At 36.2% G+C, this 117,533-nt stretch overlaps 4 protein-coding genes, 1 long non-coding RNA gene, 1 other non-coding gene and 2 pseudogenes across 8 annotated transcripts; 6 read left to right on the top strand and 2 right to left on the bottom strand.

The window, feature by feature from the left end:
- Nucleotides 1–16,748: 16,748 nt before the first annotated feature.
- LOC137734805 (jasmonoyl--L-amino acid synthetase JAR4) lies at nt 16,749–19,645 on the bottom strand. The gene is made up of 5 exons (XM_068474087.2): nt 19,426–19,645; nt 18,925–19,235; nt 18,700–18,801; nt 17,712–18,490; nt 16,749–17,542 (listed from the first exon to the last, which is right to left on the bottom strand). The coding sequence occupies exons 1-5, from the start codon at nt 19,552–19,554 to the stop codon at nt 17,001–17,003; spliced, it is 1,863 nt and encodes a 620-aa protein (XP_068330188.2). The 5' UTR covers nt 19,555–19,645; the 3' UTR covers nt 16,749–17,000.
- A 15,499-nt stretch (nt 19,646–35,144) lies between these two features.
- On the top strand, nt 35,145–35,861 carry LOC148695860 (uncharacterized). Its single transcript, XR_015964304.1, has 2 exons — nt 35,145–35,499; nt 35,779–35,861. It is a non-coding gene; the product is annotated as an uncharacterized LOC148695860 (long non-coding RNA).
- A 27,896-nt stretch (nt 35,862–63,757) lies between these two features.
- On the top strand, nt 63,758–70,042 carry LOC137733867 (mitochondrial adenine nucleotide transporter ADNT1). Its single transcript, XM_068473064.2, has 8 exons — nt 63,758–64,424; nt 64,847–64,895; nt 65,023–65,186; nt 65,414–65,451; nt 68,006–68,118; nt 68,292–68,405; nt 68,651–68,995; nt 69,660–70,042. The coding sequence occupies exons 1-8, from the start codon at nt 64,264–64,266 to the stop codon at nt 69,741–69,743; spliced, it is 1,068 nt and encodes a 355-aa protein (XP_068329165.1). The 5' UTR covers nt 63,758–64,263; the 3' UTR covers nt 69,744–70,042.
- An 8,102-nt stretch (nt 70,043–78,144) lies between these two features.
- Nucleotides 78,145–81,137, bottom strand: LOC137733587 (uncharacterized). The gene is made up of 2 exons (XM_068472722.2): nt 79,235–81,137; nt 78,145–79,050 (listed from the first exon to the last, which is right to left on the bottom strand). Exons 1-2 carry the CDS (start codon nt 81,135–81,137, stop codon nt 78,902–78,904), a joined length of 2,052 nt encoding a protein of 683 aa, XP_068328823.2. The 3' UTR covers nt 78,145–78,901.
- Nucleotides 81,138–86,918: 5,781 nt separating this feature from the next.
- LOC137735224 (tubulin gamma-1 chain) lies at nt 86,919–91,450 on the top strand. Of its 2 annotated transcripts, none has more exons than XM_068474633.2 (12): nt 86,919–87,183; nt 87,882–88,082; nt 88,224–88,335; nt 88,719–89,119; nt 89,370–89,423; nt 89,497–89,601; nt 89,907–89,981; nt 90,078–90,122; nt 90,270–90,398; nt 90,651–90,755; nt 90,834–90,911; nt 91,099–91,450. In XM_068474633.2, the coding sequence occupies exons 1-11, from the start codon at nt 87,055–87,057 to the stop codon at nt 90,900–90,902; spliced, it is 1,425 nt and encodes a 474-aa protein (XP_068330734.1). In that variant the 5' UTR covers nt 86,919–87,054; the 3' UTR covers nt 90,903–90,911; nt 91,099–91,450. The 2 variants fall into 2 exon arrangements, with proteins under 2 accessions (XP_068330734.1, XP_088552583.1); XM_088696457.1 differs by having other exon boundaries at nt 86,982–87,183; nt 87,882–88,104.
- Nucleotides 91,451–91,744: 294 nt separating this feature from the next.
- LOC137735795 (U6 spliceosomal RNA) lies at nt 91,745–91,846 on the top strand. The gene has a single exon (XR_011068701.2). It is a non-coding gene; the product is annotated as a U6 spliceosomal RNA (small nuclear RNA).
- A 2,168-nt stretch (nt 91,847–94,014) lies between these two features.
- On the top strand, nt 94,015–95,868 carry LOC148695859 (F-box protein At5g03100-like; annotated as a pseudogene).
- Nucleotides 95,869–105,580: 9,712 nt separating this feature from the next.
- LOC137733218 (lysM domain receptor-like kinase 3) lies at nt 105,581–114,736 on the top strand (annotated as a pseudogene). The gene is made up of 12 exons (XR_015964351.1): nt 105,581–106,222; nt 107,334–107,367; nt 107,485–107,489; nt 107,595–107,744; nt 108,290–108,480; nt 108,675–108,763; nt 108,943–109,051; nt 113,507–113,643; nt 113,725–113,816; nt 114,039–114,174; nt 114,316–114,412; nt 114,498–114,736. The product of XR_015964351.1 is annotated as a lysM domain receptor-like kinase 3 (transcript).
- The last annotated feature ends 2,797 nt before the right edge of the window (nt 114,737–117,533 follow it).

Below are 117,533 nucleotides of genomic sequence, written 5' to 3'. Positions count from 1 at the left end.
TAGTGAAAATATGTAGAGTCTTTACATGATGACGTGAGTTCAAATTCTGTCATTGATTAATCTAACAAAACTATAGTTTAACAAAAAAAAAAAATTAATTAATAGATCAAACTCAAAATGAGATGAAAGTTCATATACACATTGCATACCTGCCATGTAGTCAAATTGAAAAATCTCATGTAAAGACCGTCGTTCCTTTTTGTTAAAATAAAAAATTTCAGATAACGAATTTTTAATTTAAAAGCGAACTATAAACTAGTGTTAATGTTGAGAGACCAACTTATAATTTTGTCCCGTTGCAGAAAAAGAAACAAATTAAAGAGGACTGGCAGTAGCAAATCCACTTTTTTTCATCTGTGCTTTAGCTTTTTTCGGTTCTCCTCCCTTTAATTTTCTTGACTAGAGTATTTTATCCTCCTTTTGTTTCCAATAAGTGCTTTTGCAGTTTGTGGCTTTTTCTTGGTTGCGAATGGAGTGAGAAAAACACTGTTTTGGCCGATGTGAAAGTGAAAAGAAAAGAAGAAGATTAAAAAAAAATATATATAATAAGGGGAGGTAGATTGTCTGTCCTCCTGTTTAAGTGACTTTTCTATCCCTTTTTATTTTATTCTGTCCTCCTGTTTGAGTGACTTTTCTATCCCCTCTTATTTTATGCGATCAAAGTTAAGCTACGTCAATATTTTATATTGATTTTTTTATAGAGATGATAAGACAAAAAACAATAGGAATATAAAATGTTAACGTGGCTTAACCGTGACCGTACAAATAAGAGGGAATAGGAATAGCACCCAAACAGGAGGGCAGACAATCTGCCTCCATAAAAAAGGAGGGTTTTTCTAACAAGTCTGGTGAGAGACTGCTAGTCTCTCCCTCTCTTTATACGATTTCAGTGTGTGAAAAATAGTGATCAATCAAGGAAAAATGATCTGGCGATGATCTTTTTTTAGGGATACGAAGAATTCTATGATTGTATTCGTTTATCATACATTATACGATCAAGAATTATTTTATATTTAAAATTTAAAATTAAATATAAATAGTATTTACAAAAATTAATCGCACAATATATGATAAATGAACACAATCATAGAATTCTCTAGATTCCAAAAAAAAAAAAAAAAAAGAATTTGACGAGAATCATTTTCCACCGATCAAATATCATAATATTTTTTTAAATATTTAATTATTTATATTTTAATATTTGATAAATCAAGATGTATTTTCAGCACAATTGAAAATCTCTCCAATCACGCATCGCTTTTACTGCCAGATTTGACTTTTGAGCCAATTGAGTCGTCAGATGACAATCATCAATTACGAACAAGATGAAAACAGAAAGATTGGTGTTGTTTTAATTGTTTTAATGAATCCAAATATTTCATGTTACAAGCTGGAATTTTAATGGCACAACCAAAGTTAGGGTCCCAATTCCATGTTACGTGTCCGTGCAAATGAAAATATTCCAATATTATCTACGGTAAGTGGCCTAGTGGTAAGGGCAGAGATTGCAGCTCCCCAATAAATATAAAAATGTGAGAGATTTTAGATTCAATGCTTCGAGCTGGTGAGTCTACTTGACTATGAGCACCGATATAGTGAAATTTCTCATAACTTTTCCGGACCCCGAAAATGATAGATATGAGTGACTTACCACCTGTTGTTTCCTTTTAAAAGAAAAGGAAAATATTCCAAACTAAGATAACATTCTCTAGTGACAAATTCTAAATCGCTTTCAAGACAAATTTGAACACAAAGCTCATAGAATATTGAGAGAATTATGCATGATGAATAAAAAATGTAATCCTCGAGTTGCCACTAATTCATATTGGACACAAATCAGATGCCGCGACTGAAAAGCACATTCAAGACAACAAATTTATGCCAAAGCTATATTGAGATGAGTTAAGTGAATGAGTGATATATTGTCACCTTATATCAAATTAAGTACCATTAAAATTGAGTTGCTAGAGTTAATGAGGGATGTAGTTGGGCGAGTCAGGCCCACTTATTTCCTTGTCCATCCCCTAGGAGAGCAAACCCAACTTCCCCTACCTCCAAACCCAAAATCCTAAAACTCCCACCCCCAAAATACTTCCTTGACGAGGTATATGCCCCAAATTTTGGGCTTTTTGGTTCACCCTTTGGTGACATCCTAAGGGTAATAGAGCATGTCCCACCTCTAACGGGTGGATAACAAACCACCTCGTGAAATCACAAAATAACATTTCACATAAATATATGATCGTATACAAATTTAATGTATTGTGTGTATTATATTCACTTTTGCAGATTTTTTATTTTTATTTTTTTGTATGTGAATGGTACTCCAAAATAACATTTTTAAAAACTGTATAACCAAATAGTATCAGTACAACATAAATAGAATATTTTTAAAGAGTGATTTCTTTAAAAATCAATAAAATTTATAATATTTATAATATTTCTTATATTTTTTTGTATTTAGGACTAAGTCAACCAACATAGGACATTGCGTTGCAGTTTTGTGGATTTAGACCCTGCATTGCAATTTCTATTTTATTGTAGGCGAATTAGTGATTTCAAGTATTGAACTTTAGTATGAGTGGTTTTGGCTCATTAGTTGTTGGTGGCTTGTTCTATAAGGGTTTTGTGGCTCCTCCTGACCGATCCGTGGGGGCACCACCTTCCCTGACCGTACCTATGACGGCCTTGCCTTGCTTGGCTCACTGTTATGGCGGATCTCTCTTGAAGCGGTAATGTTGCAGCTGGTTGGATGGCCTAATCGTTAGTGACAAGCCAACCGGAGGATTACGTTCTCGGGTTAGTGTAAATCAGTGTAGGTTTGTTTGTACCGCATTTAGCGGCTAATGTCTTGCCTTAGCGAGTGCCCCGCATGTGTGTGGTGGTTTTGATGTGACCTTGCTTGTTAGTTATAGTTTAATGTGGTCTTGTTTGTGTGGGGGTGACATTATGTGTCCTCCGATATATGTCTCTTCTTTCTATCGTTTTTGTAACCGATTTTGTATTGGGGTATTTGTGCTAATGCGCGCGTTTCTGGTAGTTAATTAGGGAATTATCATCATTGCTTGTTTGTGCGAATTAACTCCAAATCAAATATTTCGTCATTAAAAATTGTACCTATATGGCAACCGTTGTAATTGTTAATGTTATCTTTATTAATGGAAAATCATAATCGTTTCTTGTTAAAAAAAATGACTAAAATCTAATATCAGATGTGACTAATTTAATAGACCATCGTACAATCCAAGAACCCAGGTAGGTCTGAGTAGCTGTAAAACATGGAGAATAATATAATATGATAATTAATAGAACATCGTGCAATCCAAGAACCCAAGCAGGTCCTATCCCTAAGCCTATTTCTCTTTCTCTTGTTCTACTTCCCCATTTATAATCTGTGCTGTTTTATTGCTGCCTTGCCAAATTTAAATTATATCATCAGTCCAAAAAATTGATCACTGACATATGGATAATTAGTAAAGTTTTCATTAATTTATGACTGAAAAAAAAAAAACCTTATTTAAGGCACCATAAAAATTGATGCCGAACGCATTACAAAAGCAATGTTTTAAAATATTTATTGAAAATCGTACATAGCAAAGAAATAACTAAGTTATGAGTCCGAATCTTTGTCAGATTCTCTTTGTGAGGATTTTAAAAATTCGTGAATCGTATCAGTTTATAGTATATTGCACGGTCAGAAATCATTTTAAATTTTTTATTTAAAAATAAACATAAACAGTATTTTACAAAAACTAACCATACAACGTACGATGAATAAACACGATTCACGAATCCCCAGAATCTTCGTAAAAAAAATCCGTAGGTCATGTTGGCTAAGTTATAAGTAAATGTTCCTCAAGCGCGCAGGACCTTTCTCTTTCGGTAAGGGTGGACGTTTTCTGTTCTACCTCGTCCTCCTCCAAAGAACTAATGGCTTATTAATCCACGTCATGAAAATAAAAATAAAAGAACAGATGAAGAGAATTTTCAAAAGAGAAGAACTACAAGCATATTTACGAAGACTTATGATTAGGAAAGTCGATTCAAACAATGATTTTGGCAGATCTAACTGTATATAAAAGTGATTTCAACCTAAAATTTATCCTTCACCCGTGCTTCATGCCACTTCACCCATTCCTATGCTAATTTAAAATTCTACTGTGACGGTTGTGAACACGAAAGTTTCCTTGAAACAAGAAACCAGAATAACGTGTACAAAATAATATTTTTTTGGTGTTTATGATTTTGGGGTTACGATCTCTCTCAAATTTGGTCCTCTGATTCTATCTCCGTAAGATGTAGATTTGTTGATCCAAGGGCCGTCGAGGCTTGATCTTGGATGAACAGTTGTAAGTTTCTTCAAGGGCCTTCGGGGCTTGATCTTGAATGTTGATGGATGAGCGGATCTTCAAGGGCTTTCGGGCTTGATCTTGAAGAACGGTTGGTTTTCTTCAAGGGCCGTCGAGGCTTGATCTTGAATGAACAGTTGGTTTTCTTCAAGGGCTTTTGGGCTTAGTCTTGAAGAACGATTGGATGTGTGGATTTGTTTGTGCTGTTGATCCAAGGGGCCGTTGGGGCTTGATCTTAGGATGAACGATGAACACTTTCTTCAAGGGCCGTCAGGGCTTGATCTTGAATAATGGTTGTGTGGATTTCTTCAAGGACTTTTGGGCTTGATCTTGAAGGTTGATGGATGAGCGGATCTTCAAGGGCTTTTGGGCTTAATCTTGAAGAACGATTGGATGTGTGGATTTGTTTGTGCTGTTGATCCAAGGGGTCGTTAGGGCTTGATCTTAGGATGAACGATGAACACTTTCTTCAAGGGCCGTCGGGGCTTGATCTTGAAGAATGGTTGTGTGGATTTCTTCAAGGGCTTTTGGGCTTGATCTTGAAGGTTGATGGATGAGCAGATCTTCAAGGGCTTTTGGGCTTAGTCTTGAAGAACGATTGGATGTGTGGATTTGTTTGTGCTGTTGATCCAAGGGGCCGTTGGGGCTTGATCTTAGGATGAACGATGAACACTTTCTTCAAGGGCCGTCGGGGCTTGATCTTGAAGGTTGATGGATGAGCGGATCTTCAAGGGCTTTTGGGCTTAATCTTGAAGAACGATTGGATGTGTGGATTTGTTTGTGCTGTTGATCCAAGGGGCCGTTAGGGCTTGATCTTAGGATGAACGATGAACACTTTCTTCAAGGGCCGTCGGGGCTTGATCTTGAATAATGGTTGGTGGAAGTTCTTCAAGGGCCGTTGGGGCTTGATCTTGAAGGAGGATTTGACGAAGAAACGAAGAGTGCTTTCTTGATCCTTCGGGATTTTCTTGAGAGCTTTAGAACTTTAAGGCTTCAAGGTTTTGGTGTGTAGAGAAATGTATTTGTGAATTGGTTTTGGTGTGTGTTGGCTTTTCTTGGGAATTTGGATGGTTGGAAGCTTTGGAGTTTCAAAGCTTCAAGGATTTGGGGAATTCTCTTCCAATTTGGGAGTAGAGAAATGTATTTGTGAATTGGTTTTGGTGTGTGTTGGCTTTTCTTGGGAATTTGGATGGTTGGAAGCTTTGGAGTTTCAAAGCTTCAAGGATTTGGGGAATTCTCTTCCAATTTGGGAGTAGAGAAATGTATTTGTGAATTGGTTGATGCTTGATACCTTGATGGAGAAGCCTATTTATAGGCTTTGAGAATGAATCACCACCACAAAATATTTTTTTCCTTTCCAAGCACCATTGCCTAATTTTCCCACTTAATGCAATATTGAAATTGAAGTGGTGTAACTTATGGCCTAATTTCCCACTTAATGCAATATTGAAATTGAAGTGGTGTAACTTATGGCCTAATTTCCCACTTAATACCATTTTAAACTTGAAGTGGTCTAACTTATGGCCTAATTTCCCACTTAACACCATTTTAAACTTGAAATGTGTATGCTTTGTCATTGCCCAAAATGAGAAGAACTTGCTTTGATCCGTAATGGATTGAAGTGTGCTTGCCTTGTCATTGCCCAACATGAGAAGAAAAACTTGTTTTGATCCTCAATGGATTGAAATGTACTTGCCTTGTCATTGCCCAAAATGAGAAGAAAAACTTGTTTAGTCCTTCAAGGGTATTTCTTCCTATTTTGTTGAGTCACACGCCATGTGTACAATTTGTACAACACGTGGCGTATGCCATGTATGCCTTGACACGTCAAAACTTTAATGCATTGGTGAGCATTTGTTTTACTGAAATTTCGATGTCTACAAATGCCTCCACTTCAAGGCGCGTCGTTTACATGTGCTTGTCACGTGTAGAAGATGCGTTTTGAAGTCCCTTAATGTAGATGTCAACCCAAGGGCCGTCGAGGCTTGATCTTGAATTGGGCTGGAAATTTCTTCAAGGGCCATTGAGGCTTGATCTTGAGTTTGACTGGAAGATTTTCTGGTTTCCTTCAATCGTTGATTTTCCACAAGCTTAGTCTTGAACTGGGCTGGAAATTTCTTCAAGGGCCATCGAGGCTTGATCTTGAGTTCGACTGGAAGATTTTCTGGTTTCCTCCAATCGTTGATTTTCCTTTGTGCTACTCTTGAATTGGGCAACAGGAAATTTCTTCAAGGGCCATCGAGGCTTGATCTTGAGTTCGACTGGAAGATTTTCTGGTTTCCTCCAATCGTTGATTTTCCTTTGTGCTACTCTTGAATTGGGCAGCAGGAAATTTCTTCAAGGGCCATCGAGGCTTGATGGGCCATCGAGGCTTGATCTTGAGTTCGACTGGAAGATTTTCTGGTTTCCTCCAATCGTTGATTTTCCTTTGTGCTACTCTTGAACTGGGCAGCAGGAAATTTCTTCAAGGGCCATCGAGGCTTGATCTTGAGTTCGACTGGAAGATTTTCTGGTTTCCTCCAATCGTTGATTTTCCTTTGTGCTACTCTTGAACTGGGCAGCAGGATATTTTTGGTCTCCCCCGAAGGTCTGAGCTTTACTCCTTTTTTTTTCTGTTTCTTTGTTCAATCTCTCCAATTCGTATTGAAGAGGGTTAGAGGATAGCTCAGCATATGCAGTTGTTGCTTGTCTCCACATGCTTTAATGTATCATTTTCACTTGCCTTACTTGCTCCCCTTTGCATAAGTGGTCCCTTCTCTGGAAGTGTATCAACCGTTGAAGATGACTACTCGAGAGCAACGCTAGGTAAGCAACCAGGGAATAGATTCCAGGCAGTTGGTTCCAGATCGGAAGACTGACTCCAAGTGCCGGCTGATTGCTTCTTCACTTTGCCATGCGAGTAAGAACAAGGACAAAGGAAAGGACATGAAGAAGGCATGATATGAGATACCTTTGCTTTCGCCCTTGATGATATGAGATACTTTTGCTTTTGAAGAAGCAGCGAATGAATCAGCACATATATTTGTTGTGCTTGTCTCCACATGCTTCGATTTACCGTTTCCTCCTGCCTCATCTGTACTCCAGGTATCTGGTATCTTCTTTGGGGAAGAAGAAAAAAAATTGAGTATTTCAAGAGGTTTTGCTGGGAGTGCGCCCTCAGAGGTGAGGAAGAGTTGGGCATTTTTTTTTTTCAGGTCTGCCTTGCCATAAAAGATGAAGGTCGACATATATAGGGATTTCCCAATAGCAAGTGGTGGTTACGTTCTTTTACCCTTGTCGACAAACGTCTCTTCGATTTTTTTAACAAGCGTCTCTTCGATTTCTGAGTGAGCGCCTCTTCGAAAAAGTAGTCACGGGTGCGGCTCTGTCACCACGCTTGTTGGCAAAGGCGCGTAGTTGGGATGATAACCTTCACGTGTTTTCAACTTTGTCAGAGATCTTTTGACAAAGTTGAACGCGTTATCTGAAAAGCCGCGAAAGCGTCGCCGAACTTCACGCAGGAAAATCCGATTTTTTTGAATCGGTGGTCGTGTCGCCTTGGCTTTTTATAGAGGTATCGATCACCTCCAACATGCATACTTTGAAGATCGCCCGTTTGTGAAAATCATCTTCGGCCCTTTCTGATTTTACTCCATCCACCTTTCTCTTTTAACCTTTTGACAATGGCTAACCCGTCTAACATTTGCTTAGATTTGAGTCTCAGCAGTGATCCGAGTGCGCCGCGTCAGGTAAATGTATGGTGCCCTTCTTTCTTATCTCCTAATGGCCCTTTGACAGGTGAAGATTCTGTGATGAAGGACGCAACAACAGCTACGATAGTAGCTAGGAACTTCCTCACTCCAAAAGATAGTAGGCTGCTTTCAGAACGGTCCGATGAGTTGGCCGTTCAAGAGTCCCTAACTCTCAGTGTTCAGTGCGCAGGCTCTGTGTCCAACATGGGCCAACGCCTACTTGCTCGATCCCGCCAAGTGGAATCATTGATGGCGGAGGTGGAAACTCTTAAGCAAGAGATCAAACAGCTTAAGCAAGAGATCAAACAGCTTAAGCACGAGAATAGAAGTTTGCATGTGCTTGCAAATAACTATTCGACGGGCATGAAGAGGAAACTTGATGAGCTGCAAGAATCTGAAGGTCGAATCCAAAGTGACCGTCAAAGGTTTGCGGCTTTCCTCCAGAGGCACATTTTTCCTGGGTCATCCAGCGTTCTACCCAGTATTGAGGCCTGGAATGCTCTAGCTTCAATGCCTCCCGCTCCGATGCCTTCTGCTCCGATGTCTTCCGCTTCTAGAGTTTTGCCAAGTAATGGGGCTTCACGTGAACATCCTTTGTGAAAGCTCCATCTTTTTTTTTTTTTTTTTTTTTTTTTTGTACGCACTTGTAATTTCTCGGAGATCAATGAACATGCTTTACTTATTTAGTGTATTGTGCTAAATACAGATAAAACATATACATCACCAAGATGTGTTATTTCCTCTTTTTTTTTTTTTTTTTTTTTTTTTTTTTTTTGATGATGTGACTGTACTTGAAGTTTTGAAGTTTCAAGTTGCCTACGTACCCTTGGTTGAGGAGGGATCAAGTCATGACGTAGTTCAAAATGAGTGATGATTTTTTTTTTTTTTTTTTTTTTTTTGATGATTTTGCCGTACACAGTTTATGCTCTTGCGGGCCAGGAGCGTTTGGTGTCACCTTTTAGGCTCGTGCGAACGAGGAGCTTGTGGTGTCGTTTGCAGTTTCAACTCGTGCAGACAAGGAGCTTTTGGTGCCGTTTGCAGTTTCAGCTCGTGCAGGCAATGAGCGTTTTGGTGCCGTTTGCAGTTTCAGCTCGTGCAGGCAAGGAGCGTTTGGTGTCACCTTTTAGGCTCGTGCGAACGAGGAGCTTGTGGTGTCGTTTGCAGTTTCAACTCGTGCAGACAAGGAGCTTTTGGTTGTCGCCTTTTAGGCTCGTGCGAACGAGGAGCATTGGTTGTCGCCTTTTATGCTCGTGCGAACGAGGAGCGTTGGTTGTCGCCTTTTAGGCTCGTGCGAACGAGGAGCTTTGGTTGTCGCCTTTTATGCTCGTGCGAACGAGGAGCGTTGGTTGTCGCCTTTTATGCTCGTGCGAACGAGGAGCTTTGGTTGTCGCCTTTTATGCTCGTGCGAACGAGGAGCTTTGGTTGTCGCCTTTTAGGCTCGTGCGAACGAGGAGCGTTGGTTGTCGCCTTTTAGGCTCATGCGGACCAAGAGCGTTGGTTGTCGCCTTTTAGGCTCGTGCGAACGAGGAGCTTTTTGGTTGTCGCCTTTTAGGCTCATGCGGACCAAGAGCGTTGGTTGTCGCCTTTTAGGCTCGTGCGAACGAGGAGCTTTTTGGTGTCACCTTTTAGGCTCGTGCGAACGAGGAGCTTGTGGTGTCGTTTGCAGTTTCAACTCGTGCAGACAAGGAGCTTTTGGTTGTCGCCTTTTAGGCTCGTGCGAACGAGGAGCATTGGTTGTCGCCTTTTATGCTCGTGCGAACGAGGAGCGTTGGTTGTCGCCTTTTATGCTCGTGCGAACGAGGAGCGTTGGTTGTCGCCTTTTATGCTCGTGCGAACGAGGAGCTTTGGTTGTCGCCTTTTATGCTCGTGCGAACGAGGAGCTTTTTTTTGAATTTGTCAAACGATCTTAGAGAGGCATTCCTCACAATCTTCATAGGAAGGAGCCATGACCGAGTAATTGAAAAAGTCTTCTGGGAAGAGGTCGCACATTGTGATGGGGATGGACGATCTTTGTGTCGAAATTTCATCATCTCCAACACTTTCACATTGTTCTGGAGGTTGACAAGAGCTGTTTTGCCCCCTTTTCGACTGATAAACTTGTGGACAAGATGGTTGCTGCTTGTCCAATTTCTTCGAAGCGATCTTCGAACTGCATTCCTCACAATCTTCATAGCAAGGAGCCTTGATCGAGTAATTGAAGACGTCTTCGAGGAAGAAAAGATCCCGCATGAACGATCTTTGTGTTGTAATTTCATCATCCTCAACATTTTCATGTAGCTTTGAAGGTTGACAGTAGCTGCTTTGCTCCCTTTCCGATTGGTGCACTTGTGGAGAAGACATATGTTTCTCGTGCAGTTTCTTCGGAGTGACATGAGTCCATCCTTCAATTTCACTTGACTTGGAGCATGCCCCCAACAGTCGAGGTGAAGACTTTGAGTCGAAAGAGCCAGAAGTGACATCTTTCTTAGGGATTTCATCTTCAGTGCCGTTCTCTTGGGTTTGTTGGCATGAAGATTTGTCAGTGTGGACGATGATGCGCCTCTTTACCTTTAGTGGTCCTTTTGTGTCGACCTCCAGGATTGCTTGGCGCTTCATCCTTGAAGGAATCAAGCTTCGAACGTCGCCTTTTTCTGCTAACCCATCGAGCTTTTCTTCCTTTGGTGTTGTCTTCCTCTTTCCAAAAGGCTTCTCATTATCTTCAAATCTTTCCGAAGCTGATCGTCGCAGAGCAGAGATAGCTGTGTTGCTTTGTTTTTTAGGCTTTAACAACCTTTCAAAAACAGAGCTTTGGGATGTTGGCGCGTTAAGCCTCTTGAAGATGGAAGTTCGGTCTTGCCCACCAATACGATCAAGTGCCGAAATTCTGGGTTTTGAATGATTCAGCCTATCGAAGACTGACACTCGAATAGAAGGTTTAGGCTCCTCTTGATTTTGTTCAATGCTCACGCTGATGTGTTGAGCGCTAGCGTTTTTCGCTTTGCTTGAAATCTTCACGAGTGCATTTGGTGTGAAGCCAAGTCCAGCTTTGTTGTTGTCAACTCCGTAATCATGCTCCTTCAACTTCTTTTGAGTCTCGGTGAGGTCACGATCTTTGTCATTGACGGTGTTTGAAACCTTCTTTCCAAGATTTGAAGAGGAAGCAAAGTCATGCCTAGCCTTTGACATAAATTCGTAGGCATTTGGGTTAAAGCCTTCTTCGGTCTTCTTAGTTGGAAGAGAGCTTGGTTTCACTTTGACGCCATGCTGTGCCTCCAGACGGTTGATGAGTCCGGCGGTTTGCAAGTTTTTCTCCTCTGCAGTCTTTATCAGCCTTGCAACTGTTTCCTTCATCTGAACCAGCTGTTTTTCAATGGAGGTAGTGCCGATAGTCATGACTTGTTCTTTGTTTGAAGCCATGGACTGTGCTTGAATATCTTGAACGGAGACAGAGATGAGAGGTAGAGATTGTCCCACCGAGCGTGCCAAATTTGTGAACACGAAAGATTTCCTTGAAACAAGAAACCAGAATAACGTGTACAAAATAATATTTTTTTGGTGTTTATGATTTTGGGGTTACGATCTCTCTCAAATTTGGTCCTCTGATTCTATCTCCGTAAGATGTAGATTTGTTGATCCAAGGGCCGTCGAGGCTTGATCTTGGATGAACAGTTGTAAGTTTCTTCAAGGGCCTTCGGGGCTTGATCTTGAATGTTGATGGATGAGCGGATCTTCAAGGGCTTTCGGGCTTGATCTTGAAGAACGGTTGGTTTTCTTCAAGGGCCGTCGAGGCTTGATCTTGAATGAACAGTTGGTTTTCTTCAAGGGCTTTTGGGCTTAGTCTTGAAGAACGATTGGATGTGTGGATTTGTTTGTGCTGTTGATCCAAGGGGCCGTTGGGGCTTGATCTTAGGATGAACGATGAACACTTTCTTCAAGGGCCGTCAGGGCTTGATCTTGAATAATGGTTGTGTGGATTTCTTCAAGGACTTTTGGGCTTGATCTTGAAGGTTGATGGATGAGCGGATCTTCAAGGGCTTTTGGGCTTAATCTTGAAGAACGATTGGATGTGTGGATTTGTTTGTGCTGTTGATCCAAGGGGTCGTTAGGGCTTGATCTTAGGATGAACGATGAACACTTTCTTCAAGGGCCGTCGGGGCTTGATCTTGAAGAATGGTTGTGTGGATTTCTTCAAGGGCTTTTGGGCTTGATCTTGAAGGTTGATGGATGAGCAGATCTTCAAGGGCTTTTGGGCTTAGTCTTGAAGAACGATTGGATGTGTGGATTTGTTTGTGCTGTTGATCCAAGGGGCCGTTGGGGCTTGATCTTAGGATGAACGATGAACACTTTCTTCAAGGGCCGTCGGGGCTTGATCTTGAAGGTTGATGGATGAGCGGATCTTCAAGGGCTTTTGGGCTTAATCTTGAAGAACGATTGGATGTGTGGATTTGTTTGTGCTGTTGATCCAAGGGGCCGTTAGGGCTTGATCTTAGGATGAACGATGAACACTTTCTTCAAGGGCCGTCGGGGCTTGATCTTGAATAATGGTTGGTGGAAGTTCTTCAAGGGCCGTTGGGGCTTGATCTTGAAGGAGGATTTGACGAAGAAACGAAGAGTGCTTTCTTGATCCTTCGGGATTTTCTTGAGAGCTTTAGAACTTTAAGGCTTCAAGGTTTTGGTGTGTAGAGAAATGTATTTGTGAATTGGTTTTGGTGTGTATTGGCTTTTCTTGGGAATTTGGATGGTTGGAAGCTTTGGAGTTTCAAAGCTTCAAGGATTTGGGGAATTCTCTTCCAATTTGGGAGTAGAGAAATGTATTTGTGAATTGGTTTTGGTGTGTGTTGGCTTTTCTTGGGAATTTGGATGGTTGGAAGCTTTGGAGTTTCAAAGCTTCAAGGATTTGGGGAATTCTCTTCCAATTTGGGAGTAGAGAAATGTATTTGTGAATTGGTTGATGCTTGATACCTTGATGGAGAAGCCTATTTATAGGCTTTGAGAATGAATCACCACCACAAAATATTTTTTTCCTTTCCAAGCACCATTGCCTAATTTTCCCACTTAATGCAATATTGAAATTGAAGTGGTGTAACTTATGGCCTAATTTCCCACTTAATGCAATATTGAAATTGAAGTGGTGTAACTTATGGCCTAATTTCCCACTTAATACCATTTTAAACTTGAAGTGGTCTAACTTATGGCCTAATTTCCCACTTAACACCATTTTAAACTTGAAATGTGTATGCTTTGTCATTGCCCAAAATGAGAAGAACTTGCTTTGATCCGTAATGGATTGAAGTGTGCTTGCCTTGTCATTGCCCAACATGAGAAGAAAAACTTGTTTTGATCCTCAATGGATTGAAATGTACTTGCCTTGTCATTGCCCAAAATGAGAAGAAAAACTTGTTTAGTCCTTCAAGGGTATTTCTTCCTATTTTGTTGAGTCACACGCCATGTGTACAATTTGTACAACACGTGGCGTATGCCATGTATGCCTTGACACGTCAAAACTTTAATGCATTGGTGAGCATTTGTTTTACTGAAATTTCGATGTCTACAACGGTGGCACTTATAAAAACTGTTATCCCAAAACAAATGTTCATATGCACAGAATATAGTCTTCTGCAGAAAAAATTAAACAACACAGAATATAGTCACGGTGGCATTTACAGCTATATATTAGCAAAGTCCAAATTTGAAAAAAAAAACTTTTATAGTAAAATATTATATATGAAGATAGTGTTTGATAAAAAAAAAAAAAAAAAAAAAAAACACAAATAGATTGCAATTTGCTTTGGCAATTGTATGTTACAGAATGCCATTATGGATTTAAATTTAAGTAAAAGATTATCAGTTTTCAGATCGTTCTTTAATTTGGACGTGAAGGTTTTGTTCGTTTTATTTACCATTTAAAAGTCTATTACAGCAAAATAATAACTGATCATTGATCATACATGTAGAATCTTGTCACGATGGCATTTATATATCCAAAATTTTGAAAGAAGATTAAGAGAACATTGTTATGCAGATATTAGTACTGTTCACAACAAGATTACACAGATTTCCTTGCTTTAACAATTTGTACGTCCAGTATTAGACATTTTAGATTTCAAGCAAATTACCACAGTGAAAACATCAAAATAATAATCCTCAAAATTGTTCTGCACATGAACGTTATATGAAACTGTGATGAACTAAAAAAAAAGTACTCATATAAAGTTCATGAATTTATATATAAACTTTGGAAAAGGGGAGCCATTTCATATATATATGACCATTGGCTCAGAAATAAGACTGAACAAAGGAAAACAAAATCAAAATTGTATTTCTTTTTTGTCTTCATAATTACTGCAAATGAGAAAAATGTATAAGAATGAGAGGAAAATAAATAAATATTTATACACTTGTGTTTTCTGTCACCTGCATTGATCCTTTTGCCTCCACAGACCAATCATATTGCAAAACCCAGAAAACCCTAGTTTCCTTTTCTTGGCCTTGTCCTTTCCTTCTCCAAAGAAAACCTTCCTCTTCCAAATCTTCCTAATCCCCACAATGGATGAAGATGACCCCTTGGCCTCCCTTGTAGTACTACTTCTCATATCTGATGATACAGTGGAAGCCATGCCTGATGAAGGATGAGTACAGAAATCGGCGATGAACCGCCTGGATCCTCCAAGAGAATATGGCAATGCCATTAGATGCCGTTCGATCAGATGACTAACTGAGACCAATTCATAGGAGTCGTATAAAGGGCTCCCACAATCCCATACGCCCAGTTCTTCGTCTTCTTTGTGATGTTCTTCATTGTTTCTCAATCTTTGTTGCATATTCTCTTGGTCTCAAATTTTTCTTGGCACCTAGACTAATGTTTTTAGAGACTAATAAATATAAGAGAGTGTATGATTTAGGCTGACAAGTGCCAATCATGCATATTCTTTGTGTCCAACTAAACAGATTCTCTTATCTTTTCAAGTAAAATAGTTTTTAAGTTTAGGTTGGCATTTTAATCGGCACACCATGTTTTGGTGGATGCACCCCTATATACCTTTAGAATTACTACCTTGCCCTTTAGATGGAGAATTTTTTCTTGTTTTGATTAGATATTTGATAAGGATATAATTGTCTTTTACAAGAAGCATGACAGAGGGGGCTGATTATTCATATGGGGGATAAGACAATAAGCAAATCTCATTTGATCCTCCAACTTTCACACACAGGTGCTCTTCACCAATCTACATTTAGAAATGTGTATGGTTTTAAAACACTACAGAAAGAGAAGAAATTAATTAGGGTATCAATAATGTATCTTGTTTTTCTTCTTAGGCTAGGATACTGATGACAATTTTTTCATATGTTGTACTTATACAAGGTAGCGAACTCTATATTAATATTGCACTTCAGAAGATAAATGTTACGTGTCAAGTTCTTATAGCTTTGGAACGTTACGAAATCATAAAGGATCATTTCTATGGAGTCATTCTAAATTCACAGATTCAAATGACTTTTAAAGTTAAATATCTTTCTTTAAACTATGGATCCTTGTAAGTCGTTGCTTCAAATCCATTCAAAATGCACTGGCACTTTCAAATACATTCAATCCAATATTTTCTTTTACTTTTTGAAGATCCTAGTGTATTACCATCACGCCACAAGAGAAACTGAAGGAAACTCATCTTCAAATCACGGATGTCCTCGATTAGACGTCCAGTACCACTTAAGCAAGCCTTTGTCGAGTTGATGGCCTCCACTCCACAGACCCTTTTGCACAAGTTCAAGCACAACAGTTCTAAAACTCGAACATATACTCCTTCGGAAATATTTCCTGTAGCACATAACTTCTGTTAACTTGTAAACATTAAGTAGGAATCTAACATTAGACTGTTTTCGGGCGTTTTCAACGAAAGAAAACAATTTCTCCTTGTTTTTGTTCATTTGAAACTAGATATACAAGGATCCTATTAGCTTTACTCTCCTGTATATATCAAAGGAAACAATATATATGCTGGGAATAATTTCCGAAGATTCTATTGTATTATAAAGGTTTGCATTGTCATACTCTAATTTTAATTGGGTTAGAGTTTTGTCTATTGTGAAGAGAGTGATCCAGAGTCATGTGGCTCCGGTTCCGTTATTAAACAAAATGGGGGTGGAACTTGGCTCAAAGTTAACACCACGACATTACATGTGATGTGGTTTTGATTGTCAACATCCGCTTTCATGAGAGAGACCCATACTTCCATGAAAACAACACTTCGATCGACTTGTAAAGTTTTTTTTTTCTTCAGTTGAAATCCTTTGTGGATCTCACTCTCCGAAGTCCAAGGATCAAGGAATCCGGACCAATCAAATTGAATCCGACGAGTCCATTAACCCATTCTGCTGACTCATCTCACATAAACCTAAGTTTAGATCTCTCTCTCTTGAACGGTCCGGATTTCCTGGTCCTTAGGCTCGTGAAAGTGAGATCCGAAGATCTCAGCTCGTTTTTCTTGATCGTTCACATAAATTATGCAAGTTCATAGCAATAAGTAGTTATTACTTTAAGGATTTAGGGTTAACATACTAATTTCTTGTTATTTATTTTGAGTTCATAGTTATGATTTAAGGATTTAAGTTCATAGTTCAATCATTGTCACTGTAATCAAAATACTATTTTCTCGTCACTAATTTTGAGTTGAAGATTGACACAGAGTACTAGACACTTGAAAAAGCTTATAAAACCAACACATTACAAATTCAACTAACGTCATATGAGACATATCTGTGTTTAGAAAGAGATTTAAACTTGAAATCTATCATCATCCCACACCACTTGAGCTACCTAGGGCGGCATGAGACATATTTAGTGTGTGATAGATAGAAAACTAATGCCTTAAAAAAGCTAAAATAACCGTGGACTGATTTTGGAAACGACAAATGTGTTCGGTTTTGAGCTTGTACTATTCACTTAATCATAGGCAGTGCTAAAGAAGCTCCTAACCACATTGCCACACAAAATCTGCAAAACCTTCTTGTTGTTAAGCCCTACACATCTTGGTGTTTTGAACTGGCTAGCAGCAGCTCCTTGAGCTAGGTAATGGATTAGAATCTTCTGGAAGGTTCCCTTCCGAAGAATTCGAATCTCGAGCGGGCCTATGGTGTTGACCTTGCGCGAACTCATGTATCCCACATCAACAAAAGCTTTGTCCAAACAGTTGCAGCACTCGCTAAGAACCTGATGGTTTGGTTCACCATTGAGTTCCCAAAATATGACATAGTGACCAGGATCCGTGGACAAGTCCACATGGCTTGAGAAATCAACAACTTCCAACTTTTCTGCAGCTAAAGGCTTTGCAGCTTCTTCGACGGATAGCTGCAAATCTTTTTCAGTGTTCTTGTCAATGTTGATTGAAAGCAGAAGATTGCTCCGGCACACGAATTTGAGCTCTGGGGTTGAGTTGTAGAACCCCACAACTTTCACAATATCCCCTAGTCTGTAACGGTACAAACCTGCATATAAATTTGATTAGATTTTTAAACACAACTACGGATCTTTTGGCTGAATTCATGCATAAATAACAAGATTTCTGTGATGGAAAATGAAGGCATGGTGTATAAAAGTTGGATTATCTCTCAGTCTACATTGACGAAAAAAATTTCAGTGGGGTTACCGAATCACCTGCAACACTAGTGAGGACCACCTCATACTCTTCACCAACTGTGACTTCAGTGAGTCCCACTGGCTGCTCACCGCTGTTGTTCCTCAGAGGGATGAACTCATAGTACCCAACATTTGGGATCACAGCAAAAGTGGCCAACTCCGGGGGCAATTTTGGGTTGACATTTGCCCCAACCCATCCTTCAGAAGAACCATAGTCTGCACTCAACAATGGCAACTCCCCTGCATAGTGCCTCAATTTCTTCAAATAATGCTCCATGGACCCTGTCATGATCCCATAGATGTACTTGACATTGGGAAAAAGTGCTGGTATTAATCCATACCAGTTACTCAATCCGGAACATTTCCCATGAATCAAATCAGCCAATTTAGGGTTCGGGCTGAGCAGTTTTGAAACAGCTGATCGGATTGATGGCTCTGTGATCCGGTCACTGAGGACCCCGTCTCGAATGTCAGCACATAGTTCTTCCCACACCAGCTCAAAGGTTCTGAATGCAAGGACAATGCTGTGAGCAAATGCTGAAGATATCATCTGAACTTCGTCCCTGAATATTATGCCACACAAGAGATGGCAATACAAAGATTGTTGGAAATCAGGGCCGAATATTACTCCGTCAGGGCTGCAGCATTGAGATTGCATTGTTTTCATTGTGGTTTTGAACTTATGATTGAGGTAAACGTTGGTGGTGGCAGTTCCGACTGGCAAACCACCTTGCGTCTTGAACTGCTTGCTGCCATAGATGATCTGCAGGGCCTTTCCATTCGCAATGGGGTACTCCCTGAACAATAGGCATAGTTTTCGATCATCAGAAGAATTGAAGGAATAAAATTGAAAGATGAGAAAGTACTAAGCTGTTTTTCCTAACAACTGTATCGAGGATAATATAGGATTAGGTGAGAAGAACTACACATTCCCAAATCATCGGACTAAACCTAGTCCCAAATCCTCTGGACACCCACAACAAGCCAAAAAAAGGAGCATCGATACCTGTTTCTAAACGCGAAAGAAGTTTGAAATATTTGCATGGTAGTTTCCATCAATTCGTCGGTGAAAGGCAGGAACTTTGGCCTTCCCTGAGTAGTACCAGAGCTGCATATGTTGTACAACATCTCAGAAACCGAAAACTTCTCCAACACAAAATAAAAAAAAATCCAGTCCAACGGATGAAGCAACAAAAAAAGAAAACTGATGGATTTCGGAACTCGAAGGTACCTCACTGAGAAGGATGGGACTGGTTTCCCAGTGAGGATGGGAGATGAATCACCCTCTGCAATTCTCTGAATATAGGGGTCCAAATCCTTGTGAGTAACAAGCGGCACACAAGCCTTGAAACTCTCTGGATCAGTTCTTCCATTCAGTCCTAAACCCTGCAAGTACTCCGCGGATCCGTTTTCTTCCAAAATCTTCTTCAGGGTTTTTCTCTGAACCCTCTCAGCATCCTTCGTCATTGCTTCAAAGTCCTCTATGCTTTTCTCCATATCGAACTCGTCCAACTTCTCCAACATCTTCACAGATTCTGACTTCTGCAGAACAAAAATTGGTTCAACACCAAAATACAGCTACATTTGAAATAATCAATATTTAGGGTGGCAGACAGATATAAAATTCTATGAGAAGGTAAAAAATAATGATGATTCAGATGCTCAGACGCCTGTGAAGAAACAGTTGGGGGAATTCAAGCAACTTAGTGAGTGAAAGTAGGAAGAAAAGTACCTGTGAATCGAAGGCTGAGGGAGAGACAGAGGAAGAAGAAGAGAGTGTTCTGTTCTTTGGGTTTATAAGGGATGATAACAGACATAGAACTTGATGTAGTTTTTTCTTGAGTGAAAGTAGAGAGAACATGGTTGCTGTTTTCCTTTTGTAGAGAGAGAAAGCAGGAAGTGAAATTTTTTTGAGAGGTTTTGGGTGGTTGGGGATCCAAAGGCTGTGACTGAGTGAAGTCTCTTGTGTGGGTGGAATAATATATAGAGCCAAATTACCCAGTTAGCTATTTTATTCTGGAATTTTCATATGATAATTTTTAATATTTTGGGTGAGCAAAAATTTAAGGGTTCTTTAGAAAAAGACCTTTGAAATTCTTATTTTCCAAACAAAAGCCCACATAATATTAAACTTCCAAATAAAACTCAAATTTCAAATAGAGTACCATGTAGACAAATATATAACCAATTATTATCACATATTTACAACTTATGCCACAAAACTCTAGTTATGTCAATAAATATTATTACTCACCTTAATTATGATTAGCAATTAACCCCATATGAAAATGTTACCTTTCTTGTATGATAAATATTAGGAATATATATATATATATATATATATATATATATTTAGCCATGTTCATAAACAATTATGGGCACATTTTTCGTTTGGAAAAAAAAATCCTTTGTACAATCAGTTATTTTGCATCAAATAATAATATTGTTTTTGTAGTATCCCACATCGCCCGTGAGGGCGTGGTCTTTGGGCCTTATATATCCATTGCCAACCTTAAGTTTCAACTAGGCCTTTTGTGGACTCCCTGAGGGGAGAGCAGGCGCTGGCTACGGCTGAGTACCGGTCCACAGAAACAAAACTGTGCGGTAGCTCTGTCTTCGGGCAGGGAATGCCAAAGCGGACAATATAGTTGGAGCTGAGGGTTGGGATGTGACAATTTGGTATCAGAGCCAGACTCACGGTCGTGGTGTGCCGACGAGGACGTCGGGCTCCCTAAGGGGGGTGGATTGTAGTATCCCACATCGCCCGTGAGGGCGTGGTCTTTGGGCCTTATATATCCATTGCCAACCTTAAGTTTCAACTAGGCCTTTTGTGGACTCCCTGAGGGGAGAGCAGGCGCTGGCTACGGCTAAGTACCGGTCCACAGAAACAAAACCGTGCGGTAGCTCTGTCTTCGGGCAGGGAATGCCAAAGCGGACAATATAGTTGGAGCTGAGGGTTGGGATGTGACAGTTTTATAAAACAACAAAAAACCAATTAATATTCTTTTATGTTCTAGGTAAATTATTTTACCTAGATTATTACATACATTAGGCATTTTTTGTTTGTTATCGTATATGCTTGTTAAAAATAATTTATCTATATTTATATGTAAAATATAAGTAAATTAATTTTGAATCAAATAGTATTTATTTTGTAGGTAAATTAAAATAGTAGTTCCATTATTTTGGGAAAGTTAAACAGTGCCTAAATTATTTCGTAAAAATTAAACCAAGACAAATTATCTCCATTAAAATAAAACAGTACATATTCGACATACAAATAAATAAATAAATAAAATAAAACAGTAGATACATTATTTTCTTATAAGATTAAACAATAGGTAAATTATATTGTAGGTACATTATATTTGTAATATAAAAAAAGAAATTGAAATTCATAAACAAAAAGTAGTAGATATATTAATTTTTAATCAAATTTCCTTTATTTGTTGGTGAATTATTTTCATGCATTATTATATATATTGGGCATATTTTACGACTAATATATATGTGTGCAATAATTTACCTATATTATCATATAAAATATAGATAAATTTATTGTGACATCCCGTCCCGAAACCATCAAAACGTACATGTGAAATGACACTTTTACCCCTAGTTCGTTTTCGTTACATTATTGGTTGTTTTGTGTGGTGTGGCATGTGTTGGGCCACACACACACACACTGTCACTCTCACTGTCTCTCTGTCCCTTTCCCTGTCTCTCTCCCGAGTTCCCTTTCCTCCCATTTCTTCCTTTTCTCTTCGAACACGTACGGACACACACACAAACATACTAACCACCCACAGATCGAGGGAACCAAGACCATTATCGAGCTCGTGAGGTTGAGAGGAGTGCAGCTGTACCATTTTCAGGTAAGATTATCACCGTTTTCACGTCGATTTCACAAGGTCTGACTTGGGGTACTATTCATGCGAACGTATTTTCTTACGTTTTATGAAATTTGAAGCTCGTAGTTAGCTTAGTGGGGTCCCAAGGAGTCTCGGAGTAGCTCGTTTGACGGAAGTGGACGTCGGGATCGCCGTGTTCGAAATTGGCCGGATTTGGAGCTTGGTGACAGGTGAGATCTCGTGGGTTTTAACCTTTAAATGTAGTATATTTATGTTATCCTAGTTCTAGGCGTCATTTTGGTACAAGAATCGTGAAAAATGGATGAAAAACGAAAGAGAAATCAAAGTTAGAAGTTTTTCCAGTTTTCCGGCGCCGGCGATGGCGCCGGAGGTTCGTCAGGGAAGGAGACGGAATATTCCGTCAAGTCTGACGGAATATTCCTGACGCCGTTGACGGAATCCGTTAGAACTAACGGAATATTCCTCACGGCGTCAGTTGACGCCGTCAGCGTGCCAGACACGTGCCTGCGCGTGGCTGGCGCTTGGGGGCGCGTGCGGCGATGAAATTTTTTTCTAAAAATATGGGTGTGATCCTGAGGTTGTGTAGAGCACGTTGGTATATTCATTTGTCTAATTTGAGCAATGTATGAGAAGTTATTACGAGAATTTGGTTAAGTGCTTTAAAATTAATGTTTTTATAGTTGTTTCGCATATAGGTGATACGTATCCCGAGGACGAGCGTTGTCACTCGAGGCAGGGGGGCTACGACCCTTCCACATATCAGTGAGTGGGCTTTTGGTTTTCCGTATATACCTATATACATTTATTTTCCCAGAAATTGTTTAAAAAGGGTTAATTGTTTTATGCCATGCACCATATTATTACCATTTATGCATCATTGCATACATTAGTAGTGGCATACATATACATTTGCATATTTGGTGCTGTGGACGCGCATGTAAGTGCCAGGTAAGTGGTATTCATGTTTATATTCAGTAGTGGTTTGAGATGCTTAGAGAGCTCATAACCTGCACCCCCGGTGTTAGTGCTCCCGCCCATAGTAGGGTACAGTCCTTCACGTGATGTTCACCTCCTGCACCACACGCTCAGTTTGGATCCAAGTTAGGTGCACAGTCCTGTCGTACATACCACATTAGGTGGTTCCGACTCGTAGGTGACCCGCGATTATTCGCACAGCCTTCACGTGATCGTAGCACTAGAGCGTATATATATGTTACACCCAGGCTTGTCGTACAGACCACTTTAGGTGGTTCCGACTCGTGGGCAGGTTCAGTTATTGAGTTTGAGATTTGAGCTCTATATGCAGCCGTACAGGTCACGTTAGGTGACTCCGGCTGCCAGATTATATGTTATTGTTACGGTTTATACCTGAGCACTTGCATTTCATTATGAGGCTTTGACATGGCATAGCATTGAGCATGATTGGCATACCTATACATACGTACATATGTTATTTTCTGGGAAGTATACAGGTTTTACGGCGAGGGGTTAGAATGTATTTTACTGAATGGTTTTAGAAAAGCTTTGTTTTTGCCCACTCACGCTTTTGTTTTGCACCCCTCCAGGTTCTAGTTGCTTAGCAGGTTCGGTGGTTTCCCAGAGGGCTTTCCCGGCATTTCTGACAGACACTCGCCAACGTAGGGTCACCTTCGGGTGTACTGTTGTCGCACCTTTTCTTTTGGACTGCTGTAGACTTATTGCTCTGAACTTAGCGTCTCACTTACGCTAGCACTTATTTTTACTACTTTGTATGCTAGTTTTTAATTATTCGTACTTTTTATATTACTTTTTCTTTAGCTTCCGCACGTGCACATGGTTACGTCACCTCCGTGTGATGGCCAGCACGCCCTGATCTCGGTCGGGGTGTGTCATTTATTTTGAATCAAATAACATTTTTTATTCTATAAGTAATTTTTTTTTTTAAGTTGAAACGATAGCGACTTTATTAATGTCAAGAAGGCGACATACAATAATCCAAGAGGGTACCTTGGAGTAAATTATTTTGCATGTATCATTACATATGTAGGGCAAATTTATTACTAATACACATGTCCAAATAATTTACCTATATTTTTTAAATATAGGTAAATTATTTTATAGTGCTCTTTCAAATTTACATTTGGTAAGAAAATGACAAGATTAAATTAAAATTGTCTAATTTTATGCAAATTTAAAAAACAATTACAAACTCTTAAGGAAAGTATTAACATTATTAGTTCTTTTTTGCCTTAACATACAATTTGTTTTGATATATTAATGCAATGATTTTAAACATTAATACATTTCTTTTCATTAATCTCTCCCTTCAAATCTACATAGAATTAAATGTCTACATCAAAACTGTAATTAGGGGTATTTTAGGCATCTGAAAAATGCAAAATGTGTAAAGGCAAACAAAATTAATGAATTTACTTATGTGGAGCCTAGTCATTGGGTTTTATTCAGATAAAAAGACTATGTCGGGTTTTATGTAAAGAAACTTGAGTTTCAGGGGCTAAAGTCATATTTTCAGAAAATTTAATTACTCAATGGCTTATTATATTAACACCTCACAATTTGTTGAATAAACCTCACATACTTAATACACCTCACATTTGCTTTTTCACTTAAAAATTATCTTAATACACCCTACATATTTTTCTATAATACCCCCAGATCCCACATTCTCAATATACACATTATGTTTTGTACATACACCCCACATTTTCTATATACCCCATATTTCTCAAATCTTATAACACTCATTTTTAATTTTTAGGGATTGAATCTAACCATTTGAACGTTTAGTTTGCCGAAAGATTTCAAATCATCTAAACATTTAGTCTGCCGAATGATTTCAAAATGATAATTTGCTAGGTAGGGTAGCATCAGCAATGGCTTCATTGTTAGGTTTAACTACGTGGTACGCAATTTTTGTTTTGACTTTCACGAACTTCATTTTTGCAGTGTGGAGCACTTGGAAAACATTGGTATCCATTACTTCCAAACAATGAGAAATTGGAGAAAAAAATTACTTGGACGGACAAAGGTAAGGAGATTTCATGTAAACTCTCATTGTGATCCCTAAAAGATGAATATGAATATAGAAGTTTAAATAACATAGCAAACTCAAAATTAATTAATTATCGATGTCATCGAAATCACTAAAACAATGAAAAATATGAAGTCTTACCTCATGTGAAGCTTCCGAAACATCGATTTCGTGTTTCATTCATCAAAAACAAATTTTCTCAATCAACATGTTTGTAGTTTTATTGGTTAGGGTTTTATTCAATAACGGAGGGTGGGAGAGTTTTGATAGTTGAGAAGATAAATAATCTGCTAAAAGTGATTTGAGGGTGTATTTAGAAATTTTTATTTTTATTTTTAAACCTAATAAGGTCAAAATTATCATTGCATAGTGGGCTAAATAAGTTATTTAATATTAATTTTTAAAGTGGGGTGCATTCAACATTTTGTGGGATGCTAACTACATGATGTTACATATACTTGGTAACAACTATATGTAACATCATGTATATATAGTAACATTTACATATACTTGGTAACAACTATTATTTTATATATATATATATATATATATATTTCGATTTCTGTTTCTGTTTCTGTTTCTGTTTTGCTAGAAGATCATACATTTTTATTGATGGGAATTACTATATATTATATATTTCTAGAAGATTATATATACATTTGTATTGCTAGAAGATTATTATATATATTTTTAATGATGGGAATTACTAGAAGATCATACATTTCTATTTCTGTTTTGCTGACTACATGATGTTTATAGGGAATTTACATATACTTGGTAACAACTATTATTATATATATGGTAATAACTGCTTTTTGTATATATAGTAACATCTATTATCTCTAAATGTAGATTAAAGGAAAAACTTTAATGTAAATGAGTGTATGTGAGAAATTACATGCACCTCACACAGATATTTTTCTTGTAAGGAAATGATAACTGCAACCATTTTCCTTCCACCTATGTTTAATTATATTCATTGTTTTTATTTGATTTATTAATCCGATAATTAAAAATTTAAAAGTATGTGCGAGAAGTTAAAATGGTGTCTGAAAATTATATTTCTTCCTTGTATGATGTTATTGGGAATTTGTATATATGTATATGGTAACAATTATTACCATATCTATGGCAATAGTTATATATTATGGTCAACAGCCATTTGTATATATATAGTAACAGTTATTATCTTTAAATGTAAATTAAATGAAAACTTGAATGTAACGAGTGTACGCGACCTAATTTTTGTGTGAATATACATAGGAATAAGGGGTACATGCACCTCACACATGCAAGTTTTTCTTGTAGGGAGATATTAAAATCATTTTGCACCTCATACACATTATACAGTCATGTTTAATCATGCTTGTAGGGAGATAAATGTGACAATTATCTCCTTTTCTTGTACGGTAAAAAGTTTAAAGTCCAACGAGTGCATGGACATTTTATTCACACATGTAGTTAGATAAGAACCCTAAACCGTTGTCAGATTAATGTACCCTAATTTTTTTTATTATTTTTTTATCAGAGATTAATGTACCCTATGGTTAACGAAAATCATGTTTTTGTTTTCTTTTAAACAAAAAGCGAAAAATGACGAGTCCAGTATTTTTTTTGTTTTATTTTTCGAATATCAAAGTACCTACCTATTTTTTTTGTTTTGAAAAGATTAGTGTACCTACTTGGTACTAATAAATTTGGTCATTTTGCAAAATAATGTAGCTATTATTAAATTCTTTGTTCCGCAAAATAAAGGTAAATTAGTATAACATTCCGTACGTTTTTATCATGGATCCTGAGCCTGTATTAGGAGACATATTATTAATATTTGGGAACTTTAACGAAAAACTCCTGGTACTGTTCACTTTAACGAAAAACTATATTTTTACACTAAAAAGTGAATCTTGATACTATTCACTTTACCCTTTGTTTTGTCCTTATCGTTAAAACTCAAAATTTTCAAACATTTTTCATTAGTTTTTCTTTAATATTTCTCATGTAAAATATATTTCTCATTTAAACCAGTGAATCTACATAACATAGGTATATTTGTCTAATATTTCGTACATGTTTATCAATTATCATGAATCCCGAACTTCTATTAGTAGGCATATTGATAGGCACCCAACATAGGCAAACCCAACAAGTAATACATCAGATTTTTGGGATGCGTAGGTATAGAACATAACCATATCTGTTGTACCCTTAAGGTATCAAAATATGTCTTTGATGCCATTCTAGTAAAGACGTGTTGGTGAGGAACTGTATCTCGTCAGGAGATTACAACAAATGAAATGTTAGGTCCTGTACAATAGGCTAAATATAACCAAGTTCTAATCGCACTAACATAGGGGAATTTTGATCCCAAGATCTCTTCGTCAGCTTCCGTAGGACAAAAAAGGGTCTTTCTTAGGAACCAAAAATCGAACATCCATCGGAGTACTAAATGACTTTACTTCTTCTAGGAAGTTAGATCGACGCAACACTTTTTAAGTGTAGTTCAATTAGTGTACTAAGATCTCGTTTTCATGGTGCTTGATTTGTAACCGATACAATACTTAGTCTTACCTAGATCCTTCAGCTTAAATTCCTTCTTCAGGTGTGTTGCAGTCATTTGGATCTTTTCAGAAGTTCCAATGAGGTTCATGTCATCAACATATACTGCAATTATTGAAAAAACAAAATTGGTGATCTTAATGAACATGCATGGGCACAATTTGTTGTTCCTATATCCTATCCTGATTAATTATTCGCTGAGGTGTTTGTACTACATCCTTCTGGATTGTTTCAAACTATATAGCGACGCATCAACCTAATTGAAAACGTGTTCCATGGTCAGAACACATTAATTCGGGTATTACAAGTCCCACTGGGACTTTCATATAAATTTTTGTACCCATATTCCCATAAAGATACATAGTGTTTTAGCAACTTCCATTGCTGACCGTCAACACTTCAGATATATATAGGAAACCTTTAAGGGAAGGGATTTCCATTTTTTTTTTATAAAAATGGGGATTAATTGTAGGGTCCACACCGCATCGAACTTTAACTATCCAAATCGTCTATTTTTCAAATTGCACCTCATAGATCATCCTTGCAAAATATTAGCCAAATTGGAAATATTTAAGACATCTAATTGAGTTCAAAGAAATTAACGAATATTTTGTCATATAAGAAACAATGAAATTTTATCTTAATAATTAAATAGGCAAATGATTTCGGATTGAATTGAATTTTTGTAAGGATGAATCGAGACTTACAGATAGACAGTTCGGATTGTTAAAGTTTGATATGGAGTGGGCCCCACACATAATCCCCATTTTTTGAAAAAAAAATGAGAATCCCCTTGCATAAAGGACCTGTACATACATACATACATACACACATACATAATACATACATACATACATACATACATATTAACAGAAGCTTACTTGATAGATGACTGATAATACTGTTTTGAAATTTGGATCCCTGTTTACTTTGTGAATGAGATAAGAAACAAATACTTCTGTTATAGAATGCTTAAGATTAATTAGGAGTGTTGGATCATACATATTATAATGAAAATAATAAAGTTAAAATAATACGTAAAATAATTGTTGAAAATAGAATTCTAAAATTACTTTATATAAATTTTGAAATCACTTATAAATGACCTGGTACTGTTACTGAAATAAGAAATTGATGCACGCATACATCTCTCTGAATGACTTGCAGAAATTAAAAGTGTTTACAATTTCTCTTGATACATGATGAGCTCAAAGAAGCTTTGAAATTGAGAAAATAAAATTTGAAATTAACAAGCCCTTCTTTTATAAGCAGGAGAATGAGGCATGAATGATTGCAAAAGTGATTGTAGGAGCGCAGAGTGATTGTGGAAGCAAGGGCTAGATGAATGTTAGTTCATGTGTGGATAGTGGTTTGTCTGAATGACTAATATTTTAACTGTTGATCTTGCACATGGAGTAATTATCAGTACATATACTATGGATGAATAGTGTCTTGTCGGTTTATGGTAAAACTTGCATGCAGAATGATCATTTGCACAAAGGCGGCATTGTAGATGAATAGTAATTTATTGAATTATTGTTTGGATTTCTGTAATGAATGAATAATGATTGCAAAAATTAGTTTTAACTTCTGGTTAGTTTACTCATAAGGTCTTGACTTAACAATCCGCCTATCTGAACTTCTGCTCTTCTTTTACTATTTTGATTTTAACCGTAGTGGTCGACTTCTAGGAGGAAGCATCTGAAGATTTTGAAGACAAATCATCTTCATTTTCAAAATCTAATTGGGCTTCTTGGGAAAGAAGTTGGTGACCTAAATACATAAGTTTTGCAACTGACTTTCCTTTGAAGTTGATTTTGACCTTCCTTGGAGGGAAGATGAAAGGGAAATCTCTGAGAGTGATTGTGTTGGAGAAACTGGAGATTGCTTAATTAACAACTCTTAAGGACCTGGTCAATGATTCGTTGTTAATTGAATTTGTCCCACAACTTGACTGAGATGACTCTAAAAACTTCTTCATAATTGACATTATATCCCCATTTTAAGATCCATGGCACCTTGTATTTGGCCATGAAGTGTAAAAGAATAGAAAATCTTTCACCGTATTTGTCTTTCTTATAGTGAGACTGGAAATACATAACTTTTTGCATGAGGTTTTTTGAAATGACATTGACTATTGGCTTATGAGGCATCCAGAAACCAAGCTGGGAAGTTAAGTCTTACTTTATTGTTAAAATTGATAAACCAAGAATGATTGAAATCCTTAGTTTGATAGAAGAAAATGTTAGTCCATGCGTTAACATAATCATAGTAAACATATTGAATATTTGATAGCTGGGGGAGGTTTGTATTGATGAATGAAAATACCTCATTTTGACTTGGATAAGACTTTTCTTATGTGAATAGAATGGTAAAGAATTTTGGTGTGGTCAGCAGAACTCCTAATTGGTTTAATAAATATTGACTCTGTTTCAAATAAGATGCTTTTGTAAGAATTTAGTATTTTGAATGAATATCCCAGAGAGTAATAGAAACCTGGGAAACCAAGCTTTTGCTAACTTTTCTGGTGTTTTGAAGTGACTGAACTTGGTTGGGATACTAAAAATGTAACATCCCACATCGACCAACGGAGGAGGGGTGATGTGCCTTAATGTACATGGCCACCTCCATATAACATGAGGCATTTTGGGAACTCATTGGCTTTAGATTCCATCGGAACTCCGAAGTTAAGCGAGTTCGGGCGAGAGCATTCCCAGGATGGGTGACCCCTGGGAAGTTCTCGTGTGAGTTCCCATAAAAAAATCGTGAGGGCGTGGCCGGTGCCCAAATCGGATAATATCGTGTTACGACGGAGTCGAAATTAGGATGTGACAGAATGGTATCAGAGCCACTCTGCCATGTGGTGCGAGTGTGCCGACAAGGACATCAGGCCCCTAAGGGCGGTGGATTGTAACATCCCACATTGGCCAACGGAGAGGGGGTAATGTGTCTTATATGTACATGCCCACCTCCATACAGCACGAGGCCTTTTGGAGACTCACTGGCTTCGGATTCCATCGGAACTCCGAAGTTAAGAGAGTTCAGGCGAGAGCATTCCCAGGATGGGTGACCCCTGAGAAGTTCTCGTGTGAGTTCCCAGAAACAAAATCATGAGGGCGTGGCTAGGGCCCAAAGTGGACAATATCGTGCTACAGCGGAGTCGAGGCTGGGATGTGACAAAAAAAGTATTTAGTGGAAGATTTTTTTAATGTAAAGGATGCTTTATTGTAATTTATTGCAATATGGATGAAATTTTGAATGGTGGCAGGATATATCATACAAACTTACTAAGGCTGATTGGTAGTTTGGTATGATATGCCTTAAAGTAGAACCCATGGGAGTAAACATGTTGATTGAACTACTGGATGTATAAGGGATAAGGGTTGACTTTTGCTTTGCTGATTTGAGTGAGGCTGTAAGCCTTCTAGTTGACTGATTACTATCAGGCTTATTTCTTGACATCGCTTCCCTGCAAGAATTCTCTAGTTAGAAAATCGAGGATGAAATTTTGACTGATAATATTCGTATGATCCATTCTAGCCACCAATTAGAAATTCATCCCAACATGCAAGAAACTACAATAAAACATCGTTTTACATTCAAAAATCTTCCAACGAATACCTTTTCAGTATTTCAACTGCTTTCAGTCACATCAAAATACCAAAAAAGTTATCCAAACTCTTGTTTCCCCTGGGTTTTCACGACTCACCGAGAGATTCATTCAAAATACTCAATTTTTTATAAAAGCATCTAATTTGAAACGGTGTCAATGTCTATCAAACCTATTAGGAGTTTCGCTGACCAAACCAAAATTCTTTACCATTCCTTTCACATAGGAAAAGTCATCTCCAAGTTAGAATAGGGTATTCTCATTCATCAATACAAACCTTTCCATTCCTAGCTACCAAATATTCAATATAATTACTATAATTATATTGACACATGGACTAATAGTTTCCTTTATTAAACAGAGGGTTTTAGTCATTCTTGGTTTATCAATTTTGAAAATAAATGCAGGCCAAACTCCCCACCTTGGTTTTCCAAGTGGTGGATGTTTCATGGGCTAACTCTCAATGTCATTTTGGAAACCTTGATGCAAAAAGTCAGGCATTGCCAGTTTCACTGTAAGAAAGACAAATACAATGCAAGATTCCCTAGTCTCATTTCTTGGCCAAATACAAGGTGCAATGAATCTTAAAATGGGATATGATGTTTGTTATAAAAAAAAAGTTTTTAGTGCCATATCTGTCCAGTGGTGGAACAAATTTAATCAACAAGGAATCATTGACCAAGTTCACAAAAGAGTTGCCGATTGAGCAATCTTTGGTTCCTCCAACACAATCATCTCAGACATTGCCCTTTCCTCTTTCTTCCAAGGAAGGTCAAAATCAACTTCCTCAAAAAGAAAGTCAGTTCCAAAAGTTATAAATTTAGCTCACTAGCTTCTTGCCCAAGCGGCCCAGTTAGATTATGAAAATGAAAATGATATGTCTTCAGAATCTTCAGATACTTTGTCCTAGAAACTAACCATTATTGTTCAACCAGACCAGTAAAAGAAGAACAGAAGTTCAGATGGGCAGATTGTCAAGATAACCAAGCCCTTATGAGTAAACTAACCAGAAGTTAAAATTAATTTTCAATGACCACTATTCGTCCAAGACAGAAATTCAAACAGTAATCCAACAGAGTACTATTTACTACAATACTGTCCTTATGCCAATAATCATTTTGCATAAAAGTTCAAAAGTAAACCGACAAGACACTGTTCGTCCATAGTACAGTTATACCAATAATTACTTTACATGCAAGATCAACAGTAAAAAAATTAATCATTCAGACAAACCACTATTCATGCATGAACCAACAATCATCCAGATGCATGAACCAATAGTCATCCAGCCCATGCTTCGACATGCACTATGTGCTCCTATAATCAACTATGCAATCATTCATGTCTCATTCCCCTGTCTATAAAAGAAAGGTTATGAGGCCTAAGTCAACAAGTTAATTTCAAATTTTGTTTTTATCAATTTCAAAGCTTCTCTGAGTTCCTTTTGTATCTAGAGAAAATTGTAAACACTTTTAATTTTTGTTGTTGATGCACAAAATCGAGTGGACTTTGGAACAACGTAGAACCTATTTAGATACGCTCAAATGACCTTTTCTCATAATTAGAATGTATATAAACATATTCCGGTCTGGTCATGTATGAATGAACTTGAACTATAAATTATAAGTTCATAAACATATTCATGGAATCGACTCAATCATCATATTATAAATTATAAGTTCATAACCCTAGCCCATTCCTATTTTGGGCGGAACAAATCTACATATTCTTGGATTCCAGTTAGTAAGAGGGATCTTGAACTAAGAAATAGAGTCTAGAAGCTACAAAAGGGTAAAATCGGGTTCATTGACATTTCTGGTATAATGAATGTTATCACACATACAATCATACTCAATTCGATGGAATTGTTTGATCTTAAAAGAGATCTTTTATAATTTCGCATGTGTCACTAAGGGTATATAAAAATGTAAAGAGATAGAGATAGGGAAGTATACACATGATGTACGTGGTTTACTTTAAGTTGGGCTATGTCCATGAGGGTAGAGAAGTTTTCATTAATAATGTAGAGTTGACATAATACAAAGGTTCAAGCATAATCATCATTAGTGCGTTCTAGTAATGAAATAAGTACAATAATGACATTAGGGATTAATTGAAGGAGAAAGATCTCCTTTTATGGTTGAGGAGAGTGGCGCACTTTCGTCCATGGTCGATGTGAGACTCTAAAAGCTTTATTCTGATGGTCATACGTGTTACGTTAGGATTGACTTCCTGGTTAGAGAGAAACTCTTATGCTTTGACATGGGTGCCTCAACACGAGTCATTCAGTGGGTCAGTTCAAGTATAAAGTTGATCGGTGCTTAATAGTTTTGGGATTGGTGAAGTACGGTACAATCATCCTCAACTCATAAGAGATGTCTGCATGTATCAATATCTCATTTCAGTAATCAGTACCAGGTAATTTGTAAGGGATATAAAAATTTATACGAAAATTGCCAAAAATGACCCATTTCCTTAATCTTAAGACTTAAATAAGACAAACTGGTCATGACAAGCCTTGCAAACCATGCACAAAACCAAAATGATGAAAATACCCATATAAAATAGTAGAAATTCACAACTCATTGCATCATTTTTCTAATTTTGAAGAGAGAGGTGTGAGCTCTGGGTTTTTCGATTAAGCTCAAATCTGTGAGCATATCATGTGCATGTTGTGTACATACAATGAGCATATCCTAAAAAATTCATCCAACAAAACACCAATTTTTGTCAAGTTTTAGTAAACACCATCATAACATTCAAACAAGGTAGGGAATCCCATGATATAGAAGAGGGAGAAATTGATTAAATTTTGTTTCACTATTACTTCATACAGCTTCTGCGTTTATTCTCCCCTTCCCCAAATATGAAAAAGCTCACTTCTTTAATCCCACTAATTTACAAATATTGGAAGGAAGAAAGTAAACAACAAGTGAGTTTTCTTATTTTTAGTCAATAACAAATGAGTTTTCTTGTTTTGGTGGTGTTGACCCCTCCTGCCCCAGGTTGTGGAGAGAGAGAGAGAGACTGGGCTTTGTTCCCAGCATGCAGCAGACACCAGCAGTTGATTGGGCTTTGTTCCCAGCCTTGAGGCGAGTCTAGTGGTAGTGGTCTCGAGCCTCGATTGTTTGCTATTTTGCCGGAAAATGGTTGAAAAAGTCGCAGCCCGCTTGAGTTTGAATCTTAATGATAGGGATGAAATTCGTGACAAGGCTAGGTGTTTTGGACTTATGAGAACAAGATGAAATTGGTGGTGGCTTCGTTTTGGACAGTGTTGGTCGGGACAACTGTGCACCATGTGTGCACAATGAGCACGGGAGATAGAATGCATGAGGGAGAAAGTGAGAGAAGAGAGAGAACCAAGAGAATGGGAGAGAGATCTTCGGATAAAGGTGCAAATGACCTTTGGGTGGGAGGAAATAATCCATTTTTATAGAAGGGCAATTAGGTTATTTCAAGGTGTAGAAAAAAATCTTATTTCTGTCCTATTGTTGTGCATGGTGCGTGCGTGCTCTGTGCATATTCCGTTTGTCCTAATTCAGTCCTAAGATTAAGAAAATGGGTCATTTTTGGCAATTTTCCAAATTTATATAAAGTAATTGCGGAAATTTATTTTCAACAATTATATTGCTTCATTATTTTCATCATAATATGTGTGATCCACCACTCCTAAATAATCTTAAGCATTCTAGAACATAAGTTTTAATTTGTTTCTTATCTCATTCACAAAGTAAACACGCATCCAGATTTTCATACTCTACTATCAGCTTGGTCACGATCAATAACCCAGCCATAATACGTAGTAATTAGCGACTAATTAAGTGATTTAATTCAGATTAAAAAAGATAATGGGACTTAAATTAAAATTTACCCCCTCACTTCGAGGGCTTTTTAGTATAATATTAGGGTTTTTTCTTTTTGTTTTTTAGTATTATATTGGGATTTTTGAGTCTTCATCAAAGACATCATTTTCTATTTTTTTAATACATTTATTCAAAAAATTGCCCTTGCATATAAACGAACAAATTAATTATGATTTATGTGAGAGAGAAAAAAAAAATGAAATGAAATAAGAACTTATAATTGAAGATTGTGATGCTCATTTTTATGAGAGATTCCTTCCGATCACTAATAGAAAACTGCTTATGCAACAAACTTTGGGTGACGAAGCAAATTTCGTCACCCAAGAAACCTTTGCGTGACTAAAGATGTGCTTTGTTGTGCCAAATATTAACGGCAACAAAAAAAAACACCAAAAACTTTGCAAGAAGAAGAGTTTCATCGTGCAACCATTACTTGACGTTGCACTTTATCCGTCCTGTATACTTTGAAAAAAAATCCGCGGTAAAATGAGGATTTGGCGCCAATTTTTGCATAGCAAAAGAAATTCTTGCATGACGAAATAATTTGTCGCCTAGTAAGAAATGCGTGACGAGCTTCCTTCATACTTCATCGCACAAAGTTCCAAAAAGATAGTGGGAAAATAATGGCAGAAAATTAATGGGCGATGAAGATGGAACTTGAGGAGATGAAAGGCTTCGTTGCACAAGGGTTCACGAGATTCCAGATTAAAATCTCATATCTCCCCCATTCTCTCCTCATTTCTTCTCTTCCTCATCTTCTTCCCCAATGCCCACGTTTTTTTGTCGCCCAAACTCCCAAACTTCATTCTCCCCCATATCCTAACCTTCTTTCCTTTTTTCCTACTCTCACCATCGATGGTCGAAGATATCCATTGTAAGTCTCTATTTCTCCCAATTAAGAAAAAAAATTTTGGGTTTTGATAATTAGTTTTAGTTCATGTCTCAAATTTTGTGGGTTTGCAAATTTATGAAAATTATGTGGGGCATGAGGGATGAGGTGCGGAGGGGATGTAGAATCCATGATCTTTGTTGGTGGGGGAGGGGAATGGGGTAGGGTTGGGATACATGGTTGCATGATTTCTAGCTAATTAAAATAACTAAAATTATAATTTTGAAGATGTTGCGTTGGTAATTTCATCTACTTTCTCTACAGCTCTAGCTGTTTTTCCAGATGACCATACATCTGACAATGCAGCGATTGTGACATGTGACGGACAAGGATTAGAGACAGGTAATTCTCAATTTGTATGAATTTTATGGTTGTTTTTTTGTTGGAAAGTTTTGTTGTATAATTAAAATAAAAGTTTATTTTTTTACTTATTTGGTTGTGGCAAATCTTGTTTGGATGTGGACAATATGTATATCAAAGTTTGTACGCTATGGAAAATTTTAAATTTTAGGGGAGGTTATGCTGATTTTTCGATAGAATTTATGTTTGGTTTTGAATATTTTTGTTTTCTCATAGGGAAGAAAAAAAAGGGGAAAATGTCTCACAGGGTCAAGCATCTGATAAATGATCAGCGGATGCGCATCTGATAAATGATTATCGGATGCGCATCAATTATGATTCCATATGACAAATGGAATATCAGAGGGAGGTGCACGCCAAGCCTATGGACAACAAAGGGGCGCTAGTTCAGAACAATTGTCTTATGGAGTGGTTGTTTTGGAAAAAAATGTCAGAGGAGATGAAGAAGTCGTTGAATGAGTTATCAATAAGTATCAGTTAGTTATTTAATGATCATTTTTTATATAATAACTATTATGATTATTAATATTTTCATGTTTTTTGGGCATAACAAGCGTACTTTATTATTGATGATAACGGTACCAACATGATGAATTACATTGATGACACCTTTAAGAGGCATTACCATGAGGCGAAGCATTATGCCGATCAAGATGCACATGCATTACCCCCGTAGTAGCTTTTTATTTGGATTAATAATATTTTATTTAGTTTGTATGGATGCTTTAAATATTTGCTTAATTTGTATCCAAATTATTATAATATTTTACTTGTTTTAAATATTTTATTTGAATAATTGGTAGAAGAATAATAATAATAATAAAATATTAAAAAATGCGGAAACCTTTGCGGGACGAACTTAATTCGTCACCTAAAGGCCTTATGCGACGAACACTTCTTCGCCTAAAACCAAACCCTCATGAAAGAGCATTTTTCTCCTTTTCCACATGGATTCAATCCTCGTGAAAGAAAAAAACAAATTCACTCTGTAGTTTTTGTATGCCAATAAAGGAAATTTCTTCACTATCTAAAATCTTAACTATACATATATAACCTTTTCTTATCATAAGAAAATTCAAAACCCTTGGAATCTCAAAAGCACCAAAGCAGTATTAGTGTAACCAATCCACAACAAGGTAGTTCAATGATATTGAAAGTAACACATGTTGTTCTGGGACCGTTATATTTTTTCCTATTTGGATTTAGGTTGTGGGTATTGTCAAATGTCCACCCTGCCACACGAACCATTAACTATTCTAGTGTGAACGAAAAAAGATAACATTTCTGTGGCCGAAAAGTGAGAGACTGAGAGGCAAAAGTCCTTGCGTGCCTTGGCCCCATTCTGATGGGGAGAGCACTCCACAAAATTCAAAAGAGTACTAATTTTTTTAACCCCACAAAGTAGCATACGCATTGCACGACCACTTAACTAAATGAATCATATGGTGAACATTGCGCACCAAAATTTTTTGTGTGACCATCATGCACTTGTACATGCCGTTTTTATTAAGTACGAATACCTGCAAATCAATCAATCATACAATATTTAATTTAATATTTTTAGTTTTTTTATTTGTTTTAACGAAAAATTGGATAATCTATTCTAAATTAATGTAAACTACGGAAACATAATTCAGACTTGTGTGCATAAAGAGAACACAATGCTCTAGTCAACTTGCATAAGCTCATTGTATTAGTAATAATTTTTGGAAATACGTTTTAGTCCATAAATACCTTTTATTTACCATGTTACTTTTATTCAATCGTTGTGTTCAAAAGTATTCTTTTATTTGTACTGACTTATAGTTCTAGTTGTAAAAATCTTTTACTTATGCACTTGAGGTTCTTCTAGGTTTGATTCACTAGCCTCTCTTAATATCTCTCGTATCGAAAATAAAAAGTAATCTTTTAGTCAAACATATTACTATTAATTTAATTTTTTATGTGACAACTAATTGTAAGAAGGATGAAATACAAAACTGTGATCCAAGTGAGAAAGTAATCAATGGTCAGATCAATGCCACTTGTCAAGAGATTAAATAGGTTGTTATATGTAGTTAGTTGGAATCTGTTTTTGATAAGATTTGTTAGAGATATAGTTAGTTGGTATAAGAAGGAGGTTAGAGTAAATTGCTCTGCAAGTCTTGAAACAGCAACACCTATATAGGCGATCACTGTAATCCATTGAAGTATCAATTAAGAAAACATTTTAGCTACAAATTTCTCTCTCTCTCTCTCTCTCTCTCTCTCTCTCCCTTCCTTTCTCTATTTGTTTTTCTGCATTTTCCAATGATCTTTACACTAATTTTTATATTTAAAATATGGGTAAATTACACTTCCATACCTCAGGTTTGAGGTCTATTTCAATTCCTTACAACATCTTTAAAACATTTCACCCGAGATTGGGTTTTGGGTTAGGGATAGGGATGTGAGTCGCTTTGGCAGCCACATAGCATATATGTGGCAGCCACGTCAGCATTTAATAGATCAATGGATGGAAAATGTAACAGAGGTATTATTTTGAAATAAAATAGTACTTAAGGTATGAAAGTGAAATGTTTTGAAGATGTTGTAAGGAATTGAAATAGACCCCAAACCTGAGGTATGAAAGTGTAATTTACCCTTAAAATATACTTTGATTTTGTTCGAAACACTAAAAAGTTCAATTGTAATGTTATTTTATATAGTTTTAATAACATACTGAAGAGATTGAAGTAATTATTCTCCAAAAAAACAGGGTGGGGAACCACTTTTCTCAAATCCAAACATTTCACATGAATTTGAATGTCTTAAGGAGAGATAAATCTATGTCTAACCAGTTACTTGAAAGTGATTGTTGTTTTTAGTATAATAACTTAAATTTATAAACGAAAATTCAGTGAAATTGTGAAGGAATAGGATGACGATTGACAAGACATCATATAGTTATTAGTCTCGGCTACCACTTGCCGAAATATCGAAGGGGAAAACCATGCACTTTTTATATACTTTGCTATCCTAATATATAATGATTTTGCAACCTTGTCAGCTTTCCCTCTCAGCTGATCAAGATAACCTACATTGCACGGCCAAATGCTTCTATTTCTTGTTTAATAGTGGGCATTGATGTCACTTAACGCAGCAGCCTCTGTGTCAACAGTCAGCTATGAAATATATATCCAAATGTACAGAAAACCAAAATATGGGTATGAAACGTTGTCACATGAATTAAAATTCTAAGAGACTTTGTAAGATTTTTATTTGGCTTACATCTATTTAGGAGTCCTAATTGATTAAGAATACAAGATAGAAAGAAATATTTGGTTATCCCGGATTACTTGGTGGTGAGGTAAACATATAATGATTGGGAATATCTTTCCTATTAGGTCATGGATTCTAGAAGTGCTAAAGATATGTATTAGAGATTTCTTTATGGGCAAGAAACCTAATATACTCACATATAAATATAACGCTTAGGTCCCCACTCTTATACACACATTCTAGCACAAAACCCTACCCTATATAGGAGTGCATAAGAGCAACTCCAGCGTTGGAGCCCTCCCCCCTGTCAATACACTATTCAATCCACCTAATGAACAGTAACTGCCCTTAATGAACAGTAAGTAGCCCTGGCAATAGAATTTGCATCTCCACCGTTACCCTTCAATAGCCCTGGCAATAAGCAATAAAATATTAGTATTTTTTTTATTTATAAAATAATACAAAATAATTTTAATTGTAATATCGGATAAGATTTTTAATCGTTCTCGTTGCGCCACGTGTCATTATCCGAAGTATTATTAAATAATACAAAATAATACAATTATTGGTGATGGATTTCTGATAAGATTATTAACCAATCACGTCGCACCATGTGTCATAATCGGTTCACAACCTTTGAGGATAGATTTCCATCAGATTTTTAACGAATGACGGCATGCCACGTGTCATAATCTGTTCACAATCTTTGAGGATAGATTTCCATCAGATTTGTAACGAATGACGGCATGCCACGTGGCATTATGCAGAACCTAATCCTTTCTGAATCCTCTATATAATCCACCATCCATCCTCACAAATCTCACACCAAAATTCTCAAGATCTCTATCATTATTCATAGTTTCTGCTTCCTTATTCACAAAAATCTGTATCATTATTCATAGTTTCTGTTTCTTTCTTTCAATGTCTTCTTCTTCTTCCTCAAGGATGATGTGGGAATACAATCAGGAAGAGGAAGAATTGTTTAACGAATCTGAAGCAATCTTCAATCACCAGGGGGTAAGAAATGAGAGGGAAGAGGAGGAGGAGCGTCAAATGAGAAATGACGAAGTAAGAAGGGGCAGAGCCTCACATTCCCGTCGAGTCATCCAAGCTGCGGCTCAGATCTGCAGGCCCAGCCGTTCCGGAAACCTTGATAGAAGCAGGCAACAACGAGGTATGGAACTCTTGGATGATTATTTTGTTCGTAATAGTGCATTCCCTGATACGTACTTTAGACGTCGTTTTAGAATGGAACGACATTTGTTCAACAAAATCATGATTGCTGTTTGCAACCATGATTCTTATTTTGTGCAAAAAAAAGATGCTTTTGGTGCTATGAGTCTACTGCCTGAGCAAAAAATTACTGCTGCCTTGCGGATGCTTGCATATGGAGCATCTGCAGACCAAGTGGATGAGATAACGAGGATGGGGCAATCAACCATTCTTGAGTCCCTGATGAGGTTTTGCGGAGCAATCGAATCTATCTACACCGCTGAGTACCTCCGCAAACCTACACACATGGACTTGGAGCGGCTGTTGAAGAAGGCGGAGATGCGTGGCTTTCCTGGGATGATTGGAAGCATTGATTGTATGCACTGGACGTGGAAAAACTGTCCAAGTGCATGGCAAGGCGCTTACGGGGACAGAAAAGGAGCAAAAAGTATCATTCTGGAGGCGGTGGCATTTTTTGATACATGGATTTGGCACGCCTTTTTCGGGGTCCCGGGAGCTCAAAATGACATCAACGTCCTTGCCCAATCCCCAGTGTTCAACGATGTCTTACAAGGAAAGGCACCAAAAGTTATGTATGAGGTCAACGGACGTATATACGACGGGCCATACTACCTAGCTGACGGCATCTACCCGCGCTGGTCAACCTTTGTCAAAACAGTGCCACGTCCGCGGAGTGCAAAGGAAAAACACTTTGCAAGCTGTCAAGAGGGGTGCAGGAAGGATGTGGAGCGTTGTTTCGGTATCCTCCAAGCTCGCTGGGCGATCGTCAGGGGTGCTGCCAGATTGTTTGATGTAGAGTCGCTTCGATCCATCATGATGACGTGCATCATTCTTCATAACATGATTGTGGAAGATGAGTACGATTATGAAGCTGTTGATGAATATGAGCCAGACCCGATGAACAATTCAAGAACACGTATATATTGTGCTCATGACGCCACCGATGAGCCTGTGCAACATGAGCCATTACAAAGGGATGGACGTTACAATGAAAGGCTCATTCAACGATATACTGCATTTCAAATGCCAGACATGCACAATGCCCGACAAATTGACTTGATAGAGCACCAGTGGGCATTGAAACAAGCTGAAGATAATTAAGCTCATTTAGTGTGTTTTTTTGAATTTGGTATGTTTATGTTATTTTATTTGGTGTGTTTTATTATTTGGTATGTTTATGTAATTTTTTTATGTTTATGTTTATGTAATTCTTAGTATGTTTATGTTTATGTTTATGTTTATGTATTTTTTTTATGTTTATGTTTATGTAATTCTTAGTATATGTAATTTTTTTATGTTTATGTTTATGTAAAGGACTTTTAATTAGAACGATGGACTTTTAATTAGAACAATGGACTTTTAATTATTTTATACAAGGACTTTTAATTTGAACAATGGACTTTTAATAAATAACTTACCAAATTAATTTGAATAAATATTCAAGAAATTGGAAACAACATAAATAATACAAACAATAAATAATAAATTACAACCCAAAGTGATTGGAAAATTATGGGCTCCGATTACAAAAAGTACTCTATTCATCATCACTTAACCAATTTGTGGTGCGAGGATGATCTTCTCTTGCGGTGCTAGAACCACCTTGGCTTGCTATTGCTTCTCTTGCACGCCTCCTTCGCACAACGTCCGCTTTCTCTGACTTCCAAAAAAATTTAGAATTTAGAGACTTCCCCTCTAAAGACATGTTCATAATCTCACGATCTTGTTGAGCCCGTCTTTCTTCTCTAACATGTTCCCTTTCTTGCCTAAGTAGCTCTCTTTCTCTCTCATTAGCATAAAATTCTCTCTCAATAGCTGCTTGTTTTGATGCCTCTCTAGCCTTATCAGCCTCATCTTTCGCCAGGTCCCTCGCCAAAGTCAATTCACCTTGGCGAGTAAGTTCTTCCATGAACTTTGCATAATCGTTCTTGGAAGCACTCCCTTTTCTCTTTGAAGCCTTCTTACCTTGAGGCCTAATTGGAAAACGGGTTGAACCCGACGCGCGTTCAGGGAGGGGCGTTTCGGGCACTTCTTCTGCATCATCTTCATGAACATGATCGGGTGTAGAGTGTAGAGGGGTGCTGTTCATGTGCACTTCTGGACCGACTGGCACAACTCTAAATTTAGGACAATCTTTGACAATATTCCAACATTCCCACCGGTTGAATGATTTATTTTTGCTTTTGGTTTTGGCAGCATACCAAGCTTGTGCTTGAAGTTCCTACACAATAAAAATAAGTAACAAATAAATAATTATAATGAAAATAACAAATATATACATATATATATAAGTAACAAATATAATGAAAATAAGTAAGAAGTCTTCAAGTTTAGTAAATAATGAAAATAAGTAACAAATAAACAATTATAATGAAAATAAGTAACTAGCAAATATATACATACATATATATATATATATATATATATATATATAAGTAACAAATATAATGAAAATAAGTAAGAAGGCTTCAAGTTTAGTAAATAATGAAAATAAGTAACTAGCAAATATATACATACATATATATATATATATAAGTAACAAATATAATGAAAATAAGTAAGAAGGCTTCAAGTTTAGTAAATAATGAAAATAAGTAACTAGCAAATATATATATATATATAAGTAACAAATATAATGAAAATAAGTAAGAAGGCTTCAAGTTTAGTAAATAATGAAAATAAGTAACTAGCAAATATATATATATATGTCATGTTAATCATAACATGGGGCTAGAGTTCCAAGTTTAGTAAATAAATAATACAAACAAACAAATAAATAAATAATACAAACAACATAATTATAATGTAACAAATAAGTAACAATAAATAATAAATTTTGTACGTAACAAATAAATAATACAAACAATAAATAATAAATTATGTAGATAACAAATAAATAATACAAACAAATAATTATAGTGTAAATTTGGGTATCAAATAAATAATATATTGTTACCTGATCCGAGTAATTTTCCCCACTTCGAATATTACTACTAGCTTGTGCCAAAACGTCTCTCCACGTACTAAATGATTGGCTAAGTAATTTCCAACGACTGGACATCGATTCTTTGGTTCTTTTCCCACCAATTTTCTCAAGAAAACTGGTATGAATAAGACTCCGCATTTCTCGCAACTGCATCTCATTACCCGTAAGCGAACTATGAGTAACTTCAACCCAGCTAGTACACAACGCAACATCTTCAATAAGCGACCAATTCGTACCTGCACCAGTGGTCATTTTGTTGAAAAAAAATGGATTCAAACTTTGAGACAAAGAAAGGAATGTGATTGAAAGTAGTTGAGAAAATATGAAATTGTTGTGTAAGGTAGATGATAATGAGAAGGTATTTATAGAAAAGTAAAAACAATTTTTTTTACAATTTTTTTCAGATTTTTCAGATATTTTTTTGAATTTTTTTGAATTTTTTACAATTTTTTTAAATTTTTATTCAATTAATTAATCTCTGCCGTTGGATATAAAAAAATTTGAATTCCAACGCTCCAGATTGTGCCACGTGTCACATTCAGATTTTTAAAACTATTTTTTCATTTATTTTTTAATTTATAAAACATTTTAATATCCACCGTTGATCTTAGATCGAACGGTGGATATTAAATCTGACTTTTTTTTTTTTTTTTACCGTTGAGATCTAACGGTCCACATTAAGTGACCGTTAGGATCTAAAGCACCGTGGGAAGCCATGTGGCTTCCCAACGGTAACTGACATTTGCTTTTTTTAATTTTTTTTGTGTCGGCGACGCGCCCCCACGCGCGGGTGGGGTGCACGCGCCTGACACAAAAAAAAATAAATAATGCGTTGACACCACCCTGGCGTCAGCCTTGCGTCACCCCCACCTCGGGCTCAAGGCCTGGCAATCCCTCACGGGCCTGGCCCTCGGGCCTCCCCCTGCCTTCGGCCTCCCCCACGCTGGAGCGACGCCACCGGCCCTCGGGCCATTGTTTTGGACCCCTTCCCCCGAGCAAAACCCCACGCTGGGGATGCTCTAAGGCGTGTACTAGGAGCGGAAGATCTTTGCTTGATTGCTGTGTTGGTGATTCATCCTCATGCTTGGATTCAATGGCTTCTCAAGGTTAGTACTTTTAGTATGCATATTAGAGTTAACTTACATGTGGTATCAGAGTGTAGGTTATATGCATCTAGAAGTCTTAAAAAAAGATCATATTCATAAAGTCTGTCGTGATATCCTATTTTATTGTTTAGCATACAGCCATTCAATAGAGTAGCCAGCCTTCATTTCAATCCCAGATTATAACAACAAATTTGTATTATAGACACTGGCAATTAGGATTTTCAGTCTACAGATGTGAACTATAATAGAACAAGGTATTATATTAACTTATATGAATATCGGCTCTTTTCAGTCTACAGATGTGAAGGGTTTTGATAAAATTTTTTCATGTTAAGTTCATATAGTAGCCTTGTGAAAGTATTAAGGGCATGTTGATAATTTGTCTGCAGATGTTTATCAAATATGTATAAAGTTTTGGAGCTAAAGATTAATAAAGTTGCATATTCCATGTTTCTCTTTCAGTAGTGAACCCGTCTACCACCAATTCCATTGAACCCTTGTCTGGTAACAACTTTAAGAAGTGGAAAGAGATTTAGAGATTGTTCTAGGTCTATTAGACATCAACTTAGTTCTAAAAGAAGAGAAACCAGCCGCACTAAGGTCTATTAGACATCAACTTAGTTCTAAAAGAAGAGAAACCAGCCGCACTAACACACACCAGCACTAATGAACAAAAGCTCAAATTCGAGAAGTGGAAGAACTCGAATACGTTATGCTTGCTAATCATGGAGTAGACCATCACTGAAGCTATTTTTGGTGGTATACCAGCTTCTGAGGATGCCAAAGAATTTATGGAATATGTGAGTGCAAAGTTTATGGAGTCCGAGAAAGCCGAAACTGGAAACCTGATGAGTAAGCTCACAACCATGAAATATGATGGAGTTGGAGGTATAAGGGAGTATATTTTAAGTATGGTAGACGTTGCAAACAAGCTGAACAGTCTTAAGATCCCTATAACTGATCGGTGCTTAGTCCTTTTGGTCCTTAACTCCATTCCTTCCAAATATGATCAACTCAAGATTATCTACAATGCTTTGAAGGACAAATGGAGTGTGAATGAACTAATTTCTATTTGTGTTCAAGAAGAAGAAAGGTTCAAGAAAGAGAAGAAGACTCACTCCATGTATCTCACCATCAATGCTCAGAAATGTCGTCCTTTCAAAGGAAGCTTTCATACTGCCAATAAAGAGGCTGCAAAGCCTAATCCTTCCCTTAAGACACCTGCTCTTGGTGTCAATCAAACCAATAATCTTGGTTGTTACTTTTGTAACAAAATTAGGTCATAAAAAGAGAAATTGCAATAGATATAAGCATTGGGTAGAGAAAATGGCTACTAAAGGTAATTCTAATATGGCCTTAGTTTGTTTTGAGTCAAATTCTGTGTCTATTCCTTCCAATACTTGGATTGTTGACAGTGGATCTTCCATCCATGTTGCTAATTCCTTGCAGGACTTCATAAGCCAGAAAGCACCAAATAAAGACCAAGTTCAAGTCATTGTAGGGAATGGCAAGAGAGTTCGAGTGCATGCAATAGGCATTGTTAGGCTTTATCTAGATTCTAGTTTTTGTTTAGAGTTAAATGACGTTGTTTATGTACCTTCCATGAGAAGGAATTTGATTTCTGTTTCCAAACTTGTTAAGTCGAAGTTTAAGGTTGATATGCATGAATTTGGTTTTGATTTGTTTTTAAATTCTATTCGTGTTGGGAATGGTTTGTTAGTTGATGAAATGTTTCAATTGACTTATGGAAAAGAAAAATTAGCTCTTAATGTTGAAACCATAGGTCAAAAACATCCTCTCATCAAAGATAGTTCATCAAGGTTATGGCACAAAAGTCTAGGTCACATATCTAGAGAAAGAATGCAACGCCTAGTCAAGGAGGAAATCCTTCCTCCATTAGACTTTACAGATTATGGTGATTGCATCGAGTGCATTAAAGGAAAGATGACTAACTCAAGGAAATTAGGGTTAACTAGGAGTTCTCATCTCTTAGAAATCATCCACACCAATATATGTAGTCATTTTCCAATCGAAATTCTAAAGGGTCATAGGTACTTCATCACTTTCATTGATGAATACTCAAGGCTTTGTTATCTCTACCTAATCCCAACTAAATTTGTGCATTTGAGGTTTTCAAAGTCTTTAAAACTGAAGTTGAAAACCAACTTGACCAAAAAATCAAAGTGATTTGATCCGATAGGGGAGGAGAATATTATGGCAAGCATGATGAGCAAGGAAGACATCTTGCACCTTTTGCATGTTATCTGCAAGATTATGGGACAGTTGCTCAATACACAAACCCTGGGACCCCAGAACAGAATGAAGTAGCTGAACGAAGAAATAGAACTTTGAAAGATATGGTGAGAAGCATGATTTGTAACACTAATCTTCCAAGGTTTCTGTGGGGAGATGTGATTAAGACTGCCAACTACATCCTTAATAGAGTTCCTATTAAGTCAATTCCCAAAATACCTTTTGAGTTGTGGAATAAAAGAAAACCAAGTCTAAATCACTTGCATGTATGGGGATGCAAAGCTGAAGCTTGAGTTTACAATCCAGAGTTAGCTAAATTGGATCCCAAAATAATCAGTTGTTTCTTCATTGGCTATGCAGAAAGATCAAAAGGTTTTCATTTTTATAGCCCTAATCACACTATCAGAATTGTAAAAACTAGAAAAGCCAAGTTCATTGAGTATGATGATATTGTTGAAGGAGTGAACAAGGACTTTATTTTTGAAGAAGAATAAGAGATTGAGACTGGACCAATATTCACCATTCCTTTACTTCGACCTCTACCACAAGTTGAGCACATTGTTGAGCCAATGAATCAAGAAAATGTACAAGATGAAGCACCATATGTGGAAGAGAATGTTGAACTTGGTGGCACGGAACAACATGAGACACAAGAAGTTAGGAGATCACAAAGAGAAAGAAGGCCAACTTGATTCTGTTTACATGAGTGAGATGGAATATAATGTTTCAGAATATGAAGATCATTTAACGTACAAGGAGGTTGTCATTGGTGTAGAGTCTGAAAAGTAGATTGAAGCTATGCAAAGTGAGTTGGAATCCATGGAAAACAATAAAGTGTGAGAGCTAGTTGAACCATTGCAAGGAGTTAAACCCGTTAGATGTAAGTCGGTGTTTAAAACTAAAAAGGATTCTCAAGGCAACATTGAAAGACACAAGGCAAGATTGGTAGCTAAAGGTTTCACACAACAAGAAGGTGTAAACTACACTGAGACTTTTTCTCCAGTCTCAACAAAAGATGCATTTCGAATTATCATGGCCTTGGTAGCACACTTTGATCTATATTTGCATCAAATGGACATTAAACCTGCATTTCTCAATAGTGATTTAGACGAAGAAATATTCATGAAGCAACTTGAAGGTTTTATGGAGGAAGGAAAAGAACACTTGGGTGTGTAAGTTGAAGAGGTCAATCTACGGGTTAAAGCAAGCTTCAAGGCAATGGTATTTGAAATTCTATAAGATTGTCACTTCATATGGTTTCAAGGAAAATAAAATTTATGCATGGATATGTGTTAAATTTTGTGGGAGCAAGTTTATTTTTCTTGTTCTATATGTTACTGACATACTACTTGCCAATAATGATAAGGATTTATTGTATGACACCAAAGAGTTTTTGTTCAAGAACTTTGAGATGAAGGACCTTGGAGAGGCTTCTTATGTTTTGGGCATTGAAATTCACCTATATAGAAGTCGTGGTTTGTTAGGTTTCTCACAAAAGGCTTATATTGAAAAAGTGTTGAAGAGGTTTAACATGTTGACAAGTAACGGTGCTAAAGTTCCAATCTCCAAGGGAGATAAATTGAGTAACAAAGATTGTCTAATGAATGATAAAGAAAGGGAGGAGATGAAGAACAAGCCTTATGCTTTAGTGGTTGGAAGCATCATGTATGCTTAAGTATGTACTCGCCCCGACCTAGCATTTTCTATTAGTGTTCTAGGTAGGTACCAATCTAATCCAGGAATGGCACACTGGAAAGCTGTAAAGAAGGTTCTGCGTTATGTACAAAGAACCAAAGATCACATGCTCGTTTATAAGAAGACTGATAAGTTAGAGTTGGTAGATGATAGGAGCATATTTATGCGACTTAGTTAGCTTATTTTCTTGCATTTATGTTGCTAGTTCTTAGTTATTTTAGTATTTTTAAGCTATTTTCGTGTGTTTGTAGGTCCAAAGGGCTAAAGTGGCAAGAAAGTGCATTTTGGAGCAGTTTTGGGCTTCGAATGGATAGCACATGCATGGAGCAAGGTGGATGGACGAAATTGAAGATCAAGAAGGGCTAGGAATATGCTAAAGAGATGGAAGAAATTAATTCAAGACTTGGAAGAAAAGGAATCAACTACAAAGAAGGAAACATGAGTCAAACTTCCTTATTTTGACTTAGTCAATCATAATCTTCTCCTACTTAATTTCCAGCTGTTAAGGGGGTTCCTAATTAATTTAGGACACTTAAATATAAGTTCTAGAAGCCCTAATCCCAGTCAAAGAGGGACGCCACACCTATCCCTTTGAAATTCCTTCCTTGCCGCACAAGGAAGCACATTCCCCTTTCTTTCTAGGTTGCCGCATATCCTTTCCCTTTATCCCTAGGATTCTAACATTTATTTCTCCTTTTCCTTGTGGATTTGGGACCAAAACCTGTTTACCAAATTAAGTTAGGCCTTGTTTTTCTTAAACTTATAAATAAAGGCCCTTGCCGCAGCTTTTTGGGGATCCATTCATTACCATTCAACCTCTCAGCCATTCTTTCATACAATTCATCACTCAAACCTTCACCCACACCTTGTGCTGTAGCAAAGAAGAAGAAGGAGGACCTTGGGATGTGCTTGCCATTCAAGCTTGGATTGTTAGAGCATTTCTAGGTGTATTTAATCTTTTGTTTTCAATGTTTAAGTTTAATTATCTTTGTTTTGCGAACATGAGGAGCTAAACTTGTTTTAGCTAGAGGAGAATTTGAAACCATGATTATATTTGCAATATGAATTAATTACCTCCAGTTGTGATTTCATAAATCGTGAATGCAATTTACTTAACTGCTTAATTGATAACTTATTCTTGTATGTTGATTGAGGGTGCACACTTAGTTTGCATGCATGAATTTGATGCTAGAATATAAGGGAGTTTCACCTAATCATTATGAACTTATATTCATAAGTAGTGGAGGTTGCTAGTCACAATCATGTTAAGTAAATTCCTGGCAGGAGTATCATGTTGTTCATAGTTACGAATGCCTTGTCAATGATTATGATTTTCACAAAGCTTAATGATCTTTGATTGTATCTCTATTATGTTGTTCATGTAGGGAACTTTTGAAGAATAATTTGGTTACCGATGCGTATTCCATCTAATTCAGGGCTGGTTTGGTATTGTTGTGCTTTGAAAAAAGGCTGCTTCTGATGTGCTATGAGAATAAGCAGCTGTGAAATAAAGCAGCAGAGTGTTTGGTAAACTTTTTTGTAAAAGTGCTTTTGAAAAAAAAAAAAGCAGTATTAGAGTGTTTGGTAAACTTTTATGTAAAACAGATGTGAAAAAAAGCCGGTTTTTCAAAGCTAGGTTTTGCAACTTCTTGTTTTTGGCTTTTTTTCATCCAAAACTGTGAAAAAAGCTGAAGCTGAGTGTTTACCAAACACAAAAACAGCTCCCAGCTTTTTTTGATAGCAGCTTTTTTTAGAATCACCTCAGTACCAAACCAGGTCTCAATGACTTAAGGAAAATCTGAGGGTTAATTAGTGTTGTTCACATTTAATCTGGGGTGTTGAGGTTCATGGTTTATTAGAAAAGCAACTGGAAATCGATTTGTATGCAAGTGTGTCATATGTGGAGAATGACCCTCTAGCTAGCTTATCACCCATCCATTCACCCAATTTCGTGTCAACTTTGTTTAAGTCTTTAAGTTACTTGTTTTTACTTTAAATTCATCAAAAACCCAATCCCCTATATTTTGTTGTGTCAAATTAGTTAGAATTTGTCCAATTTGTGTTTTTAAGTGTTTTGAGTCAAGTTAAAGTTAGAATTTGTCCAAATCATTCTCTAGGTTCTGTTTTGAGTCTTTTTGATTGTTTTGTGCTGTTTTGAGTCTTTTTAGTTTGTTTTGAGTCATATAAGTCTAGTTAAGAGTCTTATAGTCTAATTTTCTAAGTTTTGTGTTTTTAAGTCAGTTAAGAGTAGATTAGCAATCCCTTCTAATCCCCGGCCTAGAACAATCCCTACTTACATATATACTACAATTGTCAATAAGAGGGTTTAATTTGAGTGCTATTATAAAACACATCAGTAGGTTACTCTGATTTTGACTTTGCTGGATGTGCTGATGACTTAATGTCAACTCCAGTTTTGTGTTTATGTTTGGAGGTGGTGCAATGGCCTGGAAAAGTGTCAAACAGAAAACAGTAGCTGTCTCGACAATGCATGCGGAGTTCATGGCATGTTTTGAAGCAACAATGCATGGCATTTGGTTGAGAAATTTTATATTAGGACTGCAAGTTGTTGATAATATATCAAGACCTATTCAGTTAGATTGTGACAACAAGGGATTTGTTTTCTTTTGCAAAAACAACAAGAGATCTTCAAGACTCAAGCATGTTGACATAAAGTTTTTGAAGGTTAGAGAGAAGGTGCAAGGATGAGTCACTACTGTTGATCATATCAGTAACGTGGACATGATTGCAAACCCATTGAGCAAAGCTATCCCTAACGTAGATTTTCTAAAACATGTCACAAGCATGGGAGTTCTATCAAGTTTCGAAGATGTTGTAGAATAGTGGGAGCTCAAGTTGTTCTTGTTTGCTAGTTATCTTTTTCAGTTTTTGAAAATTTTTCTTTTGGTTGAGATTTCATGGATATGCGTTAAAGAATAATATGTTTTGTTTCTACATATTTATTTCATTCCAGTTAGCTAATTTTGCTATATATCAAGTTTGTTCTTTTGACATAAGGGCTTATTTTAAGCATTAAGGAAGATCACCTTGTGATCGTAAAGAGGACCATATGTGCTAAGTGTGATATTCACTGTTAAGCTCACTTGCCATATATACATTTGTGTGTGTTTGTCCATGACTTGTTGGTACTTTATGTGAATATTGTTGCTTGTATGTGATTATAGAGGTATGTATTCGCTCTATTGAATATCATGGTCTATAGTTCTACAAGCTAATGATATTTGACATTGAGTTTGAAAATTGATTCTTGATCCTAAAGAGAACTTTTGAATAGATGTCTCGCCCAAGTGGGAGAATGTAAAACTTTTATTGGGCTTACATCTATTAAGGAGTCCTAATTGATTAAGAATACAAGATAGGAATAAATATTTGGTTATCCCGGATTACTTGGTGGCGAAGTAAACATATAATGATTGGGAATATCTTTCCTATTAGGTCATGGATTCTAGAGGTGCTAAAGATATGTATTAGGGATTTCTTTATGGGCAAGAAACCTAATATACTCACCTATAAATATAAGGCTTAGGTCCCCACTCTTATACACACATTCTAGCACAAAACCCTACCCCATGTAGGAGTGCATAAGGCGTGTACTAGGAGCGGAAGATCTTTGCTTGATTGTTGTGTTCGTGATTCATCCTCATGCTTCGATTCAATGGCTTCTCAAGGTTAGTACTTTTAGTGTGCATATTAGAATTAACTTACAGACTTGTCATATCAAGTTTTGAAAATCATTAATTTGTCATTTCACTCTAATACCGTTAAGGTTTTCAGCCAAAATAAGTCATGTTTCTTGCATATGAATTGTTTTTAAGGTAATTTTGGACATTTCAACTCCCCACGTGATCCCCTTCAAGATTATGTTGGACATTTCAAGGTTATTTCGAACATTCAACTCCCATTTTAATTTTTTTTTAATGGAAATGATTTAAATTCTCAAAGTTTGTAATTACTTAAACTCCATGTTAGTGAGCCCAATTTACATTTTTTAGTAGTTCACCATAAGTTTTTGAAACGAATGTAGAATATTTTTTTTAATTAGCCAAAATTTTTGAGTTTGCACCGAATAGAAGTAAAGAACTTGTGAAAAGGAGGTCAAATCAAAGCCAATTTATTCCCAACCACCTAGTTTACAAATATCATCGCATAAAAATAATAAATAGATACATAAACTTGTGAAAAAGAAGGTCAAAAGTCCGAAATAACTCTGAACACAAACTTATTATTTTTTTAATTTAATGGCATTAGGATATGTCAAATTAATGATTTAATTATAAAAAATTAGTATAACAAATCGCTTAAAATTTTAGTTCATATGATAAATTGAAATATATATATATAAGTTCATATATCATTTCAAATAAATTTCCGTTTCGTTTAGATGATTAATCCACTTGTACAGTCTGACTTTTGTCACCAATTGAGATATAATTTTTTAATAGTTGTTATGCTCATGTCAATGACTATTGCTTAACATCCATTAACTATATTTCTAAAACAAAATTAAAATATAATACAATGAACACTTGTTTTAGGGCTAGTTTGGGGTTGTGGCTTTTTTTTTTATATTTTTTTAAGTAGCTTACTTAAAAATATGAAAAATTAAATGTGTTTGGTTAAATAATAAAAAAAAAGTGCTCTTTTGAAAAATTGTTGTCAATGATAGTAATAATAACAATAATAATAATAATAAAACAGAAGCATGGTCTACCGTGCTTCTAAAAAAAAGGGGTTTTTTTTTTTATTTTTTTTCATAGCATAGTGATCATTGTCCATTTAATGAAATTTTCAATGGCAAGTATACCCCTCCATATTGTACAAATATTTGCCCCTACAATATTCTCTTGAGCAATTATTATATTACATTAAATCTTTTTTAGTCATTTAACATATTCACAACAATTTATATAAATGTTTACCAAACATTCATAGACCTTTTTTTTTGTTAAAGCACTTTCACAAAAGAAAGTTCATCAAACACTCAGCAACCTTAATTTATAGCTATATATTCTCATAGCATAGTATAAACAGTTTTTTATTTTTTATTTTTATTTTTTTATTTAAAGCATATCAATACCAAACTAGCCTTTAATCTACGACATTTGAGTAAATTGTAGTGTCCCTCAATTTTAATCCAATTGGAGCGATGGTCCCGCAACTAAAAATCCATGATCATTGGTCCCTTAACTCGTCAAATCATGTAGCTATGATCCTTTTTGTCAACTCCATTAGAATTCCGTCAAAATGAGTCATGTTGGAAGGACTATTGATACAATTGCATTAAAGTTGACGGACCATTACTCCAATTGAGTTAAAGTTGAGAGACCATTTCTCCAATTGGGTTAAGTTGATGGATGTTTCTCCAATTGGGTTAAAGTTGAAGGACTATTGTTACAATTTTTCTCATTTTCTTTTTCATATTTGTCCCTTGATTCAGCCTCACGTGCGTGGCATGTGACTCATTTTGACAGAAGTTCTAATGGAGTTGACGAAAAAGATTTTAGCTACTCATTTGTTGCAATGGACTATTTCAGACTAGACTAGTTTAAGAGATTAAGCTGAATTAGCTTGGCATGGACTAAGTAGTATAAGGATAATGAAGTGTTTGGTGCAGTGTTGGACTAAATTATTTTTGGAATTCAAATTTTTGTTAATCATTTTATAATTCACCTAAGTAATATTTAATAATAATCATTATTAATTACCTTTTTTTATTGACTAATTATCTTTCATATGTCTCTCTATCTTCTTCTCTCTGTTCTTTTCATTTTCCTTCTTCTTCGCACCCAATCTCTATACCTCAACCCAGAAGCCAAAGATTGACTCCAATATCTCTGCACCTTATCTCGTAGTGTTCCTCTTGTTTCTTGGCAGGTATGTGGCCGTCCAAAGAACCTTGAAGGTTTAGGATTGAAAGACTTGTCAATTCTGAGTTGTTCTCTTCTTTTGAAACATTGTTGGGATATGCTTACTTCTTCTTCGTTGACGGCATTTTTTATGCGTGATCGTTTCATGCATCAAAGTTTAGTTCCCTTATCAACATACAAAAAATCTTCTATTTGGCTTGGTTTTAAGAAGGTTCTCCGTACTATCTCGTCGAACTCAACATGGGTTAATGGAGATGGCTCTCAAATTTCATTTTTATCAGATACTTGGTTGAATAGGCATTTAATTTCTTTTATTGATATTCCGGATGAGTTAGCTCATACTATACATTAATGGTCCTATCACAGATTTTATTAGTGGTTCTCATTGAGATTTTCTTGTTGTTCCTTCTAATGTTTTTCCGAAGATAGCTGCTTCAATTTGTGCTACTCCTCTCCCTTTACAAGTATCTACAAACTCCTTATGTTGGTCAAGCTTTTTTTCTGGTCTCTTATCGGCGAAAGAGGCATACTCTCATTTGCTTAATTTTGACACTTAGGTCCCCTGGGGAAAGGTAATTTGGTCTCAACGAATTCAACCTCGAAAAAGTCTTGTTTAGAAAGTCTTACATGGCCGGCTCCTCACTAACTCTTTTCTTTAGCACATGGGTATTATGCTAGTTTTGTGTTGTTCAATGTGCAATTCGGCTTCTGAATCTTTTACGTGTATTTTTTTGGAATGCCCTTGGTCCTTAGCTTTATAGCAATGGTTATTGGCTCTCTTCAGTCATTCTTCAGTTGTGGTGGAGTCCATCTTACAGGTTTTTTCTAAAACTTTTATGGCTAGTTTTTTCTAGCCCTTCTTGCAAATTTTGGGTTGTTGCGGCTTGCACTTTTATTTGGGGAATTTGGTCTCTCCGTAATCAGATTAGATTTGAAGAAAAACCAGCTCCCTTAGATTATGCCAAGTGCTAGCTTATTAGTCCGTTTTGAGAAGCAGCATTTGTGTGTTTCCCTCGTAGCAGCCCCTCTTCTGATGCGTTGCCTATTTATTCATTCTTAGGTATTTCTCCGTTTTCTCCCACCGCTCCTTTTTTCATTCCAGTGGTTTGGTGCATTCTGCAATCTGGTTGGATTAAAGCTAATATCGATGGTTCTTATGCGAATGGTTGTGCTAGTCTTGGTGGAATTTTTTGAAATTCAAACGGACATATGCTTAGTGCTTTTGCCTCGAATACAAAGTTTGCTAGTTCAGTGGCTGCAGAAATTTTAGCTTTCATTGAGGCAAATCGTGTTGCTTGGGTTCAGGATTGGAAATACATTTGGATTGAAACTAATTCCTTTTTGGTTCTGCATTATCTTTTCAAGGCCCCTACTTTAATCCATTGGTCTGTTTTCGTTGATTGGAATAATTGTTTATCATGCCTTCGTCAGATGAGTTTTATTTGTACACGCATTTGTCGGGAGGGTTACCAAGTTGCTGATATGTTAGCTTCTTTCAGTGCTGCTTGGAGTGCTTATTACTGGTGACCCATAGTTCCAAATTTTTCTTATGCTGCTCATGTCCGTGACATTCTTTAAGTCCTGTTTTTTGTTATCATTGATTTTTTATCTTTCTCTTTTGGTTTTATTCGGGGGTCTTGGCTTCATCCCCCCGCTTGTATCCCTTTTTTTTTTCTTTAAATAAAATATTGGAGATAGGGGACATGGGGATCGTTCTATTGGGAAGTTAGCCCTTTCTAATCACTTTGAGCGGGAATGGAGGAGCCTACTTTTGTAATTGATAGCTAAATCTCGGGTCTTGGTTCTTTTTGACCGCTATGTGTGTGTTAGAAAGTAAGGCTACTGTTGTAGTTTGATGACCAAGCCTTAAGAGTAGTTTGACTCTCCTAATCCTTCATCATCCTCATTAAATTTAAAAAAAAAAAAACCCATAAAAAGTCCCAAATTGTTCTCTTTCAATTTGTAGATCCTTCGTCGGATTGTGCAAAGGTTTTGTCGGATCGCCGATTGTGCAAAGGCTTCGTCACCCACTTTCAGATCACAACTCTCTCTCTGTTTCTCGCGCCTACTTTATTGGGATTGTTGTTATTGTTTTTGAGAAGTTGAAATTTTCTTTTGGAATTGTTTTTGAGACACTGAAATTTTTCCAAAGTTCGGATCTTGATGGAGAAAGAGAATAAGTAGAGGAGAGAGAGGAGGGGGAGGGGGAATTGGCAAGGGAGGAACTATGGTGGCTACGTTTGTAAAAACATAAAGCAGAGAGAGACGCGAGAGAGTTAGTACTCCACAAATTCCCTGTTGTCTCTTTTAACTTAGTTCATGCACTTAACAAACACAGGATACATTAATATGTAGTTCAGTCTAGTTCAGTAACAATTAGTGAAGCCAAACAAATGCACCCTAGGGGACCAATGATCACATTTTTTTGTTCAGGAACCTTTACTCAAATTGAGTTAAAGTTTAGGGACCATAGCTACAATTTCCTCACAATAGTTTTTAACAAATATACATCTTGTAACACTTGGGGATATTAAATTTTGTAAATCTGCTTATGTAGCACAGTCAAATCCGGATGTCACTTCATATTCGTTCCAATTTCCCAAACCCTAATTCATTAGTGACAGGTATGTGAAACAATTTTTTTTGTAATATTTTTTTTCATCTTTTCTAGTTTATTAAAGACCCATCACCAATCATCCATCTGGTTGAGAATATTTTTGCTCATCATCCTCAATTGATGGTTATGCTAACCATCTTATTTATCAATGTTGGATAAGTTTAAATTTTGGAATCTATGTAGTGGATAGATAAAAATCTCAAAATTTAAATTCATCCATTAATAATAAGTAGGATGACGAGGATGGTGAACAAAAATACACTCATTTAGATTTGGTTTTCATTTTCATTTTTAAAAAGAAACCATATAGACTTCGATTTCATGTCAGACAGGAAAAAAAAAAAAAAAAAAGGCATCTGACTTCTGAGTGTTCTTCCATCCATGTGAGAAGGACTGAACGCAGACGTATCTAATTTAATCGACGAATGAAACGTTATGGTCTGCGACATTTGGATTGCAGATGGAGTTTTTTTAATGAAGAACTAGACTGATAACAAATCTCACATGGTCGCATGAAAAACGTTGTGTATTTTCTTGGCCACTTGATTTCTGTACCGACCAAAATAGCTGCAAGTGAACCCAAACCAAAGCTACAACAATATCTCGACGCTATGACATGATAGCTCACGTTTGGCTTAAACACAATAAGAGGCTTTCATTGTGACATTATCTTCCTACTCAAAAATCAAAGAGTTCGTGGAAAACTTCGTCACTATGTAGCAATGAACGTTTTTATAGTGTTTCGATAGGAACACATGTCGAATTAGAAGTGAACATCAAGTTAGATAGTATCATATCGACTACCTTTTCGGTTTAGTACATTTGACTTGTACAAATGAGATAACGATACATAACATAATTAGTTCAATGATTAATTGTGAGCGACTCATTGTGATCTAGCTGGCTTTTGTCAATGGTTTTTTTGCTCATTTTCAATTGGGTTCAAGGATTTCTTATGTAAAGAAAAAAGAGTTTTTGGATAAAACTTCTTTTGGTACTCAAATTGGTAAGCCACTATAAAATGATTACGTTTTAGAAAAATATGCAAAAAGATAATCTACCACAGGTCTAATTCGTCACCTTCGCACCATGTTTTCCTCTTTAGAAATTACGTAGGTTAGGAGGTTTCTTTGTGTGTGATGTTTATCTTCCCCTTTATGATCATCCCCGCAAAATATTTGATCATCTATTGACTTGGTTCAGCCAGTGCGGTAGGCTCACTTATTAGTACACACCTTTTCCTAATTTAGGAGGAATATTCTATTTAATATGTTGATCACCAATTTTATTATCTTAATCGGCTTTGCAAAAGCCATGCAATTTCTTTCCTTGTTCATTAACTAGCATATATGTATTTGCATTATTTTGATAAGGTTTGTTTCTTTTGCCATTCTATATGTGCAGTGCTGACATTGATTTAATTTACATTTTCCTTTAATTACAAATAATTAATTCATTTTAAGGAATAACTTGAAAAATACTTGTATGTAGAGACACAATGTATCTACTTAGCAATTGATTGGCTTGTGAAATTCATCAAAGTTTACGAGTCCCTCATTCATCTTACAAATTATATTATGGAATCCATCATGTTGAAGAGTGTACAAAGTCCCAAATCGGAAATGTGACAGAATAAAATATAACTTGTATTGAACGCTTATACTTTTAGTTGTACTAATGTCTTGCATAATAAAATTCTGTATCTGTTGGGCTAGCGGTGATTAAGTTGAAGGCATATTGTTGATTGATCAATTCAAAAAAGGGAGTAGGATTCCCTCCCCTCCAAATCATCTCCCATCCCCTTCCCTTCCCTCCTCTCACATTTTTTTTTTGTCCTTCTCTCTCTATGAAGATATTAATACAAGATATTGACGTGGCTTAATCGTGAGCTTTCAAATATGAAGGGACTAGAGGGGAGAAAAAAAGAGAGAAAATCCGGATTCTAAAAAAATTACGTCGATTAACTTTTACATTAAACTACACTTAAGTGTAGTTAGAAACTAAAGCAAAATTTCGTCTGTTGAGTTGAAATCTGCAAAGGATCTTGACTTGTATCCCACTATGTCCGAAGGATCCCACCAATAATTGTTTGCGGAAAGTTTTTCTTCTTAGCATTGACTACCCTTGCCTTCATTTTTTTTCCGCTTTTTCTTTGGGTTATCTTTATGCCTATCATTGATACCAGAATGGGATACAACTCCTAGGTTGTTAGGCAGAAGGTCAGTTACAAAATTTAGCATTCTGAAAAGGTAGGTGAAATGATACTAAAAAATAATTAAGTAGAATGCACTCATGGTTCAAGAAGAAATCGCACCTTAAGCAGTTAAAAAAATATAAGGTGTAATTTGTTTACTATTAATTTAACATGAGCTAGTTATAGACTATAGTCAAACTACTCACGTAAAAGAGTGTCATGGACATTAGTGGTTTATATGACCCGCGATGGTAAGAAACATTTCTTGTTTTCTTTGTACGCTACGTGAATATCAAAGATAGTCGTTTACGTGATTAAAGTCTAGACTCCAAACGTTTGTTCTTTTTAATTGACCATAGTTGTAGTCGCTCTCCCTCTATAACGAGGAAAGCCCTTAATTCATAATTGTGATCAGTTCAATATCAGATTCTAAGGCGACGATTGTTGTTTAAATATGAGGAGATGTTGTTTGTAGTTTGTGCGCTTGGTAAGGGACTACAAGAAGAAAACTTGACATTTGTTGGAGGGGGCTCATATATAGCAGGGCTATTGGAGTTGTGCCATAAAAGTCAATTTCGTAATATTGAATATTATGTAACAACTTTGTATTAATTAATTAATATACTAAGAATGAGTTTATATAATTTAAAATAGGGATTTTTAATGAAACAATCCCGGTATCGTTCACTTTCAACGAAAAACCACATTTTTACCTTTCCTTGGTACTATTCACTACACCTTTATTTGTTATTTTTCATCAAAACTAAAGCTTTTTTAGACTTTTCGTTAGTTTTCCTTTTAAAATATGGAAGCAATGTCCAAACGAGGCTAGGTAGAGGAGACATATTATAGTCACTTAGTCCTTAAACAAAGTTCCTAGCCATTTAAAAAACCAATTGGGCATTGACTTACTGGTAAGGCCGGTGTATATCGCATTAAGGTTAGCATTGTCATGTGCTATGTGTATGTTGGACACATGGTGGATATACACGTGCTTGTCTATTGAATAAGTTCTCTAAACATTGACTACCTAAGAAGCTTAAACGTATGGATGATTACCATATGTCAAATGTTAGAAAACTTCGCATTGAAAGTATGCAAATAGTTCTTAGACCTGAGGCATCATCGAATATCTTGTACTTGTGGCTATGAACTTTGACTTCACCTCAAATCTCTCAGTACTTTGTAGGGCCCAATAATGTGTTGTTTGGTTCATGTAGATGAGTATGGAGATATATGAATGCGCAAGAAGAAATCTATCATCTTCTGGTAATTATTCAATAGAAAGAGATATCTCTCGAAGCTACTTGAAGATCCATCTTGAAAATCTCTGCGCAAAGTACTTATTGATCAAGCTATGTTTGTAAGAACAACTTCAACTTGAGATGCATCATGGTGATCATAGATGACTACATGTGATTTGACATAGATCCACATCACATAAATGTTGATAGAGATATGGATATGGATGATAGAAGTACCAAAGAGTTTCGTTATCTTGGATCTATCGTGCAAAATCACAGAGAATTAGATGGAGATCTCAACTATAGAATACTAATTGGATGGATGAAGTGGAAGAATGCATCAAGTATGTTGTGCAATCATTGTATACCACTAAATAAACATGAAGTGTAAGACAACAATATGGCTAATGATGCTTCATGACATGAAATTTTAAACAGTAAAAAAACAATAGGTACAAAAAATGAGTGTGGTAAAGATGAGAATACTTCGTTGGATGTGTGGGTACACAAGAAAGGATATGATTAAGAATGAGGATATCCGAAGTAAAGTAGGAGTGGCTGCAATTAAAGAAAAGATGAGAGAAAAACGGTTAAGATGATTTGGACATGTAAGCCGAGGACCTATAGATACTCCGCTTAGAAGATGCGATGCGGCTATAAGACGGAGGCTCAAGGAAAAAGGGGAGAGGAAGACCTATAAAGACTTTGAAACTATAAAAAAAGTTATGAAGTACTTGGAGATAATAGAAAATTTGGCGCAAAACCAAGCGTAAGGGTGCTCTAGTATTCATTCATCTGATCCTACTTAGTGGAAAAAGGCTTGGTTGATGTTGTTTTGTTGTTGTTGCATTGATATAGTGATCACTTAACGAATATCTAAATTTTAAAACATAAAAAGTTGTTTTATGTGACTTTCACTTTCTCATTTTACTTATTCGAGCTTTTATGTTATATTTAGAGAAGTTAATGGAGTGGCACATTACATAGGTTTTGCCTTGATTTTAGATTTATTTTTTTTTGTTTAAACTTAACACTGTGAGGACAAAGTCCTACATCAGTGAGAGACCAAACTATGCAAAGGCTTATAAGAGGTTGGACTACTTTTTATATTGTGATTTAGTTTTAGGGTGTAATCCTAATTTTCTTTATAGTATCAGAGCAGATTGTCTTACGTGTAAAGTGCAAAGGTCACACGTGTCCCACATTGGTGAGGGATCAAATCGTGCAAGAGCTTATAAGAGGTTGAACTACTTCCTCAAACGAAGCTTGATAGGAGTACATGGATTTTCCTTTTCTAGTTGTAATTTTAATAGCTTTTCTAGTTGTTTTTTCTTTTCGAGTTGTAATTCTATTTCTACTTGTAATAGAAAAATCTATTCCTAGGTCATAAAACTATATTGCTAATTACTTTTATGAAGAAACTCCGACTTTTTTCAAACCAAACCCTTGTTTAAGTTCACAACATATTCTAAAATACAACCCAATGTTTAGAGAGGCCCAAAGTTGCCATCTCTTTTCTTTCCCTTTTGTATTTCTTATACAACTCTTTATCCTATGTTTTCTCCAACGAATGAAATCCATGATATATTAAGAAAATAAAATAATAATAAAAATCTCAAAAACAACAATCATGATGGATTTTAGAATTTTCTTGACAAGCTTTGGGCTGCCACTAGACAGATATGCCCTAAAGGCAACGATCATTTTGGGGCTTCCACTAGAAAGCCCAAATTCCCATTGTCTGGGTCAGAAGAAACAAATGAAAAACAGTACCCAAAATTATAGCCCAGCATCACCCATGAGGCCTTTCTATAGTTCTACGATTTCATGCTGTAATTTGACCCGATCTCTTAGGTAAAAAGCAAAAGCCAAAAAAAAAAAAAAAAATCAATATGATACTTAGTACAACAATCTAGTGTTATTTCTTTTTACTTGCAAGTTGCAAATGAACGCCTTAGGTTTGACGGCGAGTTCAATAATAAATTATTGTGGCAAATCCATTGTAAGGCTTAGCCTAATTCCTAATTTTTTTCATGTTTAATTAATATTGTTGTATTGAAAAGTTATGAGCTGAGGGTTTCACCTCATGCTATCCCCAAAGGACTAGGATCCTCTGCATGTTTATTTTACCTACAAGACTATGCAAAACGTTTTGATCTTGTCCATCCAACAAGATCTGACTGCTAAAGGATTGCCACATCTTTAGTTTCCATTTTCTCCAGTGCACAGGCGATGCTGGACCTATATTTTATGGCCCATTACTGTGTCCTAAGCCTTTTAGGCCCATTTCGGTGTTCTATAGCCTTTCTCTAAAGTGTGCACATGTTGGAAGGAGAGTAAACAACTAATTTTCCATCCGTGCGAAGAGATCATTTATCACGTGAAAAGGTCATGATTGGTGGGCCCCGGAGTAGCCCGCCAATGATGGTGTGCTATGTCTGGTAAGGGGCAACGTCGTCAGATGCAGTTAGGTTTCCGTTTAGTGCGAAAGAGACGGGAGGGAAAGATACCCTGTTGCTCTGGTACGCTGCAGTGTGCTGAACTGTGGTCCTGGCAATGCAATCGTCAACTGACACCTGTCCGTTACCTATTGGTTAATTCAATTGGTGATCCAGTGTATGCAGCACCGAAAGATCCATTTAATCTGTCCTCCATTGTAGTCCGTTTGATTTATTCAATAAATACAAGTCCCTCTGATACGATTTGGGTGTAAATTTAGGGGGTTATCTCCGAGTAAGAGTTGTTTGATATTAAGTAAAAAGGTGAAATTTGAATCCTATCTGACCTATTTAATTTCAATTAATTTAACCTATGAAGAAAACTCCAAGGACCTTGTAGCTCATGTTATTCATAAACTCTAGACCCTGTGTTCAAATATTTTTGTCTTCCAACATCTTTTGCACTAAAGTGAGTTCTGTTGGACTATGCTATGCATAAATGATCTTTATTTTTTATAGGAGACCAAAATCCTTTATCTATAGAGTCGAATTTTATATACTCGCCTACAAAATACCTAAATAAAACTAAAGCCTATGGCGTCTATAAAAAAAAGTGTATAATTTCAATACAACCTTAATTTCTTATACTTTGATTATGTTATTAGTTTTGATTTCTCCATACATAATGAGCTTTTTACAAACAAAAGACTAATGATAGGATTTTTATAAAGAGTTGAAAAGAAGAATAATATGATGTTTATTCTAACGCATGAACGATTAAATTCGTACAATAAATTGTTTAACCTAATTATTCTCTTTTCAAAAATTTCACCAGTTTAAATAGAAATTGTGAATTGAATTGGACAAAATTCTTCCTTAAAAAAGATGAAAAAAAGAAGACAAAAACCTCATCTATTGTGGTCCATGGACCACCCAAAACCCTCTCCCCTACCATGTGTAAAGTCACATCGACTCCCAACTCTTTCGTCTCCTAGAAAGATTTTTCAGTAATGGTTTCCCATAAATGATAAGTTATGTATGTTAAAAAGTTAATAATTTAAAAATAAAAAATTTTCATCACTTACGTACAAGCATTTGACATACTATCTTATTCCAACCACAATTAAAAATTTCTCGGTTCCCACCGGTCACTCTACCACTCTGCTCCCTCACTCTCTCTCTCCTCTCTTCCTCTCTCTCTCTAAACGTAGACTATAAATTTCAGCAAATAAACAAACGCCGTCACATAAGACTCCGGCAGTTTATCAAAGTCCCCCTCACCTTCAGCTCCCGAAAGCCGTCACCACTCCCATACTCGCACAACGACAACACACCCACACGCAGAACCAGATGCTCTCTTTCCCATAAAAAGACACTGTAAGGCTTCAAAATCCGTGCCGATCGATTGGCGCCGGTCTCCGACGGCCTAGGGTTCCGACGAGGAAGGTCGAATCGTTGTTCGCTGATTGATTGCTCTCTCGCTCTCTCTGCTGAAATGGCTTCGGAGGATGTGAAACCGAGCGAATCGGCGGTCTCGACGATCGTCAACCTCGCTGAGGAGGCGAAGATGGCGAGGGAGGGCGTGGTCAAGGCTCCGAACCTCGCGTTGCTCAGCGTCTGCAAGTCTCTCGTTGCTGGCGGAGTCGCCGGTGGAGTGTGAGTTTCTCGATTTCTCGAGCTTTCGTCTGTTTGTTTCCATGGAAATGAAGTTTATCGATAGCAAATTTTCCCGCAAAATTTTTATCTTGTTTTCGAAATTCGTTTGATGAAGCAAGTAATGTGGCTGAATCTTTAAATTTAATCGCTTGGTTAATGCAAATGAAGAAGGAGATCAAAATATTAAATCTTGCTAATCTATTGAATTGTGTTTTAGAATATCCCATGTGTAGTATTTTGAAGGGTCATGAATTTGAAGTATTTAATCTCATGAATTCCATTAGACTGCAGTGATGTGAACCTAGATTGTTGTATTATTGTTGCGACAATAGCAGGATCAGATTGTGCATTGTTTATATGTTCTCGATGCTATTGCCATGTTGACTGCTCTTGATTACTGAAATGTTTAATTTTCTGTCCAGGTCACGCACGGCTGTTGCTCCATTGGAACGACTGAAAATTTTGCTTCAGGTTCGTTTTTTCAACTAATTGTGAACAATGTCATTCACTTGTTTGTGTATGTGCCAACAAACGTGCACACACAATAACACGTAGAAGTAAATTTCGTTCCTTTCCTGACTGGTTATCTTGTCTTCAGGTCCAGAATCCACATAACATAAAATACAATGGAACGATACAGGGCTTGAAGTATATCTGGAGAAGTGAGGGTTTCCGTGGACTATTTAAAGGGAATGGTACAAATTGTGCTCGTATTGTCCCCAACTCAGCTGTCAAGTTCTTCAGCTATGAGCAAGCTTCCAAGTATGTTTCTGACAAGATTGAAAGTTCATTTCTTTTTTGTCTTGGATGCCAGTATATTTTTAAATTTATCTTGGCCTTTTGTATTGTTCATATTTGCCCATCAATGTTGTATTATGGTCTGATATAAATTTTTTTTACAACTTCTGAATGCATTACCTTATCTTGTCGCTATATTTTACATTCTCCCACCTTACCTTCTGCTGAACTATCCTTGTTAACTATGACAGGGGAATATTGTGGCTGTATCGGGATCAAACTGGCAATGGTATGTCCACACTTTCCATCATTTTTTTCCCTTGATGTGTAATAGCTAGTAATCTAATGGGGCTCTGTTGGAGACTTTACATTACATCAGGAGATTTCATTACTTATTGCTTTGGGCCAGTTGGCATTTTGACTCAGGTTGGGTTGCTGTTTTAATATTTATGCATTGTAAAATGTCTAAAAGAGGCTATCTAACATCCAGATATTCACATTACTAGCCTCTTCGCACGCGCTCACACTAGGCGTGACTTACATATTTTTAACTAAACATGCTAGGTGGAGCTTACAAATTTGAAATTTCTATTTGGTTTTGACATTTTTATTTGATTGGTTTTCCACTTTGTGCATAGCAAAACTATCTTGGCAAATAAAAATATTGAAAAGAAAATATAAATTTGTAAGTCGCGCGAGGGAAAGGCATCACACAATCTACGTGCGACTAACAATTTTTTAGTGTTTCATAAATAATAGGCTGTTATTGAAGCTCATACCATAGAGCTTGCTAGATACCTTTGTATAGTCACAGGTGCTGTAACATTTTCTACAAATTCACGCACCATTTATTTTCAAGATTTTTTCACTGCTGTTATGGTTTCTATAATTATGTTTCAAGACATAACAAATGTATTGGTTAGTTGACGGTAGATATTGTTCTATATTAGCCTTCATTCTTGTACTCACCCTCTTGGGTGCTTGACTGCTTATCAAAATTGCAAAAGTACACTAAAAAAGCATGTACCGCAGTATACAAATGTTGTAAATTCACAAAATATTACAAATTAAAACAGTCAAATTTTTTTATATAAACAATTTTATGATATTAATGTACTTTGTGCTTTGTGCTTTCGATTACAGTTCTTTGCTTTGGCCCTTCCCAATTCAACAAACACCTCCAACCATTTTGTGACTTTGATAGACCAACAAATCCTCCATCCTAAGAAGTCTTTGATTCTTCTCCCTTCTGGTATCGATATGCAAAATATCATGTTGAAGACAAGTGTCAACTTAATCTTTCAATTGCATCACTTCAAGTACTGAAACTAAATGAAAATATGAGCATAAAAAAATGAGTTACTCCATAAACCTATGATATAAAGAAATTAAATTTAATAAAAAACCCCTCGGGTCCTATTTATAAAATGTCTCTTGAAAAAAGAAAAATAGTATGAGAAACGAAAGCAAATTCATAGTTTTGACAATATAAAATAGATTAAGAAAATTGAGTGCATAAATTATAAATAAAATGTAAAAATAAAATAAATAAAAAAAATAAAATAATAGAACACCATTTTTTATACTAACGAATATACAGTAAAATAATGTCAATCAAAATATATTAAGCCACCAAATAAACACATAAATCTTATTCAGTACCTGTCAACCACATTCTGAATGAAGGCAAATGCAACACGCATAGACCATTGTGTTTCCTCTGCTTTTTCTTGCTAAAAATTAATCACCAATGTCACAATGTTGGGATGAGTGAAAGCAACCCTCTGTGGAAAACAGTAACAAAGACATCAATGTGATTAAATGCGTTGCCGAAATGCATATATACAACATTGAAGAGAAAAAATAAACATTAACAGTCAAACAACAAAAAAAAACTTTAGAGAATGTATATATCAAAATGAAAATAGAAACATGTGCAAATAAGAAAACTAAAGAGGAAGCAAGAAGCAACTTAAAATAATAAATCTCCAACCATCTGAATTCATCATTCATCATTCATCATTCATCATCCCAAATTGCACAATATGGACAAAGATTGAAATTGTAGCCCACACAATTGGTACCTAGTGCCTTCACCCTCCAATCTTTAAATATAATGAAACTGGCATGACTGGTTGCTTTCCGCAGGTTAGAGAAATTCAAGCGGTCACTTTAAAATAATAAAAAAGGGTACCCCAAACGGAGTGCCTCACAGTCCTCACTCCTGTACAAAACAAAAGCAATGACATATCAATGTAATTAAACCCATACAATACCAATTGCAAACTCTATACCTTGGCCGGGAGAATGCACCAGCCTTTGATTCCTAGAATGAAATTTTTTCTGTTGATGAAGCAGTAAGTAGAACTACCAATAGAACTACGATAGAAGAGAAACACAGTCATATTTGCAGGTTGGTTCTAGGAGAGTGAAGCACTAGAAATATTTGAGAGTAATTTGTTGAGAAATTTTGAGATTGAAGACGGTTTTGGAGGTATTTTGGAGAGGGGATAACTGCCAGGAGAGAATCATGGAGTGTAGAAGTATTGTGACTGTTTTAAATATCCTCAACGTCGTCTTTTGAGCATCTTGTCCCCAATTTTTTATTTGATTTTTTTATCACTTGTAAACAAAGGGATTTTTGGGTTTATTCAAAAATTTAAACGTAAGGCCTTCTGCCTTAATAATATAGATAAACCAACAAAGAAACTATAATACTGCTATGATGTCACCATTTGGAAAATGACATGATCCTTATAGTTCCTTGGAACACATAGAGAGGCAGTTAGAAATCAATGGTTAATGTAGGTGATCTAAATCTCTTTTTCTTTCAATATCTGCAGAAGATGCTCAGCTCACTCCTATCCTACGTCTTGGAGCTGGAGCATGTGCTGGAATTATTGCTATGTCCGCAACTTACCCAATGGACATGGTACGAGGAAGGATAACTGTACAGGTACTAATTTTGGTCCCTGTTTTTTCTTTGTTTCATAGAATGAATATTTTAAAGTCCTTTTTATTTTCCAGTGATAGCAGTCATCAATCTGAATGATTGAAATTGCAAGAGAATGTTTAATTTCTATCAACGTTTGCAGTTATTAATATGTTTTGTTGATCTTAATTTTGCAGACAGAGAATTCTCCCTTTCAGTACAGGGGAATGTTCCATGCCCTATCGACTGTGCTCCGGGAGGAGGGCCCACGGGCTTTGTACAAGGGCTGGCTTCCTTCTGTTATTGGAGTTGTAAGTTTCTTTTGCTAAAAAAGGTGTTTTCACATATCCATTACTACTAACAACCTTTTGATATAAGTTCGAAATTAAAAAGAAATAAAGTTTGCTGATTTAGCAATAGATGGTCGTTCTAGGATCTAACTCTGATGATTTATGAATGTGGAAAACTACTTTTTGCTCCTTTTGTTGTTCCTCTGAAGTCAGATTGCAAGATTTACTTTTGTTGTTAACCTTGCAACATCAAATTTTGTTTGCAGGTTCCATATGTTGGTCTCAACTTTGCTGTGTATGAATCCCTAAAGGATTGGTTAATCAAAAGTAGGCCATTTGGACTTGTTCAAGATACAGATTTGAGCGTGACAACGAGGTTGGCATGCGGGGCTGCTGCTGGAACTGTTGGGCAAACTGTTGCTTATCCTCTTGATGTCATTCGTCGAAGGATGCAGATGGGGGGATGGAGCCATGCTGCTTCTGTTGTCAGTGGTGATGGGATAAGCAAGGCCCCACTTGAGTATACTGGCATGATTGATGCATTTAGGAAAACTGTTCGTCATGAGGGCTTTGGTGCATTGTACAAGGGTTTGGTTCCCAACTCTGTTAAGGTCAGTCTTAATCTTTTTTTCTTTTATTTGTTTTCGGACAATTGTAGGTTGACCAGTTCTCAGTTTTTAAGAACAATTTTGTCAGGGTGGGCAAATAGCCTAACTAGATGCATCTTATAAATGGATGGGGTGGCTGACTGCTTGGTAACATGCTAACGTGGTTGTGGAAAATTGGACCATCAAAAAAGGTGTCACTAGGATTAGCAAGAAAAGGGTTTAGAATTAAGTCCTGCGAATTCTTATGTGGCTTCCAAGCTATGGGTCACGGCCTGCTGTGTATGGGTACCACACGTCAAGAGGGTTTTCAACCCTTAGTATCCACTATGAATACTAATCCTGAATGGTTATAGAAGAGTATATGAAAGTTTGACGTTCCATGAAACTCTTAACCCCCAGGAAACATTTTATTAATCAGCGTCTGTTTAAACTATCATATTATAGTTAAAAAGAAGTACTTGTAGGGGCTGCATTCAATTTGTACCATCTCCATTTACATCCCTAGGTGTGTGCTTTAATGTGTGCATGGATTTTTTCCGTTTCAGTAATTTTTTTTTTTATACAAAGATGAAGATGTATTGATCTTCTGACGAGTTGTTATTTGTTATTAATATTTTACACACACGTCTTTGCCAACATAATATTTTTCTCTGCTCCAAATTTTCAGGTAGTCCCATCCATTGCGCTTGCATTTGTGACGTATGAGATGGTGAAGGACGTTTTAGGAGTCGAGATCAGGATATCGGACTGATATTGCAGGAGGTCCATGATATTTGTCTCTGCTCGTGCTATTTTTGTAGGCTGGGAATTAGAGGTCTGGCAAACTAGGGGTAATTTGATTCCTTTTTCATTCTGAAGTTAGAAGCGAGTCTTGTGTTCATAAATTGCTTCCCCTTGTTTTTCATTTTTTCTGTTTCCTTATGAACACAATTTAGCTTTGAGCTTCCCATTCATATGAAGTGCGAATAAGTGTTTTGACAATGTAAAACATGCATCTGTGTGCTTTCCATAAGCGCTGATAAAGCATTATCTACATGCCGTTATATGTTATTGATTCGATTCTCTCTTCATCACCAACCATTCCCTCCCCCCCCCCAAAATTGGCGGCTGTGTCTCCTATTTCTTTGGTTCTTTGGTAGACTAAGCTACTTGACATTTGGTAGATATCTTGAATAATTCATGATTCAACTTACACGCGAGATGCGCTATGAATGATTTCAGAATCTCTTTGTTGTCATACTTGGAGATTGCAAAGATCTGCATGTGAAATTTTTTTATTTATTTATTGTTTTTTTCTTTTCGGTGATGGTTTAGCATTGCTAATTTTGTGCTTTTAAGACAAATTAATAGAGGACTGGATTTGTTTTTGTATTTTAACGTGTCTAATTTTGTTCTGTTCATGAGAATTTTAAGACTGCATTTGCATACTGTTTGGTTTGTAATTTCAGCTCCTGGATCAAACTTGCTAGGTATGTCCGCTTATTGCTTATTTTTCTTTTTTCAGACATTACCACTTGTTTGATTTATTACGACGCAATACATGAATATATCTAAACCGAAAAATGAAAAATCTTGCATTATATTATCATCAGTAATGTAATTAGGCGAAACTCGGTGATAATATCGTATGAAGAATTCCAGGGATGCTCCTGTGTTTGCTTTCTCTCTGACCGAAAGCTAGAAACTTTTGTATTACATCTTGCTCTCTGATTCTTTACACTCTTCGGCCATGCCTGGAATCCCTTATACTTGTTCGACACCTTTGATTCTGTCTCCGAACTGGCTTGACCTCATCTGTCTCCCGTCTGTTGATTTGTAATTTCTTGGTAGCTTTAGCTACGTCTTTCTTCATTTCGTGTTGTCTCTCTGCAGAATTTAAGCTTTCGTCTGTAGATACAGAAAACAATGAAAGGAACACGGTAAGAAGGTTCAGCTCGGCTGTAAACTCCGAGTTTGGCAACTGTGATGGCGTGGGTCGATCATTGTGTTCCTCGTCTCTGTCTTCCAGCACCTGATCAACCTTGTTGTCTGTAACTCCAGCAGGTTCTACCATTTTACTAATGCAAACCTTCCTAACAAAAGAAAAAACCGATTCAAATTCTGACTTCTTGAATGGAAGAGCTGAACCGGAATCAAAACAGAAAGTTAGTATAATCTGTAGACTTGTCCATGATTATGGAATGTTTCGCGGGATGGAGTGATTAATGGGTAGGGCTGCAAAATCTTTACTTCATGGGTTTAGGGGTTATGTATTAGATTTTTACTTTCCCATATTGAGCTTCCATTGGGTCTGGCTCGTTGAAGTTCAGCTCGTGAAAGAAACAAACCAAATTTTAACATCAACATTTTCGACGAGATAGTTGGAACCATATTCTATTCAAATTAAACAGAGATTGAATAGGCGAGGGGACCTGTCACCTGTGCGTTTGCGTGGCCGGAAACAATGAAGAAAATCGGTTTCACAAGTCTGAGGTCAGGTGCTTTGAAAACGCCAGATTGTAGTTGTAAAATTAGTCACAATTACATCATCAAATCAAGGTTTACCGTCAATATAGGTCTACAATTTTGTTGGCGTCGGAGCAAAGAATACTTTAATTGGAGGGCCAAAAATAATTTTACTAAATATTGCATGTATTGAACTAATATATATTTTTTTCTTTCCATATATCAAAAGATTGAGGATAATTGTCTGATAACTATAAACATAAAATACCTGACAAAACACACACAAAGGGCACACCCAGATGTACCAATTAAAATACCTTATAAACATAATGTAAGATAAAAACGCTATTACCAATTTTTTTTCTATAGTTAGTTCTAATATAAGAGGATAATCTCTCTTATACTCTAAATAGGAGTAACCTCCTTCTAGTCATAAAAAAATTTCATCTCAACTCTCGCCAGTTATACAAAGAAATAAACTTCACATTGTTCTAAGTTTTATTTTTTCTAGGTCTTGTCCTTTACGTAGTGATAATTGTCAGTAAAATCTTCAACTTGACCTTATATCCTTTTTACCACACATACATTCACTAGCTATTCCATATAAGATCTTTCTTTTTTCTAATACATGCATCTTCAAAATTGACATGACTCCACTATTAACGTAGTACTTTGTATTCTTAGAACTTTAAGGATAACTGAGTCAAAAAATAATTTTTGTAACTACACCTAACCTTCTTATAGTAATAAAATAAGTTTAGTCCTAACAGTATAAAGAAGTTTTATTGTACGAGGAAAACGGTTGGCCTTTTAAAAGTTAAAACCAAGTTGCTAAGAGGAGTTTAAATACCATAAAGGAAAATATGAGAGGAAAGAACTCGAAGTAATAATGAAAATCCAAAGTCCAAAAAGTTTTTATAATAATATAAAGGGTGACATTCTTACTCTCTTTTTTATTATAATGTTCATAAAAATAAGGTGTTTTATTAAATCATTATAAGATAATACATGAATAGTACCATGGATAACCAAAGAACCGTTCAAAGTTAAATGTGAAGATCATGAACAAAAACAGACTCTTAATTAAATGACTTGCTGCCTGAAACTAATCAGGGCACAAATACAAAAGAAACAAAAGAGAAATAAAACATCTCTCTTAAAAAATAACTTGAAAAGTTAATACACTGGTTTTGGTTAAAAACTTTCCGAATAAAATCATGTGGGACAAGTTCTTCAAAAAAAAAAAACAAAAAAAAAAAATAAAAATCATGGGGGACAAAACTTCAGAACATGCTGACCACTCCTTAGGAAACCACGATGTATTCAATTGTCCCAAAGCTAATCTAGGTGGTATTCTTACTCATCAACTATGTTTTGTACTTTTTACCTGTAAAAAACTTACACCACAAGTGATATCTCGGCATTGCGATAAAGTTCACTCAAATTATAAAAGGTGACAAGTTTAGAATATAAATATTTTATGTTTGACATTTTTAATAATTTATGTGTTCAGTGGCCATGTAATGTTATCATTATTTCTAAAAACAACTTTTAAAAAAAAGTATTGCTGAGTATACTAAATTTATAAATTAAGTTATGTGTCGTGAATTTGAAATAAAAAAGTTAATTAATACTTAAATAACAATCAAATTATCAACTTCTATGTTATTTATTTCTGAAAATTTAGTCTCCATAGCATTACATTAAAAAAAAAAAATTGTGTTTAATCACCAAAGTACGCGTGCCAATTTTGAATAATACTCAAACCTCCACGCTATTTAGCACGAGATTTTGAGTCTCGGGTGTCTACCATTTCACCACCAAGGCATCTTGAAAGTGAATCGTATTCCATGAATATGATACCTATCCTGTGCAATATATGGAATATATGACAAAGGTAGAATGTTAGAGTATTTCTATTGATCAGTTATGTCATATAGGCCTGAGTCGAACATCCAATTGCTTGCATGTGGGGTCCTAACCAATTTGCCAACGTACTATAACCTGCAAAAAGTGTTTAGATGTCTTTATGTCGTTTAGCAACTAACATGTCCAAAGTTGCTTTTTGCAGGTTGACATCAATTTACATTTTGATGTCAATGAACCTGAGCAACTTGCCTGACAAATCAGCAAACCCCCTCCCAGCTTACTTTTTCAGATGAAGACGGATACTTAATTTTCGTAATCTGTCGAAAAAAGAATGATAATTTCATTTATATGATCATGTGAAGAATTGGCATCATCATAATTTCTCTCCTACAAATACTTTTTTGACTATTGAATTTAGAACACCTGTTGAGTTCACTCTAATACAAAGACGGCTCATCAAGTGTTCCAAAGGTACACCTGCATATGGCCCCCAACTTAAGAAGGCCTCAGATTTTCTACCACCTCGTTATGTGGTTTAAAAGAGATGGTCTCGCTAGCATTATTTATTATAAAAATAAAAAATTCATTTTATCTCTTTTCATAGAAAACTGTGTCAGCTCAGCCCTTTATCATTTTCTGCACATTGTCCCCTAAACCATAGTAGGTTAGATTATAAACCTAAGGTGAATGTTAATCTCACTATAATAAAGTTTTGGAGTTGTGCGATAGTTAGTCACGTCCATAAGTGTGATTGATTTCTGATTGTTGATCAAATGTAGACTAGTATGGATGATTTTTGCATGTGATCAAAACTCGCACATGCCTATGTAAACAACTAATTGTTTTCAACACTTATTTCTCAATGCAACTTTTGTCTATTTGGGCAATTGTCTGTTATCAAAGTTCATTTCTAAATACAACTTCTGCTTAATTGATCGAGTAACTGATTGTTATCAACATTATATCAAAAAACAACTAATTGTCTTCCTACTTAAGCAATTGGCTACTATCAATATCCGTTTCTAAATACGATTTCTACTCAAGTTTTTCTCCTATACTTCAATGTATAATATTGGGTAAATTACACTTTCATACCTCAGGTTTGGGGTCTATTTCAATTTCTTACAACATCTTCAAAACATTTCACTTTCATACCTTAAGTACTATTTTATTTCAAAATAATACCTCTGTTACATTTTCCATCCATTGATCTGTTAAATGCTGACGTGGCTGCCAAATGTTTGCCATTTTTTAATTTTTTTTAAAAACCTGAATTTTCTAAAAAAAAAATTGAAAAAAAAAAAGAAAAAAAAAGAAACCCACTATCCCTCCCCAGCGACCCACATCCCTATCCCTAACCCAAAACCCAAAAAACTTGTTGTAGCAGCAAGAAAAAGAAGAAAAAGAAGAAGAGGGAGGAAGAAGAAGGAAAAAAAAAAAAAAACAGCAGCAGGAAGAAGAAGAAGAAGGAAAAAAAAAACCTCAAACCCAGTTCGTCCCCCACCACCCCCCCCCCCCCCCCCCCGCGACGCCACGCTAGCTTCCCCCATTCCCCGCCTCTGGCGCCACATGAGATGATTTTTGGACTGGTTTTGTGGTAGATCCACCTAATCTCGGGTGGAATTTTTGTGCGTGATGGGGGATTTTTGGGAGGGGTGATGGGGAATGGGAGAAAGGGGTGGCTCGGGTGGGACGAACTGGGGCTTTTTTTATTTTTTTTATTTTTTTCCTGCCTCTTCTTCTTCTTGCAGGTTTTTGGGTTCTGGGTTAAGGTCGTTTTTTTGGGGGGGGGGGGGGGGGGGGAAAGGCATTGGTTTCAATTTTTTTTCTTTTTTTTGAGAAAATTCAAGTTTAAAAAAAAAAAAAATTTATTTGCCACGTGACAGACATTTGGCAGTCACGTCAGCATTTAATAGATCAATGGATGGAAAATGTAACGGAGGTATTATTTTGAAATAAAATGGTGCTTAAGGTATGAAAGTGAAATGTTTTAAAGATATTGTAAGAAATTGAAATAGACCCCAAACCTGAGGTATGAAAGTGTAATTTACCCCTATAATATTTGTTATCTAGTAAATGTTTCACATTCATCCTAAATTTCTTTAACACATATAGAACAATATTGGTTATCAATATCAGTTTCTAAATTCAGTTTATGCTCAAGTCATTCTCCTATACACCAATATATTATATATGTTATCTTCTAAATAGATCATATTCATCTTAAATTTCTTTAATGCATATAGAATAAGATATGACATATTGGTTATCAATATCTGTCTCTAAATACAACTTATGATCAAGTCATTCTGTTGTAGGTCAATATATAATATATGTTATCTTATTGAATTTCTTTAACTTGTATAGAACAATATATGGCATATTGGTTATCAATATCCGTTTCCAAATATAATTTTTGCTGAAGTCCTTCTCCTATACGTTAATGTATGTATAAATCTTCTAAATAGATCACATTCATCTTAAATTTCTATATATAGAAGTTTTGGATTCTCTTCTGCAAAACCTTATTGACTTGGCGTATGCAGGTCTTGTTATATAGCAATAGAGGAGAAATCTGTAGTACCCCTCCACAGAAAACTTCTTCAATCTTTGACTTGAGCTAATCACAGTGGCATCAATTAGTCAGAGTTCCTTTAATTAAATCATTTTGAAACCCTGAACTCCACTATTAACGTAGTACTTTGTATACCTAGAACTTTCATCAGGATATTTAAGTCAAAAAAAATAATTTTTGTAGCTACACCTTATTAAATAATAACTTTCTTATAATAATAAAATTGGTTTAGTTTCAACATTATAACTATAAAGAAGTTTTACAGTAAGTGGAAATGGTTGATCTTTTAAAAGTTAAAACCCAAGTTGCTAAGAGGGATTTAATTTGAAATATATGAGAGAAAGGGACCATAAGTAATAACGAAAATCTAAAGCCCACAAAATGTGTATAATAATATAGAAGGTGGTATTTTCGCTCTCCTTTTTTTATTATAGAGATAAAGTGTTTTAACAAAACACGATAAGATAGTACATGAAAAATATAATGAATAGCTAAAAAACCATTCAAAGCTAAACATGAAAATCAAGAACAAAAGCATAATTTTAATTAAAAGACTCATAGCTGCAAAATAATCACACGGTACAAAAATAAAATAAAAATAAAACACATTTCTTAAAAAAAAGAATAACTTGAAAAGTTAATGCACGCATCTTCTGCACATGCCTTTAACAACTCAAAATGGGATCTTGTGTATCACATGTCAACCTCTCCTTAGAAAACCACGATATCTTCAACTCTCCTAAAGCTAATCTAGGTGGTACTCTTACTCATCGTTAGTATTTTTGCACTTCATACTTCTAAAGAAAGCGTCACCACAAGTGCAATGTTAACATGTCGGCATTGCGATACAAGTTCACGCAAATTATAACATGAGACCACTTTAGAATATATATATTTTTATATTCGACATTTTTCTGTTTTCTCTATGTTTAGGCTCCATGTAATGCAATTATTACTCTTTTTAAAATTTTCAGTCGTCATAGTGCCTGCGCCAATTTTAAACATTAATGGATATGGGCGGCCCAACCAATTTGCTAAGTGTCATCATAACCATGAACATGTTGAGGTTCATCGATTACAAAAGCGGCTCACGTAAAGGTGTGGGCTGGGTATGAATTTGTTGATGTATTGTCGTCTACTAAAAAAGCCCAGGTTTCTTACAGTCGTTAATACTAACATGTTGATAGTTGGTTTGCTTTATACATGTCGATGTTGATTTATCTTTTGCTAACAATGAATCCGAGTAACTTACTTGACAAAAGCAACAAATCCCTCCTAGCTTTCTTTTTTCAGATGAAGACAAATACTGAATTTCCATAATCTAATTATAATCGTTCCACTCTATGTGCTTTTCCCTATTTAGGTTTATAGTTATCACAGAAGTCTACCGATGCCCATCACTTCACACAAATTTGGATCAATCGATCCTGTTTCTGGAAGTGAGGTTGGCGATTACAGCGGGCAGTTTGTCTCGAGTGTCTGTTGGAGAAGAAAGTCTAACATAGTTGTTGCTGCCAACTCAAGTGGAACTTTGAAATTATTGCAGATGGTGCGATTGAAAGTTCTCTCCCTTAATCATCTAAAGAATCTGAGTTGTCCCCAAAATTCTTTTATTTGTACGTCTTGTTAGAATCAAAATGTGAACTGGAAACAGCAACTGTCTGTTGAAGATTACACTGTGAACAGGAATTTAATGGAGCCAACCCTTCGCTTCCTGGATGCGTATAGGACTGTAATAAAAGATATCAATTAACTGGCTGATGGCGACAAGTGAACTTCATGAACTTCATGAAGAAAATGATCTACTTGCGGATACCGACATTTTTGTATTTTTCGTTAATGCCAGAGCAGAATGGAAAACAGACATGGTGCAACAGCGATGTTTGAGCTGGTCTGCCTCCAAAACTGGAGGTTGTGAGTGAGTGAGTGAAGATCATTGTATATTAACTAAAAGATTCCTCCGATATACTCCTGGAGCATTCCCTGGAGGGGTTATCAAGAATTTCCCAAGTTATACAGAACCTAATCAACCTATTCAAGAAATTATTAATTGTACAGATGTCTAAATGTTTGGAACTCTAAATTTTAATAGAAACTTATGGGATTTACTGCGATTTCTCATTAGAACTGTACATCTATGCGGGTGAGGCGTGCAGTCTTCCTGTGATTTTAGAGAAGTTACGGTTTAATTTGTTGTAATTTCTTCTTGGAACTGTACAATGTATGTGTCTGAACCTCCGTGGTATGTGTTTACCCATGTCGCTGAACCTGATGCTTATGGTAAAAATTCTAAATCTTTACAATTTATCCAAGCATTGCAGGAACTATTTATGCAGAAGAAAAACATAAATTGTAAATTTAGTTCATTATTTACATGGCTTGGTAAAAGTTGTGCCACTTCTGAATGCTTTGCAAAGATATATACAAACTCTTCTTCTGCCCCCGGCTGAAATGATTTCCGATTGTCTTTTGGTAATATCTTGTCAGAGATCATCACTGTTGAAGTCTTGCCTGCATTATGCTCGACAGTGCCTTGCATAGATCGTTCCTCTACAGTGCAAACCTTCAAGCTATCATGATCGAAACGTTTTGCCACATTTTTATATGTTATGTACAAAAGGTAAGCTCTATATGACTCAAACTTGTAAGTTTGTAGCCGACTGTTTTTAAAGATACTGCAAAAGGATCTCCGCGTTTCTGCCCATTCTTGGTATATCTTGTTCTGACTGACATGAAATCCCAATGCTCTTGCAACTCTTGCCCCTCACTTTCGGGACTTCAAACAATTTCTTTGTCCTCCGTCTCTCTCCTGGCATAGAGTTTTTTATGTACATTTGAGTCTGTCAACAGACATTTTTGTCCTTGGAACTTTTTAAACTGTGTTCTTGAACATAATTTACTTCTCGGAGCAAGCTAAACTGTTCCTATCTTGAACCGTGCTTCTCTGATGTTCGTCTGAGCAATCCACAGACTGAAAGTTGGATGGAAGATTCGATAATATGTTGATACAATATATGACTCTAGGAGAGCTCAGAATCTGAGACATGTCCGGATTTAGTTCTCCGAATTCTTGGACTCATTGCCATCAGCTGGCTTTCTGAACCCAATCTCAGACTAACACTGCGGCAAGGGGTCATCTGTGGAGGTCTGGAACGTCCTCTTGGTGTTCCTGTGTAACCGAAAGAATGATTGCATCAGTGCACAGTTGCGTAAAAGAATTAATTCTGTTTTCTGATTGACACAGCATCTTATTAAAACAATGTCTGAAAATTGCACTACTCCAACAAGTTTTAAAGTTTAAATTTGTGTATAAAATATAATGAGGCATAAATGAGTTGTATGATTACGGCAACCTGGTAGTCTGTTGGATTTCACATCCGACGATTTCTTCAAGAATGGAAGTTTCTTTTTCACACTATCAGGCGAAGATAAACTCTTCCCTTCAGGTGTTGTTGAGAACGGATCATCTGCAGGGACCACAATTTCATCGCCACAGATTGAAGCTCCGTCACTTCCGGATTCTGAAGTATCCTTCAGGCTTGAAGACGTTCTTTCTCTCTCTGCGATCCTGTAAACGAACATTTGGAATGGGATTTGTGATATTGGTGATGGTTCAGAACTCCCCCAAGAAGGAATCTTTCTCAGAAGCCCAGACTCAATCTCACAGTAATCTACCATAGGAACAGGCGGGTCTAGCTGGCTGTTGTAATCAGGATTCATCGCAAGGAACCGTTTAATGTAGCGAAGAATCCTACAAATGGATGAGAAACTTGGCCGTTGATTTGGGTCACTATGCCAGCATTTCTTTGTGAGGTTGGTCACATATCTCAGAGAATAGAACGGAAACAGCGGCCTCTCCCCCGCCCTTATGTTTCGGCTCATCTTGTCCCCTTGAAGATGACTATCCTCAAAAGGGACTTTCCCTGTCAGGAGTTCAAAGCAAACCATTCCAAAGCTATACACATCGGACTTTTCTGCGTACTTTTTCTCAGTACTTTTTCCTTGTTCTTGCTCTTCCAGAACTTCCGGCGCATACCAGATGAAATACAGGCTTCCACTCTGATTTGAAGGGTTTTTGTGGTTGGAGATATTGACAGAAGCTAAACCAAAACCTGAAACCTTGGCTTGCAAGTAACCTTCTGTGGAGATGCCTCTTGGTTTAACAAGTATGTTAGAAGGATCCAAATCTCCGTGGTAGATTTTTTTTGAGTGGAGATATTCCATTCCTCTTGCAATTTGAAGCATCAGATCAATAGCAACAGGAAGAGAAAATGGAAGACGTTTTCGGGGGCCACAGATCTCTTTGATGTAGCTGCAGAGGTCTCTACTCATCAGTTCCATTATGAGAAAACACTCTTTCTTTTCTTCATCCGTAAAGCCACAAGGGAAGAGCACAATGTTCGGGTGGGAAAGTGATAACAACAAAGAAATCTCCGGCAACAAGGGTTCAATTTCCCCAAAGAAATGTCTTGAGGCAAAGGTTTCACCCAACCATACGATCTCCTTGTACTGACTTCCAGCCCCAAGGCGCCGCCTCACCTGGTAGTCCTTAGATCCCACCAGAACTGAACTAGGTAAGAGCTTCCTTTTCAAATTCTGCGACTCTGATCCGTCTGCGCTTTTGAAAAGATCTATGAGTCGTTTCCCATACTTTGTTGAACCCGAAAGTTTCTTTCCGCTGATTTTATGCAGAAGGGTCCATCTATCTTCATTTCCTGCTGATTCAAACCTATTGCAAAAGTCTTGAGTAATCAAATACTGTTTCCCAAATCTCCACTTGAAAAGTTTCCAATCTCTGTAGTCTTGTTTGTACTTGTCTGCGAACATGGTTTTCTTCCTCTGTATTTCATCCTGATCCAACCCCGATATTTCTCCAGCAATGTCGATTGCTTCGATGACGATCGGCATGCAGGCAAGTAGGTTGTGGATGTGAAACTCGACGCAATCGGAATTCTGATAGAGTGTGATGGCCTTAGCCCACCAGTCCTTGGTATCCAAGCATTGTCGAATGTAGGCTTCTGCATCTTTGAATATCCTGTGGAGCTCCCTCAGAGGCTGCTCGAGAACCCTCCATTTCATGTGCTTCTCATCAAACCGAAGATTATGTCTCATCTCCTCCGCTATTGATTCATATGCTGAGCTGAAGATATCGAGCAGCAAAAAGCACTGCCGCTGATTGATTTGGATGTTGTCTTGGAACACCATTAAAGCCTTTAAGCTGCCTACATCCTCCCCAATCCTTCGGAATTGCTCCATTTCAGGACTCGACCGCGAAGATCTTGAAATGAAACCAAATTTGTTAACACAGAAAGAAGAGAACGAAAACAATGACAATGAGGTTCCGAGTGACTAACCAGGGAAGCAATAATGAAAAGGAAAATGTGAACCCCCTGGCATGCAAATGGATTTTCTTGCAGCGCAAGCAACCCGAAAAATGTGGCTTCTTCAAGAACAAAACTGCGAATAAGGATGTCGAAGACGATGAGGGTTTCTGCTAAATCTTCTCGATGAAACAGCAGAATCAAACATACCCATATAGGTTTTCTCAGCAACCAATCGAATTGAAAGCTGGGTACATCCCAACTTGAATTATTCCTCCAGACAAATCCGGCTTGTAGTTAAAAGCGTACAAAGCACGTGGAATATAGTTAAAACCACTCAAAAAAGGGGTTAAAAATAGTACCCCAGAGAGAAAACTTGAATCGAGCAGAGCAAAGCAGTAAGAAAACAATGGGATTTTCCTGGAAAATATTGGATTTGGTTAGAAAGTGACGAATTTTGGGAACACTAACCAACATTGTGTTGGTTGATGACACTAGTTTTGTTTGTGCGCAGTTGTCCTTCCAAGTGTTCCCGCCAGCTTCGATGTCGCCTTTTGCTCAATTTAGGAAGTCCGTTAACCGTTCTAACTGAATTCCTTTTTAAATAAAATAAAATAAAATAAGGGTTGGTTTCAAATTGGTCTAACATTTTTTTTTTTTTAACGAACGATATTATCAACAACTAACGGGAATGGGTGGGATTAGCCTCACAATGGGTTAGCAATAATGTGGTTCAAATTCGCCACTTGGTCTAACCTTTTAAAACATTTCAAATAACAACTTTTTTTTTTTAACGACAAATAACTACTTATATAAATGGAATCAGTTAGGTTCACTAGCGTTTACCAATGATATGGACAAATATTAAAGCGTGTTTTAACTCTCAAGTCATTTATGGAGCTTTAAATTTCCAAATCGATGCATTTTAGCTAATCAAATTTACAGTTTAACTTGGCTAAAATTGGTCAATTTAAGGGACTAGATCTTAAGACAGCAATTAGTGAAAGCCAATTTGGTCATTGGAAATGAAAATCGATAGAAGTAGTCATTGAGTTTGTCCACTGTAAATCATTTTAGTATTTTCATGAAAAAATATCCATGTTAAATTGTCACGTGAACAACCCCATGACCCCCTTTTAAGGGTATTTTGTCTAATGAACTCTTCTAGTTAACGAGGATATTAACAGACTTTTCATGGAAGGTCCAAAATGATTTTCGGTGGACAAACTCAGAGACTACTTCTATCGATTTTCATTGTAAGAACTAAAGTGTGTAGTTATGCCAACCTCATGGATTATTTTGGCTAAAAAGCCAACCAATTTTAGTATTTGTCCACCTCATCGTGTAATTCTAGTATCATCATCATTTAATGTTGGTAAAGTCCCCAGTGACCAAACAGATATCTAATTTTTAAAATGTTAGGTAGTTATTTGGAATACTCTAAAAGGTTCAGACTGATTTGGAATCCCCCCAAAAAGGTCGGGTAGTTTTCCATACTTTTTTTTAGTACATACAATATTATCTTATTGACACCCCCCGACCAAAATCAAGGCGTGTTGGCCGTCACGTGAAGGTGACGTAGCCATGTGCACAGTGCGGAAATGATATTGATAAAAAGAAATGCGAGGAACTAAGAACCAAGCTAACTAATTTACACTAAGCAAATATAAGTGCTACACTCGATATTTAAGTGTGATACACCATAATCAGAGCATAGGTAGCCTAAGTGCAGTCCAGCAGGACAAATACTAATTATACAATACCAGAGGTGATCCTACATTAGTGATAATTTGTCAGAACCGCCGTCAATTCCTCCTAAGCCACCAACAAGCACTCCTACCTAAAACCGGGAGGGGCGCAAAACAGAAAATGTGTGTGGGCAAAAACAAAGCTTTTCAAAACCATTTCAATTATCAAAGGTAGTAACCCCTTGCCGTAAAACCTATATAATTTCCCAGAAATTAGAATACATATCTATATCACAACCATGTTCAAATAGCAAAATCCACAGGTATACCATGCCAAAAATCTCAGCATAACGAATTAGGTAAACCAGGTGAAGTAAGTCAATGTCAAGTAACATATCAGCTGAAGTCACCTAACATGACCTGTATGGCTAAATCTATAGCTCATACATCCAGTCGGAGTCACCTAATGTGACTTGTACGGCTCAACCAGGAGCTTAACAAGTATGCCTGCACACGAGTTGAAACCTCCTAAAGTGGTCTGTACGACATGACTGGGTGTAAATAAATACGTTCAAGTGCTACGATCACGTGAAGACTGTGCAAATGATTGCGGGTCACCTACGAGCCAGAACCACCTATAGTGGTCTGTACGACAGGATTGTGCACCTAACTTGGATCCAAGGTAAGCGTATGGTGGGGGGGTGAACATCACGTAAATGACTGTGCCTTGACCACGAGCGGGAGCACTAACACCGAGGTGTAGGTTAGGAGCTATAGATACATCTCAGCATAATCATGCAACTCACATCCACAATCTATAAACTCACCTGGAACTTACCAGAGTGTCTGCAGCGTCAAACATAAATATGTGCAACTACTAAATGCATATTCTAAATATAAAACATTTGGCATGGCATTTTAAAACACAAGTCCTTTTAAACACGTTTTCTAGGAAAAATACCAAGCATATATATATATATATATATATATATATATATATGTACTGAAAACCAAAAGCCCACTCACTGATATGTGGAAGGGTCGTAACCCCCGAGTCTCGCTTGACTGCGCTCGTCCTCTGGAAAAGTCTCACCTATATGCGAAACAACTATTTTAACATTATTTTTAAGCACATATACAAAACTAGGTAATAACTTCTTATACGTTGCTCAATTGGGGCATTTGAATATACCATCGTGGCCTACTCAACCCCACGAACATCCCCATATTTTTAGTAAAAATTTCTAAGTTCCCACGCGCCCTAAGTTAGGGAATATTCCGTTAAATAACAACATCTTCCGTCTAAAAACTAACAGTGTTACCTTACGCCTTTAGCATATTCCGTCAAAGTTGATGGAATATTCTCCTTCGTCTCCAATGGTTCGTCGGATTCCAGGGCTGGTAGCCGCTACACTCGCCGATTTCTGGAAAAACTTCAAACTTCAATAACTTACTCAATTCTCAACCAAAATTCATAAAATTGGTACCAATGTGAAGCTCAGAACAAAAAGAACATATCCTTACCACTTTTAGGTCCTAAAACCAACGGAATTTGCCCGGAAAAATCTTGATAGTCCAGCCACCCCTGCAACTTGACAAATTCGAGTGTCCCGACGTCCAAAACCTTCCAAAATTCTTCTATGAGCTTCGCAAAGAAGTTTTAAGACTCCCTAGGACCCTAAAACTCAACGAAACATCGGTGATCACGACGGAGTAATAGCGCACCTCGTCGAAGCTCCCTGGTTCTCGAGTTTTTGAAGTCCTCATGTCTAACCAAAGCTATAGTTCGACTCCTGAGCTTGAAAGAAGCACGAGATAAGATCCACAACCTCGATCTATGAGTGATGAAGTGGTTTGAGAGAGTGACCGTACGGGTTGTACGGAAAATGGAAAGAAAATCCAAGAGGGAGAGAGAGAGAGAGAGAGAGGTCAATGGGTGTGTATGTGGTCCAGGGTTGGCCAACCAAACAAAATAAACAAAAAAAAAATCTTAAGTTCTAATTGGGTCCAACTACTTAGGAAGAAAAATGAATTGGTCCACATCCTAAGCTCTTTCATACAACACACTCAACGTTCAAGGGCATAAAAGTCATTTCCACGCTATTAAGGACAAAATATATTATAATTCGGGACAGGTTGTCACACTTATACTAAAGGGTGGAGGAGTGGGTTGAGCCTCAAAATGGGCTAGCCATAATAATTTGGTTCAAATTTGCCTTTGGCAAAAATCAAACCTAAGGCCTCTCATTTACAAGTAAGGTGAAATATCACTAAATCGTAGTACCAAGTGACTTTTGTTCTTAACCCTAAAATAAAATAAATGTTGTTACTTCTAACTGTAAGCTTAACCAATTTTGTTGCTTTGAATTATTGAAGAGTAAAGCCTAGTTGTTGCTCTCGTTCAGAGGCGGATTTGAAAGGACCATCAGAAACAATATTACAGGAGTAATCCTATACTTAACAACTATTTGTACTATCATTTGCCCTATTTCTTCAATAAAGGTAAGGCCCACCATAGCTCAATCGATTTTGATTATTTTCCTATTGTTATCGAAACTCATCATTTACTGAAGTTGAATTTCAGACCTCTCACTTACAAGTGAAAAAAAAAAAAAATAATATCACTAAATCATAGCACTAAGTAACACAAATCAATTATGATTTTGAGTAATAGAAATCTTTTAGCGCTACTTGGCTTTATTCTATTAATATTCATATTCACTTGTAAATAATAAAGTTGATACTATGAGTGTATTTGAAAATACTTTTAAAATGATTCAAAACGCTTTTGAAAGTGCTTGTGGAATCAATATTTAGTAAAAATGCAAGTGACTATTGGAAAAAGCACTTGAAGTACTTTTTGCAAGAAGCAAATGTTTGGAAGTCTTTTTAAAATGACTGAAAGTGTTTTTAGCAAAAATGTTTTTGGATTCTAAAAGCTCTTAAAGTGCTTCTTGCAAGATTCACTGCATTTGTACTTTTTCAAGATTTACCTGCATTTTATTAGGGATTAATTCCAAAAACATTTTCACAAAAAACGTTTTTGGCCATTTTAAAAGAACTTCTAAACGAGCTATGTAACTAGTGTTTCTCCAAAATGCACTTCAAGTGTTTTTCAAACCCAAAAACACTTTTATCAAAATCGCTTTCAGTCATTTTAAAAGAGAACTACTAGACCCACCCCATAACCCTATTTCCCCACCCCACCTTATATTACCACCCCTCAAAAAAGTTAAAAAAAATTAAAACTCTCTTTCTCCACCCACCTATATTCCTAAAATGTCCTTTACATATTCTACTATTTTGTAGAAATTGAAAGAAATAAACTAAAAAAAGCACTCAACCCAACTACCACCCAACCCCTTACAACACAACGCAATTCGACGGCAACCTCTCGATCTTCATTTTTTCAAACAATTCCAAAGCCTCATTCTCAAAGAAAGTGCAGAAATCATTGCATTCCAAGTACACATTTTTTTAACTACCATTTGCTGGAACACGTATCCAGCGCTATCCAAACAACCAATCTTTCTGTAATGATCCACCAACTTAGTCCCAAAAAATGCATTCAATTCAATCTCATTCCAAATAACATGCCTATGAATTTGCTTTCTCCAATAAATAGATCCCAACCCATCCAAATTAGCACAGGAAGAAAGCACACTAACATAAGTAACTTCATTTGGCTTTCACAAGACAACCCAGATGGGGAAAACAATTAGAAAGAAAAAAAAATCAGATGGGGGAAAAAAAAAGAAAAAGGAGGATAATATTGTGAGGGAAAGAGGATGAAAAGGAGCTGAGAGAGCAAAGTAAGAACAGTAAAAATCAAATATTGCACTTTGAACAACTTCTTGTCCTTATTCGTCATTTTGTTAAGAGGTAAACTTGTAAATAAAAATTTTATTAAAATATAGGTGGGAAAATAAGACAAAAGAGTGAGGATATCAGCATTATTTTAAAAACTCAATGTACTCCTACGAAAAAAAAATTTAAAGAAAATAAAAACAGGTTATTTTAGGAATTTCAGTTGACCAAAAAAATTGCCACCGGAACAAAATTAAATTGAAAATGAATTGCCAACGAAAGGCGCGACCGTGAAGTAGCGAACAGTTGATAACACTCTCCTGAGAAACCCTAGTCTTCCCGAGAAAGTGAGGGAAAATGCCGCGAGAGATCATCACGTTGCAGGTGGGACAATGCGGTAACCAGATCGGAATGGAGTTCTGGAAGCAGCTCTGCCTGGAGCACGGCATCAGCAAGGAAGGCATTCTCGAGGACTTTGCCACTCAGGTCCCACTCCCACTCCCACTCCCACTCTCTTACTCTCTTTTCCTCTCTGCGTCTTTCCTACATGTTTGCTTTCCGAGAAAATGCTGGTCTTGGAAAGAAAGAAATGGAATTTTGAAGTTGAGGAAACGAAGCCAAATTTCAATATAAGTGTGATTTTGGTCCGTTATCAGTGATGAAATTAATGAATTCTATGGTTTTGAATGTGTGCAAGCTCTCCAAGAATTGCTAAGAAAATATTGGTGGAAAAAAAAATCAAATTTCTAATTGTTTAGGACAATTGAAGCTCAATTAGGGAGTAAATTTGTTTCCAGATGAAGAATTACTATGAGAATTTGAGTCTAATTGAGATTATATGGTAAGGGTACATGTCCTGACTAAGTCGTATTGATTTCGATCACTACGATAAATATTGGGTGTTGCTATACACACACCCATTTTACTTCCCACACATGCCTTTTTACCACCTAAATGTTGATTAAGAAACGATGGGAAATTGATGGACGTTAATTTTGGACTATTAGACATGACAATTTGGATAGCCATGAGGAATTATGCATTGGCTATGTGAATTGTGATGGTAAGGGTCATTAGGCAGTAGGCACTGTAGAAACTTTATCAACTGCTGGTCAGAAGATACCCTTCGGTCCTGCCTTTGACATTGATATCTGTAATTATATTTTGAAATTGAAATGCCGCAGGGAGGTGACCGGAAGGATGTGTTTTTCTACCAAGCTGATGATCAGCAGTACATACCACGAGCTTTGTTGATTGATCTGGAGCCCAGAGTGATTAATGGGATTCAAAACAGTGAATACAGGAATTTATACAATCATGAAAACATCTTTGTTTCAGAACATGGTGGTGGTGCAGGAAATAATTGGGCCAGTGGATATGATCAGGTTTGTCTGCAGTCAGACTCAGGTGTTTACTTACAATCTCTGCAGTTACTTTCGAGTATCTCTAATAGTAATTTTGTGGTAATAAAGCTTTATGCTTCACTTCCATATAAATGCACTGAAATGGTTGTAAATGCTGATCAGGGAAAGGGTGTCGAAGAGGCTATAATGGACATGATTGATAGAGAAGCAGATGGGAGTGATAGTCTTGAAGGATTTGTTCTGTGCCATTCAATTGCTGGAGGAACAGGCTCAGGTTTCTTTGCATTTTTTAAAACCGTACCCAATGTTTTTATTTTTCTTTCATGGTTTATTTAACATGTTTTCCCAAATTACTTCCTACTTAGAACAATCCTGGGTCATTTGTATTAATTTTAACATTTGATTGTCCTGCCTATTTCAAACGTCATAAAATTTAGGCTGGGGGCTACGTAACACCACCTTCACTTAGTAGGAAAGTGATGAATCATTAATCTAATTAGTTGCTACCCTCAGTATGTCCAAGTCCATTGGGGCAAAATCTTGCTTCAATGACTGTGGCGTGCTTCGCAGTATAACGCTACACTTTCTTGTTCACGACTGCTTAAGTGCTTTATTGCTTGGGAAAATTCTTTAATCCACTCAAAATATACGATGCAGGTATGGGTTCCTATCTGTTGGAGACATTGAATGATAGATACAGCAAAAAACTGGTGCAGACATACAGTGTCTTTCCTAACCAGATGGAAACAAGTGATGTGGTGGTCCAGCCGTATAACTCACTTTTGACGCTTAAGCGACTGACGCTTAATGCAGACTGTGTTGTGGTCCTTGACAACACTGCATTGAACAGAATTGCTGTTGAGCGCCTTCATCTAACAAATCCCACCTTTGCCCAAACAAATTCTTTGGTTTCTACTGTAATGTCTGCCAGTACAACTACTCTGAGGTATCCAGGGTACATGAACAATGACTTGGTTGGTCTGCTTGCGTCTTTAATTCCAACACCAAGATGTCATTTTCTAATGACAGGATATACACCGCTCACAGTTGAGTGCCAGGTAATCGATGACGCATGCTAGTTTATAAATATATATATGTCTCTGTTTGTATTTATGGATTCATCCAAGCACTTGTGTGTGTGAGGGCACATGCTTGAGCAAGTGTCTAAATAGAGGGGGAATTGATAGAGAGAAATGTGGGAGATGATCTGGCATCTCATGTCACAAACTTTAAATCTTTATTTTTAGTTTGTTTTATGCTTCTAAACTAGCAATTTAGCTTTCTAATGCATGTATCTCCTCTTGGCAGGCTAATGTGATTCGCAAAACCACTGTACTTGATGTTATGAGAAGACTTCTGCAGGTTAAAGTCTGACCTTTTTTTTATTTTAAAAAAGCAGAATCAGCAATTCTCTGATGTTGGTCTTTCTTTGCAGACGAAAAACATCATGGTTTCCTCGTATGCTCGAACAAAAGAAGCTAGTCAAGCAAAATACATTTCAATTTTAAACATCATCCAAGGAGAAATGGAACCTACTCAGGTTGTTAAATAACCATATTAATAGTGCGACGTGCAAGGCAATCTTACAGTTTTATATTGATGAAAATAAGCAATACTTATTCAATAATCATATTTTACATTCAGAAAGTTGAATGGAATTGATGTAAAATGATTATCCTATATAACTGCTAGTCTTGGCCCTATTTTCTTAACTTTTAGTATTGTCTTGAAGTATTTTGGAAATGAATTCTTTCTGACCGTTGGATGTTAAGCACCTCGGTTCCTCCTCTAATATTTTCTTCTGCTTTTAAAGTGGTTTATTTGTGCCTGTTTCTCTGCAATCAGGTTCATGAAAGTTTGCAGAGGATACGTGAAAGAAAGCTTGTTAACTTTATTGAATGGGGCCCCGCAAGCATTCAGGTGTTTCTATGAAGTAAAATAAATTAAATGAGATGAATCTAGTTATTTTAAAACTGTCTGGATATCTAATCTTTCACTTCCTTCTTTTCTGTGTAGGTTGCTTTGTCTAGAAAATCTCCATATGTGCAGACTGCCCATAGGGTGGGGATCTAATTCTTATCATAGCTTCTCTCTATTGTCCCATTTTTATATTATCTGATCGACAATTTTGGATCTGGACTCATATGTTTTTATTAAAAGTAATGACCTATTTTTTATAATGGATCTGTTTATGTTTCTTCTTTTTAGGTCAGTGGTCTTATGCTGGCAAGCCATACTAGTATTCGCCACCTCTTCAGTAAGTGTCTGAGCCAGTATTCTTTGTTACGGAAGAAGCAAGCCTTTCTTGACAACTATCGGAAGTTTCCAATGTTTGCTGTAAGTTGCCAGCCCTACAACCGTCAGTTTTACTTCCAGATGTGGTTTGCATATTGACCTGCTTCAGTAATATTGTCATATGCATACTCCATGTAGTCAGCTAATTTGCGAAGAAGCGTGCTTTTTCTTTCGTTCTTTCCTTTTTGTTCGTTGGCATCAATGGTGATAGATGAAAAACCTTTTCTGGAGTTCCAACTTTATGGAATATCTGTAATATTTGGGTCTCATAACCATGACATGAAACGTGGACAGGACAATGATCTTTCGGAGTTTGACGAATCAAGAGAAATACTTGAGAGTTTGGTTGATGAATATAAGGCCTGTGAGTCCCCAGATTACATCAAATGGGGAATGGAGGTAATTTTCAGGATTTACTAACTTTACCCCTACCTCATTTGCTTTTTAATTTAACCAGCGAATGATTTTCTTTTCCAGGATCCAGACCAAGTTCTTACAGGAGAGGGCAATGCATCAGGAACAGTCGACCTGAAATTGGCAGCATGAACAAATCAGGTAAGCTACAACTAACTGGTCTAGTGAGTAAACTCATCTGATGATTTGAGAATAATGTCACGTGTGATCTTTCGGATTATTGAGTTTTGAGTCCGTCATTTATTCGCCACATCTCTGTCTTTTACTTTCTATTCAAATGAACTAAAAGCTGCCTTTAATATTCGCGTATCTTCATCCGATTACACAGGATTGAAATAGACTGTTGCAGTTGAAGTGCGGGTGCCAGAAAGTACATTTGGAGGGAGCATTGTACAGTATGGATTACATTTTGTGTCTGGAGTGAATTGGTTTGTAAAACTATAATGTATTATTTTTGTGGTTGTTTCGTTTTTGCTTGGTCTGCCTGATGTTGGAAATCTAGGTCACCAATTTTGTAGCTGTATTACTAGATTACTCTCTTCCATAATTTCTACCGTTCTCAAGCCGAAACCACCGTCTGCTTGGAGTACAGTTCCATTGACCATTGTATAGCCTTGTAAGAGGAGAAAATCTGTCATATTACCGATCTTGTATAATAACGAGTCTGTTGCTCTTATCAAGTGATTGAGTTGCGTGATAAGAGAGATACATCATAGCGCTTCAGTTGTGAGTCTTGGGCTAATTAAGATTTAAGTAGTTTTTCGAAAGCTCAAACTTTGTGAGATGAAGATGTTTTTGTGTGTGTGTAGATTTTTATTTATTTTTTATTTTTTATGTTTTGATTTTTTTTATTAGGTCAGATGTACTCAAGAACGCGAGTGAGTGAGTCAATGTGAGAGAGTTGGGCTCGGCCTGACAATAAAAAGAATGAACCAAACTCAGCTTGACGGACTAAGAAAATACACAAGTCCAACGTTGTAGAGTAGAACATTTGATAATATTATATCAATACAGAGAAGATTAGAATGGCCCATCTGCAAGGATGACACATAAACTGAGAAGTAATCTAATTTTTTTTGTCTTTTTTCTGTGCGATTCCTAAGCTTTGAAATTGATACGGCATTGTTGGAGTCAATTTTTTGGAAGTAAAATTTTTAGTAAGAATGATGAAGAACGTACATAGAATAGGCATGCCAAATGTAATAAGGTCAGAGATGCTAAAAAATACCATAACATCACAATTACAAACTCAACATGAATACAAGTTCGAAGTACAATTATGCTAGAGTAGAAATACAAATATAAAACAACTTTGAGGTACAATTTGAATCACTCTTAAAGTGGTATTCGAGATAGTCTACCGAATATTTGCATTTGGTTTTGTAATTTTTCCAAATTAGTCGTACTATTGTACTATAATATGCAGTTAGGATTCCCAAAGAAGTGTCTTCGTAAGCTGAATTCTTTTGTTATAATTTATAACTTAGAAAGAAGAGTTATTTCCCCAATTAAGTTTGCTAAAGAATCATGTACAAATAACTTTTACGATAGAACCACAAAGTTAGAAATCTCGGGAATAGCAAGATCGACAATATTTATTTAAAAATGCAAAACTCCTAGAATATCAAAAGAAAAAACATCATCAAATTCTAGTTTCACCCTAGAAGACCAAACATAAATTGAAATTTCAAAAATTTCACATCATGCTGCAACCATTAGGGTTCTCTTCGTCAAAGATAGAACTGTAGTGTTGTCGGGGAGGAGGGTGGCCAAATCTACCATGCATCTTTGCCTCTTCTGAACCATATGTCGTCTCACCACCCATCGGACCCGGCAGATGATTATGCATGGTGCCCACAGGTGCCCGTTGCTCCTCTTGGCCCTTGTTTTTTCTCTCTTCAATTTCTTTGCCTTTATTCTTCTCTTCCTTTTTTTCACTGCCTTCATTCTTCTTCGGCTTTTTCTCAATCACAGGCGCTACGTCTTTGTTATCATTGTTGTTGTTACTGGGATTAGGTGTTTTGACGTCGGTAGAGTTTGAACTCCAACCTTTGTCCTCGTGAACTGCTTCTATAAGCTTCGGAATTTTGTTAATCGTTTTAAGCTTCTTGAAGAGTATGGCCGTATCGATGTTGCCCGTCACGATCACTAGTGCGTTTCCTATATCTAGTTGTGGATCAATGGTGGTACGGGTAGCATGCTTGCGGTCGATTTTCTCAAATAATTTGTATATCTGCTTGATACAGCCTGTAGAACAGATATTGACTAGGAGGACACAACGTGGAGGGATCTCCATGACTTGTTGCTTCTTACTCATCTTTCTTTGATTGCGTGAAGGGGAGAGGGAGAGAGAACGCAAGAATGTTTCTTTGTTTCTCGGAGTGTTGAAATCGTTGAGAATATGACTGAAAGCTTTAACCAATACACCCTTTAAATAGTAAACAGAAATCAACGAAACAGGAAGATTATAATTGAACGGGAAACATAATTAAGATCGTAATTACAAATAGAAAAGGGGAATTGACCAATATTAGACTAGGAAAGTGTCTTAAGATGATAACTTAGATTGCAAGCAAGGACAAAAGGGAAACAAGAAACATAGTAATTTGATGTTCTTAGTTAAACTGTATACACCCTTAGATTCTCGAGTCTATTCTCAAGGGGATCTTGACAAATTTTCGAGAAAATTTTCAGATTGGTTTGGTACGCTAACGATTTTCAGTGGTGGCGGCATGGTAATTTGATGTTCTTGCTTTGCAGATCACATACAAATGCTTAGAGAATTAATTACGTCTTTTCGCATCTAGAAAAAGGGCAGGCACTGCTCATTAACGAATCCGTTGCCGAAGAAGAAGTGATTCAGCCACTAAAACCATTTATGAAGATAAAGCAACATGCATCGACCAAATTAAGAAAGGAGATGAGACAACTGAAAATCATTGAACTCAAGAGGAATGTTGTAACATAAATCCTAGTATTAGTGTGATTGTAAATCCTTAGTAGATTTGGTTTACTCTTTACGATAGTGATTATTTCCTATTTTTGTATTTCATGGACAACAAGTTTTTCTCTCTCTCTTTAGTATAAATGAAGGCAAACAGAGAGAAATCAATATCTCTAAAATTGATAGACTTTTCAAAACCAAAATTTCGAATTACTCTAATCTACTTACTCTTCCCATGAGACTTCATTGCCGAAGAAGAATTGATTCAGCTACCATCTGTAAGTGATTTGTTTGCAGAATATGCGATTTTATATTTCAAAAACTCTGATTTCAATTTGGATTTCTGTGTATTTGTACACTTTGCTTTTCGGAAAAACTGGTGGGCTTGTTGTTTTCGCTTGGGGTTTTCTAAAATTTAGTTGATTGTGGTAGTGCCTGGAAAGTGCATCCTGTTTAGCTGCAAAAGTTTCTTGGGGGTATAGTTTTGATATATTGTTGCAATAGTTGGTTGCAGGAAAGGATTTTTTCTAGAAGATCCGAGGTCCACTTTCAACAAACACTATCATGGGGTGCATTAGAATTCCTCTGTTCCACATCAGCCAGCCACAGAGCTTGAGAACAAACCCTTTAAATAGAATTACCCCACTCTAACTAAAACCGAGACTTTTTGTATTAAAACCCCACACATAACAGATTGAGCAGGTGACTAAGTGGGGACAGTATCGGTGTTGTTGGAGTGGGGCCATGACCCGTCTACGTGAAAATTAAGATGGTATCAGAGCTAGGGACATGGTCCATGCTCCACGTGGGCTAAAAGATGCCACGTGCATTGACCCAGTGCTAACGGATGAGCCCCGGCTTGGCTCCACGTGGTTGCCGATATGTGGAACTCCACTTGTGACCCATAAAATAGGGTCTCACGTCTGGAGGAGTGTTAGAATTCCTCTGTCCCACATCGGCCACAGAGCTTGAGAACAAGCCCTTTAAATAGAATTAACCCACTCTAATTAAAACCGAGGCCTTTTATATTAAAACCCCACATTTGACGGATTGAGCAGATGACCAAGTGGGGACAGTATTAGTGTTGTTAAAGTGGGCCCATGGCCCGTCAACCTGAAATTTAAGAAGCATCAGTTCCCGGCAGGTTGTCACTGTGAAGGAACTTCTTCTGAAGGTGGAATAGACAGATTTAGTAATCTTCCAGAGGAAGTTGCTCATCATATTCTTTCCTTCGTTGATTTCAAATATACCTCATTCAGGTCGGTGCTCTGTCCAAAAGATGCAGACAATTTCATCTATCAGTTCCGATATTGGAAGTTTTGTACAGATCACTACGAAGAACAAACCAAACCGCATCTAGCGAGCCTGATGAGTTCTTTTGATAGATACTTGCATTTTCGTGGACATAACAGGATGCAATGAATCCGCATCCACTTGAGTTTCTCTACAAGAAAAAACGAGAAGAAATATTGTGATGATTATCCTCGACTATTACTCAAGTGGATCCATAATGCAGTAAGGTGTAATGTTGAAAATCTTGATCTCGATTTCGATCACTGTGTTATTAGTAAGTTTTCGTTGCCATCTTTCATCTTGCATTCTCAATCTTTGAGCTCTCTATCGGTCTCCTTGGGTATAATCAATTCAGACGTGGTTGAAGGGCCATCTCTATCCTTTTCTAGTAATCTCCGTTACCTATCGTTGTGTTATGTTAAATTAGTAGATGAGAGTCTTTTCAAATGGATCTCATGCTGCTGCAAATGCCTCAAGGAGTTACATCTTAGATCTATCAAAGGCATACAAGATATCTCCATCGAAAGTTCGTCTTTGGAATCCTTTTCTTTTATCAATCATGGTGACGTCCATCTCAGTATATCCTGTGAGAAACTTGAAAATATATATATGCTATGGAATGGTTGGTTTGTACCAACAAGCATGAAAAGTAGCACATCGTTGAAGATTTTTGCTCCAAATCTTAAAAATCTGAAATGGGACGGCCCATTAAGTAGCCAAAATCTGGGAAAATTTGAGAGTTTGGAAAAAGTTGAGATTTGTTTAGAGCCTCGGAAAAATGAGCTTGGCAAAATACTTGAGGTTCTTCGCAGTATATGCTCGCAAAAGTTCTTATTATACACACGAAGACCGCTAAGGTGAAGTTCATATATCCTTCTGACCTTTTTGTAAGAGAAATACTTAATTACTGGGAAATGTAAGTTCTTATTTATGCTGCACCTTCTGTTTAACATTCACACACACACACACACACACACACATATATATATATATACACACACACTATTATTAAGAGAACCCCAATTGTCAACTTTTTGCCATTGTTTTTCCTATTTTACCCTTACTTTTGATACACACTATTGATAAAAAGGAGGGCAAAATAGTAATTTTATACCTTTTGACAAAATGACAACCATATCCTTATTTTTTCTATTTTACCCTCTTTTTTATACTTATTTTTCCAATTTTACCCTCACTTTTGATACACAATATTTACATAAGGAGGACAAAACAATAATTATGTAATATTAAAAAAAGTATGCACTTATTAAGAGAAATTGTTCACACACACAAAGTGTGTGCTCTCTGCTAGTGTGTGTGTGTGTGTGTGTGTATGAGAAGTTCTTTGTTAGTAACCCAATCAGTTCTTAGAAGATATATTATTTTACTTTCATTGGTAATAGCTAAAAATATCGTTCGTATACTATTATTTCAATTTGGGTTCCTTAGATTTAAGTCATTGCAAACTCTAGACAAAAACCCACATATATTATAACTTCTAAATAAAACTCAAATTTTAAATATAATGTCATATTGGATAAAAGATGTACATAAATTTGTGTTTATTTACAAAATCATGCCACCAAATCTCTTATACGTTTCTTTTAGACATTTATTTTGTTTAATATATTTTTAATTTTTTGTGAACAACTCCAATCCAAAACCTAATTAGATCAAATATATATGGACATATATTCTACATTTATGTATACTAATACCATAAAAAGAAGTAGGTAAATTAATTTTGTTACAAGTTCAAAAAGTAGGCATATTAATTTTCATGTAATTATATAGTAGGTAAATTATTTTCATAAAATTAAACAATAGATATTGTTTTCAAAAAATTAATTTTCATAGTAGGTAAATTTTTTCGTGTAATTATATAGTAGGTAAATTATTTTCATAAAATTAAACAATAGATATTGTTTTCAAAAAATTAATTTTCATAGTAGGTAAACTATTTTCATGTAATTATATGTAGGTATAAAATTAAACAATAGATATTGTTTTCATTAAATTAATTTTCATAGTAGGTAAATTATTTTCATAAAATTAAACAATAGATATTGTTGAAAATAAACACTAAATTAGGTATATACAAATTGGGATGTCACAACGTGCATTAATTTCATGGCTACAAGATCTTGCCAAATTCAATGCACGTTGTGACATCCCACATCGCCCAGGAGAGTGATCCTTATATGTATATTCCCATCTCTACCTAGCACGAAGCATTTTGGGAGCTCACTGGCCCGGGCGCACTGTAGCACGATATTGTCCACTTTGGGCCCCCAGCACACCCTCACTGTTTTGTTTCTGGGAACTCACACGACAACTTCCAAGTGAGTCACCCATCATGGGAGTGCTCTCGCACACTACTCGCTTAACTTCGGAGTTCCCATGGAACCCGAAGCCAGTGAGCTTCCAAAAGGCCTCGTGCTAGGTAGAGATGAGAATATACATATAAGGATCGCTCCCCTGGGCGATGTGGGATGTCACACGCGTGATCAATTAAAACAAAATTACAAGAACTTTACATATTGGCTTAGATGGGGTATATTAGGGATCTAAAAAATATAAATACGGACACACAAACTTAATTTAGTAAGTTGCTTAGTTGGATCCTAATCATTGGGTTTTATTAAGATAAATATTATATGATGGGCTAGAGGCTAGAAAAAAATGAGTTTGGAGGGGGAAAGTTAAATTTTTAGTTTCAATTTCCGAAATGGTATGAGGACTTAAAAGATTGGAATAGAGATATGCATGTTATATATTCCTATAACATCGTTCAATTATCAAAAAAATAATTTCCAAAAAATTTGTTAATAGACGGCATTCATATCAAGATCCTATTTGCTTTTCTACTAAAACCTTAGCACAGATCTTAGCTATGAGCCCCTTATAACGATCCAATGAAAAAGCAAGGTCAAAATAAAGATTTTTGTTTTTTTTTAACAAATTTTGAACTGGAAGCTGAACTACCTTTTGGTTCTTCCAGAAAAAAAAAAAAAAAAAACTTTCATTTTTTGAACCGATTTTTAAAGAACTCAAAAAAAAATTACAAAAGAAATGTGATATATATATATATATATATATATTTTTTTTTTTTGGGACGTTTGATATAAACGCCTCATTTTTAAATGTCATAGAATAAACACCTATTCCTTTTGCAAATTTGATTAAACATTTTCCCTACAATTTTAGTACTTTAATTTTATTTCATTAAAAGTCTATTCAAGTTAGCATTCCCTTTTTTCCTCCTATTTTTATGCATCTCTTATTATGATGATTTAAGATTTTTTTTATTAAAATATTTATTTTAGTAAGTTAAATAGAATGTAACAAAACTCGTTGTTAGGTACGTTTGGTTATATCGGTACGTTTGATTATAATGGTACATTTAGTTACTTGGTACATTTGAATTTTTGGTTCATTTGGCTTCTTGGTATATTTGAATTTTTGGTATATTTGAATGTGTGGTACGTTTGTTTTCAAAACATAAGTTTTATTACTTTTGTCCTAATAATGAGGAATTACCTTAATTAATTATTTTTTTTTTTATAGAAAGAGTCGTTAACAACGTAAAAGTTTAAATTACTTTAATTAATTTTTTATGGAAAGAGTCATTAATCAACGAACAATAGCCTTTTTGTTAATTCAAAATTATATGATTTATCGTTATTATTTAGCATTGTCTACAATAATAAGGATTTATCTCCGATCAACTAAAAGTTGTTCCAGAGACTTATCTACCAAAAAACAAGATTATCTCCATTGTGTATGAATCAAACATATTTTTAAACATTCCAAAAAGATGAATATTTATTTTAATATAGTTTATAATTGGGTACGTTTTAATTTGGGTTGGGTATGTTTTCATTTGACGTTGATACGTTACCATTTGGCGTGGGTGTACATTTAGATTTGAAAAGTATAAATTTTTAGACTTAAATATAGTTGAAATTATTTAAAATATATAGCAGATATTTAAATGTAAATTAATTTCAATTAATCTGAAGTAGTTCAAGTCTGAGTATCTTAATCAAATGTTTCAAAAGCTTAATAAAAAACTCAAAAAGCATAAATGTTTAGTCTACAAAAATCTAAAATGAGGTATCTAATTCTAATTTTCTCTATTTTTTTTCTGTACGATGAAGTAACTTAAAAAGAATTTGGCTTTCATTTTTTGACAAATTAATGATTATATTAATCTAGATTGTGACCATTCTTGTTCTCTTTCTCACTAATTAAGGTTTTTTTTTATTCGTTTTTTTTTTTTTGTTTTTTTTTTTTTTTTTTTTTTTTTTTTTTTGTGGAAAAACTTGCAGCCTCTGTACATGGAAGGCTCCACGCCAACACTAATATTGGATAATATTCGGAACTTGAGTATCGATTGTGAAACCTTGAAGAACAAGCTTGTTCCTGCAGTGGTCACTCTTCTCAGGAGAATGCCTAATCTGGATATTTTGTGCACAGCGGCTAGCTGTGTAAATTTGGCTCCCGAAAAAGTAAGTGAAAGTCTATATTGCCTATTAATCTCCCTCTGGCGCACACGACACACATTTTTTTTGTGCTAATTTGTAAAATCATTTTCTTATAATTTAGGCAACTTTATTTAAGCCCAACAATTTCTTAAGGAAAGCTACTAAAAGAATGAAAACTCAAAATTTAACTGCAGAGTATATGACAGCAAAAGGGTTCGCTAGTATCTTTTATGTTCTATTTTTTATGTTGTGAGGATTTGGGGTAAGTCACACAATTGGGCAATCGTAATAATTACGTATTGAACTCACGATCAAGTAAGTCAAATTTTGAGACATCTCACTTACATGTTTGACAAATCGGCTCTTAATGTGTAATGTAACATCTATTGATCATCATCATTATAGAGGTTCGGCAGTGTGCTACCGTACATCCTTCTTCGGGTATAATGGAGTTAGTTTTGGAGTATATTGCTTATACTTGCATATTATTACATTCATTTTTAGAGGGGGTTAGGTCAACATATGTAGTTTGGTGAGCTGATGGAATAGTTGGGTTAAACAGAAGCACCCAAAAATTATCGTCAAAAGATAAATTAGAAACTTATGTTTTTATCAATTAATTTTGAAATAATTGCTCCCTTTGTTTTTTTTTTTTTGCACAACAAATTCATTTGTTTTATGTTTTCAGGCAAGTCACTTTGGTAATGCATACTGGAAACGGCAAAACCTTCCTTGCAATCATGAGCTTAAGGAGCTAAGCTTAAAGAATTCCTATGGATCTAATGAAATCGAGTTTGCAAGATATATTCTCGAGCATGCTCAAAATTTGAAGAAAATGGCCATTGTTCATTGTGATGTTGGTTTAAGAATCCTTATTGAACTCAACTAGTAGTGATAAAGGTGAGTCAGCATGTTTAAATTATAAATCATGTTGAGTTTTGTATACGTGTAAAACCATTCTCTATAATCGAGGGGTTACATCCATTGTGTTTCAAACTAAAGCGCGTACTTGATCTCACTCATCCATGATTGGAATTGAAAGTAATGGGATCTATAACCAACTCCCACGATAGATGAACGTTGTGTAAACCTTGCTTTATTCCTTGCTCACAGAGAATGCAGTCTTTGTAATTGGGACTATCACCATAAGAGAATACAGGTCTCCTAATGAGTAGAAGAGTCATATTTTAATCCCAACCATGTCTACTGCATTAGAACTCGATAATCTAATTGGATTGTGTTCTAGGGTTTGCTATTAGTTTAAGTGTATATGTATATTGATAGGGATTTTTACCACCTGCAAAAAGTAGGGATAAAATCACTTAAAAATACTAGCATGAATACAAGGTTATTGTAGTATAGATGATCATGCAAGGTCGTTCTCCTCAATGACTATTTGAATAATTTATGTAGAAACAATTCCTAGTTAACTACTTAAAACTAAAAATTGAGAAAGGTGACTTTGAACTTGGGTAATATTGAATACGAATTTTAATTAAAAACCAATAGTAATTTTGCCCTAATTGATATGATAAAAGAAAAGAGTTTTAAATACCAATTTATAAAAGCACTAGGGTTCCACCATCACCTAGCAATCCTATGTATTTTTATCAATTACTTATGATCTACACATGCCACTTTGAAGGTTAGGTTTTCCTAATTTATATTCTACTTGGAACCTCTAACATATAACGTATATCTAACATGCAACCCATCCGGATGTTCGGATCAAATCTGAACATGAGAGACTCATTATGCTTTATGAAAACCCTTTGAAAAAACATGCAACCCTTAAGATGTGATGTTCATCCTAAGTGAAATTACAATTATTAATCACAAGAAGCCAACATCAATTTCAAGGAACCTTCCGACCAAAATTGCATCAAATTACTTTTCTAAAGATCCTAATGGTGATTAGGCATTAAGACAAATAGATAGTTTGAAAGAGTCATCAATAATTCAAAGCATGCATGCAATCAATCATAAGCAATTAAATAAAAATTACATATTCATGCTAAGGCTCACGGTTTCACCCTAACAAAACGAATTAGTTACGCATATTCATAATTAAAATCATAGAAAATATTATTATAAAGAAAAGGATTGAAAACACCTTAAAGTAGAAAAACTTCAAGAACCCTAGCAATTCTCTCCGTCTCCAAGTTTGCATAAAAGAAAGCGTAGCTAAAACTGAGAATGGCAAAGCAATATATGTTGCTATGCCATCGCACAAACCCTAAAATGTAGTCTTTTGTTCCAACTAGGAAACTAAGTAATAAAATAAAATAACATAGAAAATAAAGTCCTAATTAAACTAGAAGAATCTGCAAGGGAACTGTTCAGCCATGTTTTAGCCTCAAATATCCTCCAAATTCGGCCCATAATAGCTTGTTTTAAAGAACAGGACGATCTGAACACATCTCCAGAAGGCCTCAAACCTATCCGAGGTCATCTTGGGCTCCAAAAATGCAATTCAAGCCCAGAAACGTCACTTTTCAGCACCGCGCACTGCCCCTTTATTTTATTGCCAGAAAATAACCGCTTTGTGGAAAAATCTGATATTTTGATACGATCGAGCTAAGTGAGTCACGAACGTCCTCCAATTGGAATTCCTCCAAAATTCATCCATTTGACCACGTTTCGCTCTAGAGGAAGTCAAAGGTCCTATATTGGAAATACAATTTAAAGTATTAAAATTTTTTCAAAATATTAACCAAAATATACCAAGAATAGGGTTAACTATATAATATAAAATCTATTCATCATATATATATATATATATATATATATATATATATATTCCAACATTTGGTATTAGAGCCAACTTAACAGGCCCTTGATCCATTGTATAGTTATACTGCAGATAGACCTATTGCCCTCCGCATTCGCGTACAACCATATCTGAGATGGATTGATCAGTAGTAACATCAAAAGTAGGTCTGAGTATATTTTGGTCAATGTTTTCAATTTATCAAATTTGGTCATTGTGTTGTTCAAAGTTAACAATGCTGATAGCTTCTGTAAGTTTTATTGTTAAAAAATGTTAAAATATTATTTGGGCTTGAAATAACAGTTTGGGTTGAGAATAGGCTAACCTGAGTTAAAAACCCACAATCCTCAGCCTAATAATAATCTCTCAGGTGAGTGGGGTTTGGGCCCAAGAGAGGACTAGTATTGGGCGACGAAATGATTATATTTTCAGCTTCCACTAGCTACAGTTAGTGGATGATTATATATACACACACACACACACACATATATGTATATATAATCTTCTTATACATGTATTGGGATACTACATTTATATTCTCAACTTGTCATTATTTCGAGATTACTCGGAAATGACATGATTACACATTTATATTATTAGCTTGTACCATGTTCATGGCCGTAGGACACATCTTGAACGTGTATGAGTATTTCTATCTTGTCCACATCGTGGACATGTCATTTCAGCTTGTCATTGCCTAGAGGTTACTTAGCAATGACATGATTATATTTCCAGCTTCCAGGTTAGTGGATGATTATATACATCAGCTTACACGCGTATTGGTGTACCACAGTCATACTCTCAACTTGTCATTACCTCAAGATTACTCGATATTAAATGGTCACAGTAATACTCTCAGCTTGTCATTCTCTACTCTCAGCTTGTCATTCTCTTGAGATTATTCGGTAATGACATGGTTACAGTTATATTCTCATCTTGTTATTACCTCTAAATTACTCAGTAATGACATGATTGCAGTTATATTCTCAGCTTATCATTGCCTAGAGATTACTCAGCATTGGCATGATTATCTTATTCAGCTTTCACTAGCTATGGTTAGTGAATGACATTGTATCCCATATTACCGGTAACTATCAGCTCAATATATAGGTGTCCATATCAGCTCTCAGTGCAGACAAGATTCAATAGACGTAGCAGTGGTTACATTCGACGTTAAGGCCTCTTCCCAAAGCTCTGACACATTCTTACCAAGTATGTTATCTACTCAGCTCTATTAATAGAACTCGAATTTTAGGCAACTATGCTCTTAACTATTAATATGCATGTAACTAAGGGTCAGAGATCCATCAAGTGTGGCCTTTCGAGTATGTGTTGATATAAATGTGATTACATATTGGTGCTTCAATTTGGGCTCATCCCTATTTTAGGGGAAATTAGGTCGAATTTTCAGTAGATTATATGAGTTCATAATTCTAGTTATGATTTCATGCAAATTAATTTGTTTTTATGTTTTTAGGCAAGCTATTTTGGTAATGAATACTGGAAACTGCGAAACTTTGATTTCATTCACCAGCTTAAGGAGGTAAGCATAGAGAAATCCTATGGATCTAATGAAATTGAATTTGCAACATATATTCTCGAGCATTTCTCAAAATTTGAAGAAAATGGTCATTGTTCATAATGATGAAAATACTACATCAAAAGTTGCTGAGATGGTGAGTAGGAGCAAGATGATTTCCGCTGCTTCAGTTCTCATTCGGCAGAACCTAGACCACATCTACACTATCTCTTATCATGGTCTGGGGGACTCACATAGCGAATCTGATATCTTAGATAGTGATTCGGAGATCTCAGATAGAGATTCAAAGTTATATTTTTGAGCAAACAAAGGGTTTTCTGTAATCTAAAAGGAAGAATGTTTGATATTTTAAAAAAAAAGCTTGTGTATGTTCTTGTCATGGTACATCATTGACAGGATATTTTTGCAGTATTTCTTTTGTGATATCTCAACGAAGCCCATTCCACTAGCGCAAATAAGGTTCATTACAAAGTGCCACATCAAGCTCAAATCCTAGATTTAATTTCGGAGCAGCTTTACCTTTGTGCAACTTTACTTTGCATGAGATAGGGACCTCTTTGGTCTTCATGAGGAGGCATATCTTACCTTCAACTCTTATCCTTGTGGCACCGAGAGCAACACTTCCAATGCAAAATGATACGTTGAAGATGATATAAATTTTGGACTCAACAGACAAGTCAAATTCTCTAATCAAATAGTTGATGGGAGACCCCCAATGTGAATCCGAAAAAAAAACTTGGTCTTAAATGAAGATTTGTAATTGTTATGTGATTATTTCATCATGGATATGTAACGTGAATAAATACAAGCAATATTGAAAAAAAGAAAGATAGTTCAACACAACACAAGAACTAAGATGCATAAATAAACGCTCTTAATCATTTAAACTGTACGAGTTGTAGTTTGTAGATACAATTGTATTGGAGTTTGTAAATTTAATAACGTTGTGATGGATGTGTTTGAGTTGTCAAAGCATTAGAGACATCAATTTTAAGGAAGAGAGATGCTAAGGGGATTCTCTCAAAGTGAGATTCTCTATATATTCCATAGCCAATTCTTTTAAAGGGAAAAGTGAAAGTAGAATTGTACATTTCACGACAATGCTTTTGAGGAATCTCTAAAACACGACAAGTCCCACTGCATCGTAAAAGCCTTGTATTTATTGGAACCAAGCTTGGTTGCTTAAAAATAAGCTGGAACCCCTACTCTCACTTACTAATAATTTGACTAGTGTCCAAAAAAATTGAAAAATTAAAACTTGAACTAACAACTTGAACACTTATCAAGTTGTTATTGGGTGAGAACAGGAAGTCCTGCTTATTTTTAAGTAGCCAAGTTTTGTTCTATGAAAAGCTCCTGATATTGCTCACTTTAAAGAAAAACCACATTTTTACACTAACAATCATGATATTATTCAATTTGCCCCTTATTTTGTATTAAAACTCAAAGTTTTTAAGCTATTTTCATTAGTTTATTTTGTTTTCTATTTGTTGTACTGCCGCCGTTGCAGTAAACTCGGGGCCGGTGTTCCCACGGTCGTTTGACTCAGTCGTCAGTCGCTCTGCAGAAACAATCAACTGAAAACCGCGGGAAAGTTTTCTCTTTCACTGTTGAGCAATTCAAAGACGCTAAGTACGACAATCAAACACTCATTATTTCATCTAATTAACTTTTAATTTTAAACTAATCAAACCCCACTCAAAGCTTCCATATTTCTCTGTTCATCCAACGCCTGTACAACTCCGATCCGAAACCGAAAACCCAGTTCCTAAAAGGTTTCTGCGACTTGGTTTTTCGATTTCGGATCGACCCAGATGGGATTTCGAATCGGGTTAGGGTTCCTGGTGCTGGTTTCCCTCTGTTTCACGGTGAAACCCCAGTGCAGCAAGAGCTGCGATGCTCTAGCTTCTTACTACGTATGGCAGGGCTCTAATCTCACTTTCATTGGCGATATCATGAATACGACCGACGCCACCATCGTCACCTACAACAAGGACTCAGTTCTCAACAAACACATCATCCGATTCGGCAACAGGGTTAGTGTTCCCTTCACCTGTGGTTGCATCAATGGCGACTTCCACGGCCATATGTTCGAGTGGGATGTCCGTACCGGCGACACGTACGACCAGATTGCGAAGATTTTCTATTCGAATTTGACGTCGGTGGAGGACATGGAGTGGTTCAACAGTTATGGTCCTAATAATATACCCAATAATGCTAAAGTGAATGTGACTGTGAATTGTGGGAATAGCGCGGTTTCGGAGGATTATGGGCTGTTTATTACTAATCCTCTGCAGCCAGAGGATAGTTTGGATTCTATTGCGGGGACGGAGCAGTTGGAGCAGGCTTTGCTGCAGAGATATAATAATGGTGCGAATTTTGGTCAAGGGAGTGGTTTCGCGTATATTCCGGGCCAAGGTTTGAGCTTTTGTTCTTGATGAGATAGTTTTTTGTGCTTTGAAGTTGTTGAGAATTGACGCAGACATTGAAGTATTTTGCTGAATTTGCGTAGTTGGTAAAATGAAGCATTTAGTTGTTTCGGAGTTGGAAAGTTGTTTTTGATTCGGCAGAGGCTTATGTAGGAATGTATATGCTAATGAGTACTAATTTGAGCATGGGGTGAATTAATGAGTTTTAGTCATGTTGCAATGCTAATGACTAGAAGGAAAGATAGCAAACAATTGATTAGAAGGGTGTTGTTTAGGAAGTGATAGGCATAAATTTGCGAAAAAGGAAACTTCAATAGTGAACTGAAATCCCACAAGAAAATGTTCAGGGTGAACTTAAGAAAGTGGAATCTTTCCAGAAGTTTCGAGGAAATTTACAGGCCAGATAGTTGATTCCGTGTAATTTCAACAAAGGCATCTTTAATTGTTAATCATGAGTTTGTAACGAATGTTAGAATGTTCAATACTGTTAGGTGGTGCAAGGTCTTTCCTGTGGTTATGGATCCGGTGGGCCTCTAGGGAGTGATGTATTGAAAATGTTGAGTGAAGAATAATACTGTAACTCTCTTGTTTTACGACAACAATTGAGGATGCGGTTTTTAGCTGAGTCGTCATCTCGTTTTACTAATTTTATTGTCCATTCCTCTTACTGATATTCCTTGATGCAACGTGAGAAAGTGCTCGTGAAGACACTGAGTTGTTTCAATTCAATGTTGTTTCTGGGTTGTTCCTGTGCTATAATGAAGTATAACAAATGTCTATTGGATATCCAGTTTTTAGGGTATTATGAAGCAGTGCTCTACTTCAAATATAGTTTCAGAGGAGGCTATGTATTAGTTTGGTACTGAGGTGCTTTTATAAAAAGTGGCTATAAAAAAAAAGCTGAGCTCAAAAAGGTTGGTAAACACTTAAAAACAACTTATTTTCACAGTTTTAGGTGAAGAAAAATTGAAAACATGAAGCAGCAAAAATGAGCTTATTCTCATAGCACAGCAGAAACAGTTTTTTTTCAAAGCACATCAATACCAAACCAGCCCTATATTTTCAACTTTCCTCGTGAAAGTTTCCTTTTTATCTTGCAGATCAAAATGGAAACTATTTGCCTTTGAAGTCAAGGTATCTTCTACTGCCTCAATATGTTAGCTTAACCATATTACATCTTGTTTTCACTTTTCATGTCTTCCGAAAATTGTTAATATTTATGAGTTTTATTTCTTTCTGTTCTTTTTGCAGTTCAGGTGATACGGCCGTCTCCAAAATTGGTTTCATGTTCAGATGCCAGTGTGTGAGGGTGATTTGAAACTCAATGCTGCTTGAAGCTCATCATTTTTCTTTTGTATAAGCAGGACTAGGAGGTGGAGCCATTGGTAGCATATCTGTGGGAGTAATTGCTGGAGTGCTGCTATTGGCTGGTGGTATATATTTTGGAATTTTCCGAAAGAAAAAGGTGCATATAGCAACATCTGAAGATCAATCTTCTCCAAATGGGCGTTGTAAGTTACTTGTCTCCTTGTTTCTTTTTCCAGATAGACTATTCGATGTTACCTTTCCACTTTGATTCTTTGCAGTAACACCAGTTTGAGTAGCTGACTAAGCTCCTTACTTTAGGATGTTATTATTCTCATTTAGCATTCATTGATTCATTTTCATCTTCCCATTCTTTCCCAACAAGGGGGGTTTCCTTTTTTTTTTCCTCCTCCCAAGGTTTCTTAAAAATTACGGGAAAAAGACTGCTGCTATTATAATTGTTAGGTGTTCAATTTTGTTGAAGGATTGGAAATTTTTTCTTTATCGAGTATCAGTACCACTGATAATTTTCCCTTAGAAATCCCATTGAACCGGCCCTGGCCATTTTGTTGGTCTGTTTTGTTTATAATAATTGTTCTGAAGTGTCCTGAAACTGCCATTTATGTTCTGGTCTTTCTTGCACTTATTTGAACATTTGTGTATTTTACTAGTTCTTGCCCTCAAATGGTCTAAGATTTTTGCACCAAATGGATGTTTGACATGATTTCATTGATTTTTCTTCTGGGTCTAGCCCTTGTGATTACCCCCGATAAACCTGGAGAGTCAAATGCTGCTGGTCGAGGCCTAACAGGCATTTCTGTGGACAAATCAGTGGAGTTCTCATACGAAGAACTTGCAAGGGCTACTGATAACTTCAGCCTAGCTAATAAAATTGAACAAGGAGGTTTCAGGGCTGTTTACCATGCAGAGTTGAGAGGCGAGGTTTGTTTTCTTTAACATTTTCATGATTTATATCCATCATTTATCTTTTCTGACCAAATGAAGTATGAGATTTTCTAGTCGAGCCCCATGATTCATGAATTAAGTATTTAGTGTTTCTAGACCATGCTTGTGTTTATTTCGTAATTGTTTATTTCTTCTTCTAGAAGTCCCACTCATATAACCTCTATGTGCAGAAAGCTGCAATCAAGAAGATGGATATACAAGCATCAAAAGAATTTATGGCCGAGTTAAATGTTTGACACGTGTACATCACTTGAACCTGGTAATGAACTTATCTTTTCAACAATGACAATGCATATGAATTTTGCTTAAGAACTATAAAGTAAGGCTGTTGTTATTGGCACTCCAAAAATCTCATTGTGCACTCTATACTAGTTTATAACCATTGAACTGATCTCTAAGATGTGTAATTATCTCTAAGCTTCTGAACGATCAATGCAGGTGCGCTTGATTGGTTATTATGTTGAGGGCTCTCTTTTCCTAGTCTATGAATATGTTGAGAATGGCAACTTAAGCCAACATCTGTGCGGTTCAGGTTACTCCATGCTTGATGAGGATTTAAGTACTTCTGTATGCACACTACTACAATATAGGCTATCACTGGCGAAGCAAAAACCGACAAGAAACACAATTTCTGTCGGCAATTTGGCAAAAATCCGACATAAAACAATGCAATGTCGAATTAGAATAGCGACACTAATGCTAGCGTCACGAAAGGCCTTCAGTGTCGGTTTTTTCGCTTAATCTGACACTACGCAGCGTCGGTTAAAAGCAACACTGACATTAACGTCGATTTAAAGTGACATATACTTGAACATTACGTCGGTTTAAAGCGACGCTCATTAGTAATTTAATTATAATATATCCACCCTACTGTCGGTTTTAACCGACATTGTGATAAAATAAAATAAATAAAATATACCTAAACCGACGTCAGATAACAATTAAATAAATAAAATATTCAAACTAGTACGACACCATCTTTGTTAATAATAATAAAAAATACGAGAATCTGCATCGTTTTCAATTAATTGGTACTAAAAAAATTTATATAACCAAATTAATAAATTTCATGTAAACGCCAAAACAAACCTTAACAAAAATTATTAACAATTTCCACATAATATACAAAAACTCATACAAAATATAAAAATATCTTAAAAATGTACAACTCATACAAAATTCTTGCCACACTCTTGCAAAAGATTTTGAACCAGTTGTATGGTTCATTGCTTTCAACAGCCGATTAATCTTATTCCTTTATTCTATTCCAGAAAACTTCATTTTCTTCTTCCTTGATCTTACGCAATCAGTCGTCAACAGGAGATTTCTATACTCTCTAACCTCCCCTGCTACATATCTTGAAAAAGCACTAGAGTTATCACTAACGCATTTTCCAAACGAATCAAACGAGCAAAGTTGTTTTGTCCATTTGGGAACTGAGGGTCCGCGCCTCCGTCGAGATGTTCCTTATTAACACAAAAAAACAATTAAGAACCAAGAAACAAAAGTAAATTTTTAGTTTAAGCCTAATACTAGTTTAAACACAAAACAAAAAATTAATAATAATTCACAAATGAACCACCTTTAAACTTTTCCTCCTCGAAATGAAGTTCCTCAGAACGTTTATCTTCACTTTGTTGATCCATAGCAAAAGTTAGTGGAAAGGAGAAGGAGTAAGGCTGAAATGGGAGAAGGAGACGGGGCAAAACCAAAGGAGTAACCGAGAGAGGGAAACGAAAGCATGGAAGTAATGGGGAAGAAAGGGGTATAAATATGGTTGAAATATTTGGACTTTGCGTCGGCTAAAACCGACACCACATCTGACACACTTGACTGAAAAGCAAGTGGTGTCGAAATAATAACATATTGCGTCGGTTAAAAGCGACGTGAGTGTGACAGACTTGATAGTGCAACTGGCGTCGAAATAAGAAAAGGTTACGTCGAATTAAGAAAAGGTTACATCGGTTAAAATCGACGCAAGGTCTGACACACTAAAATATTTCAAAGCTTGCGTCGAAACAAGTAGAGGTTGTGTCGGTTAAAACCGACGCAAGGTCTGACACATAAACATTTCAAACATTCATTCCCGCCTAAAACATTTCAAACATTCATTCTTGCCTAAAACATTTCAAATTTTCATTCCTGCCTAAATATTTCAAGTTATGTCATATAATATTTTAATAAATAATATTTAATACATAATAAAAAACAATAATATAATTTTATGATAAAATATCATCACACATGAATTGAAACATAGTCTAATTGATATTAAAATACATAATCAAGTAACGGGACAAAACTTTTCGACGGTTACAAAACGAAACACCACGATTTAACAGTTATTTTAACTCCGATTTTGATTTTTTTTTATAACTACACTCCTTGATCCTATATGAATACAATGAATGAATTCAATCTTCAATTTAAAATATTTACAATAGTGGATACCACAAAATCTTATGTTATACTTAATGGAAGTATAAATAAACTCTAAGTGTTAGTGAATCTATCGTTTTGATGGGATACGCATCCTTTGAAACTAATTTCAACGATCCAACCGTCAAACTTGTTTATACATGTTTCGAGATCGCATACTTCAAAAAAGCGCAAAAAACAAACATTCAAATATTAAATAACGGGACAACTTTTCAATGGTTATAAACAAAAAATCACGATTTAACGGTGATTTTAACTCCAATTTTGATTATTTTTTTATAGCTACACTCATTGACCCTATATGAATACAATGAATGAATTCGATCTTCAATTTAAAATATTTACACTAGTGGATACCACAAATCTTATGTTATATTTAATAAAAGTATAAATAAATTCTAAGTGTTAGTGAATCTATCGTTTTGATGGGATACGCATTCTACGAAACTAATTTCAACGATCCAACCATCAAATTTGTTTATACATGCTTCAAGATCGCATACGCCAAAAATGACAAATAACAAACATTCAGAGATCAAGTATCGAGACAAAAATTTTCGACGGTTATAAACGAAAAATCACAATTTAACGGTTATTTTAACTCCAATTTAGATGATTTTTTACAGCTACACTCCTTGACCCTATATGAATATAATGAATGAATTCGATCTTCAATTTAAAATATTTACACTAGTGGATACCACAAAATCTTATGTTATACTTAATAAAAGTATGAATAAATTCTAAGTGTTAGCAAATCTATCGTTTTGATGGGGATACGCATTCTACGAATCTAATTTCAACGATCCAACCATCAAACTTATTTATACATGCTTCAAGATCGCATACGCCAAAAATGACAAATAACAAACATTCAGAGATCAAGTAACGGAACAAAATTTTTCGACGGTTATCAACGAAAAATCACGATTTAACGGTGATTTGAACTCCGATTTTGATGATTTTTTACAGCTACACTCCTTGACCCTATATGAATACAATGAATGAAATCGATCTTCAATTTAAAATATTTACACTAGTGCATACCACAAAATCTTATGTTATACTTAATGAAAGTATAAATAAATTCTAAGTGTTAGTGAATCTATCGTTTTGATGGGATACGCATTCTACGAAACTAATTTCAACGATCCAACCATCAAACTTGTTTATACATGCTTCGAGATTGCATACGCCAAAAATGGCAAAAAACAAACATTCAGAGATCAAGTAATGAGACAAAACCTTTCGACGGTTATAAACGAAAAATCACCATTTAACGGTTATTTTAACTCCGATTTAGATGATTATTTACAGCTACACTCCTTGACCCTATATGAATACAATGAATGAATTCGATCTTCAATTTAAAATATTTACACTAATGGATACCACCAAATCTTATGTTATATTTAATAAAAGTATAAATAAATTCTAAGTGTCAATAAATCTATCGTTTTGATGGGATACGCATTCTATGAAACTAATTTCAACGATCCAACCATCAAACTTGTTTATACAAGCTTCGAGATCGCATACACCAAAAATAGAAAAAAACAAACATTCAGAGATCAAGTAACGAGACAAAACTTTTCGACGGTTATAAACAAAAAATCACAATTTAACGGTTATTTTAACTCCGATTTAGATGATTTTTTACAGCTACACTCCTTGACCCTATATGAATACAATGAATGAATTTGATCTTTAATTTAAAATATTTATTCTAGTGGATACCACAAAATCGTATATTATACTTAATAAAAAGTATAAATAAATTCTAAGTGTTAGTGAATTTATCGTTTTGATGGGATACGCATTTTACGAAACTAATTTCAATGATCCAACCATCAAACTTGTTTATGCATACTTCGAGATCGCATACGCCAAAAATGACAAAAAATAAACATTCAGAGATCAAGTAACGGAACAAAACTTTTCGACGGTTATGAACGAAAAATAACGATTTAACGGTGATTTGAACTCCAATTTTGATGATTTTTTACAGCTAGACTCCTTGACCCTATATGAATACAATGAATGAACTCGATCTTCAATTTAAAATATTTACACTAGTGGATACCACAAAATCTTATGTTATACTTAATGAAAGTATAAATAAATTCTAATTATTAATTTAACATAATAAATTCTTATATTACTAAATATTATAAGTTCAAGTTATATTTAATATTGTTAAAAGCGACACTGTTTTATTTAAAGTGACATTGTATTATTTAATGTCGCTTAAAAGCGACACTGTATTATTTAAAGCGACACTGTTTTATTTAAAGCGACACTAGTATTTAAAAATTATTAAAATGTATGTCAGTTTTAAGCGACATTAAATGTTTACGTCGGTTTAAAAGCGACATTAAATGTTTATGACACTTATAAGTGACAGTAAATCTGACGTCATGTTTAATATGTGTCGCAATTGTCTAGTTCGACACTATATTATATTAAACCGACACCACCTACTGACACTATATAAGACCCTTTTGTAGTAGTGGCAAGAGAATGGTGATAACACTGTTTAAATTATCCAGGGAGAAGGAGGGACGCGCGTCTAATAGAGTGCAGATTGCCCTAGATTCAGGAAGAGGTCTCGAATACATTCATGAGCATACTGTTCCTGTTTATATCCACCGCGATATCAAATCAGCCAATATATTGATAGACAAGAATTTCCATGCCAAGGTTACTTTAGTGCCTCTATTTCCAATATAAACCATTGAAATCTTCTATTGTCGCAATAAAATTCCCCTCTTTTCATTGCAGGTTGCAGACTTTGGGTTAACTAAACTGACAGAAGTTGGAAGTACATCACTCACCACACGTCTTGTGGGAACATTTGGATATATGCCACCGGAGTAAGTAGTTTTTTTCTCATTATTCCTTTGAGCAGTTTATCTTTTACATGACTAGCACTAACAGATTGCCTTTGTTGCTTTCTTCTGGAAGAACCTATCGTAAGCTGAATGAGTTTATTGCATAACTTTTCTAGTCGTCATCCCGACCAATAAGCTGATGGCTGAAAGGCCTGAATATTGTCTTTGTACATATGGATTAACTCCTAACATGGTTGTGTGCAGAGCTCGATATGGCGAAGTTTCTCCTAAAGTAGATGTCTCTGCGTTCGGAGTTGTCATTTTTGAGTTGATATTGGCCAAGGAAGCTGTTTTCAGAGCGGATGGCTCTAGTTCGGAATCAAAAGGCCTTGTTGGTTTGGTTAGTTTTCTCTCTATCTTTCTACTTAAATAAGCCAATTTGCTTTTATCAAGTTTATGCTGGGATTCTATCTTGCATTACATACAATAATCTCTCATAAAGCACTTGAGCGTGTTTTTGTTGTAATTTTATTTTTCACAGTTTGAGGATGTCCTTAATCAGCCCGATCTAGAAGACCTCCCCAAAATTGGTCGACGCTAACCTTGGAGACAACTCTCCGCTTGATTCAGTGCGCAAGGTGAAAAATTTTCCCAGACCAAAACACATTATGATTTGTCTCTAGATATCAATCTAAAAATAGGTATGGTGGTTTTCTGGTGCAGATGGCCCAACTCAGCAAAGCATGCACGCACGCACGAAAATAAAGATCTGCGTCCAAGTATGCGATCAATCGTGGTGGTGTTGATGACACTCCCATACTCAACCGAGGATTGGGATGTCGGATCCTTCTACGAAAACCAAGCTTTTGTCAATCTGATGGTAGGAAGGTAGAATCGGGCGAGTGCAGTGACGTTGCTTGTGTTTAGGAAGTTCCTTTTGATGCGATCATACCGAATATAAAGACATCGTATAGACTTTGTACATGTCATATAATTGAGCATTGTGGGAGTCTTGTGTAAATTGCATGTATCAATTAGGGTATCAAATGAAGAGGTAAAAAGTTCCTTTCGATCTTGCCTTCGGGAACTTGGGGTTTTTTGGGTGCAATTGACAAGAACGTAAAATTGTCGTGTTTTCCAACGCAATGAGCCAATGAGTAGGTCAAATTCGTAACTTGAAAAACAAAAGTATGAGACAAAATCGATCTCCTATTTTCCTTGTTGAAAATCTTTATGAACTAGAAGCAATATGCGTAATGATGTCTTTGACTTCCCAAACACATATATCAAACATACAATCTTTTGCTAAAGGATAATGTTAGAAATATCGAAATTTTAAACTAGATTTACAACTTAAATGATGTGTCACCAATAAGAAACAAGCACGTTAATCGATACTTATTAATAATCCAATCATCTGCAACCACATCATTTAATTTACAAATTTGATCTCCTTAACATTAACATAAATCATGATAGTCATCACTTATCTTTTAGGTTTTGTCCTTTTTTAACGTTTTAAGACGTGTCGGGCGACGATTGCGATGATGACAGTTCGAGAAAATCCTAGGGTTTCTTCGTCTTCCTCTTCTTAAATTTTGCCGTTTCGTCATGGGTGAACATCTTCCTGTAATTCCTTGGTTGTTTCTGGCCAATTTGAACAACCTAAGATTGATACTTTGCCGGTGCCTACAATAAAAAGCGGTTTAGTCTCTATTCAGATTTCGGAAGATTGCTATCAGAGGGGTCTTGACAAGTGCAAACATAATCTCGTGGGTAGAGTCTTGCTGCAAAAAGAAAATAAGCCATGGTCTACTCAGGACATGGTTCTTCGTTTAAAGAAGTTATGGCCTTGCTTGCAATCCTGGCGGGCCATCCATATGGGGAAGGGTTTTTATGTTTTCCAATTTGCAACCTTTGAAGATATGCAACACGTTTGGGCAGGTGGCGTTATTTCTCTTCAACCTGGAAACTTGAGGTTTTACCAATGGACCCCCAATTTTTCCCCAAACAATTTCAAAAACACTGCTGCACAATTGTGGGTGCGGTTTTGGGATCTGGGTCTAGAATATTGGGACCCCACAACCTTATTTGAAATTGCATCCCGAATAGGTACTCCAATTAAGATTGATCCTGCGACTTTGAACAAGAGCATTGATGTGGAGTTTTCCAATAATCCAGCTTTTGAGATTTTAGTGGAGCGTGCTCATGGTGATTCTTTGTTGGTGAGTCTTGAATTTGAAAAGTTCCCATCTATGCTGCGGCAATACTGGACATCACATCCAGAACTGTCGAGTTAAACAAGGGGAAAACTCTCCATCACAAGGGTGTGGCAGATCACAGTCTCGTCGTGGACATAAGCGAGAGAGAGTGGTAAGTAAGTATGTTCCGAAGGATGCTGGTAAAAATGTAGTTATTGAGCCAACTCCACTGAATTTACCCGATGACAGAGAAGGTCCTTCTTTTGTGAAGCAGACTGCCTCTGATATTCCTACAGTCCCTAGTGCAACTCGTTTAGAGTCTGATCAATCTATTTCTATGCTTAAGAGTGTTGATCCCATAAGTTTCCCGACTATGGTTGCTGTTCCTGTTCAGTCTGATTTGAACAATTCCGCATCAGTAGTTGATGTGGGTAATATGACTTTGATTACCGATGTGACTCTAGTTGTCGATGTGAGTAATTCGGTATTGGACCAAGTTGTGAATAACGCGACATTGGTTACGGATGTCAATTTTTTTTTACATCGGGTGCAGATAATATGACTCCAGTTGCAAATCCATTAGCTGATGAAGTTGATGTTGTGGCTGCTCACATAAGGTCTAATGAAGATGATGGTTTTACCCCAGTTGTTTCTAGAAGAAAACAAAAATAATCTAGTCCTATACGTTATGAGCCTCATGGCACCAGGGCCCTTATGGCTAAAACTAAGCCTTCTTTATGAAGTTATTATATTGGAATGCCCGCGGGGTGGCAAATGCTTCCACTCGTCGGGTTATAACGCGAATGGTGCGTACTCACCATCTTTTTATGCTTTGTTTATCAGAGCCTTTTGTCTCTTTATCTTCCATTAAGCCTTCCGTGTGGAGGAGATTGTTTCTCGTGGCTACCAATGATCATGGATCTCAAGAACCTAATATTTGGTTACTTTGTCATGCTGATGTCACTACAACTATGTTTTCCGCAACTGCTCAACAGCTTACAGTTTCTTGTATCTTGGATTCAGTATCTTGTATAATTACTTGTGTTTATGCTAAAACAATAGTGGTTGCACGACGTCAGTTGTGGTATGATCTTGCTTACGTGAAGTCTTCCTTTGTTAACGGTCCAAGGGCTATCATTGGTGATTTCAACTGTGTTTTGGGTGCTCATGAGAAGCGCAAGGTGTACTGCCAAATGCTAACTCATGCTCTGAATTTCAGATGATGTCTTCTGCTTGTGAATTGGTCCACCTTCCTACAAAAGGATCGGGGTTCACAGGCAAGTTGAGATGTGTTTAGATCGGTGCCTATGCAATTTTTCTTGGATCGAGACGTGGTCTATTTCAGAATGTTCTACTCTCACTCGCTTATGTTCAGATCATTGTCCTTTATTATTGTCTTTTTCAAAAGTGGATGTGGTTGCTCGGTCCCCATTTCGTTTTCAAAGAGCTTGGTTCGAGCTTCTGATTTTATGGCATTCGTGGCCACTGTTTGGCATGACTCCAATTTTTTGGGTTGTCCAATGTTTGTGTTATCCGCTAAGCTTGGCAACTTGAACCA

The sequence above is a fragment of the Pyrus communis genome, chromosome 7 (assembly GCF_041283825.1).
Source record: "Pyrus communis isolate YQ-2024b chromosome 7, ASM4128382v1, whole genome shotgun sequence".
Lineage (NCBI taxonomy): Eukaryota > Viridiplantae > Streptophyta > Magnoliopsida > Rosales > Rosaceae > Pyrus > Pyrus communis.
This window is presented reverse-complemented; position numbering and strand designations above follow the sequence as displayed.

Bases quoted from the DNA above. Each gene is read 5' to 3' on its own strand.
- LOC137734805 (XM_068474087.2), bottom strand. From the start codon at position 19,554: ATGTTCTCTCTACTTTCACTCAAGAAAAAACTACATCAAGTTCTATGT. The intron at 18,491-18,699 runs GTATCGATGCTC...CCTATTGTTCAG, and splicing joins TCTTTCGCGTTTAGAAACAG to GGAGTACCCCATTGCGAATG. The intron at 17,543-17,711 runs GTGATTCGGTAA...ATTTATATGCAG, and splicing joins GGTCCTCACTAGTGTTGCAG to GTTTGTACCGTTACAGACTA.
- LOC137733867 (XM_068473064.2), top strand. From the start codon at position 64,264: ATGGCTTCGGAGGATGTGAAACCGAGCGAATCGGCGGTCTCGACGATC. The intron at 64,425-64,846 runs GTGAGTTTCTCG...TTTTCTGTCCAG, and splicing joins GGCGGAGTCGCCGGTGGAGT to GTCACGCACGGCTGTTGCTC. The intron at 68,996-69,659 runs GTCAGTCTTAAT...CCAAATTTTCAG, and splicing joins TGGTTCCCAACTCTGTTAAG to GTAGTCCCATCCATTGCGCT.
- LOC137735224 (XM_068474633.2), top strand. From the start codon at position 87,055: ATGCCGCGAGAGATCATCACGTTGCAGGTGGGACAATGCGGTAACCAG. The intron at 87,184-87,881 runs GTCCCACTCCCA...GAAATGCCGCAG, and splicing joins TCGAGGACTTTGCCACTCAG to GGAGGTGACCGGAAGGATGT. The intron at 89,120-89,369 runs GTAATCGATGAC...TCCTCTTGGCAG, and splicing joins CGCTCACAGTTGAGTGCCAG to GCTAATGTGATTCGCAAAAC.
- LOC137733587 (XM_068472722.2), bottom strand. From the start codon at position 81,137: ATGGAGCAATTCCGAAGGATTGGGGAGGATGTAGGCAGCTTAAAGGCT. The intron at 79,051-79,234 runs GTTGCCGTAATC...TCGGTTACACAG, and splicing joins GAAATCCAACAGACTACCAG to GAACACCAAGAGGACGTTCC.